Source organism: Leucoraja erinacea, chromosome 1 (genome assembly GCF_028641065.1).
Source record: "Leucoraja erinacea ecotype New England chromosome 1, Leri_hhj_1, whole genome shotgun sequence".
NCBI classification, from domain to species: domain Eukaryota; kingdom Metazoa; phylum Chordata; class Chondrichthyes; order Rajiformes; family Rajidae; genus Leucoraja; species Leucoraja erinaceus.
Window position 1 is genome coordinate 32664624 of NC_073377.1, and position 144179 is coordinate 32808802.

Consider the following 144179-nt stretch of genomic DNA (forward strand, 5'->3'; position numbering starts at 1 on the left):
ATTATTATTTTTTTTAAATGCCTTCATTGGTGACCAAATTTCTCACCAAGCCTTTAAAAGATAACTCAGTTTTGAGGATTGCCTTCAAAGAGTAGGAAGAGATGAAGGGGTTTAGAAAGGGATTGAAGCATAGTGGGTGACGCTGCCTGCTTGTAACAGTAATAACACTTTCCTGAAAGCAGTTCTAAAATGTAACAGTGCATTGGTGCTGAAATACCAAGGGATTTTATTGTTGACCTATTGTAAACTGGAAAAGAGCTGCAGAACCTCTGCGGAATTTCAATTCCCTTATGTTCAACTGCGTGCTTTTCTTTCTCTCTTTATCTATTGTAAATTGATAATGGTGATAAAGTGCTACCTACCCACATGCATGATTTTGTAAGACATTCAGCATTTGGGAAATGGACTGGGATTTACTCACTTGATAGACATCAGACAAAGATTTGACACCTTTTCACAGGTACGGTTGAAAATTGTGATTCTGTGATTCAGTGATTCTGATTGCAGCTCCAGCAAAGCATTAGCTCATTTTTCCTACTCACAATCTTTTATGCTCATTATAAATTATCTGCCTTTCTCCAGCCTTTGTCACACAGCCAGTTTGCAGGTGTTCTGCCCATAGATTTTCATCATTACACACACAGGTGAAAATTATAGGCTGTCAGTCTGTAATTTTCCGTAATATGCTTCCACCAGGTGTCCAAAATAATCCCCTACCCTACTTTAGACTTTAGACTTTTAGACTGTCAAGACACAGCATGGAAACAGGCCCTTCGGAGCACCGGGTCCGCGCCAACCAGCGATCACCCCATATGCTACCTTATCCTGCATACTAGGGACAATTTGCAATTTTACCAAAGCCAATCAACCTTCAAACCTGTACGTTTTTTAAACCCCCTTTTCACGGGGCGACTTGACGCAAGAGGTAACCAGAGTTTAACATCGTGGGAACCTCGTGCGGTAACAGTACGGCATTCGTGGACCACCGTGGCGCTAACGGCAGGTAATCGTGTAACTTGGGTACTCGGGAGAAAATTCAAACATATTTGAATTTGTCCAAGAGTGACTTGTACACTTGTGGTTGAGCATTGCAACATTTTATGAACGTAGTGGCCAGTGCGATATCCGTAGTAACTCTTGCGGTCACCGTGGGAACTCCTGCGAACGGTGAACCCGGAAGTTGGATAGAGTGAATCCAGCCAGTTTGCTATTTACATACAAATCTAATAAAACTAGCTAACAAGCATTTCATTAATGTCAGTGTGTCTCTTTTTGTCTGAAAGCAGTTTCTAACTGGTGGAACTCCGCGGGCCAGGCAGCATCTACGGAGGGAAATTGACAGGCGAGCCTTTCCTCAGGCTGCCTTATCTCTCTACCCCCCCAACTCCCACCCACGCACACAAATGCTGGAGAAACTCAGCGGGTGCAGCAGCATCTATGGAACGAAGGAAATAGGCAACGTTTTGGCCCGAAAAGTTGCTTATTTCTTGTGTATGTGTCGGAAGGAACAGCAGATGCCGGTTTAAAGAGAATGAGTTCGACGGCAGGCAGCATCTTTGGGGAGAAGGAATGGGTGACATTTCGGGTCGAGACCCTTCTGATGTGCTGCTTGTCCCGCTGAGCTACATGTTGTGTCCATCTTCGTTTCAATCCAGCATCTGCAGTTCCTTCCTGGCCGAACCGGATTGAAAGATGAGAGGCTGGGCGATAGAAATCATTAATTGAATTAAATAACTAGATACCTGTCTAATCGTATCTATGGGATTGAACAGGCTAGATGGAGGAAGAATGTTCCCGATGTTGGGGGAGTCCAGAACCAGGGTCCCAGTTTTACAGTCCACCGTGGGAACTCTTTAATTACAGCGGGAAACTTTCAGTTTCCCAGGGGGTCGGGACGGGACTGGAGTTGGGAGGGAAAGGTGGGGGAGTCGAGGGAGAGGAGGGGGAGACAGATGGGCGTGTCTTCATTTACTGGAGGCGGGTGTCTGTCACTGAAACAGGCAGGTGAGATTTCGCATCCACCTTGTGTGTGCCTCTCTCTCTCTCTCTCTCTCTCTCTCTCTCTCTCTCTCTCTCTCACTCTCTCTCTCTCTCTCTCTCTCTCGCGGGCCTCTCAGCTCTTTACGGAGGGACATGGGCATGAATGGAGGAACTCCGCGGGCCAGGCAGCATTTACGGAGGGAAATGGACAGGCGACCCATTCTTTAGGTTGCTGGATGTCTCTCTCCCTGTCCAGCAGCATCTATGGTCCTTTGAAGATAGACACCAGTTTCTTGGAGCAACTCTGCAGGACAGGCAGCATCTCTGCAGAGAAGGAACAGATGGCGTTGGGGTGGGTCGAGAGCCTTCTTCAGAGACTCTTTCAGGCTCTCAGTAGATCATAATTTCCCACAATCATCACGGTCAATGTGAGATACAGTGTTTATTCATATTTGACAAAATAAAAAGACCACTTCTTGCACAGATTGAGAGAAGGTGCATCACACCAAACTACATTTGTCCTAAAAAGACAGATTATTCTTCAGATCATTAAAGAGCTCGGGGTGAAAAAAACCAATATAGTGTGTGACAACACAGTAACATGGCATTTGTGCCACGTGATTAACTACACTACAGTCCACGATGTTCACCTCACGATTATCGGGAAAGATCGGGAGACGGACAACACACTCGCATCAAATGATTGAATTGCCGAGTACAGTGGGGAACTATTCACTCTGACCCGTTATATCGTGTGATATCGTGCTAGACCACGACCACTCCACTCTGGCTACATCTTGCGTCAAGTCGCCCCGTGAAAACTAGCCATTAGAGTGTGGGAGGAAACCGGAGCTCCTGGAGAAAACACACTCGGTCACAGGGAGAACGTATAAACTCCACACAGATAGCACCCGTAGTCAGGATCGAACCTGGGTCGCTGGCGCTGCAAAGCAGCAACTCTACCGTTGTGCCACAGTGCCACCCTAAGAAATATCCTACTGTGTAGGATATTTATAGTAATGATCTTCTACTTGCATTTACATGCAATATCATCGCAGAAAAATGCAGGTTGTTACAAGAAAAAATGCTCCATAAATTTGCTTGAATTTAAAGTACATGCATTATCAGTTCTCTTACCCTATTGCATTTATAATTGCAGCCTACCACACTGATTGGAAGGATTCTAAGGCACAGGCATGCTGCGGTGAATGGCTGCCTATCATACCATATATTCCTATGGTAAGATATAGAAACATAGAAACATAGAAATTAGGTGCAGGAGTAGGCCATTCGGCCCTTCGAGCCTGCACCGCCATTCAATATGATCATGGCTGATCAATATGATCATGGCTGATCAACTATCTCAAAAGTTTTATACACCTTGGTGGAGCGAGCAGGCCCCCCCCCCCTAGCATCTCGAGGCCCTGCCAGACACACACCCCTCCCCTTACAACCCCCCCCCCGGCCCACACACCCACCCTGCCATACAGGGGTTGCCATGGCAGCACTCCTCCCCCACAGGCCCTGCATGAAGTCGGCCCCCTATTGCATTTAAGGACGCTCCCCGCCAGCCCCCGCCTGAAGCTGTCACCGTCCCCCAGATCCAGAACGATCCCGCCGGCCCCCCTCAATATGCCTTCACATAGTTGAACATTCACTGAGAGATTTTGCATTATTGGAACATAGAGTTGTACAGCATGCAAAACAGGTTGTTCGGCCCATCTCATCCATGCTGACCAAAATGCTCTGTCTAATCTAATCCCATTTTGTACGCCCTTGACCCATATATCACAAAATGTTTCTTATCCATGTAGCTGGCCAAATGGTGTTTATTTGTTGTTATTGTACCTGCCCCAACTACTTCTTCTGGCACCTCATTCCGTACACCCATCACTGTCTGTGTGAAAAGGTTTGCCCATCAGGTTCCTATTAAATCTTACCCCTCTCATTGTAAACCTATGCTCTCCAGATCTGGATTTGTCTCCCCTGGTAAAAAGATCTGTGCATTTACACTAACTATTACTCTCATGATTTTATATGTCTCAGTAAGATTGTGCATCAGCCTTCAAGGACTTAATGTTGAAGGACTTTATCCTTATAGCTCAGAATAGGGGATTGCGAAGCATACCTAAGAAGGCAATCAGGAGAGCTAATTGTCCTGTGGTTACTGATCCCAAAATGCTCATCCACTTGCCTTTCCCAATTCCATATAAGTAGGTCAAGTTTTGTCTTCTTCCTTGCAGGGCCCTGTACTGCCTGAGGAAACCTTTCCAAACATACTTGACAAATTCCAGTCCATCTAAGCCCTTAGCACTATGATAATTCAGTCTATATTGGTAAAGTTAAAATCCCCGACCAAGACTGCCTCATTAGTCTTGCAACTGTCTGCATTTACCCAGCATATTTGTACCTCTAATTCTCATCTATTATTTGGGGCCTATAGCACAATCTCAACAAGGAACTTCCACTTGTGTTGCTCAGCTCATCCCATAGCGTCTCACCCACTGATCCTTCAATAATATAATCTTGAAATATTACATTGATGTTCTCCCTAATCAGTAAAGTGACCCATCCTACCTCCTTTTACCCCCCCACCTCTATCTCGCTAGCATAATCTGTACTTTGGAGCATTACGTTGCCTGTCCTGTCCTGAATTTAGTAACGTGGTGTCAAGATAACAACCTCTCCCTCGTATCGGTAAGATGAAAGAACTTGTTATTGATTTCAGGAATGGAGATGGTGCACATGCCTCAGTCAGCATCAATGGTGTCAAATTTGAGATGGATGAGAGTTTTGAGGCATAAATATCACCAACAATTTTTTCCTGGACCAACCACCTCCACTTGCTCAGAAGACTTAAGAAGTTTCTCCAACAACTTTTACCAACTTCTAAAGATGTGCTGTGGAAATGATCCTATCTGAATGTATCAGGTTGGGTGATAGCTCTGCCCAAGACCACAAGATATTGCAGAGTTGTGGATGTAACCCAGACCATCACACAAACCACCCTCCCCCGCATCCCTTCCCCAAAGATTCCATCTACACTTCATGTTGCCTTTGGAAAGAAACCAACATAATCAAGGATAGACACAAAATGCTAGAGTAATGCAGGAAGTCAGGCAGCATCTCTGGAGAAAAGGAATAGGTGAAGTTTTGGGTTGAGACACTTCTTCAGACTGAGAGTCAGGAGAGAGGGAAACTAGAGATATGAAAAGTTACAAAGAACGAATGAGTGAAAGGTATGAGAAGAATAAATCAGCCAGCCAGATGATCAAGGAAAGGTGGAGCCCACAATGGTCTATTGTTGGCTGTGGAGAAGTTGACAATGAGTGGATAATCAAGGACCATTCACACCTCATCATTCTCGCATTTCCCTTGCCCGATAAGTTAGAAGGTACAAAAGCTTCAAAGCATTAACCATTAGAATCAGGAACAGCTTCCTCCCCACTACTAACAACTACTGATTGATCCTCTCATTAATGCGTTGTCCTAATCGCCAAACCTACCTCATTACTTAGACTTAGGCTTAGTTCCTTCCACACCAAAGATCTTAGAGCTTCGCTCTAAGATCTTTGTTCCACACTGTTGAGTGTATTGGGCAGCAAGCTTTCGTCATTCTGGTCGGTTATGTGCGACGTCTTCCACCCTCGATAGGTTTGCGTCCCGGGCTTCCAAATCCTTCTAGAATGTTCGCCTCCTTGTGAGTTTTGGTCGGCCTCTTTTCCTTCTTCCGTCAGGTTGCCATGTCATTGTTATCTTAGGTGCACATTCTGGTAACATTCTGAATACATGTCCTGCAAATTTCACACAATACAGCCTCTTTACAGCCCTTAATATATTTTTTTATTATCTGCACATTCTCGGAAGCTGTAAAGCTATAACACTGGAACACTATAATCTGCACTCTGTTATTTTTCCCTTTGCACCGTCTGTGTGTGACTTGATTGTACTCATGTATATTACGATTTGACTGGATACATAAACAAAGTTTTAACAATATCTCAGTACGTCTGACATTAATAAACCAACACCATCAGTGGAAATAAATTCAATTTACAAACTCGGAATTTCCCAGAATCTACTTAAAACTGATGTCCTAAATAAGATTAATTAAAAATAAATAATTGGTGAATAGTAATATAATCAAATAACAATTCTTATTCCATTTTTTTAAAATTAGAAGTTTGTTTCTCATAGTAAAATGCAAAAATTGCTGTTTATTTCAAATGCTTTCAATAATAAATCACTTGCATCCTTTGATTAAATGCCTTGGCCTGCTGTCTTGGCAGTTAATCAGCATGGGAACTGCTTAATACTTCATACATACCAGATAAATAGAAGATAGAGCTTAATTATACAGTTTTAAAAACAGCTTAACTTCTAGAAATTGGTTAATATAAGGTCCCTTCAGGGATCCGCACAAGATTGGGGCAGTTTAGTCTGGATTTTGTTCATTTCTGCCAAGTGCATCCTGAGACTTACGTATGTTACTATAACCATTCTGTTGTTATGAAGGAAATGCATCTTTTTTTTAAAGGAACACACTCCCAAAGAAGGTATTCAGCTCATCATCTGGAAAGTACCACTTATGGTCTGTAATCCTAGACATTACCATCAGTGCTTTTGAATATGCCAATCAAGTACTATTGTCGCGGCAGTCTAAAATAAAGACCAGATAAATCCCCGAGGATAGTTGACAGTTGTTGCAGGGGACGGAAAGAGGCAAATGGGAAATATATGTGGCATTAACAGTCATTATGAGAGACTCATTATGTCCAGCGGGAATGTAGGGTTGGGTGCGGAGATATCAGACATTTCAAAACTGGCTTCTCTGGCACCTAAATCTAAATTATAATAACCTGGGCGGCATGACAGTGCAGCGGGTAGAGTTGCTGCCTTACAGCGCCAGAGATCTGGGTTCAATCCTGACTACGGGTGCTGTCTGTACGGAGTTTGTACATATTCCCTGTGAATTGCGTGGGTTTTATCTGGGTGCTCCAGTTTCCTCCCACACTCCAATGACGTACAGATTTGTAGGTTAATTGGCTTCGGTAAATCAGTGCGGATTCGGTGGGCCAATTTCTCTAAAATAAACTAAACAAAACTGAATATTAATGAAAGCAACTCTGGGCACTACCATTAACCATAAAACAATGGAAAAGTCGTGTGCAGATCATATGGAAATTATCTGACCTAACCCGTCTCCACAATTCTTTGAAGAAAGCTACAAAATCCCATGGAAAACATTCTTGGGATTCATAATCATTCCTGAGGAAAGGTTTGATGTATTGGCTCCATTTCCTGGACTGGGTTAGCAGGTGAGAGGAGTGGATCAGCATGATTTGGACCAGGAGGTATTTACTGGAAAGACTTAAGCCTAAATGGAGAAAAACTGAAGTGATTTGTATTTGAACCTTTTGCCATGATGAGCGATTACCCTGATCCCATCATACAGCATGGAAACAGGCCCTTCAGCCCAACTTGCCCACACCGGCCAACATGTCCCATTTACACTTGTCTCACCTGCCTGCATTTGACCCATATCCCTCTAAACCTGTCCTATCTATGTACCTGTCTAAATATTTCTTAAGGGCCTGTCCCACTTCAGCGACCTAATCGGCGAGTTGAAAAGAGTGTCTTTGACCTTCCACCTCGAGGGCACATGCCTGGAAAGCCTCGAGCTGGATCCCGTCCGCATTGAAACCGCGAGCAGGAACACGTACTGTGACTCACAATGTCTGTGCTAAACATGGTGTCAAGTTAAAGAAACTTGCCAGCACATGATCCATTTCCCTCAATTTTCTGAATATTTGTATGCCTATCTAAAAGCCTCGCCTGTATCCACCTATCACTCGCCGGGTTTTGTCCCACCAATTTGTCTTTTCATTCTTTCCCTCTCCTGCTACAATCAATCTGAGAAAGTGTCCTGATCCGAAACGTTACCTATCTATAGATGCTGCCTGACTTGCTGAGTTATTCAGATTATGTGCAGATCCATAACAGATTCCCGCTATGAGGTGAGCCTGCTACCAATTGATAGAGACTTATGAAGGTCTTTATTTCCAGACTGTATTGTGTTTGTTTTTCAGTCTAAACATTACCTTCCAAATCAGTTTGATTTCCATTTATGTTTCTTCATTTTCAATTTTATTGCTTTTTTTGCCATCTCCAAATATCAAATTCAATTTGGTAATCATTTCAGTAAGTTTATCATAAATTGAAAAGAATGAGATAGAGAAGCATTGTGGGCAGCTCACTGGAACATTGGGCCTGATCATGTTTGAACCAATCTGCTGCTAAATCTCATACAAGCCCTGATCTCTGAGTTCTGTGCAGCTCCCTACAACCAGGGGGCCTTGGTCCAATAGCTATCCTGCAGGAGAAGCAGTCAGAGTAGTTCCTTCTAGACAATGCATCTTGAGGTTCTATCTCCCGTTAATTTAGACAGCTGAGGGAGAATGGGGGTGGGGGGGGGGGGAGGGGGGGTGGGGGGGGGGGGGGGGGGAGGGGTGGGGGGGGGGCCGAGGGGGGGGTGAGGGCCGGGGGGGGGGGGGAAGGGGGGGGGGGGGAAGGGGGGGAAGGGGGGGGGGAAAGGGGGGGGGGGGGGGGGAGAGAGAGGGGGGGAGAGAAGGGGGGGGGGGAGGAGGGGGGGGAAGAATTGGGGCAAAAGAGGGGGGAAGAAAGAGAGGGGGGGGAAGGGGGGGTAGCAGGGGGGGAAGAGGGGGGAAGAAGGGGGGGAGGAAGAAAGAGGGGGGGAAGAAGGGGGGGAAGTGGGAGGGAAAGAAGGGGGGAAAGAAGGGGGACAAAAGACGGGGGACGAAAGAGGGGGGGGGGGGGGGGGAAGAAAGCCAGAGATACACAGCTGTTAAGTTCGGCAGGCATTTAACATTACTGGTCGGTTATCCTTGGTTCTGAAAACTTGTGCTTACATTTTTTTTCCCCAATGAGCCAATGAAAATGACCGGTCAGCAAAGGTGATTAACTAAAACTACCCACGACTACCTCGACTACCTATAACTACATGGCGACCCCACTACAACTGCACCTATGACTAGAGGATTATCTATTTTCTCCATGGCAACCAATTTTTGGTCGCAGAAAAATTTTCAACATGAAAAATTTGTGGCGACCATACTGAGGCTGCGACTAGTTCCCAAAATGCAAGAACTCCTCGCGATCATGAAGGAGACTCAACAGAGACCACCAGCAAACATGTGGCGACCATGTGGCGATTATGAGACGAGCGCTGAGTCCACTGCACTCGCCTAAAAAGTCACCTAAGTGGGACAGGCCCATTACACTGTGAGGCAGCAGCACTACCAGCTGCACCACTGACCTCTCATGCTGTCAAAGCCCCATTTCACCCTTCAATAATATCTCTGATATTCAAATACATTTAACAAGAATTGAAATTGACATAAATAATTGTAAGATTAGAGGCTGTCAACCAATTGCATATATAAATGTATGGCAGAACAAAACATATATGCACGAAAGATTCAGCTAAATTTAATAAAGGTTGGTAATGCCATTCAATTGAACAGGGATGGGTAAGATTTACCACTACAGCTGGCATAATGTCAACAAAACAAATATGCAATGTACCCAAACCCACAGGTTACTAAGCTATGGAATGCACCAAATATAGCACTGTCCAGAAATGGAGCAAGAAAACACACATATTTATATCTGATATATATTCCGTATTTCCGCAGTGCAGCATATAGACAGATATACATGCCCAGAACAATCAGACGAGTAAACTTGCTGTCAGTGTTATCTGGCTCATTAATATCAATGGAACTGAATATATGGCAGGTAACATAACAGGCGGTCCTTGCAATATCATTTGTTTTGCACTACTGTCCAAGATGGATGTCAAGCCAAATGCATTCAACACTGCTCTCATTAATATTATTAACATTAATAATGTCACATTAATCATTTGATACGCTCTCATCTCCCATCATTTACTTCCCTTTTCCCAGTGCCCTAAATATTTTGCAACTCCCTGACATAATTGCTGACTTTACTAAATTGAGTACTGTATTGAGTACAAGATTTTAAATAATCTCAATATTCGAAGATAGAGTACAAAAATGAGACAAAATTAATCATAGTTATCATAAGAGTAGAACGGTTACCTTGCTTTGATTTTTTGATCCACACTATTGCATTGTTGTGATATGAATAAAGTATTGCACTCGGATAGAGATTTGTCCTGGGCACATGCACTAAATTTGCATCACAAAAGCAAGGCAAGGCAAGGCAAGTTTATTTGTATAGCACCTTTCAACAACAAGGTAATTCAAAGTGCTTTACATAAAACATTAAAAGCATTGGAAAGAAACACATATAAAATGACATTTAGATGTAAAACGATTATTAGATTATTCAGATAAAATAATTACAAAATTAAAAGCAATCAAATAAAATATTTAAAATAGAATAAAACCAGGAATAGAAGTTACAGTGCAGTATAGGTAATTAATAAATTGTATTGTTTCTTGAAAGGCAGCGGCAAACAGATAAGTCTTCAGTCTAGATTTGAAAGAGCTGAGAGTTGCAGCAGACCTGCAGTTTTCTGGGAGTTTGTTCCAGATATGTGGTGCATAAAAACTAAATGCTGCCTCTCCATGTTTAGTTCTGACGCTGGGGACACAGAGCAGACCTGTCCCTGACGATCTGAGAGGTCTGGGTGGTTTGTAGCTAAGCAGAAGATCAGAAATGTATTTTGGCCCTAAACCATTTGTAAACCAACAGTAGTATTTTGAAATCAATTCTTCGACAGACAGGAAGCCAGTGTAAAGACCTCAGAACTGGAGTAATGTGATCTACTTTTTTGGTTTTAGTGAGGACTCGAGCAGCAGCGTTCTGAATTAACTGCAGCTGTCTGATCGACATTTTAGGGAGACCTGTAAAGACACTGTTACAGTAGTCGAGCCTGCTGAAGATAAATGCATGGACAAGTTTTTCCAAATCCTGCTAAGACATAAGTCCTTTAATCCTTGATATATTCTTTAGGTGATAGTAGGCTGACTTTGTGACTGTTTTTATGTGGCTGTTGAAGTTCAGGTCTGAGTCCATGACTACTCCTAAGTTTCTGGCTTGGTTTGTTGTTTTTAGCATTACCATTTGAAGCTGGGTGCTAACTTTTAATCGTTCTTCCTTGGCTCCAAAAACAATTATTTCAGTTTTTTCTTTGTTTAATTGGAGAAAATTCTGGTTCATCCAATCGTTGATTTGTTCAATGCATCTACTCAGTGCTTGTATTGGACTATAGTCTCCTGGTGATATTGTTATGTAGATTTGTGTGTCGTCTGTGTAACTATGGTAACATATTTTGATGTTTTTCATGATCTGAGCCAGTGGAAGCATGTAGATGTTAAACAGAAGAGGCCCCAGAATGGAGCCTTGGGGAACTCCACATGTAATTTTTGCACGCTCAGATGTGTAATTACCTATAGACACAAAGTAGTCCCTGTCCTTCAAGTAGGATTCAAACCATTTTAATGCTGTGCCCGAAAGTCCCACCCAGTTTTCCAGACGGTCTAGTAATATGTTGTGATCGACTGTGTTGAATGCAGCACTGAGATCTAGTAATACTAAGACTGAAATTTTGCCATTGTTTGTGTTTAAGTGAATGTCATTGAAGACCTTAACAAGAGCCGTCTCGGTGCTGTGGTGTGGTCTAAGTCGCAACTGTGCTTCAAGAGTATCAAGAGTGTTTATCTGTTATCTGCACCATTATGAAACCAAAACAATGAAATGCTTACTTGCTGCAGCTTTACCCACATATTTGACATAATATTAACAAAAAATATATGAAACAAATTATGAATTATTGTAAGTAACTGTGATCATGCAAAAATCAAATTGCTTTGAGCGACCATGGTAATGGAAAGTTTTTGATAGGGATGTGGTTATGGTTGTGACTTAATTGACTTCAATTATAGTGAATTTCAGAAGTGCAATATGACACTCTGTAGATGTATGTATCCCCATGACGAATTTATGTCCCAAAAGCTACAATTGAATTTTTACTTTTCTGATTTTCTAGAAAATCTACAATGTATTGATGACATTTATCTAACATTGAAAAACTACACTGTACTCATGGGATCATCAGCCTTTTGGTGTGAGTTTGTTATGTTTTTAGGGTGTCTACAGAGAAAACTATTCATACTATAAATTTTATTTTAGTAATCTGGGCATGCCGGGAAAGCCAGCATCTACTGTCCTTCTGAATTTTCTTGAACCCCAACAGTCCTTTTGAGGTGGATAGTTCAATTTCCTTCAATATCCTTGATGTGCATATTACCAATGATCTGCCATGGACCTACCATATAGAAGCTACAATGACGAAGGCACACTAACGCCTCTAGTTCCTCAGGGGACTCAGTAAATTCGGCACGTCTGCAACGACTCGCACAAACATCTACAGATGTACCATAGAAAACATACTGTCAGGTTGCATCGCAGCTTGGTCTGACAATAGTTTTGCCCAAGACTGCAAGAAATTGCAGAGAATTGTATATGGAGCACAGTCCACCACACAGAAGACCATTGAGTCCATCTGCACTTCATGCTGCCTCAGAAAAGTAACCATCGTAATCAAAGATCTTTCCCACCCCAGTCATTCGTTCTTCTCCCCGCTCCCAACTGGCCGGAGATGCAGAAGCTTGTGACTCAGATTTCTCCACTCTTATATCAGACTTCTGAAGGGTCAAGGAAAGTATCAAGAGAGAGTTAGATAGAGCTCTTAAAGATAGTGGAGTCAAGGAATATGGGGAGAAGGCACGAACGGGGTACTGATTGTGGATGATCTACCATGATCACAGTGAATGGCAGTACTGGCTCGAGTGGCTGAATGGCCTACTGCTGCACCTATTATCTATTTTCTATTGTCTATTGTAACATACAGTCCCGATTCTCCAACCTACCTCATTGCAGACATTGGGCTTTTTCTCTGCAACTGTTCAGCTACAATGATGAGAAACTATATTTTGCTCTCTGGTATCATCCTTCACTCAACCTTTTCTACTTGAGTTTGACTTGATTATATTCATGTATGTGTTACCTGATTTGACTGTACAGCACGCCAAACTGTGCTTTTCACTCTACCCCAATACATGTGCTGGAATTTATTCCAGAATTTATATCCAGCAATACTGAAGGACCACTTAAATATTTCAAAATCAGTAAAATGTGCATCAAAAGGTACCTGTGCCCCCATGTCCTTCTACATGATAAAGGCCATGGATTTGACAGGTCCTTTCAGAGAGGCCAATGTGAGTAACTGCTCTGCAGTTTAGTTTACTGTTACATGTACTAAGGTACAGTGAAACGCCTTTGTTGCGTGTTAACCAGTCAGCAGAAATGCAATACATGATTACAATTGAACCTTAGTATTGATGCATGATAAGGAAATAATATTTAGTGGTATATTCTGTAGCAACACTTATGGGGCGAGTATGTGTTTAGAATAACCAAAATGCTTCTAAAACAGCCTGCTTTGTCCAACATAGTGTTGAGCTTTTTTTCGAGTTGATGGAAGTACACTCACCCAGCCAAGTGCCGAGTCTTCTTTTAAGCTCCCTTATTCTGTCTCATAGATGTAAGCCAGTGAGTCACTTGAAACAGTCTTTCACCTGGTCTGTGGCATTGGTACCTGTATGACTGATCCAGATCAGTTTATGATCAATTATGATCTCTAGGTTTATATGGTGGGACTTCCTCATTTGACATCTGTGCCAAATTAATCAATTCATTAGGTTGAGGTATCGGTTTAGGTTTATTATTGTCATGTGTACCAAGGTGCAGTGAAAAGCTTTGTTTTGCATGCTATCCAAACAGATTAGATATACCATACATAAATACAATCCTCAAACTTAAATACAACAGTTAGAGCAAATGGGAAGATGCAGAGCGCAGAATATAGTTCTCAGCATTGTACTGCACCAGCACCATAGACAAAGTCCAATGTCCACAATGTGGTTGAAGTGAAACAGACAGCATCCTAGCTTATGGAAGGATTGTTAAGAAGCCTGATTATTGTGGAAGAAGTTGTTCCTGAGTCTGAAGGTGCATGTTTTCAAGTGCCTGTACCTTCTGTCAGATGGGAGCAGGAAGAAGAAGGAATGACCAGGGTGGGACTAATCTTTGTTTATGTCGGTTGCTTTTCCAAGGCAGTGTGAAGAGTAGAAGGAGTCCATGGCAAGGAGGTTGGTCTGTGTGATGGGCTGGACCATATTACAACTCTCTGTAATTTTTTTGCGGTCTTGAGCAGAGGAGTTCCAAAACTAAGTTGTGATGCAATCCAACTGTATGCTTTCTATGGTGCCCCGGTAGAAGATGGTAAGAGTCACTTGTGACGTGCTGAATTCCCTCTGTCTTCTCAGGAAGTAGAGGTGTCGGTGAGGCTTCCAGGCTGTTGCATCAATGATGTTGGCCCATGGCACATCATTGGAACTTGAAGCTTTCAACCATTCCCATTTACGCATGATTGATGTACTGCATAATGCTTCCTCAAGTCAATAAGTCAATAAGCCTTTAGTTTGGTTTAGTTAAGTTTATTATTGTCACGTGTACTGAGGTACATTGAAAAGCTTTTTTGCTGTAAGTTATCCAGTCAGTAAAAAGATGAGAACATGATTACAATCAAGCCGTCCACAGTGTACAGATACAGCATAAAGGGTATAATGTTTAATATAAATTCCACTAAAGTCTGATTAGTGGAGAGTTTGAAGGTCTCCAATAAGGTAGATGGAAGGTCAAGACAGCTCTCTAATTGGTGAGAGGATGGTTCAGTTGCTTAGCTGGAAAGAAATTGTGCCTTAATCTGGAGGTATGCGTTTTCAAACTTTTGTGCCTCATGCCTGATGGGACAAGAGAAAAGAGCGAATGACCGGAGTGAGGCTGGTTTTAAAATTTAAGATAAATTGGACATATTCTCTCCTCCCTAAAGCAATAAAGGACCACATTATGTAAACATTCTCTGGCACCTGCCCCACAAATTAGAACAAGAATATCACTTCTTCCCCCTTTCATTATACTACAGTTTCAATGGAAAATCAGTAGAAATCTCAGAGAAGTTGAAACAAACTTCCACTGAAGTGCTGTGATCAGCCAATTCAGGAAATGATGACTGCCAGGCAACACCACTTGTTGATGTTCTCAGTTGCTTGACGAATATCATAAAATAGTCTCAATTTTTACATTTAGTCTCCATCACAGGAAATAGACTATTGACTGATGTCAATTGCAAATCTACTGACTCCCACAACTATCTCCACTACACTTCTTCCCACCCTGCTTCCTGCAAAGACTCTATCACCTACTCCCAATTCTCCATCTATGCTGCATCTGTGCCCAAGATGAGGTGTTCCATACTAGGACATCCGAGGTCCTCATTCTTTAGGAAATGGGGGTTTCCCTCTCCCATCATAGATGAGGCCTTCACTCGTATCTCCTCGGTACCATGCAGATCTGCCCTTGTTCCCCATCCCCCTAGTCGCAACAGAGACAGAGACCCCTAGTCCCACAGATACGGTCCCACATAGGAGATTTTACTTCGGAGTCACGTGAGTGACTACGTGAAGAAGCCTGCCACGACGCATGCATGTCATATCGCTTTCACGCTTGCGTAACGACAGGCGGGGTGGAACGTTCCCCCGCAGCGATAAGTTTGAAACCGCGACCTGCAGGTAATCTGCGGTCATTTTTGTCCCCATGCTGTTTTACACGGGGGGGGGGGGGGGGGGGGGAAGCTGGACAAAATAGTGTCCACAAGTGCTGCGAGTGAAGCTGGCTGGGGAGGACCGCAAAGTTGCAGGAGCCAGCAGCAGCTGAAGGCACAAGCCCCGTAAGGGATCAGCTGTGCCGACTTTTGGTCCCGCGCCGGCCAGAACACCACGGCCGGGCGGGAGACTATTCAGAATGGGTCCGTCGACTTTTGACAAGTCGAAAACGGCAGGAGGCGGGGTGGAACAACGTTCCCCCGTAGCGACAATTTAAACCAGGACCTGCAGGTAAGAACTGCGGTCTTTTTGTGTTTTCCCATGCTGATTACAGGTTGAGAAACAAAGAAGACAAGGTCTGCGACAAAGCTGGTGAGGGAGGACCGCGGAGCAGCGGGCAGCCAGCAGCAGCCAGCGGCACTCGGATCACCGATAGTGGGCTGCTGCTGTGGGCGGATCACCGATAGTGGGCTGATGTCGCCTCCGCATCGGCCAGATCCACGCGGCCCGGCGGTCTTTTTTAGGCCGGCCGGTAAGGCTAGACACAAAAACAAACAAGGTCGTGGACTCAGAGGAGTCCGACTTTGAACAACCGCGGGCGGCCAGCGACCGAGAGCGCTGGAGCCAGATGGAGCGGTGTGTGGAGCATTTGCTCCAACGTGACAGACTCCGGGAGATGGAGTCGGGTCACTGTGGGCCCTATGATAAACCCACAGCAGTACCTCTTGAATTTAATGAAAACACCGAATGGATGTTGCATAAAAAAGTATTTGCTGATTTTACAGCAAAATATGGAACACCAGATATCGATCTATTCACATCCAGACATATCCATCAGTTATCAAATTATGTTTCATGGGAACCAGACCCTGGGGCAGCGGCGACAGATGCATTTTCGCTCCATTGGGGGGAAATTGTTTATTTACGCATTCCCTCCTTTCTGCCTCATCAGTTGGGTATTAAGGAAAATACAACAAGACTCTGCGTCTGGTATTTTGGTAGTACCCGATTGGCCTACTCAACCATGCTTCCCAGTGATACTGAACATGGTATTAGAACCATGTATCACCATCCCACATAGACCAGATTCATTGCTACATCCCGTAACAAGGGATAGCCACCCATGCCATAAACATTTGAACTTATTAATTTGTAGAGTTTAAAAACAGCTCTACTACAACTGGGACTGATGGACCGAACAGTGAACATGATCTCGGCGGCCCAAAGACAGTCAACCAAAAAACAGTATCTGGTCTATATCAGGAAGTGGGAGAGACATGAACATCCTGACTGTTCTGGAATATCTGGCAGGCCTCCACTATGATGAAGGGCTCCGTTACAGTGCCATCAACTGCGCCATAAGTGCCCTATCGACATACCTATGGCAGGGGACAGAGCGTCACTCTGTTGGGACTCACCCACTGGTAACAAAACTTATGAGGGGAATTTTTAATACTAATCCCCCAAGAACCAGGTACTCCCAAATATGGGATGTAAGACTAATATTGTCCTGAAGATGCTCAGGAATTGGTCTCCAGCAACAGCTCTGTCCCTACACAGACTGACATTAAAAACAGTCATGCTAATGGCATTGGTCACGGCACAGAGTGTACAGTCACTGCATAAACTAAGGCTGGACAACACGACTTCCTCAACAGAAAATATTATGTTTCATATCTATGAGTTAGTAAAGCAGAACAGACAGGGATCAGCAGGCCTCAATATACAATTTAGGTCATACCCAACAGATGACCGTCTATGTATAGTAAGACATCTGTCGTTATACATGGAGAAAACAAAAATCCTAAGTGGCAATGAGAAGGCACTTTTTGGTCAGCCACAAGCAACCACACAAAAGAGTGATGGTCCAGACCATCTCAAGATGGCTGAAACAGGTGCTAACACAGGCTGGGGTGGATACTAATATTTTAAAATCTCATTCCACCAGGGCTGCAGCTACATTGGCAGCGATACAGTTGGATGTACCAATGGACCAAATCCTCAAGGCAGCAGGATGGTCTGGGGAAAAAACATTCCAATTATTTTACAACAAACCAGTAATGAAACTTGAAAAGTTTGCAGAAACAATTTTAAGTTCTGTAAATTATTTTAAACCCATAAAAAGGGGTTATAATTTTGTGTTAATAAATTTTATGTTTTCAATGTCGAATTCATGTCCAAATTATGTTAACACAATTCCTCCTACAGTCATCAAGGCAGACGTGATGCATGGACTCGTTTCCACGGCATGAAATCATAGAACTTTAAAATCTTCACGTAGTCACTCACGCAACCGAAGTAAAATAATAAGATTAAACGAGAACTTACCAGTTTGAAGTTTGATCTGTATTTTATGAGGAGTTACGATGAGGGATTACGTGCCCTCCGCTCCCACCCTTGATCATATAATTAACTGGTATCTCTTCTCTAATCTTACTATGTTTAGTCATTACAGTTGTCTGTGATTTCACATCGTTGCTTTGAAGAATGATACGCATGCGTCGTGGCGGGCTTCTTCACGTAATTCCTCATCGTAACTCCTCATAAAATACAGATCAAACTTCAAACTGGTAAATTCTCATTTAATCTTACTATTAGTGGGCAAAATTATAGCATATGGTATTGGGGGTAGAGTCCTGACTTGGATAGAAAATTGGTTGCGGAGAGGAAACAAAGGTTAGGAATTAACGGGTCCCTTTCAGAATGGCAGGCAGAGACTAGTGGGGTGCCGCAAGGCTTGATGCTGGGACCGCAGCTATTTAATTATTAAAGATTTGGATGAAGGGATTAAAAGTAACATTACCAAATTTGCAGATGACACAAAGCTGGGTGGCAGTGTGAACTGGGAGGAGGATGCTATGAGGATGCAGGGTGACTTGGACAGGTTGGGTGAGTGTGCAGGGATGTTCCCTATGTTGGGGGAGTCCAGAACCAGGGGCCATAGTTTAAGAATAAGTAGTAAGTCATTTAGAACGAAGATGAGGAAACACTTTTTCACACAGAGAGTTGAGCGTGTGTGGAATTCTCTGCCACAGAGGGCGGTGGAGGCTGGTTCTATGGATGCTTTCAAGAGAGAGTTGGGTAGAGCTCTTAAGGATAGTGGAGTTAAGGGATATGGAGAGAAGGCAGGAATGGGGTGCTAATTGTGGATGATCAGCCATGATCACATTGAATGGCGGTGCTGGCTCGAAGGGCCTATTCCTGCACCTATTGTCTATTGTCTATTGTCCTTACTTTACACCCCATCAGCCGTCTCATACAACACATAATCCTCTGAAATTTCCGCACCTCCATCGGGATCCCATCACTAGCCACATTTGTTCCATCTCCACCCGTTTCCGCCTTCCACAGAGACCGTTCCTTCCGCAACTCCCTGGTTAACTCAACCCTTCCCACTCACACCACCCTCTCCCCAGGTTCCTTCCCATGCAACCGCAGAAGATGCAACACCTGTCCCTATATCTCCTCCCTTGACTCTGTCCAGGGGCCCCAACAGTCCTTTCAGGTTAAGCAGAGTTTCACTTGCACCTCCTACAACCTCACCTACTGTATCCGTTGTTCAAGATTATATGTTATACATCTGCGAGATCAAACGCAGACTGGGTGATTGTTTCACGGAACACCATCGCTCAGCCCGCATGAACCTACCTGATCTCCTGGTTGCTGGACACTTTAATTCACCTTCCCATTCCTACATAGACAATTCTGACCAAGGTTTCCGCCATTGTCAGGGTGAGGCTAAATGCAAATTGGAGGAACATCATCTCATATTTTTCTTGGGCAGCTTACAGCCCAGTGGTATGAATATTGATTTATTTCACTTCATGTAGGCCCAGCATTCCCTCTCTCTCTATCCCTCCCCCACCCAAGTCACACTAGCTTCCCATTTTCACCCAACAAACAGCTAACAATGGCATGTTTCCTTTATCATCATTACTTTGTTGCATATGTTTCATTCATTGTTCCTAATCTCTCCACATAACCCTTTATATCTCACATTTCCCTTATCCCGAACCAGTCTGAAGAAGGGTCTCGACACGAAATGTCACCCATTCCTTCTATCCAGAGATGCTGCCTGTCCCGATGAGTTACTCCAGCTTTTTGAGTATATCTTCAGTTTAAACCAGCATCTGCAGTTCCCTCTCACACACTCTACATTTACCTGTTCCTTTAAGATATTCAAAAAATGTATCTCTTTGACCATCCTGCCTTAGTATTTCTTTATGTGCTTGCCATAATTTTTTCATTAATAGTGAGCCAGTCTCACTTTCAGATGTTTTGCTGTGTTAAAGTAGCTACACCAATGGAGGTTATTGGTACTGTTGTACAGTATTGTGTGCAGTTTTGGTCCCCTAATTTGATGAAGGGCATTATTGCTATTGAGGGAGTGCAGCGTAGGTTTACAAGGTTAATTCCCGGGGTGGTGGGACTGTCGTATGCTGAGAGAATGGAACGGCGGGGCTTGTATACTCCAGTTTAGAATGATGAGAGGGGATCTTATTGAAACATATAAGATTATTAAGGGTTTGGACACACTGTATGGAAACATGTTCCCGATTCAGAATCCGGGGCCACTGTTTAAGAATAAGGGGTAAGCCATTTAGAACGGAGATGAGGAAACACTTTTTAAACAGAGAGTTGTGAGTCTGTGGAATTATCTGCCTCAGAGTGTGGTGGAGGCCGGTTCTCTGGATACTTTCATGGGAGAGCTAGACAGAGCTCTTAAAAATAGCGGAGTCAGGGGATAGGGGGAGAAGGCAGGAATGGGGTACTGATTTGCAATGATCAGCCATGATCACATTGAATGGCGGTGCTGGCTCGAAGTGGCGAATGGCCTACTCCTGCACCTATTGTCTATTGTCTGTTTTCACGTATAGTGCTTTCAAATAGATGACTCTTCTGAAGCCTATGATGATGCTTTCATTTTGATTTCATATATTGGGAACATTATAATCTACAGTATTTTTCAATAAAGCACATTTTCAGTACATTCGGAAAGCAGATAAAAAAAAGCCTGAACTGCATTTTTCTTCTCATCAAATTACACTGGGGCAAATTGCATTGCCCCTGTCACATTCTTCCACCTGGTACAAGCTAATCCAACACAAATTATGTATTGAATCCTGGCCTTCTGAATTATCACAGTAGGCTCTCTAAATGTTTATATGCACATTCACAGTTTTGTTTTAAATGGCACACAAAATAGAAGTAATCTCCATTTATCTACAATATTATTTGCAATAAAGTGCTCCTCTTGCTTTGATTAAATGCTTTGGTCTGCGGTCTTGTCAGTTAATCAGCTTTGGAACTGATCACTGCCTCATAGATACAGGCTGCAGCTTAATTGTGTGATTTTGTTTTAAATTGCTTGGCATTGTGAAGTTGGTGAATGTAGAGATTAATGAAGCTTCTTTGCATGTTGTCGATTTAATACAGACTTTATTCATTCCTATTTAAAGCAAAGAGGCAATATTACCATAACTACTCAGTTGTTCCTTTAAAAAGACTATATCATAGTACCTCTCTGTGGTATATCATGTGTGCTATTTAACTCTATGCGATTCCAGATATTATCACAGCTCTCAAATGATTAGACACCAGAACTCAGTCTGACACTGGTAGCTACACATTTGGGATCTGCTTTCTGACAAGATAACAAACTGGAAAGCACCAAGAGAAACTGGAGATTGGAAACCACTTTTTCTCCCCACTGAAAAGGTTATAGGGATAAACCCAGGCATCAATGACCAATTACTGTAAAAAAAAAAAAAAACATGCTGCAGTGGTCCAGAGGTAACACTACTCCTCATGGAGACCATATGGAGTTTACGTCTCCTGATAACATGTTCAACTCATTGCTACATACAGACATGATTCCTAGGAATGAGAAGCGTGTGGAGCTTAGAAGGGTTTGGATTTTCATGGTCGGCAGCTTCGAAGAAGATGCTGACTACTGTGAAAGCCGCAGGAGAAATTTCACGTAAAAAACAAGAATGGTGTCCACTGAGTAATTGAGTGCTGACCAGTGACACAAGTGTTTGTACCAAAGAATGATCCTGATGAAGGACAGCGAAAAACAGACTAATAACAATAACAGTGGAAATAAATAACAGAGTGGGTAAATTCTGTGGCACTAATGATCCAAACAGTAAGCCGATGAAGAACATTATTATTACTGCAAAAGAAAGTGTGAAAAAATGTTGATAACATTTCATTACTGTCTTTTTGTTCTTTTTTTATTATTACTTTGAAGAGTAGGTTTCATTACTTAAGAGTCAAGAGTCAAAAGTGGTTGTCATATCTACCGACAATAGACAATTAAGTTATTACTTGCAGCATATACACACAGTACACATGGAAACATAATAAACAAAACAACATTTTATCAATCACAAACCCTCATGTTAGTGCAAAACTTTTGAAATCCTTAGTGCGATCAAAACAGTTCATAGATCATCTGTTGGGTAGTGTTTTTGTCATGTTCAAGAGCCTGAGGAAGGCTCTTGTCGGGAGGAAGATGCTCTTCAATCTGGAGGTTAAACTCCTATTCCTTCTTCCAGATGGTAGTAGTGAAAGACAAGTGTGCCCTGGATGACATAGGTCCTTGATGATGAGGGCTGCCTTCTTGAGGCAAAGTTTCCTATAGATTCCTTCAATAATGAGAAGGTGCGTATCAGTGATGGACTGGGCAGTGTCCACCAACTTTTGTAGTCTCGTTCATTCCAAATTGATGGAGCTGCTGAACCAGGCATGATGCAACCAGATAATGTGCTCCCAACCAAACGTCTGTAGAAGTGCAAGAGAGTATTAATTGACATGCCAAATCTCCTTCATCTTCTGAGGATGTGAGGGTGTTGATGGGCTTTCTTATGATTGCATCGATTTTCTGGACCCAGGTCAGATCTTCAGAGTAGGCATGTTCAGGAACTTGAAGTTGTTGACTCTCTCCACCACTGACCCATCCATGAAGAGAGGTGCATGGATCCTTTTAAAATCACCAATTTGCTCCTTGGTAGTGCTGATTATAGAAGCCTATTTCTATTATAGATTTGAGTATAGAAGCTGGGATGTAATGTTAAAATTGTACAAGGCATTGGTGAGACCAAATCTGGAGTATGGTGTACAATTTTGGTCGCCAAATTATAGGAAGGATGTCAACAAAATAGAGAGAGTACAGAGGAGATTTACTAGAATGTTGCCTGGGTTTTAACAACTAAGTTACAGAGATACTTGAATAAGTTAGGTCTTTATTCTCTGGAGCGCAGAAGGTTAAGGGGGGACCTGATAGAGGTCTAACAGATGGATAGGTGTGTAGCTTTTCCCTTTGGCAAGTTTAAAGATGGTTAAGGGGAGTTTACTGTGACTGACTTCTTTACAGAGACAGTGTGGAATGTCCCATGAGAATAGTATCATTTAAAAATAAATTGGATAGGAATATGGATGAGAAGGGAATGGAGGGTTATGGTACGAGTGCAGGCAGGTGGGACTAAGGGGAAGAAAATTTGTTCGGCATGGACTTGTAGGGCCGAGATGGCCTGTTTCCGTGCTGTAATTGTTATATGGTTATATGGTTATATGGTTATTATTCAGTTTAATCATATTACCAATCCTCCTGAACTCTGATTGATCATTACTCATGATTAGCAAGGTTATTGGCAAGTTTAAAATGGTTCTGGAACTGTGTTGTCATGAGAATATGAGTGAACAGAGCACACACTGCCCTTGAGTGTCAGTGATGATTGAGAATCTTGATAATTTGTACTGATTGAGTCAGATGAGAATCTGGTTGCAGTCGCAATGACCCAGTTTTCTGAACTTTATAAGAAGTTAGAAGGGAATGATGGTGATGAATACTGAGCAGTAGTCAATCAACAACATGTAGACTGGTACAGAGTGGAGAGTCAGTAAGATCACATCCCTCATGGATCTATTGTGACAGTAGGCAAATTGTAGTGGATCCAGATTCTTTGTTGAGGTGGGAGTTGATATGCACTATGACCAACTTTTCAAAGGACTCCATAACCACAGACATTAGTGCCATCAGTCGAGTCATTGAGACATGTCACCTTGCTCTTCTGGGGCACTGGTTATATTCATGCCCTTCTAAAGCAGTGGCAAGCTCAGACTTTAATATTGAGAGTTTAAGAAGGAACTGCAGATGCTGGAGAATCGAAGGTACACAAAAAAGCTGGAGAAACTCAGCGGGTGCAGCAGCATCTATGGAGCGAAGGAAATAGGCAACGTTTCGGGCCGATGGGAGGAGACGGGCTGGGGATGGGAGGAGACAGCTCGAGGGCTAAGGAAGGTGAGGAGACAGCAAGGGCTAACAAAATTGGGAGAATTCAATGTTCATGCCCGCTGGATGCAGACTCCCCAAGCGGAATATGAGGTGCTGTTCCTCCAATTTCCGGTGATGCTCACTCTGGCAATGGAGGAGAACCAGGACAGAGAGGTTGGATTGGGAATGGGAGGGGGAGTTAAAGTGCTGAGCCACCGGGAGATCAGGTAGGTTCTTGCGGACCGAGCGGAGGTGTTCGGCGAAATGATCGCCCAACCTCCGCTTAGTCTCACTGATGTAGATCAGCTGACATCTAGAGCAGCGGATGCAGTAGATGAGGTTGGAGGAGATACAGGTGAACCTCTGTCGCACCTGGAATGACTGCTTGGGTCCTTGAATGGAGTCAAGGGGGGAGGTAAAGGGACAGGTGTTGCATTTCTTGCAGTTGCAACGGAAAGTACCCGGGGAGGGGGTGGTACGGGAGGGAAGGCGAGAATTGACAAGGGAGTTGCGGAGGGAGCGGTCTTTGCGGAAGGCAGACATTGGGGGAGATGGGAAGATGTGGCGAGTGGTGGGGCCACGTTGGAGGTGGCGAAAATGACATAGGATTATTTGTTGTATTTGCCGGCTGGTGGGGTGAAAGGTGAGGACTAGGGGGACTGCCCTTGTTGCGAGTGCGGGGATGGGGAGAGAGAGTAGTGTTGCGGGGTATGGAAGAGACCCTGGTGCGAGCCTCATCTATGGTGGAGGAGGGGAATCCCCGTTCCCTGAAGAATGAGGACATTTCAGATGCCCTGGTGTGGAACGTCTCATCCTGGGAGCAGATGCGGCGTAGATGGAGGAATTGGGAGTGGGGGATGGAGTCCTTACAGGAGTAGGGTGGGAAGAAGTGTAGTATTTGAGTGCCGGATTTTGAAGAGATTCAAATTAATTTTGAAGAGGTTCAAATGAAATTTGGTTTCTGCAGTCATACAAACAAGTAGAAGAACCAAGACACAACGCAATTTACACAAACATCCATCACAGCGAATCTCCTCCTTGCTGTGATGGAAGGCAAAGTCTTATCTCTCCCCTGCACTCCCCATTCTCCTCCCGATGTCAGAGTCAAAGCCCCCGGCGGGCAATGGTAAATAAGTCCCGCGGCCATTAAAGCCGTGCCGGATGCAAGGCCACACTCCGGGTAAGCCCCCCCGGCGGGCGCTAGCAAATCCCGCGGCCATTTAAAGCCGTGCCGGGCGATGTAAGGCCCTGCTCCGGTTCTTGATGTTGGAGCCCCGGCGGGCACTAGCAAGTCCCGCGGCCATTTAAAGCCGCGCCGGGCGATGTAAGGCCCCGCTCCAAGTCATCCTCAAACCCGCAACTCGGGCGGGAGAAGTCGCCATTGCGGAAGCCCCGAAAAACGGTCTCCCGCCAGGGACCCACGGGCTCCCGGTGTTACCGTCCACCAGACCTGCAGCTGGAGCCTCCGAATCTCCGGGATCAGGCCACAGCAGCTCGCCATCACAGCTCCTCCTGCTCTGAATTCGGCCAGCTCCGCGATGGTAAGTAGTCCACAGGCTCCGCGACTGGAGCCCCAGGTCATTCCGGGTGGAGGCCGCTCCACGGTGCTAAGCCCCAACGACAACAGAGACCCGACAGAGAAAAGGTTGGGCCCTCCGTACAGGGAAAAGATTTTAAAAGTTTCCTCGCCCCCTCCCCCTACCCCCCCCGCCACCACGCCCGCCCCCCCAACACACATACCCAGTTTAAAAAAAAACACTATAACTACACTCAAACGAGACAACAACAACAAAAAGACAGACGGACTGCAGAGGCCGCTGTGACGTGAGTCACGCCGCCCTTTCAAATAAGTTCTGTTCCAATCGGTGAAATTGTACAAAAGTTATGAAGGTCTAAAAATCGTAAAAACCGGCCTTTCTGTAACCCTCTGTCAATAACGCAGTGAGGAAAATTAAAAGCTGAAGGGCCGCAGTGTGTTGAGCAGCTTGCAGAGAGTGCAAAGCCAACGGAGAGTGTGCAGCCTGCGGAGAGTGAGCAGCTTGCAGGTTGCTTCAGCGGTGACCAGCATGACCAGCCGAAAGCAGCTGAGTTGAACCAGAAGCCTCTGAGTGAGGCCAGAGTGGGACCAGGATCAGCTGCATGAGGCCGGAAGCTGTAGGTGCAGGTTGAGCAGTGTGCGAGCCTCCCCTCCCCCCTTCCCCACATCCCCCTTCTTCCTCTCATCCCACCCCCCTTCCCCCACCCCCTTACCCCCACCCCCCTTTCCCCCACCCCCCCCCCTTTCCCAATCCCCCCACCCCTTTACCCCCACCACCCTCCCCCCACACCCCCTCTTTCCCCACCACCCTCTCCCCCACATCCCCTACACACCGCCCTCTGCCACACACCCCCTCCCCCTCCCTTCACCTTGGAATACGAGTACTGGGAGAATAAGCAGACAATAAAGGGACTAAACAAATGGAAGAAAGAAGAAAGAGAAGCAGGTGAAATGAGTATGCAAAGGTGATTTATTTGGATTAGCACCTCTGATTTAATAAAATATGAAGACAAGCACAATTCAATCCATTCTGCTAACTCAGAGTTGACTCGCAGAGTGCTTCTTAAATTGTAAAGATCCCCAGCAGAATTTTCTGCAACCCCATTAAAGTGAGTTAGGGCTGATGCAAAATCATGGCTTGACAGTTGGTTAAGACAGAAAATAAAGAGTAGGCATAAACAGATACTTCTCAGTTTGGCGGGCTATGACTGGTGGATTTCAACAGGGATCAGTGTTTGGACTCCAAATACGCACCACCTATACCAATCATTTGGTGAGGGGTCCAAATATAACATTTCTTATTTTGCTGATGAAACAAAATTAAGCAGCGATGTGTATTATTGAAGGTGCAAAATGGTATTCAAGAAGATATAGAAAAGCTGGGTGAATATGCAACACCATATAACCATATAACAATTACAGCACGGAAACAGGCCATCTCGACCCTTCTAGTCCGTGCCGAACACGTATTCTCCCCTAGTCCCATATACCTGCGCTCAGACCATAACCCTCCATTCCTTTCCCGTCCATATAACTATCCAATTTATTTTTAAATGATAAAAACGAACCTGCCTCCACCACATTCACTGGAAGCTCATTCCACACAGCCACCACCCACTGAGTAAAGAAGTTCCCCCTCATGTTACCCCTAAACTTCTATCCCTTAATTCTTGTCATGTTCCCTTGTTTGAATCTTCCCTACTCTCAGTGGGAAAAGCTTATCCACGTCAACTCTGTCTATCCCTCTCATCATTTTAAAGACCTCTATCAAGTCCCCCCTTAACCCTCTGCGCTCCAAAGAATAAAGCCCTAACTTGTTCAACCTTTCTCTGAAACTTAGTTGCTGAAACCCAGGCAACAATCTAGTAAATCTCCTCTGTACTCTCTCTATTTTGTTGACATCCTTCCTATAATTAGGTGACCAAAATTGTACACCATACTCCAGAATTGGCCTCACCAATGCCTTGTACAAGTTTAACATTACATCCCAACTTCTATACTCAATGCTCCGATTTATAAAGGGCAGCACACCAAAAGCTTTCTTTTCCACCCTATCTACATGAGATTCCACTTTCAGGGAACTGTGCACAGTTATTCCCAGATCCCTCTGTTCACCTGTATTCTTCAATTTCCTACCATTTACCATGTACGTCCTATTTTGATTTGTCCTGCCAATATGTAGCACCTCACACTTATCAGCATTAAACTCCATCTGCCATCTTTCAGCCCATTCTTCCAACTGGCATAAATCTCTCTGTAGACTTTGAAAATCTACTTCATTATCCACAACCCCACCTATCTTAGTATCGTCTGCACACTTACTAATCCAATTTACCACACCATCATCCAGATCATTGATGTACATGACAAACAACAGTGGACTCAACAGTGGACCATGACAGATGAAGTAAAATGCGGAAAGGTGTGAGGCTTTCCACTTTGGTAATAAAAACAGCAATATTAAGTATTTTATAAACAGTATCAGATAGGGAAATACTGATGTTCAGAGGGAATTTATGTTCATGTACATAAGACACCTGCAGCTCGCATGCAGGTGCAGAAGGCAGTTGTGAGGGCAAATGGCTTGGTGACCTTAATTTGTTGAAAATCTAGGTACAAGACCAAAATGATCTTACTGTTGTAATACAGACCTTAGTGAGGCCAATCCTGTAAAATTATATCTACTCTCATGAAAGAAGGATACTTGATCTAAAGGTAAAGATTGATCTTGTTTATAGGATGGCAGCTCTTACATATGGGGAAAGGTTGGGTGGATTAGGCCTGCATTTATAGTTTCAAAGACTGAGAGATAATCTATTGAAACATACAAGGTTCTTCAAGTTGAAGGTGCAGCCATGGCTACTTGTACGGGCTCCATTGATGCCTGCATAGTTGTTGGTTACGTCAAACAATTCTTATTCCAAACTTATACTGGCACCATCCCTCAACGCTTTCTCCGCACATCGATGACTGCATTGGGGTTGCCTCCTGCATCTGTGCAGAACCCATTGATTTTATCAGCTTTACCACTAACCTCCACTCTACCCTCAAATTCACTTGGAGTATCTCTGACACCTCACGCCCGTTTTCATTCTCTATGTCTCCATCTCTGTCACCAACACGAGGTATGGATATTGACTGATAAACCGACTGTCTCTAACAGTTAACTAGTCTATACCTTCTCTTCTCCCTGCCTCTTGCAAATACAACATACCCTACACTCAATTTCTCTATCTCCACCGCATCAGCTCTCAAGATGACGCTTTGCATTTTGGGACACTGGAGATGTTCTCTTTCTTCAGTAAACATGGTTTCCCCCTTGCTGTCAGAGATGGATACCTCACCAGCGTCTCCTCTTTGATCTGCCATTCTCTACTCGCTCCCCTTTCCCCTGGATGGAACAAAGATAGAGTTTCCTTGGTCCTCAGCTTTCACCCCACCAGCCTCTGAATCCTATGCCATTCTCCAACATTTCCGCAACCTTCAACTTGATCTCCCCACCAGTCTTGCTTTCAACAGATTGTTGACTTTAGAAGAGGGAGGCCGAGAATCCATGAACTTGTCAATTGACAGGTCAGTGGTGGATAAAATAGTAAGATTAAACAAGAACTTACCAGTTTGAAGTTTGATCTGTATTTTATGAGGAGTTACAATGAGGGATTACGTGAAGAGCCCGCTCAGCACGCATGCGCGGCATACTTCAAAGCAGCGGTGTGGAATCACAGATAGACACAGTTATTGAAGTAAACATAGTAAAGACAAGGAGACAGGGAGACAATCAGTTTATCAATTTGACCCATATTATTGAGGGTGGGAATGGAGGGCACGTAATCCCTCATCGTAACTCCTCATAAAATACAGATCAAACTTAAAACAGGTAAGTTCTCGTTTAATCTTACTATTTTACTTCGGAGTCACTTTAGTGACTATGTGAAGAATTCAAAGCTCTGTGATTTCAAACCGTGTAACAGGTATTACTTCACGCACTGCCTAAGTCTTTGAGGGAGGTAGTGTGTTATTGGAATCAACCAATGAATCTGTTTGTAGAAAAAACGCAATGGTATTTTGTAACAATAACAACAAAGAAATTAAATTGCTACCCTGGGCTTAAATTAAATATTTGCAATCTGTAAAAACCTTTTCTGCAAATAAAACAGGTTTTGCCAACGGCTTATTATAAAATTTCTAAACGGTCTTTCCCCCGACCATCCTGCTGTAGCCAGGATGTGGTCTATAGGCACGTCCATTCTTTTAGCCGTTGACGTGGATGCTGCCCTGGTGGAATGAGATGTGTACATGTTAGTGTTTATCCCAGCAGCTTTTAGCACCTGCTTAAGCCATCTCGTGATGGTTTGGTTCGTCACCCGACCATAAGGCTTTTTTATGACTGACCCACAAGGCTTTTCATCTCCCTCGAATATTTTTGGTTGTGTCTATGTAGGATAGTAGGTGGGTCATGGCACATAACCGTGTTTCTGGTGGGTAAGCCCGGAATTCCACGACTGGATTAGGTGTTCCTGGTCTGCTCTGTTTGATCAGTCCCTGGATAACGACAGAGATCTGGTCTGGAGCTGTGAGCATGCTGTCCAGTCGCAATAGGTGTAGTGACTGGACCCTCTGTGCAGATACAAGTGCCATCAACATGAGTGTTTTGAGCATTGATGGTTCCAGGTTGAGGGATCTGGCTGGTGGCCATCCCCTGAGGTATGTCAGGACCACACGGACATCCCATATATGGGATGTCCGTATATAAATACCCTTCATTAGTTTGACCACCAGCGGGTGGGACCCCATGACCTGTTGTCCTGGAGCTTGTTTTAAATAGACAGGCAGGGCACTTCTAGCTGTGTTGATGGCTCTGTAGCCGAGTCCTTCATTGTGGTGAAAGTTCGCCAAGAATTCCAGTACGTTGGTAACTGTAGCAGTTGAGTAGGTGGACCCTGTATCCAAGCAGTACTTCTCCCATTTTTTGATGCTGGACAAGTGCTGGTTTTTAGTGGATGTTCAGAGGGATGCTGACATGGTGTCAACGGTTTGTTCTGATAATCCCAGTCCCAGAAGTGGTTTGTGCAGAATCTGCAACACAGGAGTTTGATTTTTTCATGGCACGGGTGGCTTGTGCCCGACACTGGGTGTTAATAACTCTGGGTCACTGGGGAATACCATCGGAGTTTCAACAACCATGTCATGGAGTATTGGGAACCATGGCTGCGTAGGCCAGTCGGGCACTAATCAAAATACCTGAAGCAGAGTCCATTTGTATTGTGCGTAGTCGCCGACTGATGAGGCAGAAGGGAGGAAATGCATAGAAGAAGAATTTCCCCAATCCAGCGTGAACGCATCTACCGCTGCTGCCTCAGGGTCTGGTTCCCAAGCGACATACATAGGTACCTGGTGATTTAGCCTTGATGCAAATAAATCGATATCTGGCGTGCCATATTGCTCGATTAATATTGCCAGAGATGGTTTTAGTATCTTGGTGAATAATCTTGGGCTGATGTGAACCCATTGGGTAACGCTTTAAACTGCCATAGCTGCCCCATCCAGGTAAATTTCAGGTATCTGCGATGATCCTTGTGAATGGTACTGAATAGTAAACATCTTTAAGATCAATGCTTGCCATGAAGTAGCCTTTGGAAATTAGTTGTTCGGTAGTAACAACCGTTTCCATTTTGAAATGTATATACTTAACAAACATATTTATTGAAGTTAAGTCAATGATGATGCGACATCCACCATATTTTTTGGGTTTAGTGAATATATTTGATATGAATTCCAAGGGTTCAGGTTTTCCCATGATACCCTTTGTAATTAGTCTCACCAGTTCAGCTTGTCCCTCTGGTTTCTTTAACGGAGAGGGAAAATACCCTCTGGGGTGAATGTTGAACTGGTGGCAATTTTCCTAGTATGAATTGTATTTTATATCCACTAATGCCATTGAGTATATACTGATCACTCGTGATATACTCCCGTGCTTCTTTAAACAGGTGTAATCTCCCCCCTGTTAGTATTAAGCCCCTATTTTCTATACGCTGGTAGGAACCGGACCCACCTACCTCCATGGTTATGGGTATTCTTCTGTTTCCTGCTGGTCCAACGAGTCTTGCACGTTGTCTGACGTGGCGGTGATGTTGTGGGGTGGCGCATTTTTCATGGGGCCCTGGTCTAAAGAAAACTTCTGGGGATAGAATGCGGACCTCGAGCTTTCACCAGTCCCTTATGGTAGACGTCGACTGATGGATGCGATGGGGTGCTGCTGCTTAGGGATTATTGTTTTTGGTTTGCTCGTCCCAGGGCCTGCCCTCATGAGACCGAAAACTTGTTAAGGCCTCTTCATATCCTTCATATGCTTTGTGAGGTTTTTGCCAAAGAGCAGTGGGTCTGGCTCAGTGGCTGGGGTTTTGCACAACTCCGCAAATTTAGGATTTTATGGCAGGTCTTATGATTTGTTTACGAAGGTTGTGGTCATCTCCGTATCTGTCCACGGAACGAGCAGATGATGTGATGGCTGACGTCAAGAGCCTGAGGATCCGCTGCAGTTTTAGCTCCTGGTCCTGAATGTTTGCCCCAACGTGCCCCCACTTTTGCCTGTTTAGAGCCGGCACTTTAAGGGACTCACAGTTCTCTGGAGCTGTATACGCCTCATTGACCACCTCTCCTGTAGGGCCTTTAACGGCCTCCTGCACGTGGGGTTGCCACGTAGCGGTCTACCACACCTAGCAGCTCTTCCTGTTCCTGCACCCCTTGCATACTCCCGACATCTTCAGCCAGCGTCCCCTCTTCTTGACCAGCCCATCCTGGTCACCAAAGCTACCCTCGGGTAAGGAGGAAGCAATGGACAGTGCACTAGACACTGTGGAGGGAGTGCCTGAACTCCCCCTGCGAGAGCGCCCCTCACAAGCGCGTCTCGCTGGAGCTCCTGCTCCAGGAGTTGCTCCATGCGGCTCAGGCGGCTGTCACTCCTCCCCATGCGGGTGGAGAGACATCCCCGTCCGACAAGTCGGAAGCCACCATCCGGATGCCTCTTCCGTGGCTTCACATCCAGCCCGCTGCTCAGGCGCTAGCGGGCTGGGCTCGGCACAGTGTCGGGAAATAGCGGAGCGCCCGGTAAGCGGTCCTACCGCCTTGTTGCTGCCGCCCCCCCCCCAGATGGAACGCTCCCCCCCCCCTCCCCCAGATGGAACGCTCCTCCGTGGAGTCGAGCGGGGGACAGGTTAGTCCAAGAGCCTTTCTTCGCTGCCTGAAAAGCAGAAGGCTCTCCTGTGAAAGAAAACCCGACCTCAGAGCTTACCTGACGGTCCGTTCTTTCGCCCCGTAGCGGGAGCGCGTGACTCCCGATGCGCCGCTGCTGCAACTGCTGGCGTAATGCCGCGCATGCATGCTGAGCAGGCTCTTCACGTAGTCACTCACGTGACTCCGAAGTAAAATCAATAATTTCTAATATTGTAGACTGAAAACAGTGACCTCCAGGCTGAGGAACAGCTTTGTCTCAACAACCATCAGTCTATTGAATATTCAGAGTCATAGTCATAGAGTGATACCGTGTGGAAACAGGCCCTCAGCCCAACTTGCCCACACCAACCAACATGTTCCAGCTACAATAGTCCCACCTGCCCGCGTTTGGTCCATATCCTTCCAAATCTGTCCTACACATGTACCTGTCTAACTGTTTCTTCAATATTGGGATAGTCCATGTGCCAATTACATCATCTGGTAGCTTGTTCCATACACTCACCACCCTTTGTGTGAAAAGGTTACCCCTCAGAAAGGGGACATGACATGAGAATTAAGGGACTGAAGTTTAGGGGTAACATGAGGGGGAACTTCTTTACTCAGAGGGGGGAATGAGCTTCCAGCTTCCTGCTGTGTGGAATGAGCTTCCAGTAAAAAATAAATTGGATAGTTTATATGGATGGGAAGGGAAAGCCTATGTGTTCGGCACGGATAGGTCGAGATCTGTTTCCGTTGTGAAAATATGGTTATATGGTTATATGGTTATTTCCTATTAAATCTTTTCCCCTTCACCTTAAACCTATATAGGTTCTTTGAAAGATGAATTTTCATTGAAATTGAATCATAAAAGATGGCATAGATCATAGGGCGGCATGTGGCGCAGCGGTAGAGTTGCTGCCTTACAGTGCCAGCGACCCGGGTTCGATCCTGACTATGGGTGCTTGTCTCTCCGGTGTTTTACGTTCTCCCTTGACTGCATGGGTTTTCTCCGAGATCTTCGGTATCCTCCAACATTGCAAAGGTTTACAGGTTTGTAGGTTAATTGGCATAGTATAAATGTAAATTGTCCCTAGTGTATGTCGGATAATGTCGGAGCGGACTCAGTAGGCTGAAGGGCGCGTTTCCACGCTGTATCTTTAAATTGAACTAAACTGAACTAAAGAAATTTAATGCGTCTCACCTAAAATCAATTATATCAACACAGAGTCTTTGCCATCTACATATTCACCTGCATGCAGTTGGTGATCACTATTCTAGACATTTACACACGTCTCTTCTGTATTCATTAAGAAATATGTATCTAACCAAAAATAATATTCATGGACAAAAAATGATTGCCAAAGACAAATTCTAGAAATGTTCTGAAAAATACAAAGAATAATAAATTTGGATAAATAAAGTCAGCCATCTTAAAATTAGGCCATTTGATTAAAAAATGCCAGTGTTTGTATCTCTGATTGTTACATAGACATCTCTCCAGTAAATTCTTGTATGTGAAAACTGCATGAGAAGTATTTACCTCAGCTTTGATTTCCTGTGTTGCAAGGAACCTGTTGACCTTGATTGTTCAGGCTTATAAATGACTCGTGACTTCATTGCTGTGATTGTTGCCAGATTGTTGCCAGTTAATTCTGTCAGAGATAACATTCTGAACAGATAGAAATACAGGAAATTGTAAAGGCTGATAAAGAATATTTGGTTAACAGGAAGTCACACTGGATATCAGTAAGAATTTAATGCTGTACAGTAACTCGTAAAATAACAAGTATAATTTTAATTGCATTAGAAGGTTGTCCAAATTGCAAATCGTTTCACACAATTGGTTATTATTGCTTTTAACTCGCTTTAATTTGGTGGAAGGCTGGAAATGTCAGGTTAAGCAACACGTTTAATGGAAGGTGACTGTGTAATTTTGGTTGTGAGTTTGGAAAATGTGTAATCAATATTCAGTTAACAGAAGCTAGGGCTGGAATAAACCATTTACAGAGGATAATTATAATGGGTTATATAGGTAATAGTTCAGGATGTTTAATTTCTATTCACTTAAACGATTAGGTGAATTGAAGAATGTTCAACCAAGCTTTGCATTTGTTTGCCAAACACTATTGTATAATAACAAATTTGTCAGAAAATGCATGACAGAAATACGTTGGTTCTTTAAGTACATTTCTTTATACAATAAAGATACTTTTTTTTTGCATTCTCACCTATTCCTCCTTAGCAGAACAGATTACACTTCCATTGTGAAACTATAACATTTTAATTCTATTAATTGATGACAGAGATTGATGCAAATTTGCTATCTTTTGGAGAAAATCCTAACACTGAGGCAATAAAATTACCACTAGATAACTTATGGGCCTGTCCCACTGTCAAGTTGCCAGCAGTCGCCTGAAAAACTGGCAACTGGAACGGCGACTGTCAGAGTGGACACACACACACATCGCTTCCTTCATCAGCCTGTTATGCAGGCGGGAGACAGTGCAAGCGTGGGGAGCGCTGTCTGAGTGAAATTCACATGGTGCAAAGCCAAGGTGATACGGACACACACCGCGATGAACAGGAAGGTTGGCACTGACGGCTAAAGCACAATGTACGGTAAGTCCTTTAAAGGAGGGTTGGAGGGGGGAGAAGGGGGGAAGAAGGAGGGAGAAGGAGTGGAGACATCTTTTCAGAAGCCAGAGATATATGGCTGTGAAGCTTGGCGGACATTAACATTACCGGTCGGTTATCTTTGTTTCTGAAAACTACTGCTTATGGTTTTTTTCCCCAATGAGCCAATGAAATTAACCGGCCAGCACCAGCTACAACCTATGAGAACCTACGAGACCCTTCGACCTCCTGGCAACCCACTAGGACCTTCCGCGACCCACCTATGGCAGGAGAATTCTCGCTACTCTCCATGGCAGCTCCATCCTAGTCCATAATGAGGCCGCGACTAGTTACCAGAATGTGGGAATTCCTCACGACCATGAAGGCAACTCCCCGGCAACCACCCGTGAACATGTGGCGACCATGTGGCGACTGCATAGCCTCCTGCAGTCGCCTAAAAAGTTGCCAAAGCGGGACAGGCTCATAAGACTCACTGAAGTGGGTGTGGAAATTTAAAGCTCTCTCTACTTTCAAAGAACATTACAATTAGTGCAGATGTTAGACTTTACTGTAGACTTTAGAAAATCAGCATGGAAACAGGCCCTTCAGCCCACTGAGTCAGTGCTGACCAGCGATCACCTGGTACACCAGCACTATCCTACATATTAGTAACAATTTAACAATTTACAGAAGCTAATTTACCTACAAACTGTTTGTCTTTGGAGTGTGGGATCACCTGGAGAAAATCCACGCGGTCAGGGCGAGAACGTACAAACTTTGTACCGACAGCACCCATAGTAAGGATCAAACCTGGATTGCTGGCATTGTAAGGCTGCAACTCTACCGCTGTGCCACTGTGGGTATTTGATGGTCAGCATAGGTACAGGGTGGGATGAGGTGGAGTGGTGTGCAATGGACTTGTTTCTGTGCTAATTAATATATTTTATAATTTTTGTTAGACCTTCACATTAAGGAGTGCTGAGAAAAACAAATGATTAGGCTAAGCACTAACTTTACTGAACTGTACGTAAAAAAAAATCACTGTACCTCTGCACATGTGATAATAAAGGATCATTGAACCATTAATTTTCAGGTTGAATGTGACCAAATAAATGTTCAATACAGTTGACGATGTGGTCAATGTGGTTGGAAAATTTATAGACAGCATCAAAATTGGTGGCTATCTGAATACTGGAGGGCTATCTAACTTTGCAAAAGGATTTGGATCAACTAGTAAAGTGTGCCAAGGAAAGGCAAAAGGAATTTAACTCTAATAAGTGTGAGGCGTGAAGCATTTTAGTAAGTCAGGACTTACACAGAAAATGGCAGACCCCTGGAGACTTTGCACAGTTCACCCAAAGTGGTGACACAGCTAACTAGGGTAATGAAAGCGTTTGCCATGCTCGCAATAATTAGCTAGGCTATTATTATAGGAGTTGGGGAATCATATTGCAGGTGAGAGGGAAAAGATTTGAAAGAGACCAGAGGGGCAATTGCTTCATGCAGAGGTATTTATAGAACAAGTTGCCAACAAAAGTTGTAGAAGCCGGTACAAAGGCGATAAATAATAGACACTTAGACAGGTATATGGCAGGGACACATTCAGAGGGACATGGGCCATACTCATGCAAAGTAGCTCATTTAAAAAAACTTAGTTGGGAGGAAGGTTAAGGCCGAAGAGCCTGGTTCCCTAATATATGTCTCAATGAATCTAAACTGTATAGGGTCAACCCTGAGGGTCTGAACAGCTTGCTGTCTTATATTCTCAAACAATTTGTTCACAGAAAACATAGAAAACAAAGAAAAATAGGTGCAGGAGTAGGCCATTTGGCATCAAGCCATTCAATATGATCTTGGCTGATCATCCAAAATCAGTGCCCTATAGCTGCTTTTCCCCCTTATCCCTTGGTTCCTTCAGCACTAAAAGCTAATTGTAACTCTCTCTTGAAACAAATCCAGTGAATTGGCCTCCACTGTCTTCTGTGGCAGAGAATTCCACAGATTCACCACTCTCTGCGTGAAAATGTTTTACCTCATATGTCCCAAATGGCCTACCTTTTATTCTTAAACTGGGACTCCTGGTTCTGGAGTCCCCCAAAATCAGGAAAATGTTTCCTGCATCTAGCCTGTCCAATCCTTTAAGAATTTTAGAAGTTTCTATAATATCCCCACTCAGCCTTCTAAATTCCAGTGAATACAAGCACAGTCGACCTATTCTTTCATAGAAACATAAAAATTAGGTGCAGGAGTAGGCCATTCGGCCCTACGAGCCTGCACCACCGCCATTCAATATGATCATGGCTGATCATCCAACTCAGTATCCCGTACCTGCCTTCTCTCCATACCCCCTGATCCCTTTAGCCACAAGGGCCACATCTAACTCCCTCTTAAATATAGCCAATGAACTGGCCTCAACTACCCTCTGTGGCAGAGAGTTCCAGAGATTCACCATTCTCTGTGTGAAAAAAGTTCTTCTCATCTCGGTTTTAAAGGATTTCCCCCTTATCCTTAAGCTGTGACCCCTTGTCCTGGACTTCCCTAACATCGGGAACAATCTTCCTGCATCTAGCCTGTCCAACCCCTTAAGAATTTTGTAAGTTTCTATAAGATCCCCTCTCAATCTCCTAAATTCTAGACAGTATATAACCAAGTCTATCCAGTCTTTCTTCATAAGACAGTCCTGACATCCCAGGAATCAGTCTGGTGAACCGTCTCTGCACTCCCTCTATGGCAATAATGTCCTTCCTCAGATTTGGAGACCAAAACTGTACGCAATACTCCAGGTGTGGTCTCTTCAAGACCCTGTACAACTGCAGTAGAACCTCCCTGCTCCTATACTCAAATCCTTTTGCAATGAAAGCTAACATACCATTCGCTTTCTTTACTGCCTGCTGTACCTGCATGCCTACCTTCAATGGCTGGTGTACCATGACACCCAGGTCTCGCTGCATCTCCCCCTTTCCCAATCGGCCACCATTTAGATAATAGTCTGCTTTCCCCGTTTTTTTGCCACCAAAATGGATAACCTCACATTTATCCACATTATACTGCATCTGCCAAACATTTGCCCACTCACCCAGCCTATCCAAGTCACCTTGCAGTCTCCTAGCATCCTCCTCACAGCTAACACTGCCCCCCCAGCTTAGTGTCATCCGCAAACTTGGAGATATTGCCTTCAATTCCCTCATCCAGATCATTAATATATATTGTAAATAGCTGGGGTCCCAGCACTGAGCCTTGCGGTACCCCACTAGTCACTGCCTGCCATTGTGAAAAGGACCCGTTTACTCCTACTCTTTGCTTCCTGTTTGCCAGCCAGTTCTCTATCCACATCAATACTGAACCCCCAATGCCGTGTGCTTTAAGTTTGTATACTAATCTCTTATGTGGGACCTTGTCGAAAGCCTTCTGGAAGTCCAGATACACCACATCCACTGGTTCTCCCCTATCCACGCTACTAGTTACATCCTCGAAAAATTCTATAAGATTCGTCAGACATGATTTACCTTTCGTAAATCCATGCTGACTTTGTCATATGTCAGTCCCGTCATCCTGGGAATTTACCTGGTGAAACGATGCTGTACTCCCTCAATAGCAATAATCTCCTTCCTCAAATTAGGAGACCAAAACTGCACACAATACTCTAGGTGCGGACTCACCAGGGCCCTGTACAACTGCAGCATCGATGCACAGCTATTTTCAGAGATGTTCGATTGGGGTCAAATTCAGGCACTGTCTGGGCCACTCTAGGACATTCTCAGACTTGTCAAGAAGCCACTCCTACATATTGTTTTCATCAAGGATCTCTCTGAACTTTGCTCCATTCATCATTCCCTCGATCCTGATTAGTCTTCCAGTTCCTGCTACTGAAAAACATCCCCACAGCATGATGCTGCCACCAGCATGCTTCACTGTAGGTATGGTATTGGCCAGGTGATGAGCAGTGCCTGGTTTTCTCTTGATGAAAACCTGCTCCAGTTCATTCTGGACTTTAGACTGGGGCAGAGGTTCACCTTCCAACAGGACAATGACCCTAAGCACACAGCCAAGACAATGCAGGAGTGGCTTCGTAACAAATCTGTGAATGTCCTTAAGTGGCCCAGCCAGAGCCCAGACTTGAACCTGATCAAACATCTTTGGAGGGACCTGAAAATAGCTGTGCATCGATGCTCCCCATCCAACCTGACAGAGCTTGAGAGGATCTGCAGAGAAGAATAGGAGAAATTACCCAAATACAGGTGTGCCAAACTTGTAGCGTCATACTCAAGAAGACTTGAGGCTGTAATCACTGCCAAAGGTTCCTCAACAAAGTACTGAGTAAAGGGTCTGAATACTTATGTAAATGTGATATTTCAGTTATTTCTTTTTCATTACTTTGCAAACATTTCTAAACACCTGTTTTCATGTTTATTAAGGGGTATCGTTTGTAGATTGATGATAAAAAAAATGAACTAAATCCATTTTAGAATAAGGCTGTAAATAACAAAATGTGGAAAAAGTGAAGGGGTCTGAATACTTTCTGAATGTATTGTGAGTGGCAGTTAAAAAGATATGTGCCTGCACACGATCTCCGAGAGAGACTAGTCTGTAGACTTTCATACCCATCGTCCATGCATTCTTGATTCTTGTACACAAATAATCAGATCCCATTTCCCTCTACAAATGCTGCCTGGCCTGCTGATTTCCTCATGCACTTTGTTTTTTAATTAAACTGGTACTTATTTTAATAGTTTCCAAGCACATTTTAAATGAGGTTCAGCACTGGTATAGATGAACATTTTTCATTAAGAAGTTTTTTCAATAATATAAGAAAGTCGGAGATTCCTTTTTTATTTTATTTTCCAGGGTCCTATTAGTGATGTTTTTTTTTAATTGATTAATTAATCAAATTGTTAGCATCTGCACAGCACAAAACAAAAATCAGATTCTGAGTTTCAAATTTTCAAGCTTAAAAGTCGAAACTCGATCACCGCTGAGTCAAGAAATCCATCACTTTCAAACATTTTCTCTCTGCTTAACCAAAATAGTAATTACCTGAATGCACATGTAATAAAGAAAAAAGTCAGTTCAAAAAACCCCCACTATCTTAATTGTAAAGCATATGCACACAGAAATTAGGAGGAATTAGTGTCACATTTGGGTAGAGGTACTGTATTACCTGCATGCTCTCACTGTATTGACACTGATAGGGAGGTGTTCATTTTTCTTACTTTGTGTCAGTGCAAATAATCATCTGGGCAAACTGTGCTGAGAAATATAGCGCCGGGCAGTGACTGTTTTTGCCTATGCTCCAGAATCTAACAATTATTTAACACCCAACACAGAAAAAAGGACATTGTTATTTCCATGACTTTTTGCAATAACAGCAGTCCAAGCCCATGGATTTTTGATCCTTGAGGGCATTAATGAAATCAAAGGGGCTAAGCTCCTATGTTTGCAGATGCAGTGTCTCTTTTGCTGCTATTTTTCTCCACTTTCTGCTTTTGCCTTGTAGATTGGCTGCTATTTACTTTCCGCCCACAGTCTTCATTTTCACATGAAGCACAATGGCATGCCCTTTGGGAGCTGCCCTCTATCTTTGCTGCATTAAAGAAGAGGGGAAGCAACAGACAGGGACCAGACTAATGAGACTGCACTGCAGGCATCTGACACCCACCCGCCTGCAAATCATCACCATTGCCTGCAAGCACTGCCTTGCATGTGTTTCAACTGATGAGAATGTTTGTAGATGTTTTGTATACAAGGGAAGTTATTGGCAAGTATATGCCACTGCTATCATCAGATCTGCAGTCCACCTCTTCAAGATGTGTTGCTTGCTCAGAGGCTATGAACAAGAACTTGAAGTGATCTGGCACTCTTTACACACAAAAGAAGCTTGAGGTGCCGGACATTGGTCTGAAAGAGTGAGAGCAACACAGTGTCCACTGTGCAAGAATCTGGCCGAACATTTGAAACATAGATGATGGACACGAAAAAAGAAGTGGCTATAATACTAGCATCCTATTCCAAAAAATCTGAATTTAAGCCTCACCATGGGCAGATGGGAATTCAAATTCAGTTAATTATAGAAATGTTGAATAAAAAACTCTTATCCATGGGAACAAAGGGAAAACATATAAAACTGGAAGGATCGCTTGACTTTAAGTTCATAGCGAATATGAAAAAAATAATAAAGGGGCTTACTGTGCAGTCAACTGTGCATTGTCCTCTTCACGAGCATCAGTGGATATGTGTGAATGTTGGGAGAGCAGTAGTCTGGCAATGTTATTCCCACTGAATCATGACTTTCAGCAGATATCCTGGAAATGTCCACCGTCAACTGCAGGAATGGAGATCGAGGCACCAAGTGTACATTCCAGAGTGCACAAATCATCACTTCATGTGATTAGAATAAATGTGCTCAAGGGAAGCTCCTGTTGATAACCATCCACTCTGTTCAGATGAATCATTGCAACTCCATGTTGTAGACTACTTCAACCAGAATTGGAAAGTAACAAAATCCTGGAGTTGACCTACATAGTTGACTTCAAAGTCTCATCCCATGAATACCAATGCCAACTAAACCAGATAAATACTAAAGCTACTTGAATGGGAAGTAGCTGAATGTCTGATAAATAACAGAGGAAAGGTCTTAATTGTTTGGACTCTTGTCAATATACTTGCCACTGAACCATCTGACCATGATAGAATTAATAGGAATGATAACTTTACAGCCAGTCTTAACTCTTCTTCACCATAATCCTTTCTACATGGAGTAAGTCAGAATAAAATGTGAAAGTTAAATCCATGAGACCTTGTGGGTCATCTTAAGGAGCTGAATTTTATCCACTACAAGCTGTTCAACTGTTTTTTTCTATTGGCATCTATTTTTTCCCTCTCAATCCCATTTCTTCCTATAAGATGATCATAAAACCATGGTTGGTTTGGTTCAACATTGAATGTTAAACATTCTTGACAGGAACAATACTAGACATAATTAAAGATAAGTTGCTAACTCATTGAAGTCACCCAAGATGACTGCATTTATGCCAAAGAGTAAATGCTGCATGCTAGAAAAATAACTAAGTGATCCTGTAAATTGCTTCCCCCAGTCTAGTTTCAGTAAAAAACACTGAATCAAGCACTTGAACAGCTAAATTTGATTTTAACAAAAGCGCGTCACAGTTCAACTACTGTACCTATCCCACCGCGGGTTCGAACCTCGCACCTGCCTGTTCAAGCCCTTTAGGCCTCACTCAGACAGAGACACTCCAGAAGGTCACGCAGTCCCAAGCGCTCTCCCAGAAGATCGACGCTGAACCGCATGGTAGCGGACTTTTATATGTCCCGGGACCTCGAGGGGCCGAACCACATGAGGGTGGTCTCTTAATAACCCAATTAGAGATATCGATTAACCCCATACATAACAGACACTTCCCTAACCCAATAATAGAACAGCTCATACATATTTGTATAAGAAAGGAAGCTCTCGAAGGAAGCTAACAAGAACAAACATTGAAACATGTCAAGTCAAGTCAAGTCAAGTCAGATTTTTTCGTCACGTGCAAAATAAAGTGCAGTGAAATGAACTTGCCAGCAGCGGTACAATAAAAAAGAACACACAATACACAACATAAATTAACACAAACATCCACCACAGCATTCATCAATGTGGCGGAAGGCACAAAGTTTAGTCAGTCTTCCTCCAATTTCCCCCATAGTCGGGACCACAACTCTCATCCGTCGCCGCTGTGGGCGGCCAGACGTGCAGATGTAAGTCCTGAATCGGAGCTTCTCTACCGGAGACTGTGGCTTCAAGATGGTGTAGGCCGCAGGCCAGCGGTCGAAGATCTAAAATCCCCGCCGTGCCACAGTTAGAAGCACCGCAGATCACAGGGCCGGCGGTCGGAGCTCTTCTCCAGGGATCCCCGGCGAGGGATCCCGCTCCGGAGGTAAGTCCCCGCCACGCTCATGGTTAGAAGTAGGCTGCGGGCCGGTGGTCGGAGCTCTTCTCCTTCGGGGTCCCAAACGAGGGATGCCAGGCTGCGGACGCCGCGCCAGCTGGAGCTCCGCAAACCGCGGCTTCACGCTGCCATGGGCCAGCGATCAGAGCACTCCCTTCCGGCGACCCCCAGCGAGGGCTCGCCCTCTCCATGATGAAAAAGTCTACGCTGTGCCCGCTGCTGAAGCCCTGGGTGTGTCTCCGGAAAAGGCCGCACCGATCCTTTGTGTTAGGCCGCGAGGGAGGCCACATGGAAAAGTCGCCTCTCCTGGACGAGGCGAACCACACCACCCCCCACACTCGACACACCGAGAAACATTAAACACACACATTGGGACATACTAAAAAACAAAAAAATTAGAAAAAACGAACATGCTGCTGGCAGGGCAGCCTGCTCGCAACACCCCCACCGAGATTGCCCTGAGATTCAAACTATTTCTCCAAGGCTCAACAGTTCGACCAATCATCAGTTAACAGGATGACCATCTTGCAACACTATTTATACTGTTTACAATGTTTTTGCAGCGAACCAATAGAAATGATGCATTTAACGTAAGCTTGAAAAACCACTATACATGTTATCAATTTAAGAGAAACATGGAGAACACCTGGACCCCTTACCATCCTGCATATCAGTCTGAGCCTAGACTGGATGGTGCCAATCAAAGCCTATACAGTTCAGCTGACAAGGTTTAAGCAATTCTGACAAGTGCAGGGATCCTCCATTCTATGGCATCTTTAATTTAGCCAATATTAACAATCCGCTAACCAGTGTATGAAATCAAAGTATATGAGCATTTCTTCATCCTGTTACAAATCATAACATTTTATTAAATGGCCTAGGCACCATATATTCTCTCTGATTGCTTAATGAGCCCAATTCCAACAGCACTCAAGAATCTTGAAACCATCCAAGTTAACTGACTGATCACATATGCAATGCTAAAAATTTGGACCCTGTGCAATATGGCTCCAGTTTCCACCACCTACATCTTACATATTGAAGATCAATTCCACAGTAACTTCAAAATGCACCAAGAGAAATGTGGGACATTAGCCAAGAACCTACGCAAAGGTTCATCAAGAAAGACATAGATAACTTTCCTTCCCAGTATAGACATTTCTGGAGGGAGATAGATACAGAATGTTGGTGTAACTCAGCAAGGTCAGACAGCATCTCTGGAATAAAGGAATAGGTGATGTTTCGGGTCAGAACCCTTCTTCAGACAGTGCATGGAGAACTGGTAATTGGGTACTGCAGTTTTAATAAATGTTATATTTTACAATATAATTTTGCAGTTCTAAACTACTATCAATCCATAACTATAATACAGTCTCCATATCCTTGCAACATTTCAACAATTTTGATTTAAAATACTTTCTAGTTTCCTCTTTAAACTGCAATTATCTTCAAAGTCCTGCATCACATTACTTCCCACCACCAAAATATCAAGGTCTGGATTGGAAGTGGTCATCACACTGGGATCTTGCTATGATTATTGAAATGATTCGCAGCTGGAAATCACAATGCTGTCAGATCAGTTCCTATTTAGTATTAGAAATCTCATCTCATCCAAGTGGAAAATTTAAGCCATTGAGTTCATTATGCAGCAAGATTAGCATTAAATGAATATAAAAAAGGGTAGAGTGGAATATAATTGTCGTGTAACATGGCACATTTCCTTATTTTAATACTTTGTAATACTTTTCACATTTAGGAATCCTGCTATATTCAGCCGCAATAGATGAGATGATATAAAACAAAAAGTGTAAAAAGAAGACATTGTAGACATCCCTGTCCTCATGGGGAAGATGGGGTTAATGGGGAGGAAGCAGGAGCCTGGGTTAAGAGAGGTATGTAGATCAGCCATGATGTAATTACAGAGTAGACTTGATGGGCCAAATAGTCTAATTCTGCTCCTATCACATGAACTTATGAACTCATTGATGTAAATCAAATGATAGCAAGAGTGAAAGATTAGACATTCACAACAAGCCAGAAAGTCTGAATGGAAGATGACACTTCTCAGGTCCCCACCAGTACAGCGTATCCACCAACATTTTATTCAATCCAATTCAAGCATCTGGCAATGGCTAACTGCATTGAATAGGGCAAAAGCTATCGGAATATAATAAATAGAAGCCGGCATGGGCTATATGGTTCCTCAACCTAAATCCAACAATCAGTAAGGTCATAGTCTCGCAGACACTTTGCTACCTTCGGGTCGCCGGTCCGCTTACAGACTGACAACGGCCGGCAGTTCACCAGCGCAGAATTCAAGGCTTTCGCTGTCAAGTGGAACTTCCATCACTACACCAGCAGCCCTGAGTACCCGCAGAGCAACGGACTGGCCGAGCGAGCTGTCCGCAGTGCCAAGAATTTACTCGAGCAGTCTTGCCTGTCCAATTGCAAAGATTATTTCTATGCTTAATCCCCATATTTCTGTATCGCCTTAATATCCACAGAAGTCCACCTATCTCAAACTATATTACATTCAATGATGAAACATCCACAGCTCATCCATCACTGAAATATAAAGGAGACACAAGAAACTGCAGATGCTGGAACCTTGGTCAAAACACAAAGAGTTGGAGGAACTCAGCGGACCAGTCAGCATCAATGGAGGGAATGTATAGTAGTTTGAAATCCCATCAGTCCAGGGCACTAGTACTTTTGCACATAAGAAAAAAAAATTATATTTCTTTAAGTCCACATGCAGCATGTACAAAGAGATCAAATACTGTTTCAGTAATGTATTTTAATGATCATTAAAGTGATGGAAAGAGTTAACTACTGTGGTTTTTCACCAAGAACAGCTCACAGATATTCAACATGCCATGTTTACTCAGCTCCAGACCTCTTTAATATCTCCGCTTAATTGATGAAGGTGAGAGTGAATATTTTCACTAAGGACTGCCCCAACCTACCAGGGACCCATTTCACATCCCCTTTCCCCATCCTAACTCCCCACACCAATCAAATTTTGTTATGGAGCACAGATGTGGCGGGAATACATATTCCATTACACAATGCAGCTTCTCTGCACCCTTTAATGCTTCCCTGCCAATTAGTACACAAGATCTTACAAGCAACAGAGAGGTGAAAGAACCATGTTTTTTTACCTGTTTTATTTGTTGAGGAAGAAATGTTTTCTAAAGAAAGTTTTTGCTTGAAATTGTCTAGTTAGGTCTTACGCATTAAATTGGATAAATGTGACCTTAGTACAACCGAACCTGGAAAACACCATCTCATCAATTCATAATTTTGCAGCTTGACATTGATGTCTAATCCTATATTATGAGTTTGCAACCTAGAGTGAGGTTGAATTTATAATCCTCTCATTCACAAGCACATTTTCTATAATGGTTCATAGCAGGTATTGTACATATTAATTTTGTTTCATGTTCAATGGGACTGAATCCTATTTGCCCTGTAAACAGTGTTTTTCCCAATGTTTTTGTACTGTTTGTTTTAACTATTTCTTAATACAACTAAACTGTTAACATATCTGCACATACTGTTTATCTCTCCAGCGCCAGTACCATTAAAGTATATGACTGCATATTTAAGCGGAAGAATGTAAGACTGTAAGAATGTAAGAATGTAATAGCAGGACTAGGTATATCAGTCTTTCAGTCTCTGTCCTTTTAAATGAGCAAATCTGCTCTATCATTCATTAAATCATTCATTAAGATTATGACGGTTCTTCTACCTTAGCTCTATTTTCCTGTACTATATTTATAATCCTTGATCCCCTTTTTGTCTAGAGATCAATAGTTCTCAGTTTTGAATAAACACGCCTTAGACTCCCAAGCCTTTCCCAATGGAGGTTTCTGAAGATTCAGCTCTCTTTGAGTGAAGACAATTCTGCCCACACTATTCCCTTATTCTGAGAATTTAGTTTTAATTTCCTCAATCAAGGAAAATATCCACTTGGATTGATCTGCTGAACCCTGCAATACTTTTATAAGAGGGTGCTGTGTCTCTAACCAAAACCATTGTTTTCCCTCAATGAATGTTGCCTGACCCCATTGAATTCCTCCAGCAGTTTGTATTTTGCTCAAGAATTTTCAACATGAAAATGTCAATATGATCACTTTTTCATTCTTCTGAGAATATAAACATTGTCTATTCAATATATCCTCATATGGATAACCACAATCCAAGGATTTCTCCATTCTGGTGAATATTTGTTACGGTCACTTGATGGAAAGTGTATAATTTTTTGTGATAATGAAGGTCAAATTCTACACAATATTCTAGGTGTAGTTTCACTAAGGGATATACACTTCAGTCAAGCCATCTTCACTCCTGTACTCAGAACATCTTGTTATTAATTCAACATAACATTTGCTTTCTCAATTACTTGCTGCACCTGCATGATGGCTTTCAGTGGATTGATTTTGTGAGAATGAACCACTTACTGTGGCATCTCAAAATGCTGGAAACATATTATTAACATTGTCTCATAATTCTCTAACTTCACTGGTAAAACAAGCCAACTAATATTAATTTCCTCTACAAAGCCAACGTTCACAATGTTAGTCATAGAGTCAGAGAGTCATACAGCATGGAAATAGGCCCTTCAGCCCAACTTCCCCAAGCTAACTAATATGCCCCATCTACACTAGTTTCACTTGCCTGCTTTTGGTCCATATCCCTTTAAACTTATCCTAACCATGTACCTATCTAAATGTTTCTTAAACATTGCGATAGTACCTGCCTCAACTACTTCCTCCAGCAGCTTGTTCCATACACCTAACCAACCTTTGTGGGGAAAAATTACCCCGCCATGTACCCATTAAATCTTTCCCCCTCACCTTAAACCTATGTTCTCTGGTTCATGATTCTCCTACTCTGGGCAAAAGACTCTATGCGTTTACCCAATCTATTCCTCTCATGATTTTGTGCATCTCTATAAGACCACCCCACATCCTCCTGCACTTTAAGGAATAAAGCCCGAGACTGCTCAACATATCAGCTATGTCCCTCGAGTTCTGGCATCTTCCTGATAAATCTTCGCTGAACCCTTTCAAGTTTGACAGCAGCTTTCCTATAACATGGTGACCAAAACATAACATGGTGACTATAACATGGTGACTCTCTTCTTTTTCTTCTTCATACATTGAGGTCTCATTTGCTTCGTCTAATTTTCACACTTTTAGAACTTTGAATTAATAATAATAATAATAATAATAATAATAATCATAATAATAATAATAATAATAATAATAATAATAATAATAATAATAATAATAATAATATCTTTTATTGTCATTGCACATCAGTGCAACGAGATTTAGTATGCAGCTTCCAACCGATGTAAATGAAAAGTAAAATAAATAAATAAGCTGTGTGACGTGACCATCCGAGGGAGACAGTCCAGGGGGGGTGGGGGGCACTCAGCAGGGCCGGTTCAGAGCCGCTATAGCTCTGGGAATAAAGCTGTTTCTGAGTCTGGAGGTTCGGGTGTAGAAGGCCTTGTAACGTCTGCCGGAGGGAAGTAGTTCGAACAGTCCGTTACAAGGGTGTGAGGTGTCTTTATGGATTCTGACGGCCTTCCTGAGGCACCGTGTGTGGTAGATGCCCTCCAAGGCTGGTAGCTGTGTCCCAATAATCCCCTGCGCTCTGTGGACGACGCGCTGAAGAGCTCTCCTCTCCGCCTCCGTGCAGCTGAGATACCACACAGAGATGCCATACGTAAATATGATCTCTGTGGTGCAGCGGTAGAACGTTGTCAGCAGCTGTTGGGGCAGACCAGTCTTTTTTAATGTCCTCAGGGAGAACAGTTGTTGCTGTGCCTTCTTGACCAGCGCAGTGATGTTGGTGGACCATGTGAGGTCCTCTGAAATGTGAGTTCCCAGAAACATAAAGCTGGACACTCTCTCCACACTTTCCCCGTAAATGGAGATTGGGGCGTATTCTCCATTATGGGACCTCCTGAAGTCAATAATCAGCTCCTTGGTCTTGGAGGTGTTTAGTGACAAGTTGTTACGTGCGCACCAGTCCGCCAGGTTCTCCACCTCCGCTCTGTATTTTGTTTCATCACCGTTGGTGATCAGCCCAATCACTGTTGTGTCGTCTGCAAACTTCACGATGGTGTTGGTGTCAAATGCAGGAACACAGTCGTGAGTGAAGAGGGAGTAGAGCATGGGGCTTAGTACACAGCCTTGTGGTGTGCCGGTGCTCAGGGTGATAGTGGAGGACAGGTGCGGACCCAGTCTCACTGCCTAAGATAACCACTGTACTATTAATATAGCTAACTCTTCCATGAGATGTAAATCATTGGTTCTTAGTGTGCATTAGCTATCAATTTCACCAACTTCTTAATTACATTTATTTGTGCTCATATTAATTGTATTAATTTCAGCATTCCTGCCAGCCCCTTGGTTTCCTTGTGTTTTTCCAGTATTTTCTTATTCACCATTATAAATTTTACCACCATGGACTGCAAGAAATCCACATTTCCTCTTACTTTTCAGATAGAAAATCTTACTGTTCATTTTTGCACTTCGCACCAATTTACACCAATATTCTATTTCCATTTTCATTTTCAATTTCTTTGTCCTTCTTACTGAGCACTAAAACCCGCCCAATCAGGTTTACTGCTCCTTTTGACATCTTTATAAGTATTTTTCCACTAATTTAATACTTTAATGCTGGCTACTGACAGACCAGATTTCCTGTTGGGATTTCATGCCAATGTTTGTTTTTTGCAAATCATGCCATATTTCTTTAATTGAAAGCCTGCAATACCTTTGAATTGGGTTTTATAAATCTACTGCAGCCAAGTCATCACTGATGCCTTCTTTGTTTCCTTTGTTTATATTAAGAAATTGATCTCATACATCACTCTCACACTCAATGCAAAATTCTATCATATTATTGGCATGCTCCCCTGAACAGATCTATCCAACAAGATTATTAATTAACCCCTTCTAATTGCAGATAAAATATATTTATTAAATCGCATTCATTTCCACGGGCTATTTATCGGTCCACCAATCTTTGCAAATGTTGGTATAATTTTGTTAAATTATGTTAGAAGAAAGGGCGGCACAGTGGTGCAGCGGTAGAGTTGCTGCATTACAGTGAATGCAGCACCAGAGACCCGGGTTCAATCCTGACTACAGGTGCTGTCTATACAGTGTTTGTACGTTCTCCTCGTGACCTACGTGGGTTTTCTCCGAAATCTTCGGTTTCTTCCAACACTCCAAAGACGTACAGGTTTTAAGGTTAATAGGTTTGGTAAATGGACAAAAGACAATAGACAATAGGTGCAGCAGTAGGCCACTCAGCCATTTGAACCTGCACCTCCATTCACTGTGATCATGGCTGATCGTCCACAATCAGTAACCCGTTCCTGCCTTCTCCCCATAACCCTTTACTCCGCTATCTTTAAGAGTTCTATTTAACTCTCTTGAAAGCATGCAGAGAATTGGCCTCCACTGCCTTCTGAGGCAGAGAATTCCACAGATTCACAATACTCTGGGTGTCCAGTCCCTTAATAATCTTATATGTTTCAATAAGACATCCTCTCATCCTTCTAAATTCCAGAGAATACAAGCCCTGCCGCTCCATTCTATCAACATTTGACAGTCTCGCCATCCCAGGAATTAACCTTGTGAACCTACGCTACACTCCCTCAATAGCAAGAATTTCCTTCCTCAAATTTGGAGACCAAAACTGTACACAATACTCCAGGTTTGGTCTCACTAGAGCCCTGTTCAACTGCAGGAGGACCTCTTGGCTCCTATACTCAACTCCTCTTGTTATGAAGGCCAACATGCCATTAGCTTTCTTCACTGCCTGCTGTACCTGCATGTTTACTTTCAGTAACTGATGAACAAAAACACCCAGATCTCGTTGTACTTCCCCTTTTCCTAACTTGACACCATTCAGATAATAATCTGCCTTCCTGTTTTTGCCACCAAAGTGTATAAACTCACATGTATCTACATTAAACTGCATATGCCATGCATCTGCCCACTCACCCAACCTGTCCAAGTCACCCTGCATCTTCATAGCATCCATCTCACAGTTCACACAGCCACTCAGCTTTGTGTCATCTGCAAATTTGCTCATGTTACTCTTAATCCCTTCATCTAAATTTAAAAGTCGTCCCTAGTGGTTGTAGCATAGTGTTAGTATGAGGGGATCGCTGGTGGGCGTGGACCCGGTGGGCCGAAGGGTCTGTTTCCGTGCTGTATCCCTAAAACTAAATACAACTAAAACTAAATATTGCAAACATTTAGAGTATAAAAGGCCCTAACACAAACCTTTGAAATACATCGATAACCACCATTCTAACTATTGTCTATTTACTTTAAATCTTTTTTGCTGCTGTGTGTTATTTCTTAAATTGTTCCACTACGCATGTTAAGGATACGTTTGCTCATTAAAGGAAAAAACTTAGGGCTGATATGAAATGCAAGACAGTATCTATAGTGCTCAAAAAGTGGGATTAATAATCATTCCCATAGTTATCATAGAAGTTAATGTTTGTAGCACGTATGTCTTACTTTGGACATTTGAAAAGGTGTGTTGAAAGTTTAAATGTACATTATATCTTCGCTTTTTAAATGTAGCATAGAACACAAATCTTGAAAATAAAGTCAGAGAAAAAACACCATTTTCAATATCCTACCTCATTTAGACCACAGTAATTGTTGTGCACCAAAGACCCATAGCCATATAATCTATTGCAAGAGACAATAAAAAAGAAAAAGAACTTGAAGCCAATTCAGGAAAATCTCTCTGAAATGTCTTTTTAACTCCCTAAGGCAATCAAATAAACTCCAGAAGACAAAGGTCACCCATAACTCCTCACAATCCTGGGCACTACCAACATTCATTTGAAAACTGTCAGGAACTTGCCAAGTAACTCTTTAAAGAACTGGAGGGAAATCATTGCCATGACATTTCTGTAGCTCTGACTTTTTGTGAAATGAAACACTTCCTTGGAACAAATAAATTTCCAAAGATGTACAGGTCTTTGTACGTCTTTTTCTACCCCACCTTTTCTATGAGTTGCAAATTACTTATTCAGATAGTCTGTCGAATTCTGTTACCATTCTTGAACTGAAAAACATATAAATTCTGAATTTCCGCATTTAATCAACACCTATAGCAGCACTGCAACAAAGTGAATGAAATAAGTGGAATCCACTTATCACTATCATGTATTACTCAAATACACAGACGTTTCCTGGACTTTCAAGGTTCCTATATTTGTCTCAACTTCATCATGTAATTGAATCATCGAGTAATGGACTTGTCTCAATTAGGCTATTTTTAGGTGACTGCTGGTGACTGTCATAATCGTAGCAGGTCGCCGAAAAACCGGCAACTGGACACCCACCTTCGACATAAAATTTGAAATAGAATTATTACTTTAACAACAAAAAAAAACGAAGTCAGCACCGGCGACAACCTACGTGAACCTGGCGACAACCTACGTGAACCTGGCGACAACTACAACAGCACCTACGTCAGTGGGACAAGCTATGCTCATTGGTGTCAAACTCACTGTCGCCGACTGTCTCTGAAATGTTTTCAACATGTTGAAAATCCAGCGGTGACCAGAAAGATACTATGACTCTTTGGGCGACTGAGGAGACTACTCACGACCATACAGGTGACACCCCGGCGACATTGTGGTGACAGCCTAGTCGCCTATTGTTGCCTAAAAAATCTCCTAAGTGGGTCAGGTCCATAAGGAAACAGGCCCTTCAGCCCAATGTCCTTGCCGACCAAGATGACCCATCTACACTAGTCCCACCTGCCTGTGTTTGGTGCATATTCCTCGAAACCTTTCCTATCCACGTACCCATCCAAATGTCTTTTGAATTATGTTATATGATTTTTAAATGTTGATATAGGTAAAATAAACTGACATAACAGCCCCACCAAGCTACGTAAATAAACGTGAAAGTGAGGAAGTTTCCTTCCCTGAATTATATTTATATCTGACTACTCTCTGGCTAATTTTCTTAATAAAATATATTTGATTCAAATACACAAATTTCACTTGCTGTATTTGAACGGAGTGGCAATAATTTAAGCAATATTTTGCCATACCTAATTTCCAATTTTTCTCCGAATGAAATACAATAACTACTTGTGCCGGAATTCTGAAATTAAAACCTAGCAACTGTGGCGAGAGAATATTTCAGATTGGATATCCTTCAACAGAAATGGCAAAGAGTTGAAGGCTGCAGAGAAAAGTTTAAGTGAAGTGTAGTGAAAGAATAGAGGAATCTTCACTGCATGTACAACATTCACAGTTGCTTTCTTGCCCACAAGTTTCATTACTTGAAGTTTTTTTTAAAATGTGGGTGTTGCTGAATTAAAATTGCTTAATCTACTTTGATTAAATTCAAAGGTGGAATCAAGAGGAAGAACAAAAACACCAGTAACAAGTCCCACAGCAACCTGGTGCTCACATACCTGGGCCTACACATCCATGAAAGAAGCAATAGGGAAGTAGTCAGAAACAGAAAGACCAGCAGTGAAGTAATGCTCACACTCAAAGGGCGCATGGAATGAGCTGCCGGAGGAGGTCGTTGAGGCAGGTACGATCGCAATGTTTAAGAAGCATTAGACAGATACATGGAAATGGCAGGTTTAGAGGGATGTAAGCCCAAGAAAGGCAAGTGGGACTAGTGTCGTTGGGACATGTTGCTCGGTGTGGGCAAGTTGGGCCATAGGGCCTGTTTCCACATTGTATGACTATGACTCTATGAAAATACACAACCACGCTAAATTTCAGGAAGTTCCAGATATCATGTGAATGGAGGGTTATGGTATGAGTGCAGGCAGGTGGGACTAAGGGAAAAAAGGTGTTCGGCACGGACTTGTAGGGCCGAGATGGCCTGTTTCCGTGCTGTAATTGTTATATGGTTTTTGTTATATAAATTGGTAGCAGGCATCTGCAGCCTCCTCAGCTGGACACCTACTAGAACCCTCTTTCACAGATACATAGAAACGTAGAAAAATAGGTGAAGGAGTAGGCCATACGGCCCTTCGAGCCAAAATCAGTACCCCGATCCTTTTTCCCCAAATCCTTTTATTCCTTTAGCCCTAAGAGCGGAATTTAACTCTCTCTTGAAAACACCCAGTAAATTGTCCCGCACTGCCTTCTGTGGCAGAGAATTCCACAGATTCACAGCTCTCTGGGTGAAGAAGTTTTTCCTCATCTCAGTCCTAAATGGCCTACCCCTTATTCTTAAACTGTGATCCCTAGTGCTGGAATCCCCCAACATCGGGAACATTTTTCCTGCATCTAGCCTGTCCAATCCCTTAAGAATTTTATATGTTTCTTTAAGATCCCCTCTCACCCTTCTAAATTCCAGTGAATACAGGCCCAGTCCACCCATTCTTTCATCATATGTCAGTCCCACCATCCCGGGAATTAACCTGGTGAACCTACACTGCAATAATGTCCTTCCTCAAATTAGGAGACCAAAATTGCACACAATACTCCAGGTGCAGTCTCACCAGGGCCCTGTATAACTGCAGTAGGACATCCCTAAACACAAATCCTCTCGCAATGAAGGCCAACATACCATTAGCTTTCTTCACTGCCTGCTGTACCTGCATGCTTACTTTCATTGACTGATGTACAAGCAAACCAAGGTCTCCCTGCACTTCCCCTTTTCCTAATCTGACACCATTCAGATAATAATCTGCCTTCCTGTTCTTGCCATCAAAGTGGATAACCTCACATTTTACCACATTATACAGCATCTGCCATGCATCTGCCCACTCACCTATTGTAAATAACTGGGGTCCCAGCACCGAGCTTAGTCACTGCCTGCCATTCTAAAAAGACTGGTTAATTCCTACTCTTTGCTTCCTGTCTGCTAACCAGTCCTCTATCCATGTCAATACACTACCCAAATACAATGTGCTTTAATTTTGCACATTAATCTCTTGTTTGGGAACTTGTGAAAGGCCTTTGGAAAGTCCAGATACACCATATCCACTGGCTCTCCCTTATCCATTCTACTTGTTACTTCCTCAAAAAATTCCAGAATATTAGTCAAGCATGATTTACCCTTCATAAATCCATGCTGACTTTGACCGATCCAAATGCTTTCTAAATGTGCTGCTATAACATCTTTAACAATCAAGCATCTCCCCCACTAAGGCTAACTGGTCTATAGTTCCCCGTTTTCTCTCTACCTGCTTTCTTAAAAAGAGGGGTTACATTGGCTATCCTCCAGTCCACAGGAACTGATCCAGAGTCGAGAAAACATTGGAAATTGATCACCGATGCATCCACAATTTCTAGGACCACCTCCTTGACTACTCTGGGATGCAAACAATCTGGTCCTGGTATTTTATCTGCCTTCAGTCCCAACAGTTTACCTAACACCATTTTGTGATTAATTTGGATTCCCATCAGTTCTTCCCTCCTCATCATCATCGGCAGTCACTCAAAACGAGTATGACTGTCCTCTTTTGGGAGGACGCCTGTGCATGACATTGTTTAGTGTGGGGCGATTGGTGCACAGACAGCCACCACATGGTTCTTGACAGATGTGGGTTATGATCCAGTGGCATGGAGTCTAAGACAACCGGGGATCCTTTTCAGCTGCAGCCTTCATCCGCCTTCCCAACCGTTGTGACGTTCCACTAAAGTTAGCCATCATCCTCTGCCTATTCCACCATTGAGGTCTTGGATGGATTGCTCTTTGTCAGAGACCTCCCCCTCGACCTTACTGCCATGGGTGGCCCTACCAGGAGCATAGCTCAAGATGGCATCGCTCTCAGGATCTCAGGACCACACAAGCTTCTCCACCACAACAAGGTGACAATCCATGGACAATCCTCCCACCTACTAGATCCTCAGTCCCCTACTATTTCTGGGAAATTGTTTGAGTCTTCCTTTGTGAATACAGAACCAAAGTACTTGTTTAACTGTTCTGCCATTTCTTTGTTTCTCATTATAAATTCACCTGTCTCTGATTGTAAGGGACCTACATTTGTCTTCACCATTGTATTAGTCCCCGAACCTTGAGGGGCCAAACCACATATGGGTGGGCTCTATACAGTCCAATAACAGATATCAATTAACACGGTATATTGTAGACATTTCCCTAACCCATTAAGAGATTTTATAAAGATAATATACTCCTATATAATTCCCCCTTCGAGATCTAATTGGTCTCACAGAAAAAGAAAACCACAAGCTGCACATATCACTGTTGAATCAAACTACAACTAGCCCCCAAAGTCAGGGACCTTATATTTGTAATGTTCAGCCTCACAGTTTTCTTTCTCTGGGATCCTGGGTAACTGAGCCAAAAACCCACCCCCATTATACTGGGGCAGGAAAAAAGACCCAGCTATCCTTACATACTTTTGTTCAATATTCCTCTGATGTGTTTTGCATATCATCGTAGTATTCTATCAGCGGGGTCCACTTCTCTAAGAGACCAGATTCGCCTTTTTCCTGGAGCAAGAAAGCTGCTTTGCAGTGGCGCTTACTAGGATAAACTTAATACAGGGTCAAATGCAACATAGCACAACAATAACCACTAACAGCACAGGTCCAATAGTCACCCCCATCTTAGGCAACCATGCTCCCCAACCACCAAACATATTTTCTAGCCAATCAAAGAATTCATGTCCAAAACCCACAATCTGCTTGATCTATTTTCTCAGATTTTTCAACATCCATTGCTTTAGTGAAGGATCCCTCTGGGCTAATGTTGTAAGATATGAAGGTGCAACAGTGTTCCCCAAACAGGACACACACACACCTTTTTTGTGACCTCATTTACAACAGCCTCAGAGTCAGTAGTGTTTCCAATAACCTTACTATCTAGCTAAAGCTCTGCTCTCCCCTTACGTCTCTGTCCTCCTGTTCACTTACCTCAGGGTTATTATCGAGCCATAATTGTGGGACAGCCCTCGTGCAATAATTGAGATGGTACCATGTGGATCGACATTCTAACTTCCCTCCTTTGCTCATTCCACTTCCTTCGGAAGGCTTGTACACAAACCTTGTCTCCGGGTTTAATGGGTTCTTCCTCCGGGTTCTTTTGCTTTTCCAGTGCATGAATAGACTTGTGTATCTTAGTTAACTGTTGCATATACTGCTCATGTTCTACCTCTAACTGCTCCAAACTTGATCTACTTTGATTAAATTCAAAGGTGGAATCAAGAGGAAGAACAAAAACACCAGTAACAAGTCCCACAGCAACCTGGTGCTCACATACCTGGGCCTGCACATCCATGAAAGAAGCAATCCTCTCAATATTGGTGCCGGCATATACGTCTGCCAGTAAGGATCTCATGTGGTGTCAGTTGAGTTATTTGATTAGTTTACATGCGACAGCCCATCAGTGCAAATGGCAGCCTATCAATTCAATTCAACTTTGTAGTTGCACATATCTTATTTAGCTTGACCTTCAATGTCCCATTAATTCTTTCCACCATGCCCTGTGACTGATGGTGATATACACACCCAAACCCTTGTTTCATTCGCAGGGCCTGTAGCACCAACTTGACTACTTACTGGATGGAGTCAGGGAAGGGTACTAAAGGACTGTGCTGTACAGCTGGCGGAGGTATTCACAAGAATCTTCAATCTGTCTCTATCTCTGGCAACGGTCCCCAAGTGCCTGAAAACAGCCACCATAGTGCCGGTGCCGAAAACGTCCAAAGTCACCAAACTGGACTACCGCCCGGTTGCCCTAACTCCAATCACAATAAAGTGCTTCGAAAGCCTGGTCCTCTCCCATATCAAATACAGCATCCCTGCCTCACTGGACTCTCATCAATTTACATACAGGGCAAATAGATCAACAGAGGATGCCATCTCTCTGGCTCTTCACACTGTCCTGACTCACCTGGACAGACAGGGCATGTACGTGAGGATGCTCTTCGTTGACTATAGCTCTGCATTCAATACGGTCATCCCCACCAAGCTCACCACCAAACTCCACCAACTAGGCCTCAGCTCGCCGATATGCGATTGGATCCTGAACTTTCTGACGGAGCGACCGTAGGCAGTGAGACTGGGCCCGCACCTGTCCTCCACTATCACCCTGAGCACCGGCACACCACAGGGCTGTGTACTAAGCCCCATGCTCTACTCCCTCTTCACTCACGACTGTGTTCCTGCATTCGACACCAACACCATCGTGAAGTTTGCAGACGACACAACAGTGATTGGGCAGATCACCAACGGTGATGAAACAAAATACAGGGCAGAGGTGCAGAACCTGGCGGACGGGTGCGCACGTAACAACTTGTCACTAAACACCTCCAAGACCAAGGAGCTGATTATTGACTTCAGGAGGTCCCATAATGGAGAATACGCCCCAATCTCCATTTACAGGAAAAGTGTGGAGAGAATGTCCAGCTTTAAGTTTCTGGGCACTCACATTTCAGAGGACCTCACATGGTCCACCAACACCGCTGCGCTGGTCAAGAAGGCACAGCAACAACTGTTCTTCCTGAGGACATTAAAAAAGACTAGTCTGCCCCAACAGCTGCTGACAACGTTCTACCGCTGCACCACAGGGAGCATATTAACGTATGGCATCTCTGTGTGGTATCTCAGCTGCACGGAGGCGGAGAGGAGAGCTCTTCAACGCGTCGTCCACAGAGCGCAGAGGATCATTGGGACAGAGCTACCAGCCTTGGAGGGCATCTACCACACACGGTGCCTCAGGAAGGCCGTCAGCATCCATAAAGACTCATCACACCCATGTAACGGTCTGTTTTAACTACTTCCCCTCCGGCAGAGCTTACAAGGCCTTCTACGCCTGAACCTCCAGACTCAGAAACAGCTTTATTCCAAGAGTTATAGCGGCTCTGAACCAGCCCTACTGAGTGTCCCCCACCCCCCTGGACTGTCTCCCTCGGATGGTCATGACACACAGCTTATTTATTTATTTTACTTTTCTTTTTCATCAGTTGGAGCTGCATACTAAATCTCGTTGCACTGACGTGCAATGACAATAAAAGAAAATTATATTATTATTATTATTATTATTATTATTATTATTATTATTATTATTATTATTATTATTATTCTAATTTCTGTGGGTTCACCAAACATTGGGATCATTTATTTGTCAGAAACATTACTACAGTCCCTGCACCTAAATCTTTGGAAAGTAATGCCTCCACCCATCTGCTAAATCTATCGATCACTAATAGTATATACCTTTTCCCTCTTACTGTCTTTATCATATCCACATAGTCGATCACCAGGTGCCCTTTGGGCACAGGAATGGGACCAATTGGCATTGTTATTCCCTTTATAACATTGTTTTGAGCACATACCTCACACTGTGACAAAATGTGGTCTACCGAAGCCTGTAAATAGGTTGACAAAAACCCATCCTTTTTTACCTTTCTTATTACTTCCCCCCTTGCGCATTGATCTAACCCAAGCACTTCTGAAATTCGAATGGCCAACAGTGGTGTGGGTGCTACCAACAATCCTTCAGTAGTAGGGAAACTTTCATAGGTGATAATGCATTTCGTTGTCTAATGCATTTTGTTGTCTCTGTACTGTACACTGACAATGACAATTAAAATTGAATCTGAATCTGAATCTGAATCTGAATCTGAGTAGTCCACATGCCCTCCAAGTTCTGTTTAGCTCCCCTTTGTCTCCACATTGTTTGCTCTGCTAAGGTTGCCTTACCTTGCATTTCAATGATGTCCTCCTCTATGGGTTCAAGACCCAAGCTTACCTGAGGCGCAACAACAGCTGATTGGCATCCAGACGCTGTTCTGGCTGCTTCGTCTGCAGCATAATTTCCCTTCATAATCATGTGGTTTCCCTTCTTATGTGCCTGGCATTTAACGACGGCTAGTGCCCTAGGCGTCATCATTGCCCTTATCAGGTCTGCAATTTGCTGATAATGTTGTATGGGGTCTCCGTTGTTTTCTTAAAGCATCTCTGTTTCCATACTGCTCCAAACAAGTGACAGACCCCGTGTGCATTTCACATGCTGCTATTAAAGCCTTAATTTCCAGCAACTGAGCTGAGCAAGGTGGGGGTCAAATGGGATAGTCAAGGATGGAGTTAAAGCGAAAGGGACTAAAGGGATAGTTAATGACCCCAGAATTAACGGGAAAGAAAGCTCACAAAGGGATAGGAGCGTATGGCCAAGTGTGATAGGGATCGATGTGAAAGGTGAGATGCGTAAAGGAATTAAAATTACTGTATTTGAATGTGCGAAGATTAAGAAGTAAAGTAGATGAGTATGAGGCTCAGTTAGAGGTTGGTAGATAGGACATTGTGGGGATTACCGAGACATGGCTGCAGGAGGATCGGGCCTGAGAACGTAATATTCAGGGTTATACATCCTATAGAAAGGACAGGCAGGTGGGCAGAGGAGAGGGGTAGCTCTGCTGGTGAAGGGTGGAATTTAGTCCCTTGTGACGGAAGATATAGGGGCTGATGAGGTAGAGTCTCTGTGGATTGAGTTGAGGAATTGCAAAGGCAAGAAGACACTAATTGGTGTTATCCATAGATACCAAATAGTAGCCCGGATATAGGGTGTAAGTTGCAGCAGGAGTTAAAACTAGCATGTAGCAAAGGTAATGCCACTGTGATGATGGGGGATTTCAATATGCAGGTAGACTGGGAAAATCAGGTTGGTTCAGGACCCCAAGAAAGAGAGTTTGTAGGGTGCCTCCGAGATGGATTCTTCGAGCAGCTTGTAATGGAGCCAACCAGAGAAAGGCAATTCTGGATTTAGTGTTGTCCAAAGAGTAACCGGAAGCCAGGGGATTGGGAAACTTTCATAGGACAACAGAAGGAAATAAAATGGGCAATACGGGCTGAAAAGATGAAGTATGAGGGGAAGCTGGCCAGGAATGTAAAGAAGGACAGTAAAAGCTTATTTAGATATGTTAAGGGAAAAATAATAGCAAAGTCAAATGTGGTTCCCTTGAATGCAGACACGGGTGAAATTATTATGGGGAACAAGGAAATGGCAGAAGAGTTGAACAGGTACTTCGGATCTGTACTGGACTACAGAGGATCTAAGGGGGTAAAGGAAATGAAAGAAATTTTCATTAGGCGAGACATAGTATTGGGTAGGCTAATGGGACTAAAGGATGATAAATCCCCTAGGCCTGATGGTCTGCATCCCAGGGTCCTCAGGGGGAGATGGCTCTAGAAATAGTGGACTTATAGGTGATCATTTTCCAATGTTCAATAGATTCAGGATCAGTTCCTGTGGATTGGAGGATAGCTAATGTTATCCCACTTTTTAAGAAAGAAGCGGGAGAGAAAACAGGGAATTACAGACCAGTAAGCCTGACTTCGGTGGTGGGAAAGATGCTGGAGACAATTATTAAAAAGATAATAATGGGGCATTTGGATAGCAATAAAATGATTAGTCCAAGTCAGCATGGATTTATGAAAGGAAAATCATGTTTGACTAATCTTCTGGAATTTTTTGAGGATATGACAGGTAAAATGGATGAAGGGGAGCCAGTGAATGTAGTGTATCTAGACTTTCAGAAAGCCTTTGATACAGTCCTGCACAGGAGACTGGTGACTAAAATTAGAGCACATGGTATTGGGGTAGGGTGTTGACATGTATAGAAAATTGGTTGGCAGACAGGAAACAAAGAGTAGGAGTGAACGGATCCTTTTCAGAATGGCAGGCAGTGGCGAGTGGAGTGCCACAAGTCTCGGTGTTTGGGCTGCAACTGTTTATCATATATATTAATGATTTGGAAGAGGAAATTAGGAGTAACACTAGCAAGTTTGCGGATGACACAAAGCTGGGAGGCAGTGTGAACTGTGAAGAGGATATTAGGAGGTTGCAGGGTGACCTGGACAGATTGTGTGAATGGGCAGGTGCATGGCAGATGTAGTATAATATAGATAAATGTGAGGTTATCCACTTTGGTGGCAAAAACAAGGGGGCAGATTATTATTTCAATGGGGTTAGGTTAGGTAAGGGGGAGGTACAGCGAGACCTGGGTGTCCTTGTACACCTGTCACTAAAAGTTGGTGTGCAGGTACAGCAGGCAGTGAAGAATGGAATGTTGGCCTTCATAACAGGAGGATTTCAGTATTGGAGTTGAGAGGTTCTTCTGCAGTTGTATAGGGCTCTGGTAAGACCACATCTGGAGTATTGTGTACAGTTTTGGTATCCTAATTTGAGGAAGGACATCCTTGTGATTGAGGCAGTGCAGCCTGATTACGAGATTGATCCCTGGGATGGTGGGACTGTCATAAGAGGAAAGATTGAAAAGACTAGGCTTGTATTCACTGGAGTTTAGAAGGATGGGGGGGGGGGGGGGTTCTTATAGAAACATATAAAATTATGAAAGGACTGGACAGGCTAGATTCAGGAAAAATGTTCCCAATATTGGGCGTCCAGAACCAGGGGCCACACTCTTAGAATAAAGGGGAGGCCATTTTGGACTGAGGTGAAAAAAAAAACTTTTTTACCCAGAGAGTTGTGAATTTGTGGAATTTCCTGCCACAGAGGGCAGTGGAGGCCAAATCACTGGATGGATTTAAGAGAGAGTTAGATAGAGCTCTAGGGGCTGGTGGAATGAAGGGATATGTGGAGAAGGCAGGCACAGGTTATTGATTGGGGACGATCAGCCATGATCACAATGAATGGCGGTGCTGGCTCGAAATGCCAAATGGCCTCCTCCTGCACATATTTTCTATGTTTCTAAGGTTGCGGGAAAGCTTCTAATTTAATTATCTTAAACCCTGATTGGTCCTGTTGCACCACTGCAAACTCTCCATGATTGCCATTATGTTCCATATAACAAGAATCATCCACAAACAAGGCTTTTTTGTCCTTATCATTCAATGGCTCTGACTGTAGATCTGCTCTCAACTTAGAAAATACCATCATTTTTCCTACACAATCATGGGGTTCTCCCTCATGACCAAGCGGAACATAACCAGCCATATTACATGTGGTACACCTTTGAATAGTAATATCTGGAAATGTCAACAACATCTGAAACACGGTTATCCTAGCTGGTGTCAACACAAATGTCCCCTTCTCCAACCGGTCTGCTACCTTATCGTGTGTGTATATGGTCACTGGATAGCCAATGGACACAGACTATGCTTTTACATATGCATAGTACAATGCAGCTAATCCCTGATAGCAGGGTGAGTGTCCCTGAGCTACGTCATCTAATTTTGTACTGTGATATGCTATTATAGGCTGCATTGCTTTACCTTTGCCCATGTCATGTGTCAGTACTGCTGCAATGTAGCCCTCCTGCCTGTTAAAAACATAAAGGTGAAAGGCCTTTTCAGAGTTTGGCAGGGCTAGGGCTGGAACTTAATGTAACTCCTGCTTAATGGTGTTAAAAGCTGTTTCCGCCTCATCATTCCATTCCAAAACATTTCTCATACTTGTGTGTCCTGCTTCCTTCATTATTTTCCTTAATGGCATCACAATTTCAGCACACTCTCCTATCCAATCTGAACTGTATCCTGCCATTCCCAAGAATGTCACTATCTGTCCTACTGTTTGAGGTTTGGGAGCTTTAATTGTTGCCTCAATTTGATTCTCTTAGGAGGAGAAATTTATTTAGTCAAAGGGTGGTGCATATGTGGAATTATTTACCACAGAAGGCTGTGGAGGCTAAGTCATCGGATATTTTTAAGGCAGAGATAGATTCTTGATTAATGCAGGTGTCAGAGGTTATGGGGCAAAACCAGGAGAATGTGGTTAGGAGGGAGAGATATATCAGCATGAATGGCAGAGTAGGCTTGATGGCACAAATGGCCTAATTCTACCCCTATTCCTTACGACCTTATTTTTGAAGACAACAAACAATGAAATAAGAAGTTTATATTTAAACTCTGCAAAGCCTTTTATTATATTAAATGTATTTGATCTGGTGCTATAGCCTTTACTCCTTTGGATATTAATCGTCCTAAATATTCTACCTGCTCCTTACAAAACTACAGCTTCTTCCTCGATACTTTATGACCTCCGCATGCCAGCCTTTCCAAGAGAGTTAAAGTGTCTAGCTCACATTGCTCCTCACTTGCGCAGCAAACCAACATGTCAGACACATATTGTATTAATGTACTTTCTAAGGGTACCCCTTCCAAATCTACCTGTAGTATCTGATTTAAGACATGGGGTGAGTGTTTGAATCCCTGCAGCATTCTAGTATAGGTGTATTGAGTACCTCTATAGGTAAAAACAAACAAATCACAAACATTGCTCTGCTAAGGGAACACTAAAAAACACAGAACAAAGATCCGCTACTGAAAAGTAAGCTTCCTCTGTTGGAACATTAGTCAGCAGTGTATGTGGATTTGAAACTACCGCTGGCCAATCTCTCACAACCTCGTTTACCGCTCGCAGATCACATACTAGTCTCCACTTTTTCAGCTGGTTCTCCAGATAGGCTGCTGGATTTTCTGCCTCCCCCAGTGGATCTCCCCTTTAATACCTTGGGGTCCACCTTAAATGGGTAACAGTGCCTGAGGGCCTGTCATACCCTCAGCCTGACTGGGTCAAACAGCTTGCCATCAACCATTGCGTTATCCACCGCAATTTTTTATACCAGCCATCTTCAAGAGTTCTGTCAGTTTAGTGGTTCCTATCTCTTTCACCAACAGTGCTTTCAAACCTCCCATAGCCAACAATCGTTCTGTGTTCTCCCCCTCAAAGGCCCTAATCCATTTTCCTGCCCCATCATGAATATTGGGCAAGGTATTTTTATCCCTTCCAGTTCCTGGGTCCCACAAGGGATATACTGTGTTTGTCCCGTTCTTTTTAAAAGCAACAACACCATTTTATCCCTCCATTGCTGTTCCCCTATTTCGACCTGTTTGTCTTCCCATTCCAATTCTACTTAGAATGCCTTCTTTCTCATTCTAATCTTTTTTTCTTGCTTCTCAGATATTGTAGCCTTCCTTTGCGATTCTTTCGCCTTTCTTTTAAAATATTCCACTAAATCCATTATTTCCCTTGCATTCCCCCCTATCGCTTCCTGATTCTGTTTCCTCCTCACTGCCTTGCCCTCCTTTCAGTGACCACTCGTCAATCAGTTTCCACTCCTGTCTATCATTTTCCTCGATCACCCCTTCTGCTGAATAGAATGCATCAAAATCCCTCTGGTTCCTCAGGTCCTGCAGCTTCCTGATATCCACTTCTAATTCCCTTATTTCCATCTCATCATCCCAACTTGCAACCTCTCGTTCTATCTCCACTATTCACTTTACTAAGGGACACTGTTTTGTACCGTCCAGGCCTAGGTAGCGAGAGGGATGACCTGGGTCTCTCAAGCTTGGATGTAAGATCGACTTTATCCTTTGAGTTCCTGGCTTTCATGCTGCATCGCAGTTCTCTCACCCTCTTCCTTTGCCATATTTACCACCTGGTATACTTTCCGCAACCGCTCTCCTTCCGCTCTAAATGGCTTAAGTATGTCTAACCTTTTCTCTCTTCTTTTTTGCATTTCCAACATCTTTGGACCTTTAATTCTTAATTAACACTTCCATCTCATCACACAAATTTATATCGAAAGTGCCTTCCTTGGGCCACCTCATCACAATTTTTCCATTCTTTTTTCCCATTTCTCAGAGTGCTTTATAATGTCCTCTTTAGATTCAGGGAACTTTTTACTTAGTAGTTTAACTGCAGTTACCTTATTCATTGTATTATCTTGTTCAGTGCACTTTATCAATCAGTCCAGGCGTTGTCCTTACTCTTATTCCGTCCCGTTCCTGGAGTTACTATAGTTTCCTATACACTGTCTGTTTCTAAGAATTTCAGCAGGGAACCAGATCAACCTATTACGAAGGACCTTGGTGTTTCTGGGAGCTTCTTCAGGGGGTCAGTCTCAAAGGGTCTAGTGCACTTTTCTGTCTAGTGCACTTTTCTCTCCCCATCTGATCCAGTGAACCTGCGGCCACTTACTCAATAGACAATAGACAATAGGTGCAGGAGTAGGCCATTTTGGATAGATTGGATAGGCATATGGATGAGAAGGGAATGGAGGGTTATGGTACGAGTGCAGGCAGGTGGGACTAAGGGGAAAAAAATTTGTTTGGCATGGACTTGTAGGGCCGAGATGGCCTGTTTCCGTGCTGTAGTTGTTATATGTTATATGGGTTATTTGGCCCTTCGAGCCAGCACTGCCATTCAATGTGATCATGGCTGATCATCCCCAATCAGTACCCCATTCCTGCCTTCTCCCCATATCACCTGACTCCGCTATTTTTAAGAGCCCTATCTAGCTCTTTCTTGAAAGCATCCAAAGAACCTGCCGCCACCGCCCTCTGAGGCAGAGAATTCCACAGACTCACCACTCTCTGTGAGAAAAAGTGTTTCCTCATCTCCGTTCTAAATGGCTTACCTTATTCTTAAAAGTCGTTGGTTGATGGTCCCAGTGAAATCCCGGCTAGCTTGCCAAATGATAATGTTTGCATCTTAAAAAACAGACAAATTACAACAAATTAAAGTAAACCATACAAGCTTTCACTTTTTACGTCAAACGGGGGTGGCCGGAGATGTTACAATCCAGAAGAATCCAGTGATTCTATTGGTTCCCTAAAATACCACTTTATTTAATAAAAATCCTGGGGTCATTTATACAAAAATAGTCACATATGCAGAATATCAGGGGCATTAGGTAATGTCCCATGTTGTTGTTCTATGCCAGATCATGGCTATCCAGTTGTCAGTTAGTTTTGGGCCTTTCTTATCTGATTGACCTTATAGGGAAGGGCACTCCCAGACAAAAATGATACTGATAGCGACTTGGAGACTGAAAAGGCAGATGAGAAAGAATAAGGGAAAGGGTTGATGCAGAAGAGGAAGGTGAAGCAGTATTAAATTCAGCAGTGAGAGAGCTAAACAACGCAGAGCACCAGAGAGAAAAAAAGAAGACAAAATAAAGTAGGAAAAAAAGCATGAGAATCGAGGCTGCTCAAGATATTTAAATCTCAGACACAATGCCCCTGAAATGCTAAGACATTGAGTTTGGTGGCCTGTACTATGCTTGAAATGGAATTTCAAGGAATAGATATGTGAACTGCCAGCCCACCAGCCCTGAGTGACTGAGCTGCCAGCCCACCAGGCCTGAGATTATTTCATCAGTCTATGAAATTAAGCAAGCAGGTACAGCAGGCATTGAAGAAAGCGAATGGCATGTTGCCCTTTATAACACGAGGAGTCGAGTATAGGAGCAAAGAGATCCTTCTGCAGTTGCACAGAGGCTTAGTGAGATAACACCTGGAGTTTTGTGTTTAGTTTTGGTCCCCTAATTTGAGGAAGGACATTCTTGCTATTGAGGGACTGCTGCATGGGTTTACAAGGTTAATTCCCGGGATGACGTGACTGCCATATGCTGAGAGAATGGTGCGGCTGGGCTTGTTCACTCTGGAGTTTAGAAGGATGAGAGGGAATCTTATTGAAACATATAAGATTATTAAGGGTTTGGACACGCTTGAGGCAGGAAACATGTGCCTGGTGTTGGGGAGTCCAGAACCAGGGGGCACAGTTTAAGAATAAGGGATAAGCCATTTAGAACGGAGATGAGGAAACACTTTTTCACACAGAGAGTTGCGAGTCTGTGGAATTCTCTGCGCCAGAGGACGGTGGAGGCCGGTTCTCTGGATACTTTGAAGAGAGAGCTATATAGGGCTCTTAAAGATAGCGGAGTCAGGGGATATAGGGAGAAGGCAGGAACGGGGTACTCATTGGGGATGATCAGCCATGATCACATTGAATGGCGGTGCTGGCTCGAAGGGCCGAATGGCCTACTCCTGCACCTGTTGTCTATTGTCTATTGTCTCACTTCACAGAGTGATGTTAAGAAAAACATGGATGGAGATCTAAAGAGATTTTGTCCTATTTTAAGATCAGCAGCAAAGCAGCTATGCTTATAAGGTGACTTTGAAGAAAGCTGCCAGAGGATCCAGAGATCTCTGTAAGAATAACTTTACATTTCATGACATCAATAGCTTTAGCTGTCCGACATTAGCTCCATTTGATCACTGTTACACGGCAGCAGCCATGTCATCATTCAGGTGCACAGTCAATCACAATGAAATATTTGTGTACAAACCCAGGGATGTAATGCTGTAAGGTACACAAAAATTGCTGGAGAAACTCAGCGGGTGCAGCAGCATCTATGGAGCGAAGGAAATAGGCGACGTTTCGGGCTGAAACCCTTCTTCAGACCCATGCAGCAGTCCCTCAATAGCAAGAATGTCCTTCCTCAAATTAGGGGACCAAAACTAAACACAAGACTCCAGGTGTGATCTCACTAAGCCTCTGTGCAACTGCAGAAGGATCTCTTTGCTCCTATACTCGACTCCTCTTGTTATAAAGGGCAACATGCCATTCGCTTTCTTCAATGCCTGCTGTATCTGCTTGCTTAATTTCATAGACTGATGAAATAATCTCAGGCCTGGTGGGCTGGCAGCTCAGTCACTCAGGGCTGGTGGGCTGGCAGTTCACATGTCTATTCCTTGAAATTCCATGTAATGCTGTAGTAAGGTGCTGGTAAGTCCACATTTGGAGTATTGTGAGCAATTTTGGGCACCATATCTGGGGAAGCATGTGCTGGCATTGAAGAGGGTCCAGAGGAGGTTTACAAGAATGATCACAGGAATTAGTAGGTTAACCTATGATGAATGTTTGGCGGCACTGGGCCTGTACTCGCTGGAGTTTAGAAGAATGAGGGGGGGGGGTGGGGGGGGGGGGGGGGGGAATTCATTGAAACATACAGAATTGTGAAATGCTTGAATAGAGTGATGTAGAGATGATGTTTCCACTAGTGGGAGAGTCTAGGACTAGAGGTCATAGCCTCAGATTTAAATGATGTTCTCTTAGGAGGAGAAATTTATTTAGTCAAAGGGTGGTGCATCTGTGGAATTATTTGCCACAGAAGGCTGTGGAATTATTTGCCACAGAAGGCTGTGGAGGCCAAGTCATCGTATATTTTTAAGGCAGAGATAAATAGATTCTTGAATAGTGCAGGTGTCAGAGGTTATGGGGCAAAACCAGGAGAATGTGGTTTGGAGGGAGAGATAGATCAGCATGAATGGCAGGGTAGGCTTGATGGGACAAATGACCTAATTCTACCCATATTCCTTATGACCTTATTTTTGAAGATAACAAACAAAGGAAATAAGAAGTTTATATTTAAACTCTGTGAAGCCTTTTATTATATTAAAAAGGAATGGAATTTTAATATACTACCTGAGGGAATGACAATCCACACAAATTAAATTATTTTGATGGGTCAAAGACACTATGAAGGAATAATAATGGTTTAGTGTGCCATTAAAACAATCATTCCTCAAACAAGAAGCATTTTCAGAGCCCATTACAATGGGTATCTAACATTTTCATAAAATTCACTGATTTATGAAGATTATGTGAATAAATGTAGTCTCTGGAAAAGCAGGACATCAAGGATAGAAATGTTTGGATTTCCATTTTAATGACATATTTCAATAGCTCCTATCACCTGTACATTATAATGATGATCAAATTGAATTCCTATTCTCTGCTAAATTCTGTCTATTGAGGTGTGTCACCAATTGCTTGAAGAAAGACATGGGACCACTATAAAAAAAAAGGAAACTTGGAGAGGCGCAGGACTCAGATATGGAATTAGGGCCAAATCTTGAGCGTAAACTTGCAAAAGCCATAAAGAAGGAGACAGACAGACAGACAGACAGACAGACAGACAGACAGACAGACAGACAGACAGACAAACAGACAGACGGACAGACAGACACATAAAAACAGTATAGACAGGAGCAAAAATAAAACCAGCATAGACAGGAGCAAGTCCAAGAGGAGCACTAAGTACTAGGATAAAATACTAAACTGGAGATGTCAACTTTCAGGAACACAACTTTGGGAAACAAGGATGTGGACAATAAATTGATGGAATTTGTTGTACGATAAGATACAAGCAGCACAAGTTTGGTTAAAATGCAATTTAAAGAGAGCGGAGGAAGGAAGAGGAGCAAATACACTTCAGAATCCTCAGGATTACAAAGGTAAATCGAGAAGATGGGCTGACAAAATTGGAGGCAGTTGTTCTTATGTAGGTGAAAGGAGGCTATCTTCAAAATTTAAAAAATATGAGGTCAAAACCTCAGAATGGAATTGAGCAGTTTACTAAAGGACTCTTCCAGCTCAAGGCAGTATCTGGAGATGAGCAGGATTCTGGAGATGGGCAGTTTATGGTTTTGTAAACTTTAGCAAGATTACTTATTCCTTACTCTTCAATAATGTGGATTGATCCCACTTTCACCCAATGTTATCAGTTGCCGGCAAAGCTTCAAACACAGCTATCATAAATCAAGAAACAGGTCTGTAATTTTCTGATACTCACGAGTAGAAAATTGCCACTTTATGTTTAGTTTCCCTCTGTGTATTGGCCTGAAATGAAATTGTTTTGTTATCATTTAAATTAGAATGAATTATAATGGATAGACATAAATCCTTTGCCTCACAAAATAGCCCTGAAACTATTTCCAGCAGTGATTCAGATGACTATCTTTCACTCATTCAACTGCACCAGTCATTGAATATAAAATATGTGTCAATACCAATGGCATTCTTCTCCTGTACATCAACTTATTTATCTGATTGGGTCACTACTTGGAAAAAGACCTCAGTTCAATATGTAAGACTGATTCTGAGCTTTTTGCGACAAATATTAGTGTGATTCTGAATCCTACTCCACTGCATGACCAGAATTAATCAAAAACTTACACTTGGCATGGCACGGTGGGACAGCGGTAGAGTTGCTGCCTTACAGCGCTTACAGCGGTTCAATCCTGACTACAGGTGCTGTCTGTATGGAGTTTGTTTGTTCTCCCCATGACCGTGTAGGGTTTCTCTGAGATCTTCGGTTTCCACCCACACTCCAAAGACGTACAGGCTTGTAGGTTAATTGGTTTGGGTTTTTATACTTGAATCGAGGACTAGAGGATAAAGGTTTACGGTAAAGGGGGAAAGATTTAATAGGAATCTGAGAGGTAACTTTTTCACACAAAGGGTGGTGGGTGTATGGAACAAGCTACCAGAGGAGGTAGTTGAGGCAGGGACTAACCCACCATTTAAGATACAGTTAGACAGGTACACGATAGGATATGCTTGGAGGGATATGGACCAAATGTTAGGTTAGTCCTACAATTGGTGTAGCTGGGACAAGTTGGTCGATGTGGGCTAGTTGGGCTGAAGGGCCTGTTTCCACATTGTATCATTGTATGAGTCTATGACATAAGAGCTTTGAAAGCAGTAAGATATAAAATGGTCTATAGAAAAGAACTGCGGATACTGGTGTATACCGAAATTAGATACAAACTGCTGGAATAACTCAAGAGCGTGAAAAAAAGGGTGGTTGACTTTTCTTCAGACTGCCTAAATGATACAAAATGATGCTGGAAATGTGGCAACGCTAGTGTACTACTATTTTTTACACTCTTGTACTTAGGTATGATAGTTTATGTATACTAAGATTTTACTGAATTGCATACAAAAAAATGAATTTTACTGTATCTAGGTACATGTGACAATAGAGTACCATTGAACCATTGAACCATAGACCATTGTTTCCAGCATTGAAAACCATGCTAGAATGCTTCACAGCAATGTATGCAATTAAATCGGTAAGGGCAGGTCCACTTTGTATGAGAATGCAAGATAAAGTAGTAGTGAATCACATTCAAGGCCACAGTGGCATTGAGAAGTATAGAGATGGAAAATGCAATAGGAATAGTCAGAGAAGATGTCTTCAGTAAGAGATATTTTAGTGTTGAAGCATGGAAATTTTTTACTGGAAGTTCCGTGAAAGATGATCTTTGAATGTGGGAAGAGGATTAGCGTTATGCAAAATTAGGAAAGATTGTGAATAGTTTGGTTTAATAGGGGATAATAACTGGGGTGGGTTGGGAGGGAGGGGGGTAGAAGAATTAATGGTGTTCCTTTCCTGCATCTATCACAAATGACAGGAATCTAATATGCCAAGGAGACACAGAAGCTGGAATAGATCATTTAATCCCTCAAGTCTGCTCCATAATTCAATAATGCTAGCGCTGATCCACAATCTCAAATCCACTTTACTGCTCGATCCTCATGTCCTTTGATTCATTTAGTGTCCAAGAAACTATTGATCTCTGTCTTGAAAATGTTCAATGACTGAGCACCTACAACCCCTTGGGATAGAGAAGTCCAATGACTTACAACCTTCCGAGTAAGGCATTTCTCCTAATTTTAGACCTAAATTGTCGATCACTTATCATGAGTCTATACCTTCTAGTTATAGGCATTCAAACAAAAGGAAATAGCTTCTCAGCATCAGTCCATCTCAGAATAGTATCAGCTTCAAGATCACCTTTCATTCTTCTAAATTCTGGTGAATATAGACTAATCTCACTCAATCTCTCATCATAGAACAACTCCTCCTTCCCAGCAATCAGCGGGAATCAATCTTGTGAATCAGCATTGGAATGACTCCAAGGCATATACCTCCTTAGGCATGGAGAATAAAACAGCACACAGTACTCCGAGAAGTCTCACCAAAGCTCTGTACAACTGCGACAAGAGTTCTTTGCCCTTGTACTCCAAATCCCTTGCAATTAATCCAACATACCGTTTGCTTTTTTAATTGCTTGCTGAACCTGAATGTTAATTTCTGCTGCTCTGTGAACGAACATGTCAAGATCCCATTGTACAGCAACATTTAGCCATGTCTTACCATTTGAAAAAAATATTCAACTTTTTTATTATTCCTACTAAAATGAATAATTTGTAGCGTCACGCATTATAATTCATTTGCCATGTTCTTGTCCATTTATTTAATCTGCACGCATCTAGATTGTTTGTGTTCTCCTCTTAACTCACTATTCCATTTAGTTTTGTTTCATAAACAAACCTTCATCAGACGCAGACTTAATTCAAATTTTGAAAAACTGAGAAGTAGTGACCTAGAGAAGCGATCCTTATTTCATTCAATTAATGTACCCTGCCAACTTCAAAATCATATTTCTATTCCTGCTGTTCTCATTTAAAGCACTCTCTTACTATGATAATACATTGACCACAAAGACTTGAACCTTACTTGGTGTAACAATATTTTATATGTTACCTTGTGATTATGGAGTGAGCTGCCTAAGGCAGTATTTGAGGAAGGTACCATAACAGCATTTAAAGGTACATGGATAGGAAAGGTTAAGAAGGATATAGGCCAAACATGGGCAAATGGGACCAAAATAGATGGGGCACCTTGATCGGCATTGACGAGTTGGGCTCACCAGCCTGTTCTTATACTGTATAACTCTATCGCTCTACATTCAATTAACTCAATTTCCAGACTGTTTAAAATGATTAAAGAAAGAAAGACATTTACCTTCAGATAGACTATATGAAGGTAATGTATTTTAATTAGACAAAGGTGCTGGCGAAACTCAGCGGGTGCAGCAGCATGTATGGAGCGAAGGAAATAGGCAACGTTTCAGGCCGAAACCTTTCTTCAGACTGGTGTAGATCGTAGAGTTGGAGGGAAGGGGGAATCACAGAGGGGGAGCAATTAGAAAGGAGGTTATAAAACGGCCTTCAGAGGGAGGTGGAGAACTTCTTCAAAGGAGGCATACCTTGAGGAGATTTTGCATTGGAGTAGACAAAGCGTTTAAGAAGGAACTGCAGATGCTGGAAAATCGAAGATAGACAAAAGTGCTGGAGAAACTCAGCTGGTGCAGCAGCATCTATGGAGCAAGGGAAATAGGCAACGTTTTGGGCCGAAACCCTTCTGTTGAAACGTTGCCTATTTCCTTCGCTCCATAGATGTTGCTGCAGCCGTTGAGTTTCTCCAGCACTAATGTCTTTTAATTTTCTTTCTTTGACAATTTTTTTTCTATTCTATTTAGTTTAGTTTAAAGATACAGAACGGAAACAGATCCTTTGGCCCACCGAGTCTGCGCCGAAAAGCGACCACCACTCATTAACACTACCCTACACACACTAGGGACAATTGTACCTTTATACCAATCCTGCAAACCTGTACGTCTTTGGAGTGTGTGATGAAACCAAAGATCACGGAGAAAACCCATGCAGGTCAAGGGGAGAATGAACAAGCTCCGTATAGATAGCACCCGTTGTCAGGATCGAACCTGGGTCTCTGGCATCGTAAGGCAGTAGCTCTACCACTACACCACCCTGGTGCACTATTACTCTAATGATATTTAAATACTACTTAATTTGTTTAAAAAAATAAACATGTGAGATTCCTTGGCGTCGACGAACAATTAAATTACTGAGGAAAAAGAAAAGGGTTATTAAATTTGTCCCTACATAACTTAATATTTACAACTTGGTTACATTGCACAGTGGATCAGGCCATCAAAATAGCAAAATGATTTAACGTATTCAGCAAGCATTAAAATTATTATGCACCAGCATCTTCTTTTCAATGAAGAGCCTTAGGGAGATGCTCTATATTTGAGGGACGGTATAACTGAAAGCTATTATGATTGTTATCATCTTTCTAAAATCAAAGATGTTTGTGAGAAGAAGGATTTTTAAAGAGGATCTGATGATTAAGGTTTATACATAAACTTTTTATACGTATAGTTTTATAAAGTACTTCCTGCCATCGAAAGAGGTGGAATCAAGAAACAAATACTGGATTTAAGAGGCACTTCAATAGGCAAAACATGAACGATACAGAATAGGATTACTGCAGATGGGCAAAAAGGCTGGAATGATGTGGCCATGTATCTGTGCCCTATAAGAATATGTCTCTATGTAAGTCATTAGTTCAAAAGATGCACTTAAAACATGGCTTCTGGAGAACAATTGTTCTTTTGCTTTATTATGTTTTCCTAAATGTTTCCTAGGACACCACGGTGGTCCCAAAATTGCGTTTAGTTTAGTTTAGTTTAGAGATAGAGCATGGCAACAGGCCCATCGGCCTACCGAGTCCACAGCGATCACCCCTACACTAGTTCTATCCTACACACTAAGGACAATTAACAGAAGCCAATTCACCCACAAACCTGGACTCTTTTGGAATGTGGGAAGAAAGCAGGGCACCCAGAGAAAACTCACGTGGTCACAGGTAGAACGTGCAAATTCCATGCAGATAGCACACGTCAGGATTGAACCCGGGTGTCTGGCCCTATAAGGCATCAACTCTATCAATGCGCCAACTCTGCAATTTTTTGTTGTTGTCAAATCTAGCTGTGATTCATCCCATAGGATACATTAGTAGAAGTTGCTCAGAGTTATTGGTGATATCCCTAACTTCCTTTGTCTTCTGTACAAGTAGAGGCATTGGTGTTATGGCAGGAGCTTAAATTGAGTTGATCCAGGACAGATTGTTGGTGATATTTACACCTGGGAACTTGAAGCTTTTGACAATCTCCACTTTTATTGCAGAATGTTGCATGTTTGCAAGGTGGTTATTCTCTGGCTCAAATGTAGCACAGAAATATTTAGCTTTTCTTCAAAGCTGTCCTTACCCCCCTCAACTGTCATATTTCCCAATAATTTTGTTAAACATACAAATAAATTTGATTTTCTTTAAATTCTCAACTCACCATCGAAGAGTGAAGTAAATGTCCACCCTTTATTCTCCCTCATTTAACCTGAACATCAGTGGATAACTGTGGTCAGGCTTTTAGGTTTCAAGCATTTTAGCATCTTACCTGACCCAAGCCAACACTTTCCAAATTAAAATTCACCCCGTATATCAGAAGGTTATTTTTAAATTAATTAATGCATTTGGCAAAAACATTACCGCAGCTATCCTTTGATAAGCAGCTGATGACATGGCATTGCTATTTTATAATTACCACTTTCGGAATAGGGGTGTTTTAGGACCATTAGTGGATAATGTTCATTTCACCATGCCTGAATAGTTATAATTCTGGTTTTAAGTGGTCAGAAATTAGCATGTTTCAATAAAATTGTTCCATTCTTTCTAATTCACTAAACCACACATTAGAAAAAAAGTAGGGAATGAGGTCAGTTGGAATACATAGATCAAGCCTGATGTAAATCGTCTGAAGTTGGGTACTGAGTTGAATTTACTGAAGTAATCTGAGAGCTCTTTTGGGAGGACAGTGAGATTAATGTTCATTCCCCAATTGTAGTAGATGCTGAAATTTTGAAATTGATTGTAATATCCAGGTTATACTCAAATGGTCTGATAGTTTCTGAGGAGAATGAAAAGGTTTTAATATTTAAAAATGATAACTTTTCAACAAAATCATTTATTTTTCAGCCTAGTTAATTGAACAATGGGCATGCCATATGTCAACCAGTAGATTACTATCCAGGAATTAGGGATTTATTGGTGATTTGTCAATTGTACATGTAAACCTTTTGCTTGCAAATGAACTCAATGCCATTTTCTAATCAGCAGCCAAAATCTCATAAATTTGATGGAGTTTTTTAAGGAGGTGACAAACAAGACTGATGAGAAAAAGGTAGTAGATGTTGTTCACATGGACTTCGGCAAAACCTTTGACATGGTCCGTCATGGTAGGCTGGTATGCAAGGTTGAATCATATGGGATCCATGGTGAGATGGCCAAATGGATATTGTCTTGGTGAAAAGAAGGTTGTTACTCAGCTTGGAAGCTGTGACTGTTGGAGTGCCACATGGATCGCTGCCGGGTCCACTGTTGTTTTTCATCTGTATTAATCATTTGGATGACAAAGTTGGTATCATAGTTACTAACTTTGCAGATGACACAAAATTAGTGGTGTAGTGCACAGTGAAGAAAGTAAACTAAGATTACAACAAGGTTCAAATGAACCTGGAAAGTGTGCCAAGGAATAATAGCTGGAATTGAGCTCAATAAACAGAGTGGCTACGAAGGTGTTTGGCACACTTCTCTTTAGTGTTCAGGGAACTGAGTACAAGAGCTGGAGTTGCAATAGTATAAGTAATTGGTGAGACCACATTAGGAATAACTTGCGTAGATCTGTTCACCCAGCTATAGAAATGATATCATTACACTGGTAAGGGTGCAGAAAAGATTAATGTGTATGATACAGGGACTGGAGGGCTAAAGTTATGAATGAAGGCTAGATAGTCTGCATGTTTTGTTTTTCTCCAGAGTATAAGAGACTAAGGGGTGGTGAAATATATATATGGGTGTTTTTGTAAATAAGGGTACCAACCTGTGACATGGGTAGCCAAATTTGAAAGCTATTAAATCATAATGAAATACCAGAGCATTCAAAATGGGCCTACCTTTGATCGTTTTGAGCTAATTTGTGATCAAAATCAACCAAAATTTGACCAAAATTTAATACTTTTAAAATTTGAAAAAAAAAGAGAATCTTTTTCTATTTATGAGATGTATGAGACATATGGGACACCTACTGCTTTCTAAGCTCCCTTACAAAATGTTGGCACCTAGCCCACCACAAGGCCCGTAGTTCACGCCAGGGTCATTATAATCGCGTTGTTTGACATTTTTTTTTAACCGCGACGAGTGTAAAAAAAACCCGTTATGGCATTGTGGGACGACAGATGGCGCAATGGGCTAAGTGTTCGGCTGGCGACCGGAAGGTAGCCGGTTCGAATCCCGCTTGGAGTGCATACTGTCGTTGTGTCCTTGGGGCAAGACACTTCACCCACCTTTGCCTGTGTGTAAATGTAATGTAATTATGTGAAGCACTTTGGGGTCAATGCAAGTTGACTAAAAATGTGCTATATAAATAAGATTATTATTATTATTATTATTATTATTGACAACGTGAGACAACGGGAGGGACTTCAGAATGAGACATCGCTACAATAGGTGAGCAAACTAGATGCTTATTTCATGATTTTAAGTTTTCTTCATTATTAAGTATTTCAATGGAAAGCTTAAACACAAAATATGAACAGTAAAAAAAAACAATAAATATAAAAGCAGTTACTCTGCTTTTAATTCATACATTTCACATGTGACCAAATGGACACTGCTACTATCACTCTGCTGCATGATCTCTACTTCTTACAATACAGGATATTAAACAATGAAAGATATGAGGAAAGATGGAAAAGACTAGGCTTGTATTAACTGCAGTTTGGAAGGATGAGGGAGGATCTTATAGAAACATATAAAATTATAAAAGGACTCGACAAGCTAAATGCAGGAAAAATGTTCCCAATGTTGGGTGAGTCCAGACCAAGGTCCACAGTCTTAGAATAAAGGGGAGGCCATTTAAGACTGAGGTGAGAAAAAACGTTTTCACCCAGAGAGTTGTGAATTTATGGAATTCCCTGCCAAAGAGGGCAGTGGAGGCCAAGTACTGGATGGATTTAAGAGAGAGTTCGATAAAGCTCTAGGGGCTAGTGGAGTCAAGGGATATGGGGATAAAGCAGGCACGGGTTATTGATAGGGGACAATCAGCCATGATCACAATGATTGGTGGTGCTTGCATAGAAAATGAATGTTAGCAGATCTTCTGATAAATTTGCCTGCTCAGGTACATAAAAAGGTGAAAATTAATGGAAGCGTAACCTTTCCCTTCAACGATTCAAGGCACATTTTAATCTTCACTTCTAGCTGTACTCCGGTGGCATAGACTACCCATTCTTTCCTGTTAATCCACCAGAATCACACACTTTAGCATGAAATCTCTTTGTCTGTATTTTACTCAGTGTTTAAGTATGTGAACTGTTCTGGGGTTAAAGACTAGGAACTCAAAGAAATGGAAATTAATAAGGAAATAGTTTGCTGGACAAATTTGCTGGGCAAACTAATGGTACTGACAATAGATAATAGACAATAGGTGCAGGACTAGGCCATTCGGCACTTCAGGCCCACAATCAGTACCACGTTACTGCCTTCTTCCCATATCCCCTGACTCCGCTATCTTCAAGAGCCCTATCTAGCTCTCTCTTGAAAGTATCCAGAGAACCGGCCTCCACCGCCCTCTGAGGCAGAGAATTCCACGGACTCACAACTCTCTGTGTGAAAAAGGATTTCCTCATCTCCGTTCTAAATGGCTTACCTCTTTTTCTTAAACTGAGGCCCCTGGTTCTGGACTCCCTGAACATCGGGAACATGTTTCCTGCCTCTAGCGTGTCCAAACCCTTAATAATCTTATATGTTTCAATAAGACCCCCTCTCATCCAGTATACAACCCAGCCGCTCCACTCTCCAAGCATATGACAGTCCCGCCATCCTGGGAATTAACCTCATGAATCTATGCTGTACTCCCTCAATAGCAAGAATGTTCTTTCTCAGATTTGGGGACATACTGATAGCTAATAATACTCCAGAGATTGATAATTTGCATCCAGGGTACAAGTAGAGTCAGCTGTGGGACTAGTGGATATAATTTTCCAGAAATCGATAAATTGTAGGTGGATTCATACATTTTGGAGAATGATCAATGTAATCCCATTATTTAAAAATTGAAACAGAAAACTACAAATTGTTATTAGAGAACACGATGGAGGCTTTTTATAAACTCTGATATTGGAGGACGTAGGTTTAAGGTGAAGGGGAAATTAATTAATATGAATCTGAGGGGTAACCTTTCAACATAAAGGGCGGTGGGTGTATGGGACAAGCTGTCAGAGAAGGTAATTGAGGCTGGGACTATCCCAATGTTTAAGAAGCAGTTAGACAGGTACTTCGATAGGACAGGTTTGGAGGAATATGAACCAAACACAGGCAGATGGGACTAGTGTAGCTGGGACATGTTGACCAGTGTGGGCAAGTTAGGCTGAAGGGCCTGTTTCCATACTGCACCACCCTATGGCTTTAGGACTGAAAATATCTAGGTGATTCAACAAAGTCAGCATCGATTTCTGAAAGAGAAATTGTTTTTGAAAAACCCACTGACGTGACTGTAGAATAGATATGGGAAACCTAGTAGATGGGCTGCACTAGGGGTTCATAGAGCTTTTAATAAAGGCTCATAGAAAGATTAGTGTGCAGGATTAAAACAGATTGCACTCGGAGTGACGGATTGAAAGTTGATTGAAAGACGGGGACCAGAGTGGGAATAAATCAGGGTGGCAGGCATTGGTTGCCTTGTTTGCCAGTGGTGATGAGTGAGTAAATCATTGACACAGAAGTACTTTGGGTTGTCTGGAAATCACGATGAGCTATTCAATAAATCCATGTTCAAGAGTTGAGTTAAAATTGTTTAATTGTCATATGTACTGGGACCAGAATAATTAAATTATTGCGTTTGCAGCTTTACAGGCACCTTAAACACAACAACCTAACAAATAAATATAAAATGAATTATCAGTTATTCTTGGTGAACTAGACTATGTTAGTGTCCATTCTTTATTCATGCCACAAGATATAAAGGTCTCCTATGCTATTGAGTCCAAAATGTAAGATTTTGTATGAGCCAGCAGATCAGCATTGTGTCGTTGAAATGCACGAATGGATGACTATTCTGGTATTTTGGTGATTGCTCTTGATCACCAGGAGCATAGTGTGTATCAATGATTCAGAGTGCAATTTTGGTCTCAGACCCTAAATAAAAGATCGACTTGCCATAAATCACATGGTTTTAGGTTTATTATTGTCATGTGTACCAAGGTGCATGTTATTCAATCAAATTAGATTAAATCCATGCACAAATACAATCAAGCTAAACTCAAGGACAATAGGTAGGTCAAAGGGAAAGATTAAAAATGTAAAATCCACGTAGTTCTCAACATTTTAGTGCATTAGCTTCATAGACAAAGTCCAATGTCTGCAACAGGGTAGAAGTGAATTAGTCTGCACCTTACCTTATGGAAAGATTGTTCAGAAACCTGATAACATATGAGAAGAAGCTGTTCTGAGATACTACGAACAGGTCTGTACTCACTCGAGCTTAGATTTCAAACCTACATCTGTGTGCCAGGTCCAGGAATAGGTATCAAGAACGTAACACTAGTGAGGACATACTACATACAAGAGCTCAGAAGAATGAAAAAGGATTAACAAGATCCATCAAAATCTACAATGACATCTGCAAGCTTCATTAAATTATCTCTACACTTTCCATTAGGTACAATAAAAAGAAAAGTTAACCCTGTCTCTCAGCTTGACCTAATGTCAGCACAGCGTCCCACAAATTGGAGGTTCTAGTCTTACAAATTATTTAAGCACAATTCATACATGTTTCATATTCTGGAAGCACATAAAAAAATACTATTATCTCTGGTAATTTTATTTGAGGTTGTAAAGTTAACTGTGCAAAGAAAGATTTGCTTTATTTATACTCTACGCAATGAGGAAATGCACTCACCCAAGCTGAATTTACCACCATCATGTGGTGTTTTATTTATTATGATTAGGTGAAGGATCATGTGAGCTTACATCTGTATTCTGAATCTTGCTTGAGTCTGTGTCTTCAAATATAGTTCTCTTCAAAACTGGAATATGAACCACCCCTGGTTTAGAACGGTAAGTTGCTACTTAATTTAATTAGATTATTGCCATGCGTTCCGTGGTACAGTGAAAAGCTTTTGTTGTATACTGTCCACAACTCATGATTGTAGCTAGCGGATTCAGGGGCTATGGGGAGAAGGCAGGAACGTTGTACTGATTGTGGATGATCAGCCATGATCACATTGAATGGCGGTGCTGGCTTGAAGGGCAACTATTGTCTATTGTCCATTGTGTATTATAATCGAGCCATTACAGTGTATAGATACATGATAAGGAAATAATGTTTAGTGCAAGGTTAAGACAACGAAGTCCGATCGAGGATAGACAAAGGGTCACACAATGAGGTAGATAGTAGTTCAACAATGCTCTCTGGTTGTCCAAGGATGATTTACTTGCTTGATAACATCTTGGAAAAAACATTTAACAGGAGGACTATCATGTATCATGGATTAATTTACAACATGTAGATAGACAATTTGGCCAAACTTATTATAGACAATAGGCAATAGGTTCAGGATTAGGCCATTTGACCCTTCGAGCCAGCACCGCCATTCGATTTGATCATGGCTGATCATCCCCAATCAGTACCCCCGTTCCTGCCCTCTCCCCATATCCCACGACTCCGCTATCTTTAAGAGCCCTATCTAGCTCTCTCTTGAAAGTATGCAGAGAACTGGCCTCCACCTGAGGCGGAGAATTCCACAAACTCACAATTCTCTGGGTCAAAAAGTATTTCCTCGTCTCCGTTCTAAATCACTTACCCCTTATTCTTAAACTATGGCCCCTGGTTGTGGACTCCCCCAACATCAGGAACATGTTTCCTGCCACTAGCGTGTCCAAACCTTTAATAATCTTATATGTTTCAATAAGATCCCCTCTCATCCATCTAAATTCCAGAGTATACAAGCCCAGCAAGCTCAATTCTCTCAGCATATGACTGTCCCGCCATCCCGGGAATTAACCTTGTGAACCTGCACTCCCTCAATTGCAAGAATATCCTTCTTCATATTTGAAGACCAAAACTGCACACAATACTCCAGGTGTGGTCTCACTAGGGCCCTGTACAACTGCAGAAGGAACTCTTTGTTCCTTGCCTCGACTCCTCTTGTTATGAAAGCAAACATGCCATTCGCTTTCTTCACTGCCTGCTGTACCTGCATGCTTCCTTTCAGTAACTGATGAACAAGGACCCAGATCCCATTCTACTTCCCCTTTTCCCAATTTGACACAATTTAGATAATAATCTGCCTTCCTGTTTTGCCAAAGTGACTAACCTCACAATTATCCACATTAAACTGCATCTGATATCCATCTGCCCACTCACCCAACCTGTCCAAGTCACCCTGTATTCTCATAGCATTCTCCTCACATTTCACACTGCCACCCACCTTTGTGTCATCTGCAGATTTGCTAATGTTACTTTGAATCCCTTCATCTAAATCATTGATGTATATTGTAAATAGTTACGGTCCCAACACCTAGCCTTGCGGTACCCCACTAGTCACTGCCTGCCATTCTAAAAGGGACCATTTAATCCCTATTCATTGTTCCCTGCCTGCCAACCAATTTTCTATCCATGTCAGTACCCTACCCCCAATACTATTTGCCCTAATTGTGCCCACTAATCTCCTATGTGGGACCTTATCAAATGCTTTCATTAAGTCTCGGTATACTACATCCACTGGCCCTCCCTTGTCCATTTTTCTAGTTACATCCTCAAAAAATTCTAGAAGATTAGTCAAGCACGATGTCCCCTTCGTAAATCTATGCTGACTCGGGCCGATCCTGTTACTGCTTTCCAAATGTGCCACAATTTCATCTTTTATGATTGACTCCAGCATCTTCCCCACCACTGATGTCAAGCTAACTGGTCTATAATTCTCTTTCTCTCTCCTGCCTTTCTTAAAAACTGGGATAACATTAGCTACACTCCAATCTAAAGGAACTGATCCTGAATCTATAGAACATTGGAAAATGATCACCAATGCGTCCACAATTTCTAGAGCCACTTCCTTAAGTACCCTGGGATGCAGACCATCAGACCCCGGGGATTTATCAGCCTTATCTCCCATCAGTCTACCCAACACCATTTCTTGCCTAATGTGGATTTCCTTCAGTTCCTCCATCACCCCAGATCCTCTAGCCACTAGTACATTAGGAAGATTGTTTGTGTCCTCCTTAGTGAAGACAGATCCAAAGTAGCTGTTCAACTCATCTGCCATTTCCTTGTTCCCCATAATAAATTCACCCTTTTCAGTCTTCAAGGGTCCAACTTTGGTCTTAACTTTTTTTTCCACTTCACATATCTAAAGAAGCTTTTACTATCCTCCGTTATATTCTTGGCTAGCTTAACTTCGTACCTCATCTTTTCTCCCCGTATTGCCTTTTTAGTTATATTCTGTTGATCTTTAAACGCTACCCAATCCTCTGGCTTCCCCTCTTTGCTGTGTTGTACTTCTTCTCTTTTATTTTTATACTGTCCCTGACATCCCTTGTGAGCCATGGGTGCCCCATACTCCCCCTGAAATCTTTCTTCCTCATTGGAATGAACTGATCCTGCACCTTCTGTATTATTCCAAGAAATACCTGCCATTGTTGTTCCACTGTCATCCCTGCTAAGATATCTTTCCAGTCAACTTTGGCCAGCTCCTCCCTCATGGCTCCATATTCTTTGTTAGACTTTGTCCAGCATGAAAGAAATGGCTCTGTTTAAATTTACACATCATGTTTCAATGATCCCTGACAATCCATTTCTTCCATGCATAACCTCAAGTCCAATCAAATCATATCTAATGTGAATGTCAATATAGGTTTGCCTTGTTCACTGATTTTTGCAAGTGACTTACACAATCTCAAAACATACTTCCCCATGATATGTATCATGAAACAAGCAACATTGTATCTCAGGCTTATATTTCCTGATCATTAGCCATTTGGAAAAAAATTCCATCTGCAGCACTAGAATTTTAAGCACAATTATAAAGTAATTATTTGTTAATGACAGAAATGTTTTTTTTTTAACAAGGTTTGCTTTGCCATTAAGAACTAGTTTCCCTACATAAAAATTATTTTCAATATTTATTTACAGTGAGGACTGATCACAGTAATTTACCTGTCCCACTTTGGCGACTTTGTAGGTGAGTGCAGGAAACTATGCAGTTGCTATATGGTCGCCACATGTTTGTGGGTGGTTGCCGGGGTGTCGCCTTCATGGTCGTGAGGAGATCTCGCATTCTGGGAAGTAGTCGCGGCCTCATTATTATCGCCACAAATTTTTCAACGTTGCAAAATTAACGACTACTAGAATGAAGCTGCCATGGAGATTAGCAAGTATTCTCGTGTCGTAGGTGGGTCACCAGGAGGTCCTAGTGGGTTGCCAGGAGATTGAAGGTTCTTGTAGGTTGTAGCCGGTGCTGACCGGTGAATTTCATTGGCTCATTGGGAAAAAAAACGTAAGCAGTAATTTTCAGAACCAAGGATAACGGACCGGTAATGTTAAACGTCCACTGAGCTTCACAGCCGTGTATCTCTGGCTTCTTAAAAGTTGTCTCCACTCCTTCTCCCACTCCCTCCTTCTCCACTCCTTCGCCCTTCTCTCCTTCTGCCTCCTTTTGCCTTCTCCCCTTCTCCCTCCTTCTCCTTCCTTCTCCTTCTCCCTCCTTCTGCCTCTCCCCTTCTCCCTCCTTCTCCTCTCTCACTCCCCCCTTCCCCCCTTCTCCCTCCTTCTCCTCCTTCCCCCCCCCCCCCTCTCCCCCCCCCCCCCCCTCCCCACCCCACCCTCTTTTAAAGGACTTACCGAGCACTGTGCTTTAGCCGTCATAAAAGCGGCAACCTTCCTGTTCATCGTGGTGTGTGTCTGTATCATCTTGGCTTTACACCGTGTGAATTTTACGCAGACAGTGCTCCCCCCACTTGCCCTGTCCCCCGCCTGCACAACGGGCTGGTGAAGGAAGTGATGTGTGTGTGTGTTCCACTCTGACAATCGCCGGCAGTCTCCTGAAAAATCGTCTAAGTGAGACAGACCCATTAATAACAGATTTACAGTAAAGACTGGTTAGCATGCATCAAAAGCTTTGCACTGCACCTCAGTACAGATGACAATAAACTAAACTGAGACTAAACTGATCTCATATATATTAGTTTACTCACCACACCACACTGACAATAAATAGGGTGTGTGGTCAAGAACAGATTGGCTGGTGGCATGTAGGTTCAAGAACTTATTCCCACCAAACATCAACCACATTACAAAAACCTAACTACAAACCTCCCACAGCACAGAGCTACTCTGGATGATGTATGGGATTGCACAGCAAACTTTTGCTTGCACTATTATCTGATTAGTTCAACTAGTAATTAATTGTACTAATTGTACTATTAGCACATTTTTTATTGTCTATTCATTTAGTGTGTTGTGGCATCAATGTGCCTGTCTAGCTGCAGCAAGTAAGAATTGCATTGTTCTGGTCCCGATGCGTCTGGCAATTAAACACTCTTTACTGGTCTTGACTTAGATGCTAAAACTATGTTTATCTTACATTTTGCTTGCAGAATGCTGAATGTGGCTTTTCCCACTCCCATTGTCCACAGGATTCACTAGTTAGAGGGTGAGGTGGTGACAAAGACTGAACAATGCAAGCAGAGATGAGGATGAAAGCAAAAGATGAACCTGATGGAGTGAATAATATGAAGGGTTTGCTAAAGAAATAATGAAGGGAATGATAGAACCAATCTAAAAATAATCCAGATTTGCTGTATGATGTGAGAGGTAGCTGACAAAGCAAACTGATGGATTTTAAGTCAACAATGCAATCCAAAACACATAAAACTTAAAAAGACCCCCTGTAATGAAAACTCTGCCACCATCCCCCATGCTCCCCGCAGTATTTGCTAAATGATTTGCATAGTAAGTTTGTTTTTTCAGTGATTTGCAGTGCATTGGACTGAAATTGTTGCCTTTTCCATAAACTAAGATAAAATGGAAAAGTTTGGCTGGATTTAATGAAAAGTATAATCAAAACATTTCCAACCTATGTAACTGAAGGTACTGATAGGCTCAATGTTATTAATTTAGTTTTAATTCTGAGCAAATGTGCTACCATTGTGATTAATAGTGAACTAACTCAAAATCACAAAGCATTTTCAAACCATATTCCAAACAATCATGAAAAACTATAAAGGGTCTGCCCCACAGGCTATTTTTAGGCGACTGCCGGCGACTGTCATAATCGTAGCAGGTTGCCAAAAAAACGGTGACTGGGCCCCCCTCCGACATAAAATTTGAAATAGAATCATTACTTTAACAACAACAAAAAACCAAAGTTAGCACCAGCGACAACCTACATTAACCTGGCGCCAACTAAAACAGCACCCACGTCAGGAAAAGTCAAGCTACGCTGATTGACGTCAAACACACTGTCGCCGACTGTCACCGAAAATGTTTCAATATGTTGAAAATCCTGCGGCTCTTTGGGCGACTGAGGAGACTTCTCACGACCATACAGGCGACACCCCAGCGACCTTGTGGCGACAGCCTAGTCACCTGTAGTCGCCTAAAAAATATCCTTAGTGGGACAGGCCCTTTTCCCCTTTTTTGTATAGAAAATGAAATGAATAAATCTGTGTTTTTCCACGTTATTGATGACTATATCACTATGAAACTACTTAAGTATAGGAATTGGGAGGTCATGATATAATTGGACAAGACGTTGGTAAGTATTGTGCTCAGTTTTAGTCACCTTGTTATCGGAAATATGTTATTAAACTGGAAAGGGTGCAGAGAACATTGATAAGAATGTTGCAATGACTAGAGAGCCTGAGCTATAGGGAGAGCCTGAGCAGCACTATAACATGTTTACTGTTATTTTTATGAATGACACTCTGTAGTTAACTTTGTAAAATTACTTCATTGGAGAGAAAATTACAGCCAAGGTTATTTCCATGAGCTTCTTCTTTCTATACATGAACTTCCACCAGCAGGAAATCTTGTTGACTTCTCCTGGCTTCAACTTGGGATTGTTGTGGTCAAATAGCAGCATTATTCACCTTATTAAAGTTAGCATGAGATATCATTTATTTCCTTTCCAGTTCCACCTAAAATGGTGCAAACATAAACTGCAGATGTTGGTTAGTGCATAAAAGGACACAAAGTGCTCACAAAACGTAGAAACAAAGAAGGGCCTCAACTCAGAATGTTCGCTTAGGAGTCTGAATAAGTGTCTTGACCCAAAATGTCATCTATCCATGTTCTCCAGAGATGCTGCCTGACCTGCTGAGTTACTCCAGCACTTTGGGTCCGATTGTGCAAACATATCTCAAGTAGATTTCAGTTAAAATCAGGACGATAATGCACACAAGCACCCTTTTTGACTAAGAAATGCTAAGCCATATGTGCATGCATGTCTTAAAAGCACAAAATATTCTGAAATCTGCTTGACAGTATGTCCTTAAACTATCCAATATGTTCCCATCCAGAAGATCAAAATTAAAATGAATGTAACAGATTCATATGATGGGGATATGAATATTCATTGTCAGATGATTTTGAATTCAACAGTTAAATAATCAAGAAAGATAACTATAAAACGATATATTTGTGTGATTTATGCATATGCATTATCTGATGCAAAAATAAATGGTCAAGCACAAGAAACTACCACATCAAACAATATCAATCATAACTGAGCATTCAATTCTAACTGTCATATAGTGGAAAAATACATTTGCATTTATATAACATTTTTGATGTCCTCAAGATTTCTCAAAGTGCTTTACAGCCAATGTGGTACTTTTGAAATGTAGTTATTGTGCCTATTTCCATGTAGCAAGGTCCCTAAAGATCAATGAAATGAATGGTCAATTGCTTTATTTTTGGTAGTATTGGTTGAAGGATAAATATTACCGGGATCACAGGGACAATTGTTTAAATACAGATTTGAACGCAGTCAGAGCCTCTGTTTTATGTTGGATCTGAAATAAGGGTTTGGCTAGGCTCTGAAATTTGTATAAGCCGCCTAAATGTAGAGGAATATTGGCTAAACTCAGGCAAATGGAACTAGCTTAGATAGGGCACTTTGGTCGTCATGGATGAGTTGGGCCGAAGGGCATATTTTGGTGGTGTATGAATCTATGACTCTCGGATGTCAAGATTATGAATTGAGGTGGGGAAACAAGAAACTGCAGATGCTGGAATCTTGCACAGCACACAAAGTGTTGGAGTAGCTCACCAGGTTAGGCAGCATTTCTGGAGAACATGAGTAGGTGACGTATTGGGACTCTTCTGAGGGAGAAACACGTGATGTTGATGCGCAACCTAACAAAGAAGCAAAGGTCAATGAATAAATGATTAATATTATAACCTGTGACATGTCTGTGACCTGTGAGATTCTTTGTTTTGCATGCACAGATATGCAAAGAGTCACCACATATAGTGCACTGACAAAGTTACAAAGTTCCCAATTAGTCCCCAGTGGTCCCCGTTTGTTCTCGGCGGCGCGTCTGGTACCCACGCTGAACTTCTGGCGTCCTCCACCGTCAGCGCCCTCCTCAAACTCCAGCCCGTCCACACCTCATAGAAACAGAAAATAGGTGCAGCAGTAGGTCATTCAGCCCTTCAAGGTAGCACCGCCATTCAATATGATCATGGCTGATCATCCATATGATTTCTTCCCATATCCTTAGGTTCCGTTAGTCCTCAGAGGTAAATCTAACTCTCTCTTGAATATATCCTGTCCTCACCGTCGACCTCGACCGTCGGCGTCCTCAACCTCTGGCGCCCTTCACTTCTACCACCGGCCAGTCCTCGACCTCGACCGCCAAGCCCTCTCCCGACAGCTCCGTAGTGCCGACTCCAAGTCTGGCCATGGGGACCCACTGCCCCCCTTTCAAGGGCTGCGGCCTCCCGGGACTCCCGGGAGCTCATCGAGCCATTTTAAGATACTCAAAACATAATGACTGCTATACCAATTTGAACATTGTTTCTTATTTATTTGAGTTATTTAATGTTAATGGTGATCAAAAGTACAAAAGTTGAAATCAATGTACAAGCTAGCATTTTTCTCACCTGAACTTTGTATTTTCATTGCAGATCTCGGTATTCCACTTGCACTACATCATTCACACACAATTCTTGCCCCAAGGTGATTGTGTGGAAATGTTTCTTCCATATGTTTAAGAAAATACATACAATTACAAAATTACAAAATGATCTCCATGATAAATTTATTCTCAGATTTATGTTTTGATTATCATTGCATTGTAAAATATGAATTAAAACATAGGAGTGCAAAAATAGAAAACTTGCCACTGATCCTTTTGTCTGCTCGACTATACAATAGTCAGCTGGTCAGTGATCTATAGTAAATGCCTGCACCTTACTTCGACACATATATCTCAATATGTTTGGTTCATAAAATTCTTGGTATTGGATTTAAAATTAATATTTAACCTTGCATCAAATGTAATTTGTGGGGAAACCAAAGCTCTATCACCCTTTACACATAAGGGGCAGCAAAGTGGCGTAGCGGTAGAGTTGCTGCCTCACAATGCCAGAGACCCGGGTGTAATGGCCATTTGGCCTGTTTTACATGTCATTGAGGATGGCATGTGCCTTTAAATTTTAGACTGCCCGTTATATTGTGGGTGGGATTTATGACATGTTTTTGGGCGTGTTTGGAACTTAGATGCTTGCGCAGAAGTTTAGTTTTTAGATTAGTTTGGAGAGCCGATGGGGAAGGTTAACCCTCCACCATGTGAGATCATGTGAGATCATGCGGGCCATGCGGGGTCAATGGGAGATCTAAAGGAGATCATGCCAGATCTTGCCAGTGTTACGGAGACACGAGGAGTTTACTAGTGTTTAAAGTAATAAGCTGTAATTCGAAGAAGATTGTAGTAACGAGTCGGAAGAAATTTTGATGTATCTCGCTGTTTTCTATCAACAATAAAGCATTTATTCATCAAAGGACTGTGTTTTGAAGCCATATCGGAGAAGAAGCTCTGAAGGTATCTGTGAGTGAGCTTGCATGTGTTTAGAAGACAGTATCGAGACTTATCTGAAGACGTATCACTGGATTTTTGAGTACAAATCGATTATTACTCTTTGAATTAAACTCACGGCTTTAATTAAAACACTTCTGTAACAAAGAACTCAGAAAGTGTTTTTCTAGTCTGCATGGAGATTCTAGCCAGACCGACCTCGAATTGTTTTGAGTCTCTTGATAAGCGCATTCCATTTGAATTAGGATCATCTTTTTGCACCTGGAGTTAGAGAGATGTTCTCTATTATCAGTATGTTATGATTTTGAAAGAAATGTTGACAAAACAAAACCACAGCTACTAGCAGAGACTTTTAATCGATTAATTTAAAGACTTGGAAATCTGCCGAGACCTCTTTAAAATCATGAATTTAGAAGATGAAGAAGAGCTATGCCAGATGAACCACGTGGTGGTGAAGAAAGGCCCAGACAACGTAAAGATACAGATATTTCACTAGCTGCCTGCTTGAGAGAAACCGAGAAAGAGAGAAATGAATTATGGTTGCAGTTTACCATATTAATTGATATACAGAAGAAACTAATGGAATCAGAACAGAACGTGATCAAGGTGAAATCTAATATGAGCCAACTATGGAATCTCTACCAGGAGGTTGGCAAGAAACAAGATGTATTGATGTGTTCAGTACCGTCTTGGGAGGAACGCAGAAGACGTACCCAGTGGGATGAAGACACGAATAAGATATTCAATGGTTTCATGGAAAAGGCAAGTGCTTATCTGAAATTATGTCACAAGTTACGAGCTTAGTAGGTGGAAGTGCGAAGCAGCAAGGTGCCAGAATGGAAGATGAAATTAGACGACGAGATAATGTCTCCAATATATCTTCACGAGGATCAAGACATAGATCTGGTTCTTCAGCCAGTTCAGTTTCAAGGGCTTCAGCTCAATTGGGAGTAAAAGCTGATTTAGCTGCGCTCTCAAAAGAAGCGGATGCCATGAAGAAAAAACATGAGATGGCACGACAGCAAGAAGAGATGACACGAGAGATGACGCGACGTAAGGAACAACTGGAATTAGACACAAAGATGGCGATAGCCAAAGCCAGGAAGGACATACAGGAAAGTGAGGGGTCAAGATGCAGCTCTAGATCGTCGAGGACGATGAGCTCTGGACCAAGAAGAAAAACTGCTCGAAGTGAATTAGCCGTTGGAACAATTCCACAATCGAGGTCCACCAGATTTCTAGGCTTTGAAAACCCATTGGAACAAAGGAAAATGGGTAAAACTGCATCTCAGCAAATGAGTGCTAGATCGAAACCATTTACTATTGGAGCATCTGTGGATGCTCGAGACAAACCATTACCGGACCGCGCTTTTTCAAGGCCTGGTGCACAGACTCGAGCAAGCCAGTTTGAATCACAAAGGCCTGTTTATCAACAGGTGGAGCCAAAGAGTTACCAGGATGGATTATTGGCACTGTTGAATAGGCAAACTGAATTCAGCGAGATTATAGCTCGACATAATACCTCTCTCATTCTACCATTCTAATGACTCGGATATTAAATCAAACCTAACGGTGAACTTTATTGCTAAAGATCCTGTTATTCTTTTGAAGGATTTTCATACTTTAACATTGCTGTTACGGCACATTCATAAGTTGATCGGACATGGAGGAAGACGCTTCATCCTGTCAAAGCTTTGGACTGTTATCTTTTGGGCTATATACTGGGTATCATGCCTGATTTTAAGGGTTTGGTATGCACGATATGACTTTGAACTAAAACCACTGTTGTAATAAGATTATTAACCAAGTTGTGCTTGCTTCTAGAAGGCGAAAGTGAAGATGGAAGAGTCGATGAAGAATTCAGATTGCAGATATATAGTGCAAGCTATTTTTTCCTCGTTAGTATACTGATTATGATTGAAATGAAAAATGAAATGATTCAATTTATTGTCATTGTCAGTGTACAGTACAGAGACAACGAAATGCATTATTGATTAGTATGATTACTGATTAGTATCCCCACCTGTCACACGGTAGACCGGGGTTTAATTTTCTGACGAGGAGCCACAGGCTTTTATTCCCTGACCTTTTGCTTTTGATATATGTTAAGCTTTTATGACCACTTTTTTAATGTTTATTAGTAATTGTCATTATATACTCAGAACAATTAGGGGACGGTATGTAGTGGCCATTTGGCCTGTTTTGCATGTCATTGAGGATGACATGTGCCTTTAAATTTTAGACTGCCCGTTATATTGTGGGTGGGATTTATGACGTGTTTTTGGGCGTGTTTGGAACTTAGATGCTTGCGCAGAAGTTTAGTTTTTAGATTAGTTTGGAGAGCCGATGGGGAAAGTTAACCCCTCCACCATGTGATATCATGTGAGATCATGTGGGCCATGTGGGGTCCATGGGAGATCTAAAAGAGATCATGCCAGATCTCGTCAGTGTTACGGAGACATGAGGAGTTTACTAATGCCTAAAGTAATAAGCTGGAGTTTGATGAAGATTGTAGTAACAAGTCGGAAGAAATTTGAATGTATCTCACTGTTTTCTATCAACAATAAAGCATTTATTCATCAAAAGACTGTGTTTTGATGCCATATCTGAGAAGAAGCTTTGAGGGTCTCTGTGAGTGAGCTTGCATGTGTTTAGAAGACACCCCCTTCTCATCCAAATAGCAGTTTGGGTGCTAATTACCTGAAAGATATGAAAATATGCCGCCACACCAGGTTCAATATTGACTATGGTTGCTGTCTGTACGGTGTTTGTATGTTCTCCCCGTGATCGCTTGGGTTTCCTCTGAGCTCTTCGGTTTCCTCCCACACTCCAAAGACGTACTGCTTTGTAGATTAATTGGGTTGGTATAAATGTAAATTGTCCCTAGTGTGTTTGTAGGATAGTGTTAGTGTGCGGGGATCACTTGTCGGTGCAGACTCAGTCGGCTGAAAGGTCTGTTTCTGCGCTGTATCTATAAAACATACAATTATTTCAGTCCTGCAAGGCTTCCTGTAATATTTTAGATACGTTGTTGCTTGAGACAGCCCCACTAGTGGAAATGGTTGCTTTCTGTCAATTTACCAGTCTCCCGTAATCTCCTGAAAACTTTGATCAACTCCAATGCATTGCAACACCGGCTGATCTTCAAGGGAATACCAAGCCTCAGTATAGATGAAAGAACAAAGGATGACTCAAGTCATAGAACTGAAAGGGACAGGGATTATTCAAAAGGAGGTCTGACAGTCACGAGGCAGAAACTAAGTTTAGCCATATCCCCAGTTGTGTTCCTTCAGGATTCTTGACTTGCCAGATGATAGATATATTTTCAGCAGTAGTCTTTTTTCCATTTATAACTTATTTTCCCACTATTTTACCTGTGAAAAGAATTTCTCAGCACCTACGGTATGTCATTGATTTTTTTTAAAGATCATTCCTGAATCTTTTAATTTCAGCTCCAGTTCCATTGGGTTAACCCTATCCCAACTACACTGGGGCCCAAAACAAGCCAGACATTTATCACTGTTACTATTTTTTAATATTTTCTCAAGCTTCCACCGATAGTGGAGTCATGGGATTATTATTGAGATTTACAGAAAGATTGTGAATTATAGTGAAAAACTGGAGATGGTCTGCTAGTAAGAAATATATGGTTTATGCTGGATTAAAGAAACCAGGGAACCCAGAGAAACATGGAAAGGTTGTGCAAATAAGGAGATGGGGGAACAGTAAGCAGAGGGAACAGAATGGTCATCAAAGATTGCAAATTGCAGGGAAAAATATTTCACTGGTTTGAACGTTAAGGACCTGTCCCACGAGCATGCGACTCCATGCGGCAAGCGCGACCTAAAGGGCCTGTCCCACGAGCATGCGACTGCATGCGGCAAGCGCGACCAAACTAGAAGCGGGGGCCGCGCGGAGGTCGAGTGAGTGACATGAAGTTCGAGCGATGTTCGCGGGAAGTTCGCGCGTTGCGTACGGCGTCGAGGCGGCTGCTGGCTGACAGGCCGTTGCCGCGCGGACTTTTTGAACACGGTCAGTTTTTCGGAGCCCCGCGCGATTTCGGAACCAGCTCCGCACAACTACATACGGCTCTGGCGATTGAAGTGGGACTGGCCCCGCGAGGCCGTACGGCTCAAGCGACCACGTTAGGTCGCGCTTGCCGCATGGAGTCGCATGGAAGTGAGAAGATTGGAGTAGATAGGAATCATGGACAAATGTACTTGGGACTAAAGAACTGAGCTGGAGCTTGTGAATCAGGAATTGGACTGGGAACAACTAGTACCCTTGGGTCACCTAACATATGACAACTTTCCTGAAGCAGCTGGGTGAATTTCTAGACAGATTCCATAGAACAAAGCAAACATCCATGTACAATAGTGGAGTGGAGCAGCATTGAAGTGAATAATTGGGCTTTAGCAGGAAGCTCCACGTCACGTCCGGTGGGCGGCGCGGCTCTGGCCAGCAGCGGCCTCTGCAGTCTGTCCGCGTTTTATTTTTTTCTGTCTGTGTTTTAATGTAGTTTTTGTTATTTTTTGTTGGGGTGTGTGTTTTCAGGGGGGTGGGATTTGGGGTGGGACGGGGGGGGGAAACTTTTTTTTAAATCCTCTCCCTATCCCCAACACTGGAGCCCAAAATGACCTGACCTTTTCACTCGTCGGGTTTCCGTTGTCGTCAAGGGGCCGCGACGAGGAGCGGCCTCCAACAGGACAGAAGATTGGGGACTCTGGTGCTACAACTCACCGTCGCCGTCGCGGGGCTGGCCGAGTCCGGAGCGGGTGGAGCGGTGGATAAGGCTGCTGGTGGCGTGCTGCTGAATGCTGCAAAGCTGCTGCGGCCCGACCTGGGACGTTAAGGAGTCGGAGGCTCCAACGACAGGTCTGTGGACGGCGGCACCGGGAGTCCCCGCGGCTCCCTGGAGGGAGCGACCGCTTTTCAGGGCTCTCGCAACGGCGACTTCCCCCGCCCGAGTGTTGCGGGGTTGAAGAGCTCCTACGGAGCGGGGGCCTACATCGGGCCTGCCCCGCGCGGATTTTTTGGAATGGCCGGGGTCTCTAACACCAAGACCCGGTGTGCGACCTCGCACCACCCGGCGTGGCTTTAATGGCCGCGGGACAATTGCCATCGCCAGCCGGGGGCTTTGACTTTGACTCTGACATCGGGGGGGGGGGGGGGGGGAAGAGTGCAGTGGAGAAATACGTTTATTTGGCCTTCCATCACAGCAATGTGATGGATGTTTATGTAAATTATGTTGTGTCTTGGGTCTATGTGTTTGTATGTATGGCTGCAGAAACGGCATTTCGTTTGGACCTCAAGGGGTCCAAATGACAATAAATGTATCTTATATTATCTTATCTTATCTTACAATACAGAAACTAATAAATGGCTATCAATTCCTTCAACATTACAAATTCACAAATATCTGCAGAGACAACGCAGGAATATGTCAGTTTCATTGGAGGACAAATGACAAAGGACTAAACAGAAGAATCTTCTCCCATGATATAAAACCCCAAAATCTTGAACTGATCAAATTCTGTTTGTAATTTTGTTTTTGAATCATTTCATTTTTTAAATTTTCTTCACTCATGGAATATATATTTTTCCATAATTATTAGTCTCAAAATTATTATATTTTGTTTCTGTTGCTTTGTTGAGTTATGCTAGCTGTTTCGATTTCCCCCAGAACACTATGATTTTATTAAAGGCTTTTGATCTGTATTTTAATGTCAAATCCAACTTTTTACTTATCATTAGATTGTAATCACTCCTTCACTCCTTCAATTATAAATGATTTCAGACAACTGCCACTTTCAGGTAAGCCGCTTCCAATTGTTTATTGAGAATTTACACTGATTCGCTTGAAACCAATGGTATTTCCCCTCCCCAGCCCTTTTGATTGACCTTGATAGACCATTTTTGTATAGTGGTATTGATATTCACCTTACAATTCCCTATTGCATCTCCCACCTGCTTATAGAGCTCTGTAACTGCTTTGTTACCTTGAACCAGCAGTCAATATTTGCCTTCAGTTACTATTTTACTGCATTTATTGACAGCAGGTACCACACAATGAAAGTTTTCCCAGGTGAGCAAATATTTCAGAAAAAGTTACCTTTGTACTCAGGAAAGTGAAATGTTTTCAATCACACGTGATTTCAAACTGAAAAAAATAACAGGACAGGAGGGAGCAGGTGAAACGCTGTGGATTTTGTCTGCAGGACGTGCTGTTTTCAAAAGTAGAAATAATCAGGGCAATTCTAACATTTAATTCCACATTCAAAATGTCTGCACCCTGTTTTATTGGAAATAAGATCGGATGGCTACCAATGTGCAATGTGTCTTGTAGAAATGAAACGCAGGCCACTTATAATTCTGTGCATTTTAATTTTAAACAATTTCATCCAAATACTCTGCTTTCAACGACAATTTCTCCTCCCAAACCGCACCTAGTAACTAGTCTCCGAGCCTGACTGTAATCCCATTTTCCTTTCTCTGTGCTTCCTGCTCTCTGCCTTCAGTCTTGTGCCTTGATTTTTCCTATTTGTGGGATGGGCAGACTGTCACCCCAGCAGGTTCCCAACCCCTGTGGGATTCAGTGCTGCAGATTTTCAAAGAAGACCAACCTTGACAAAACTCTGGCAAATAAACCTGAAGGGTCTTCAACCTGAGACCATAACTCTGCTTCTGTTATCATATATGTTGCATGCCCTTCTGTGTTTCTTGCTATGTTGGGTGTGGAGGGAGGGGAAGAGGGTCATGTCAGTGGTTGCTCGGTGAAATTTGCTGGAAATCTACACTTTCCAATTACACAACCATCTACAAGCCTAAATTCCCATAGAACAGCACCATTAATGCTGCAATGTGATAATAAATCATTCAAAGCAGGTGAGCATCTGATCACCATAATATAAAGTTAATTAAGGAAGTGGATATTTCAAAATCACATGCAGCATTGTTCTACTGTGTTGGCATTCAGAGTGTTCTGGCCATATAAATGTCTCTGAATGGAAATCAAGTTTCCAGTTTTTATGTTGCAGAAGTGTCTTTTCAGAGTGCCATCTGTGAGGGGTTACAATGGTGCCAAATATTTTCAAATGCACATGATATAGAAAACAATTTCTTGCACTATACATGGACAGTGAAACTGAAATTCTCACTGGTAGCATACAGTTCAGTTTGGAAATAAACATCATGAAAACAAAAGGCCCTTTTGGAGATGGGGGGTCGACATAGGACCACAAATTCTAGTACACCACTTTGATATAAACAGATAGAAACATGGGCGGTGTAGAAATTGCATGTGTGGATTTGATTTATGGTAGATATCGGCTCGGGAAGCAGCTATTCCTGAGTCTGTTTGTCCTGGATATGATGCACCTATAGCGCCATCCAAGGGCTCAGTATCCAGTACAAACGCAGGATCTCTCCTTTGGTGATCTTCTTTGCCCCTAACTGCTGCCCTGCTAAGGCCCGGGAGGCCACAAGGGCCACATCTAACTCCCTCTTAACCAATATCCTCTGAACTGGCCTGGTTAACTGAACCCTCTCCCTGTCTGCCATGTTGCAGAGCCATCACCATGCTGTAATGCGTATGAAAAAAGTTCTCTCATGGACGGTTTAGAAGGTCAGCAGCAGGTTAGAGTCCAGGTTGTAAGCTGAGGACCCCAGGTCCTGCAGCCGCTGCTCCCTAACTTGATGAACTGTCGTGTTGTCCATCCAGGAGATGTCAGCCGCCTTGGACGCCGAGAAAAGAAGGTCTATACCCTCCCCTCTCACTCGCCTAAATTCTAGGGGGACTAAGTCGGTGCAAGCCTCCTGAAGTCGACATGAGCTCTTTCCTCCTGGTGACAGAGCCTGACATCCCAGAGCACCAGGTGGTGAACTTCGTCCTCTCTGCAGGCTCCTCGTCTCTATTGAAATAATGTCCGACCACAGAGTTTGGAGAGCAAATTTGTACGATACGGTTGTTGTTGTGGGTCTCGGACTACAGTCGTAGGTGTACAACTGCAGTAGAACTAGCCCTGCCCTATGGGGAAATCCTTTGCAATGAAAGCTAACATACCATTCGCACAGTTTGGGGCCGGTTTGCACCTGCATGCCTAACCTTCAATGTGACAGTGGGGTACCGAGACACCCACGGTCACCGCTGCATCTCATGATTTCCCAATTCTAGCATGTCAAGGACCATTTATTCTCACTGGTAGTCTGTTTAAGGGACCGTTTTTGGAAATACATCATGGATAACCTCACATTTGCCCACCGAGTCGACACTGACCAATGAAATATAGTACACCACTTTGATATAGAGTGAATGAATGAATTAATACGTTTTTTGGTCAAATATGTACACATACAAGGAATTTGCCTTGGTGCTCCACTCGCAAGTAACAAGACGACATACAGTAAACCATTAAGAATAAAACATAACACATTAAAACATTAAGAATAAAACATTACAGTTTAAACATGTTGTTAATATTGACCAAATTAAAGACACCATAAAATGGAGGATCCCTGCATTGGTCAGAATTGCTTAACCTTTGTCAGTGGAAATTTACAGGCTGTGGATGGCGCCAGCCAATCTAAGCCAGATTGATATGCAGGATGGGAAGAGATCCATGTGTTCTCCTCATTTCCCCTTAATTGATAAAATGTATAAAACTCTGCAAACAAACTTAAATGCATTAATGTGATTGGATTACTGCAAATGAATTGTAAATAATGTTGCGACACAGTTACCCTGCTGTTTGTTGATTGGCCAAAGTGTTAAGCCCTGGCAGGTTTGTTTGATTTCCAGGGTAAATGTTGCATTATTCTGTTAAGTTAGCTTCCTTCCAGAAGCTTCTCCTAGAAACAATGTATAGGAGACTCTGTAATTGGTTTGGGAACTGTCAATAATGTACTAATGTAATTAATATGTTTCATTGGATTGTAAAGAGACCACCCCTATGTAGTTCAGCCCCTCAAGGTTCATGGACCTATAAATGGTGGCTCCATCTTAGATAGAGGGCAATTTTCTGGAAGTGCGTATGTGTCTGCGTGACCTTTTGGAGTGTTTCTGCTTGCACAAGGCTGAAGTGCTTGGCCAGGCGGAGACAAGGATTGAACCAGTGGTGGTTTAGGTATCGTATAGGGGAATTTGTTGTGCAATCTAAAAATAATTAGATTTGTTGTTGCAGTGCTTGACTCAGTGTTTTTTGACTGCTAAAGGGAGGAGGGGGGTAAGCTTGAGAAGAGCGTATTTACAATGTGAATGAAATAAAATACCAGAGCAAAGGGAGGCTACAGACTTTTGGTTATTGAGTAGAGCGACTGCTCGTGGAAAAAAATCTGCTTTTATGTCTGGCTGTGTAGGCTTTGACAGTCCGGAGTCACGTTCCAGAGAGAAGTGCTTCAAAGAGTTTGCGGCCAGGGCGAGAGGGGTCAGAGATGATCTTACCCACTTGCTTCCTGGCCCTTGCAGGGAACTACAAGCCGGTGATACCATAGCACCCCCATCGTTTTTGGTGCCCCCCCCCCACACTGGGTAGCTCTCAATGCTCCATCTCACTCTTGGGTCCCTCCTCCCTCTCAACGGCGCAAGTCCCATAGCTTGGGGCCAATTCCTTTGACCGTGGTGGGCGAGCCAGGAAATCCTTGGTCCTCTGTTTGAGTCCTCAGTTGAAAAGGTAAACCAAGGAAGGACAAGTGAAATGTTACTGTCAGATGTAAGGTATTCCAGTTTTGTTATGCCAAACCAGGGCTGGATTAATACAGGAAATCATAGAGTGCTGGAGAGTGTTGCCGAATAGAGAGATCTGGGAGATACATGGTTCCCTAAAAGTGGTGAGTCAGATGAACGGGCTGGTGGAGAAGATGTCAGGAATACTTGCCTTCATTGGGAAGAGTATTGAGTACAAAGGTCAGGACATCATGATGCAACAGCACACGTTGGTGGCAACACAACATTATGGGGCTATGGGGTGAATGCAGGAGAATGGGGTTGAGGGAAAAAAATAGATCAGCCATGATTGAATGACGGAGTAGACTTGATGGGCCGAATGACCTAATTCTGCTCCTAGAACCTGTGAACCTATGAAGTTATGATGCCACATTTGCAAGAACGGAACTCACTATCAAAACATGGAGGGGACGGGGGACACAATTATTTGGCACGAGGCTTCAGAGGCTCAATCCAGCGCTAAAAACTGCGATTTTAAAATTGGGATCACAAAAACTTGGGGGGGGGGAATGACCCCCCAACTCTCAAAACATGGGGGGGACGTGTCCCCTCTGGCCCCCCCGGGTTTTCCGACCCTGCACACCTGGAGTATTGTAGGCAGTTGTGGTTGCCCAATCATAAGAAAGTGGTACAAGAAAAGAGAGACCCAAAGTGCATATTCACATTTTTCCAGAGATAGCTGGCCAAGCAGGGCCGGATTTAGATGAAGAGAGGCCCTAGGCTATTCCACTTGTGAGGCCCCTCCCAATCCCCCACCCTCACGACGACAGGAAGATGGAAGAGTCCACCAGATTGACACCGATGTGCAGCCAAGAGCTGGAAAGCTGCACTTTATATTTATTGCCAGCGCTAGTGTCCAGCTTAAACCACTATTATTCTGAAATGGAGAGCAAGGTAAATTACTGAAGTGTTATTTAAAAAATACAGTGCGTTGTGACAGCATATGTAAGAAAGGCCTATGACAGTGTCAAAAACATTATACACCTGGCCCATACGATGTATTTCAAAAAGGGGAGTGGCATCGCAGGATTACAAAAATGTTATGTGAAATAAATGCACGAAGCGCATATCGCAAGCACGAAGCTCAAAGACCCTTGCGGCTGGGGTCCAGGGCCCGCTTAAGGGCCCCAGAAGCTCTGGGGTTTTAGATGATCTCTGGTGCATTCTGAGCCGTATTTTTGGAGCATTTTTGCACCAAATTTATGACCAATATTTCAGAAATAATTTTGGTTGAGTCAAGAGTAATGAGTGGTTGGAATAGGATGATTGGGGTCATTGTTGAATACATTTTTTTAAATCAATAATTAATGTTTTCCTTGTTTTGATAATCAAGTTGTACTGTAAAATCTTATGTAAAATGTCATAAAGGAGCATGCAAACACTGCAAATAAAATACTGTAAGTTTTTGCAGTAATTAAAACCATTTTTTAGAAAATGTTTGTGTTGATTTGATTGCCTGTTACTGTTCGACTGTATTAGTGTGTGTACGTTAAAAATATGATGCAAAATGAAAGTCGCAAACTATGGAATTCATATTTTTCAGTTTTGTTATCAAGGAAAAGAAAGCAGTTCCCATTGTTTGATATTATTCATATGGAGGAGAAAATATAATTGCTCTAAAACCTACCTTAATTTTGCATCTCACTAAAGATAATCCCCCCCCCCTTTCCCTCTCCCCCTCCTTCCCCTTCTCGCTCTCGTCCCTCCCCTTTCCATAGCAACATAGAAACATAGAAAATAGGTGCAGGAGTGGGCCATTCGGCCCTTCAAGCCTGCACCGCCATTCAATATGATCATGGCTGATCATCCAACTCAGTATCCTGTACCTGCCTTCTCTCCATACCCCCGGATCCCTTTAGCCACAATGGCCACATCTAACTCTCTCTTAAATATAGCCAATGAACTGGCCTCAACTACCTTCTGTACCTTCCCTTCTCTCTCTCTCCCCCCCCCCCTCTCTCTCTCTCCCCTCCATCTCTCCCCCCTCTGCCTCAATCCCCCTTTCCCCCTCTCACACCCCCCTCTCTCTCCCCCCCACATCTCTCTCCCCTCCCACTCTCTCCCTCCTCTGTCTCACCCCCCTTTCCCCCTCTCACATCCCCCCCTCTCTCTCCCTCCCTCATCCTCTCTGTCCCACGCAACGAGGTTCCGACTCCGCGCTGCAGACACTGCAGTGTTTTTTTTTTACTCTGGGAAAAAAACACCTTGGCCGGAGGCCCCCCTACATTTTGAGGCCCTAGGCTTCAGCCTATGAAGCCTTCAGGTAAACCCGTCCCTGCCGAGGCCCCCTCCCCCTAAATCTCGAGGCCCTAAGCCTAAGCTTGTGAAGCTTATACGTAAATCCGGCTCTGTGGCCAGGTTTATAAGTAGTTTAATAAGATACCTGGAATACTTAGCTTGGCAAATCGAAGCATTGAATATAACCAAGCATAACTTTGCAAGTCAGTGGTAGGGCTAAGCTGGATCATTAGGGTTTTCGGATGGAAGTTCGGGTAGTGCTCTGCATTACTGAAACTCTGAGGTTTTTGGAGAAATTCAGATGTTACACTTAATTTTATTGGCACATTTCACAAATGCACTGAGGCGCTGTACTCCTCAAGGGAACTAATGAAGGGAAGTAAAGTTACAGCAGTCACCCATGTTTTCTGCAAGCAAGCAAATTATACTGAGTTGGACTTGGTGGGCAGCAGCTTTAATGTACTTTAATTTAGATTCAACTAGTAAGTTAGATGTTTCTAATGATAGAAAACATGGCTATGTTGAAAACAATGGGGCGGATAGAAGGAAACTTTAAAAGGACAAATAGACTGCTGAAATGTTGACATGGATGGAGAACTGGCTGGCAATTGGGAAAGCAAGAGTCAAGAGTGTTTAATTTTCATATGTACCGAAAATGGGACAATGCAATTCCTACTTGCAGCAGCATAACAGGCCTGTAAAAAAACATACTCATATATAACACAATAAAAAAGAGAAAGTTCCAAAAAAAAACAAAAACATTAGGGCTAAACCCCCAATATCACTGCAATATTAATGAAGATTTCAAATCTTTACAACATAGCCAGCAGTGACTCTTGGGCTACCACAGGGTTAATTGATTCAACACCAGTTATTCATAATGTATATTGAAGATTTGGATCAAGGAATTAAGCATGAAGTTTCAGAGCCTGTGGATAACTCAAGACTGTGTAGTAATGTGTGGTGTAAGGAGCATGCAGAAAGCATCCAGTATGTAGAAACAAGGAACTGCAAATGTTGGTTAATACATAAAAGGACATAAAGTTTCTAAGTAACTCAGCAGGTCAGGCAGCACCTCAGGAAACATGGGCAGGTGGTGTTTCAGGTCGAGACCCATCTTCAGAAGGGTCCAGTATGATTTGGACAGGTTGAGTGAGGGAGTAAGTGCATGTCAGATTCAGTGTAATGTTGGTGGCAAAACCAAAAAGGTAAAAACAATCAGGTTATTATTACCTGAAAGGTGATAGACTAGGAAATACACACATGCAGAGAGACCTGGATGCTCTTGTAGAGTATTTGATGAAGTTAAGCATTCAGGTGCAGAAGATCAATAATATAGATAAGGTAGATAGCAGAAATTCAAAGTAATATTAGCACATTTGAAGATGACACCAAGCTGGGTGGCAGTGTGAACTGTGAGGAGGATGCTATGTGAATGCAGGGTGACTTGGACAGGTTGGGGGAGTGGGCAGGTGCATGGAAGATGAAGTTTAATGTGGATAAATGTGAGGTTATCCACTTTGGCAGCAAAAACAGGAAGGCAGATTACTATCTAAATGGCGTCAAGTTGGGAAAAGGGGAAGTACAACGGGATCTGTGGGTCCTTGTACATCAGTCTATGAAAGTAAGCCTGCAGGTACAGCAGGCAGTGAAGAAAGTGAATGGCATGTTGGCCTTTAGAACAAGAGGAATTGAATATAGGAGCAAAGAGGTCCTTCTGCAGTTGTACACAGCCCTAGTGAGATCACACCTGGAGTACTGTGTGCGGTTTTGGTTTCCTAATTTGAGGAAGGAGATTCCTGCTATTGAGGGGGTGCAGCTTAGGTTTACAAGGTTAATTCCCGGGATGGGGGGACTGTCATATGCTGAGAAAATGGAGCAGCTGGGCTTGACAACACTCTGGAGTTTAGAAGGATTGAGGAAATCTCATTGAAACATATAAGATTGTTAAGGGTTTGGACATGCTTGATGCAGGAAACATGTTCCCGATGTTGGGGGAGTCCAGAACCAGGGGCCACAGTTTAAGAATAAGGAGTAAGCCATTTAGAACGGGGACGAGAAAACACTTTTTCTCACAGAGAGTGGTGAGTCTGTGGAATTCTCTGCTTCAGAGGGCGATGGAGGCAGGTTCTCTGGATACTTTCAAGAAAGAGCTGGATAGGGCTCTTAAAAATAGCAGTCAGGGGATATGGGGAGAAGGCAGGAACGGGGTACTGATTGGGGATGATCAGCCATGATCACATTGGATGGCGGTGCTGGCTCGAAGGTCCTGCACCTATTGTCTATTGTCTATTGTCTATTGTCTATTGTCTAAATACTTCTCAATTTGTAACAATGTCAGGGGTTATGAGGCAAAGGCAGGAGAATGGGGTTGAGAGGGAAAGATAGATCAGCCATGATTATTGGTGGCACGGTGGCGCAGCAATAGAGTTGCTGCCTTACAGCTATAGCAGCACTGGAGACCCGGGTTTGATCCCGACTACAGATGCTGTTTATACAGAGTTTGTACATTTTCCCCGTGACTGCATGGGTTTTCTCCGAGATCTTCGCTTTCCTCCCACACTCCACCGACACACAGGTTTGTAGGTTAATTGGCTTGGATTATGTGTAAATTGTCCCTAGTGCGTGTAGGAGAGTGATAATGTGCGGGGATCGCTGGTCCGTGTGGACTCAATGACTATTGCGCTTGAAATTGTGTGTAAATTTACGTATGGTCATCTGAGGAATTATGTTCTTTTCATTGAGAGACTGTGGTGAAGGTTCACCAAACTAATTACTGGAATGGCAAGCCGAGAAAAGAGGTTGGGACAATTACATTTATAATTGCTGGAGTTTGGAAGAATGGAAGGTCAACTTATGGAATCTGATAAGAGCCCAATTAGAGCAATCAGACTACATGCCGGAAGGATGTTCTCACTGACAGGAAAGTCTAAAACCAAGCAACATTGCCTAAGGAAATGGGACATCCCAATTTGGGCTAAGATGGGGAGGCATTTCTTCATCCTAAAATCGGTATTACTGGTGCAATTTCCTTAACACAGAAGCTACTTTAAGCCAAATCATTAAATATGTTCAAGAAAGGCTTAGATATAGATTTAACTAGACTAAGTGGGACTTGTTGGGTCCCAGTCACACGGGAGGTCTGGTCCGTCCAAAGCAACCCTTTCCCCAACGCAATATTCCACCACTCACCCGTTCCCCCAACACAACCCGTTTCCCCAAAGCAATATGCCACCATTCAGGGGGAGGGGGTGTGGGGGAGGGGGGTGTGTAGTGGAGAGGGAGGGTGTGGGGGAGGGGGTGTGGGAGAGGGGGCGTGTGGGGGGTGGTGTGTGGGGAGGGGGGTGTGTGGGGAGGGGGGGGGGGTGGGGGGAGGAGGGTGTGAGGGGGGGGGGAAGGTTGTGGGGGGAGGGGGTTTGTGGGGGGGAGGGGTGTGTGGGGTATGGGGGGTGTGGGGGAGGGGTGTTGAAGGGGAGGGGATGGCTGTGGGGAGGAGAGTGTGTGGGGGAGGGGGTTGTGGGGGAGGGGTGGTCGGGGAGGGGGGTTGTGGGGGGGGGGGTGTGTGTGAGGGGTGGGGGGTGTGGGGGGAGGGGTGTGTGGGGGGGGTGCAGGTGTGTGGGGGAGGAGGGGGTGAGGGGGGGGGGGGTTGTGGGGGAGGGGGGTGTGTGGGGAAAGGGGTGTGTGGGGAAAGGGTGGTGTGTGTGGGGAAAGGGCGGTGGGGGAAGGGGGGATGGTAGGGGGGAAAGGTGGGTGTGGGAAGGGAGGGGGCTGGCACTCTGCTCACCCAGCACCTCCAGCTTTCAGCCTCACGCAGTAGATCCCGGTCCCACTCCGGCTTCACTCAGAGGCTTCCGGTTCAACTCAGCAGCTTCCTGCTGGTCATGCTGGTCACCGCAGAAGCAGCTCGCGAGCTGCTTACTCTACACAAGCCGCTGACCCCCCGTGAGCTGCCGCTGACTCCCCGCAAGCTGCTTAACACACTGCGCCCCTTCAAGCTTTTTATTCTCCTCATCGCGTTATTGACAGCGGGTTCCGGAAGGGGCGGTTTTTACGATTTTTAAACCTTCATAACTTTTGTACTATTTCACCGATCAGAACAAAACTTATTTGACTTGCAGCAGAGGAGAATGGTGACTAAGGTGGCGAAAAATCATAGCGCTATGGGATATCATTTTGTGCAAATTTAATTACAACACAGACTGGAAGTGGTCAAGATGAGAGTTTTAGTAATAGTAGTAGACTAAGTGGGACCCATTGGGTCCCATTCACACGGGAGGCCAGGTTCCTCTCAATGCAACCCATTCCTCAATGCAATATTCCACCACTCACCTGTTCCCCCAACGCAACTAGTTCCCCCAAAGCAATGTTCCACCACCCTGTGGAGGGGGTGTGGCGGAGGGAGGGTGTGGGGGAGAGGGGGTGGATGTGGGGGAGGTGGTGTGTGGGGAAGGGGGGGGGGGGTGATGGAGGAGGGGGTTTTGGGGGAGGGGGAATCATCGAAACCTTCATAACTTTTGTGCTATTTCACCGATCGGAAATTATTTGACTTGCAGCAGAGGAGAATGGTGACTAAGGTGACGAAAAATCATAGCGCTATGGGGGATTATTTTTGCGCAAATTGAATTACAATGCAGAGTGATCAAGATGAGAGTTTTAGTAATATATAGATAGATGGTTAAAGAGATGAAGACATGTGGAATGAAAGCAGGACTAGAGGACTGAATGTGAATGTCATTATCATAGTTAATGGTAGAGCTGACTCAAGGAGCCGAATAACCTACTCGTGTACTTCATTTTGTATATTTCATTTCAATGCAGGAGAAAACTACAAGGAATAATAATGTATTTTGAACCTTTGTTACAACTCTTTGCTATGTTGTTGCTTACATTTTTAAGCACCTTTTGAATTTTTCATTTTATTTTTAATAATCTCTATGGCAGGAAATTGTGGAAAAAACAATCCAGTAGTTTATCTTACATGCTTTATTTGACCCCACCCATGCTATGTCTGATTACAAGGTTTCACAATGAGCTGAAGCATACAAAGAAGAAGAGTCTCAACCTGAAACCTCATCTATCCTTGTTCACCAGAGACGCTGCCTGATCTGCTGAGTTACTCCAGGATTCTGTGTCTTTTTTTGTATTACACGGTGGCGCAGCTGTTGATTTGCTGCCCTACAGCTCCAGAGACCCAGGTTCAAAGCTGACAATGTGCTATCTGTACAGAGTTTGCATGTTCTCCCCATAACCTGCATGGGTTTTCTCCGGGTGCTCCAGGTACCTCTCACGTTCCAAAAATGTACAGGTTTGAGGGTTAATTGGCTTGGTAAAATCGTAAATTGTCCCTAGTGTGGAGGATCGTTTTAGTGTGAGGGGATTGCTGGTTGGCCCATCCTGGATGGGCCAACCAGCAAAGTGACCGGGGAAATTGGAATAAGTCTACTTACAGCCAAAGTGGAAGATTGACACAAAAAGCTGGAGTAACTCAGCAGGACATGCAGCATCTCTGGAGAAAAGGAATGGGTGACGTTTCGGGTCGAGACCTTTCTTCAGACTGGTCTTAATGGGAGGCTTAATAAAATACACTGCCTGGTCCAGGCAGTGTATGATGTCCTGCCCAGCTCATCGAACCTCTTCATCTGGGGCAAAGCTGAATCTCCAGATTGCCCACAATGCTCAGGCAAGGGGACGTTGGAACACATCCTGAGCTGCTGCCCAAAGGCTCTTGGGCAGGGCCGGTACACCTGGCGTCACGACCAGGTTCTCAAACCCATTGCAGAAGCCATCAGCGATCAGCAGCTGCAGACGAGAACACCCCACCACCCAGATGATCACCTTCATGAAGGCCGGAGTGCAGCTGCCAAGAACCACAGTAGCCAGGAATCCGACAGGAATCCCGGTGACTGCACAGGACTGGCAGCTTTCCGTAACCTGGTGAAGCAGCTGAAGTTTGCACAGCACATTGCCACGACCACTCTGAGGCCAGATATCCTCCTGGTCTCAGACGCGACCAAAAACATTGTCTTGTTGGAACTGACAGTGCCGTGGGAGGACCATCTGGAGGAGGCCCATGAGAGGAAGATGGCCAAGTATGAAGAGCTGGTCATAGACTGCCGCAAGCAGGGCTGGAAGGCAAGGTGTATGCCCATCGAGGTTGGCTGCAGAGGTTCTGCAGGGCAATCGCTCTACAAAGCCTTGAGTGCACTGGTCATCAACGGAGTGGCGAGGAGAAGAGTCATCAAGAACATCACAGAGGCAGCGGAGAAAGGCCTCGAGATGGCTCTGGATCAGGAGAAAAGGTCCATGGGGAGGAGCGAATGCTACCTGAACACGTCGTGGTCTGATCAACCGCGGCTGGGTCGCCTGGGTGAGGGTGTCTGATGTTGAAAGACCCGAAACACCCAATGACCCCAGGTTACATCACTGATGATGTGTTCAGGAGCATCAATACATGTATTTGTATCAATAACAGCCAAAGTGAATACAAGAAAGGATGACATTTTCACCCAGATGATTGTTAAGATTTAGTAACAGAACCCTAAAATGGATGTCAGATGCACTTCCAATTAAATTTTCATCTTCATAGAGCACGGAAACAGGCTCTTTGGCCCAACTAGCACTGCCAACCAATATGCCATATCTGCATGCCCCATCTATCCACCCATAGCCCCATACCCCTCTAAACCTTTCCGATCCATGTACCTGTCCAAACACCTTTTAAATGTTTTTGTAGTATCGAGCACAATTGTGAAGAGGCCGAATCTATAAGATTAAGGGAGAAAGGTTAAAGGGTGGTATCAAGTAGACCAGTGCCCTAAAAAAAAATGATACAGACATGGCACTCTAAATTCTCTTAATCGGTATTGAAAGATTCTAAAATTCTATAACTGCATCATTCCTTATTTTAAACGCTCAAAGAAACTAATGACGATAGTCACTAACATTAGTCACTGACTAATTTACTTCTGCTATTTATATTACATTTTGAGATGTGCTCAGCAGGCGGTTACCTGAATACCCTGCAAATGGCTAAATGCTTCTCTGGTACTTGGTAGGAAAATACATGCTCATCCTTGATCTCTTGTCTTGGTTCCACCTCATCTGAGGATTTAGCATTCACCTATGTCTTGCCATTGTCCTCCACAGTAAACGGCTCTAACCTCAGGGATGTTTGCAGTAATGCTCAGTTGTGGATAACTCATTTATGGAGACATGAAGGACATTGTTCCATTAATAGATTTGGCCTAAGGAGTGTTGTGAATGCCAGAGAGGCCCATGATAATTTATGCAGTTCAAAAGCAGATGATAAATAGTGACACATGGCTTTATTCATGTTAATTAATTGCCTTACAGACTGTGATTAGCAAATTCATTAAGATTAATGTAATATTCAGTGCTTTCAAACTTTTTGTCCTCTTTGCAAATTACAGAATTGTTGAACCATTACCAAAATGGTAAGTCTGTCAGTATTGTATCTCTCTTAAAAAACTGGAAGTATTTCCTTAGCTCACAATAAAATTAACTAAATGGCATCTCAGAGTTCATGTGCTTATTTTAAATGTTTACTGAAAATCTTCGGAGGTTTCGTTGTTTTCCATGTGGTTGGTAGTTACCTGATATCTTGCAGTCGCGGCTTCATTCTGGTCGTCGCTAATTTTTCAAAATGTTGACAAATTAGCGCCGACCAGAATTTTGATGCCATGGAGAGTAGCGATAATTCTCGTGCTGTAGGTGCAGTGGTAGTGGGTCACCAGGAGGACATAGGTTCTCATAGGTTCTCATCGATGCTGACCAGTGAATTTTATTGGCTCATTTGAAAAAAAAACATAAACAGTTTTTTTCAATACCAAGGATATCCGACCGGTAATGTTAATGTCCACCGAGCTTCACAGCCGTGTATCTCTGGCTTCTTAAAAGTTGTCTCCACTCCTCTCTCTCCACCCCGTCTTCCACTTCTCCCCCCTTCTCCCGTTTTCTCTCCCACCCCCTTCTCCCCACCCCCCTCTTTTAAAGGACCAAAGAGGCCAATCCCGTACACTGTGCTTTCACCGTCTTAATTACAGCACCAATCTTCCTGTTCATCGCGGTGTGGGTCTGGGTCACATTGGCTTTGTTCCGTGCGAATTTCACTCAGACAATGCTCCCCCTGCTTGCCCTTCCCCCGCCTGCATAACTAGCTGGTGAAGGAAGCGATGTGTGTATTTGTTCTACTCTCACAGTTGGATTCCAGTCGCCGTGTTTTCAGCAACCTGCTACGACTTGACAGTCGCCATAAATATCGCCTAAGTGGGACAGGCCCATAATCCTATTGCATAGGTCTCAGTTGCATTATTTCTTGACAGAGTGAACATTGTTGTAACAATTTTTAAGGTTAACTTTGAAATCTTCTGCATATTCAGCGCATGACATTTAGAAAATCTCAAGTTATAAGGTTGTCATTAGAAGTGCCGAATCCTATAGGTAGGCAAAAAATGAAGTATATTAACCTGTACATATCGTGCCTGGCTACCAAACCATGAAACATTACAGGACAGGCAGCATCTCTGGATAGAAGGAATGGGTCACGTTTCGGGTCGAGGCCCTTCTCAACACAAAATCGGTTATGGGATGCTGTCTAGCCAGATGAGTTACCCCAGCATTTTGTGTCTAATTCTCCCAACTTCTCCAGATGCACATTAGAAAGCATTTTATCAGGATGCATCACAACTTGGTTTGTGAACAGCTTCATCAAAGACCACAAGAAACTGGAGCAAATTGTGGATGCAGTCCAGACCATCACACACACCAACCTCCCTTCTATTGACTCCATTTATACCTCACGCTGCCTCGGCAAGGCCAGCAGCATAATCAAGGATGGGTCACACCCTGGCCACTCCCTCTTCTCCCCTCTCCAATTAGGTAAAAGGTATAGAAGTGTGAAAACGCATGCCTTCAGGTTCAGGGATAATTTCTTCCCAGCTGTTATCAGGCAACTGAATCATCTTACCACAACCAGAGAGCAGTGAAGAACTACAATCTACCTCTTTGGTGACCCTCAGACGATCCTTGATTGGACTTTGCTAGCTTTATCTTGCAGTAAACGTTATTCCCTAATCATGTATCTATACACTGTAAATGGCTCCATTGTAATCATGTATTGTCGTTATGCTGACTGGATAGCATGCAAAAAAAGTTTTTCACTGCACCTCAGTGCAGGTGACAATAATATAAACGGAACTATCTTTGGTGTAAATCAGCATCTGCAGTTTCTTCCTACACAATGAACTATTACCATTGCCAATCTTTTTGTCATACACCATTAAAATAATTAACTGAGAAAAATGTTTGTATCATAATTTTAGACTGCTTTATATTAATTTTCAAGTCCTATCTTCTTGAGGTAAGTACATAAACTTTTTCATTGTAGCATTAAAAGTTATTTGACTATATGCTCAAATCTATAGAACAGTGATTTTGATTCTATAGCTTTAGTGTTAATTTTGGTGATGGCTAGAGTATTCTCTTCATGCATGATGGTAAACAACATCTAGTTAAGTCTTAACATTTTTAGCGCAGTGCTTTTCATGGAATAGCTGTAGTGCACTCATTCATTTTTCAACCTAAGGCATGCAGGAGTCAGATAAATCGAGAGGATCAGAAACAAGGCTGTTTGCCACTCACAATATGTGTATTAATACACAAGTCAATGAGATAGAGGTACACTGACTGTATTAAGTAGTACCCTTTTCAATACTGAAAGTACTTTTAACCTATGCACTCTAGTTCTTGACTCCCCTACTCTGGGAAACAAATCTATGTGCATCAATAGACAATAGACATTAGGTGCAGGAGTCGGCCATTTGGCCCTTCGAGCCAGCACCGCCATTCAATGTGATCATGGCTGATCATCCCCACTCAGTACCCCGTTCCTGCCGTCTCCCCATATCACCTAACTCCGCTCTTTTTAAGAGCCCTATCTAGCTGGCTTGAAAGCATCCAGAGAACCTGCCTCCACCACCCTCCAAGCCAGAGAATTCCACAGACTGCTTATTCCCCTTGTGATCTTGTACACATGCATAAGATACCCACTCAGCCTCCTGCAGTCCAAGTATAAAGTCTTAGCCTGCGCACCTTTTTCCAAAAGCTCAGTCCCTCAAGTCCTGGCCACATCCTCATAAATCCTCTCCGCAGTTTTTCCAGCTGCATGGCATCTTTGCTATACGAGGGAGACTAAAACCGAACATAATTCTCCAAATGCAGTGTTGTACAACTGTAACATAATATTCCACCTTTGAAAACCAATGCCCAGCATACCTAAAGCCTTCTGCACCACCTTATCTCTCTGTGCCACCACTTTCAGGGAACTACACACCGGTTTTCCTAGATCACTCTGATCTACCATTCTCCTTGGGGTTCTTTCATTCACTGTGAAGGTCCTGCTCTGGTTTGATTTTGCAAAATTCAATACCGGACACTTCAATTTAATTCACACTTCACACATTGCCTATTTTTCAATAAGCAGGTTAGAGTGATATATGTCAACCTTTCCTGAGATATAGTTGATGTGAAGAGAGTCAAGTTTATTTAAATTCCTTTGATGGGATTTTGACAGTAGCAAAAAGGACACAAAGTGCTGGAGTAACTCAGCGGGTCAGCGAGCATCATTGGAGAACATGGATAGATGACGTTCTGGGTCGAGACCCTTCTTCAGACCATTTCTAACAGGAGCAAGATGTCTTCAGGAGTTGCTGTTTGATGCCTGCTTTGCACTTACGATCACGTCTTTGCACAGAACAGTAAGGTCCAGAGGAGATTGGGAAACTGCAGGACATGTATACTATATGTCATGCAGGCATTCGCACCTGTACCAGGCTAGAATAAGAACGATGCAGCCCACAAGCTTCCAAACAAGTTGCTGCCAGTGATCACTGCTTTTATGAAATGCAAACAGATTTTTGCTTGACATAGTTACTGTATACTGTTGATACATTTAGTTACTGCATGGATTCCACAAATCATATCCCATTATTGCATAGTAATGCTCAGAAGCATGCTTAGCACAATTTAGAAACAAGGGTCCTGAACTTAAAGAAAGGTAACTGTGAGGGTATGAGACGTGAATTGGCCAAGATAGACTGGCAATTTATTCTTAATGGGTTGACGGTGGATATGCAATGGAAGGCATTTAAAGACTGCATGGATGCACTACAACAATTGTTCACCCCAGTTTGGCAAAAAAAATAATCTGGGAAGGTAGTGCATACATGGATAACAAGGGATATCAGGGATAGTAGTAAAACAAAAGATGAAGGGTACAAATTAGCCAGAAAAAGCAGCCTACCGGAGGACTGGGAGAAATTCAGAGTCCAGCAGAGGAGATCAAAGGGCTTAATTAGGAAAGGGAAAATAGATTATGAAAGAAAACTGACAGGGAACATCAAAACTGACTGCAAAAGCTTTTAAAGATATGTGAAGAGAAAAAGATTAGTTAAAACAAATGTAGGTCCCTTGCAGTCAGAAACAGGTGAATTAATCATGGGGAACAAGGACATGGCAGACCAATTGAATAACTACTTCGGTTCTGTCTTCACTAAGGAAGACTTAAATATTCTGCCGGAAATAGCAGGGGACCGGGGGTCAAATTATATGGAGGAACTGAGTGAAATCCAGGTTAGCCGGGAAGTGGTGTTAGGTAAATTGAATGGATTAAATGCCGATAAATCCCCAGGACCAGATAGGCTGCATCCCAGAGTACTTAAGGAAGTAACCCCAGAAATAGTGGATGCATTAGTGATAATTTTTCAAAACTCTTTAGATTCTGGAGTAGTTCCTGAGGATTGGAGGGTAGCTAATGTAACCCCACTTTTTAAAAAGGAGGGAGAGAGAAAACAGGGAATTACAGACCAGTTAGTCTAACGTCGGTAGTGGGGAAACTGCTAGAATCAGTTATTAAAGATGGGATAGCAGCACATTTGGAAAGTGGTGAAATCATTGGACAAAGTCAACATGGATTTATGAAAGGTAAATCATGTCTGACGAATCTTATAGAATTTTTCGAGGGTGTAACTAGTAGAGTGGATAAGGGAGAACCAATGGATGTGTTATATCTGGACTTTCAGAAGGCTTTCGACAAGGTCCCACATAAGAGATTAGTATACAAACTTAAAGCACACGCTATTGGGGGTTCAGTATTAATGTGGATAGAGAACTGGCTGACAGGAAGCAAAGAGTAGGAGTAAATGGGTCCTTTTCACAATGGCAGGCAGTGACTAGTGGGGTACCGCAAGGCTCAGTGCTGGGACCCCAGCTATTTACGTTATATATTCATGATTTGGACGAGGTAATTAAATGCAACATCTCCAAGTTTGCGGATGACACGAAGCTGGGGGGCAGTGTTAGCTGTGAGGAGGACGCTAGGAGGCTGCAAGGTGATTTGGATAGGCTGGGTGAGTGGGAAAATGCATGGCAGATGCAGTATAATGTGGATGTAATGTGAGGTTATCCACTTTGGTGGCAAAAACAGGAAAGTAGACTTTTATCTGAATGGTGGCCGATTAGGAAAGGGGGAGATGCAACGAGACCTGGGTGTCATGGTACACCAGTCATTAAAAGTAGGCATGCAGGTGCAGCAGGCAGTGAAGAAGGCGACTGGCATGTTAGCATTCATAGCAAAAGGAGTTGAGTCTGGGAGCAGGGAGGTTCTACTGCAATTGTACAGGGTCTTGGTGAGACCACACCTGGAGTATTGCGTACAGTTTTGGTCTCCTAATCTGAGGAAGGACATTATTGCCATAGAGGGAGTACAGAGAAGGTTCACCAGACTGATTCCTGGGATGTCAGGACATTCATATTGAAGAAAGACTGGATAGACTCGGTTTGTACTCGCTAGAATTTAGAAGATTGAGGGGGGATCTTATAGAAACTTACAAAATTCTTAATGGGGTTGGACAGGCTAGATGCAGGAAGATTGTTCCCTGATGTTGGGGAAGTCCAGAACAAGGGGTCACAGTTTAAGGATAAGGGGGAAATCTTTTAGGACCGAGATGAAGAAAACATTTTTCACACAGAGAATGGTGAATCTCTGGAATTCTCTGCCACAGAAGGTAGTTGAGGCCACTTCATTGGCCATATTTAAGAGGCAGTTAGATGTGGCCCTTGTGGCTAAAGGGATCAGGGGGTATGGAGAGAAGGCAGGTACAGTATACTGAGTTGGATGATCAGCCATGATCATATTGAATGGCGGTGCAGGCTCGAAGGGCCGAATGGCCTACTCCTGCACTTATTTTCTATGTTTCTATGTTCCTATGTAAATACGCAAATCATTGCTCAATGGTTGGATAATAACTAGGTGAGGAGTAGTGGTTCCTTGCAGGTACTAGCAATATTTAGTAGGTGGTATAAAATGTTCTACTGAGGGATTATGAACAGATCTGGGAAAAATTGAAAAGCAGAACCAGAAAAGGTGATAATCTCCAGGTTATTACCTGAACCACATGGAAATTGGCAAAGAGCAATTAAGGTTGGAGGGGTAACCATATGGAGCACAGCATGGAGCAGTAAAAATGGGGTCCAATTCATGGAACACTAGCATTAGTAATGATGAAGGAAGAAAGCTGCTCCATTGGGATCGGCTTCTTTTGAATTGTCCTGGGACCAGTATCCCAGTGAATCACATAAATAGGTTGTAGATAGAGTTTAATATTTGAAATATCACATTTACATGTATTCAGACCTTTTACTCAGTACTTTGTTGAGGCACCTTTGGCAGTGATTACACCCTCAAGTCCTCTTGGGTATGACGCTACAAGCTTGGCACACCTGTATTTGGGTAATTTCTCCCAATCATCTCTGCAGATCCTCTCAGGCTCTGTCTGGTTGAATGGGGAGCGTCGATGCACAGATATTTATTTATTTATTTATTTATTTATTTATTTTTATTTATTAGAAGCAGTGTACAAAAATATAAGCAGCGGCATATGACCTAATACAGTTATTATACAGCTTCAATTTTAATTTGTATCTATAGTTTAAAGAAAAAAAGAAAGAAAAAGCAAGAGAGAAAGAAAGTTGATGTGCAAGAATAGAACCCCTAGATCACCAAATTGGTGTAGCCAAAGAGTGAGTAAGTAAAATAAATAAGAAAGATGTAGAGAAATAAAAAGACAAAAACAGAAAGAAAAACAAAAGGTGATGATATACCTGCTTCGTATCCCTCCCCACCCATCTCCCAACCCGTAATAAGATTTAACTCCAAAATTGTGTTGCACCACACTATCCTTGTAATGAATCAATGAATGGTGTCCATGTAGGTATGTTGCAAAGCCTACCTGAAGAGTCGCTGAAAATCTGTCCCAGCCCATGTGCGCGATTTTGGCTCCATTTAGAGGGGGGCGTTAATTATTCAAATCGCGGTTTTTCAGCCTAGTTAATTATTAACGAAAAATCGCTGGAAAATTCCCTTGCGAGCTATTATTAGTTTTAAAGGCATTCTTTACTTGTTATAGTAGGTTAAAAATTAACCTCTAAACCCCCAACCACCGACAACAGGCCAGATCTCATACAGGGGACAACAGAAGGTAGGCTGTTTATTTTAACGTTAAAAAGGGCTTCTTAAGATCCCTTTATACAAAGTTTAATGTTGTGAGTAGCTAATTTTGGCCCCATTATATCCCGTAGTATTTTTCTGGGCATTTGAGGGCACAAATCTACCGCAATGTGAACGTTCTAAACCAGCGTGTTCACAAGATCCCACTAGAAAGCTGATTTAAATGGACATTAATTTACAGCAATTGAACACTAAATTCCTTCGATTTGGCCTATAAATTAATGTAAATGAGATTTAAAAATCATGTTTTATTGTGAATTATTTGTGAATATTATTTGGACACTTAGGCTATTTAAAAAATGTTAATCATTTATTAAGAAATGGATAGATGTTTAGATCTAGTAATTGAAGTTTGTAATTAGCTACAATTAGGTTAACTAATTATATGCTTTAATTTCAGGTCATCCAAGTAAGATTATTTTATATTTGTTTCAGCATGCTTCAATCTATGATAACTGAATATTTCATTCAGTTCTCTTAATTTTTAAGAAAGTTATGGGCTTTTGACTGTCCACGATCACAGCTTTTTTGTTATGTCCATAGAAAATCAATAAGGAACAAGATGCTAATTTCCCAGTATGAAAATGGCTATAACTTTTTAAATACTTGAGATATGAAAGTGAATTAGGTGTCAAATTAAACTTATTTTTATGCTTTATCTGATAGAATAAATTGCAGACTTGATTTTTTAAATCTCAATATTTTGTAACATTGCTAGTCCATGTCTTCAAAAAATTCTCTGGTTTTTCTGCTAAGACAAGTCTAATATTTTCAAGATGTAGCATCTCAGACATGTTTGTCATCCACAATTTGAGAGTAGGGGCAGATGTATGTTTCCAAAATGCGAGTATTCATTTTTTCGCCGTTATCAGACCATAATTGAGGCAATGTCTTTGAAATATTGATAGCTCAGAACAGGCTTCTGATGTTCCTAGAATAATCAGTTCCGTGTCGGGGTCCAGCTTTGTTTTTAATATCTTTGAGAACATTTCAAAAATGTCTCTCCAAAAGTTATGCAATTTTATGCAAGAGGCGAAGGAATGTATTATAGTTGCTTCTTGAAGGAGACATTTGTCACAAATAGGAGATACATTTGGAAAGATCTTATTCAGTTTAGGCATTGAATAGTAGTCTGTGCAGTATTGTAAATTGAATTAAAGTATGTCTAACGTTAATCGAACAATTGTGTATATATAAAAGGGTTTTCTTCCCATCTCTCTTTTGGGATTTTCCCAGTCTCTTCTAATTACTTCTGACAATGGGATTTCTATATTTAGAAGGGTGTTATACAAATATGATGTTAAATTGTTTGACTGAATTTCTAGTATACTAGTATATCTAGATACTAGTATATCTGGCAGCAGAGTTTTGTAGTCATGAGTATATGTTTTCAGATAGTCTCGAATTTGAAGATATCTGAAATATTGATTACCTTTCAGGTGGTATTTCGACTGTAATTCCTGAAATGAGAGAAGAGTTCCCATCTCGTAAAGATCTCCAAGTTTTTTGATTCCTATTCTTTCCCAATATGCAAACGTTTTATCTATAATAGATGGCTTGAACAACGGGTGATTGGCTATTGGTGAAAGAAGAGATACATTTCTTAGTTTAAAAGTTGATTTTACTTGTCTCCAGATTCATAGAGTGCTGTGAATAATCGGATTTTTATCATATAGTGTGTTCTTCAAATTTGTTGGGGAGAGAAGAATCGTGCCTATATTAAAAGGCGAGCAATCCTCTCACTCCATTATTAACCAGTCTACCTGTTGGCATAAGTTATCCAGCCTGTAAATTACATTTTTAATATTCATTACCCAGTAATAGTATAAGAAGTTGGGGAGAGCCAATCCGATTCAGATTCAGATTCAGATTCAGATTCAATTTTAATTGTCATTGTCAGTGTACAGTACAGAGACAACGAAATGCATTTAGCATCACCCTGGAAGAGCGACATAGCAAACGATTTGAATAAATAATAATAAGTGTCCGGGGGGGGTGGTGATTGGCAGTCACCGAGGTACATTATTGAGTAGAGTGACAGCCCTTTTCTTTGGGTTTACATAGATGTCGTTTATGAATTCTATGTGTTTTATAATCCCAGGTAAAGTTTGCAATCAGAGAATCAAGATTTTTGAAAAAAAAATTTAGGAATGGTATATTGATTGAAATAAATACAGAGTTTGTGGGAGGAAGATCATCTTTATAGCATTTATTCTGCCTATTAGAGACAACAGGAGTGTTTTCCAAAATTGAATAAGAGCGTTTAATTTAGTAACTAAAAGCGGGAAGTTTGCATTGAATAGAGAGGTATATTTTCTGGTTACCCAGGTATTTGAAATTTGAAACACCCAGGTATTTGAATTTTTCTGTAGCAATTCTGAAAGGGAATTTTAGAAGGTGTGCCAACTCTTCAGGTTTTATTGCCATCATTTCACTTTTGTTCCAGTTTATTCGATATCCTGAAAAGGAACCGAATTCCTCTAAGCTTTAATATATTTGGAATACTAACTTGAGAGTTGGTGATATATAACTCCAATTGAGGTGGTGGCACTGTTAACATCTGCGGCTCGCCTGCAGTCCGTCTGTCTTTACTTTTTTTGTCTTGTTTTGGTTAAGTTTTAGTTTGTTGGGTTGTGTTAGAGAGGGGGGGATGGGTGAAACATGTTCTCTGTCTCTTCCTTCGGGGGACTGCGACTTTTTCATGTCGTATCCCCCTTCTCTGCCTCCGTCTACGCTGAGGCCTAATGGCGGAGCTGGCGGCCTCCAGCCTGCGACCTACCCCGAGGCTCCGGAGGCAGAGCCAGCCAGGACTCACCAACGAGAGGCTGGCCATCTTCGGGGCTGAGGCAGCGGTGGCCCAACTTGCTGGTGCGGCGTTCCGGCTTTCGGCGGTGGCCTGGAGCTGATGCAGCAGGGCTCGGAGCGGAGACTGCGGGAGCCGGAGCTGGGGCGGCGGCTCGGAGCGGAAACTGCTGGACCCGGAGCTGGGGCGGCGGGGCTCGGAGCGGAGACTGCGGGATCCGGAGCTGGGGCAGCGGCCTGGAGCTGGGGTGGCTGCCCGGAACTGATGCTGCGGCGGGCCGTCTCGGAGTGGAGACGGCGTTCCGGCTTTCGGCAGCGGCGACATCACCACGGAGGTTCGCTGGACTGGAGGGTGGCATCTCCGGCCTGGATCGATCGCCTCAGCGCAGAGGGAGAACAAGGAGGGAAGAGACAGAGACTAAGACTTTGCCTCCATCACAATGAGGATGTGCTTGGTGAACTCACTGTGGTGGATGTTTAATTTGTGTTTATTGTATGTTTTGTTTTTATTGGTTCTGTGTATGACTGCAGGCAACATAATTTCATTCAGACCGAAAGGTCTGAATGACAATAAAGGAATCTAATTCTAATCTAATTCTAATTCTAATTCTAATTCTAATAATACATAATTTGCATAAAATTATATTTTATTATTGGAGTATTTAGAATTATAGCTGTGAATGTTCGGATGTACTCTTTTACTTTCTGCTAGGGGTTCAAATGCAAGAGCAAATAACAGGGGTGATAATGCACATCCCTGTCTATTGCCCCTGGATAACTGGAATTCAGGAGAGAGTATATGGTTAGTCAGTATTCTGGCAGTAGGCTTATCATACAACAGTTTTATCCATGAAATAAAATGTTCTCCCATCTGAAATTTTTGCAGTACTGTGAAAAGATATTTCCATTCTACTTGGTCAAATGCTTTTTCTGCATCTAATTAAATAATTGATAAGTCTTCTTCTTTAGTTCTGTGTGCGTACATTATGTTAAAAAGGCCTCTCAAATTATTAAACAAATGTCTCTTGGGTATAAACCCCGTTTGATCAGAGTGTATTAATTTATTAACGTATTTACTTAATCTTCTTGCAAAAGTTTTCGCTAATATTTTCTGATCTGTATTTAACAGGGTGATTGCTCTGTATGATCCCGGGTCTTCTCGTATCTTTTTTGGTACAAGTGTGATAGTTGATTCAGCTAGATGGCGTCGCGTGCACAATGCGAGGCTCTGCGTCTCCGTAGTTTTTGCAATTTTTTTTTTTTTCTGTTAATAATTACCTTAGTTTTCGCCCGGAGCACTCGAGCGAAGCTCCGTCCACATTGTTCGATTATTGTTTGATTATTCTGTATTTTTATTTTTATTTCTATATTGCACTATACTAGGGACTGACGCTAAACTGCATTTCGTTGTACCCATACTCGTATTTGTGCAATGACATTAAAGTTGAATTGAATTGAATTGAATTGAATAGTGTTTGTGGTAATGTCTGGTCTTTAAATGCGTATGTATAAAGGTTGTATAGACACGGGGAAATTACCTCGTAAAATCTTTTTATAAAATTCGTTACTAAACCCGTCTGGTCCTGGGGTTTTGCCATTCTGCAATGAATTGATTGTCTCTTCTATTTCTTTAATTGAAATCTGTGCTCCTAATTCTTCTTGTTCGGGCGGATTAAATGTTGGAAGTTTACAGTTATCAAGAAAGTTTGTAATTTTTCTGCTTTCTGTTGATGTTTTGGATATGTATAAGTTTTGATAAAATTGGGCAAATCTTTCATTAATGTCTTTTGGAGGCGTTAACGATTCACCTTTATCTGATTTGAATGTTAGGATAGTGTGGTCCTTTTCAACTTTTCTCACTGGCATGCTAAAGGTTTTGTGTGGTTTGTCGCCAAATTCGAAATATTCCTGTTTTGTAATTTGAAATAATCTGATAACTCTTGCAGATAGAATTTGATTTAGCTTAAATTTTAATACTGCTATCTTGTTATGTTTATCTATAGTTGGATCTATCTCATTTTCTAAATCAAGTTGTCTGATCTGTTCTTCTAATTGCAATTGTTCCGTCCTATTCTTTTTATTTTGATATGCTTGATATGAAATGATAGAACCTCTAATAAAAGATTTAAAATCCTTAAAAGATTCCCATAATATTGAGGGCGAGATACCTGGGGTATCATTGGTCTCAAAAAAGAGTTCCATCTGTTGTTTTAAGTATTTACAACAATCCGGATTATTTAGTATTTGAGGGCTAAACCTCCAAAATGATTTTTTATTAAACATTCCTTCTAGTTTTAAGGAGAAGGTTAGCGGAGAATGATTTGAAATAGTACTATTGTGGTATTTGGGATTAATTATGAAAGGTATTAATTTAGTGTCCACTAGAAAATAGTCAATACATGAATAGGTTTTATGTACTGAAGAGTAAAAGGAGTATTCTCTTCCAGATGGGTTTGCAATCCTCCATACGTCTGTTATATTTGTATTTCTTATATATGTAGTTAAGAGTTCACTGAATTTTGATTTTGTATTATATCTCTTTTGTTGAGAGGATTTATCGAGGTATTGATCCACAGCTATTTTCAGGTCCCTCTAGAGATGTTTGATCGGGTTCAAGTCTGGGCTCTGGCTGGGCCACTCAATGACATTCACAGACTTGTCACAAAGCCACTCCTGACCAAAGCCCTCCTCCCCCGATGCTCAGTTTGGCAGGGCGGCCAGCTCTATGAAGAGTCCCGGTGGTTCCTAAATTCTTCCATTTAAGAATGATGGAGACCACTGTGCTCTTCTGAACCTGCAAAGCTGCAGTAATTGTGTTATACCTTTCCCCAGATCTGTGTCTCGTCACAATCCTGTCTCGGAGGTCTACAGACAATTCCTTCATCTTCATAGCAAAAGGATTTGAGTATAGGAACAGGGAGGTTCTACAGCAGTTGTACAGGGTCTTGGTGAGACCACACCTGGAGTATTGCATACAGTTTTGATCTCCAAATCTGAGGAAGGACATTATTGCCATAGAGGGAGTGCAGAGAAGGTTCACCAGACTGAATCCTGGGATGTCAGGACTGTCTTATGAAGAAAGACTGGATAGACTTGGTTTATACTCTCTAGAATTTAGGAGATTGAGAGGGGATCTTATAGAAACTTACAAAATTCTTAAGGGGTTGGACTAGATGCAGGAAGATTATTCCCGATGTTGGGGAAGTCCAGGACAAGGGGTCACAGCTTAAGGATAAGGGGGAAATCCTTTAAAACCGAGATGAGAAAAAACTTTTTTCACACAGAGATTGGTGAATCTCTGGAACTCTCTGCCACAGAGGGTAGTTGAGGCCAGTTCATTGGCTATATTTAAGAGGGAGTTAGATGTGGCCCTTGTGGCTAAGGGGATCAGAGGGTATGGAGAGAAGGCAGGTACGGGATACTGAGTTGGATGATCAGCCATGATCATATTGAATGGCGGTGCAGACTCGAAGGGCCGAATGGCCTACTCCTGCACCTAATTTCTATGTTTCTATATTTCTATGTTTCTATGGCTTGGTTTTTGCTCTGATATGCACTGTCAACTGTGGGACCTTATATAGACAGGTGTGTGCCTTTCCAAATCATGTCCAATCAATTTAATTTACCACTGGTTGACTCCAATCAAGTTGTAGAAACATCTCAAGGATAATCATTGGAACCAGGATGAACCTATGCTCAATTTTGAGTGTCATAGCAAAGTGGCTGAATACTTATGTAAATGTGATATTTCAGTTATTTCTTTTCAATTACATTGCAACAATTTCCAAACATCTTTTCGCTTCTTCATTCTGAGGTATTGTGTTTAGATTGATGATTAAAAAAAATTAATTGAATCCATCTTAAAATAAGGCTGTAACGTAACAAAATGTGGAAAAGGTGAAGGGGTCCGAATACTTTCTGAATACACAGAAACATAGAAAATAGGTGCAGGTGGAGGCCATTCGGCCCTTCGAGCCAGCACCGCCATTCATTGTGATCATGGCTGATCATCCCCTATCAATGACCCGTGCCTGCCTTCTCCCCATATCCCTTGACTCCACTAGCCCCTAGAGCTCTATCTAACTCTCTCTTAAGTCCATCCAGTGACTTGGCCTCCACTGCCCTCTGTGGCAGGGAATTCCATAAACTCACAACTCTCTGGGTGAAAATGTTTTTTCTCACCTCAGTCTTAAATGACCTCCCCTTTATTCTAAGAATGTGGCCCCTGGTTCTGGACTCACCCAACATTGGGAACATTTTTCCTGCATCTAGCTTGTCCAGTCCTTTTATAATTGTATATGTATCTATAAGTTTCCCCTAATCCTTCTAAACTCCAGTGAATACAAGCCTAGTCTTTTCAATCTTTCCTCATATGGCAGTCTCGCCATCCCAGGGATCAATCTCGTGAACCTACTGCTTCAATCACAAGGATGTCCTTCCACAAATTAGGAGACCAAAAGTGTACACAATACTCCAGATGTGGTCTCACCAGAGCCCTATACAACTGCAGAAGAACCTCTTTACTCCGATACTCCGATACTGAAATCCTCTTGTTATGAAGGCCAACATTCCATTAGCTTTCTTCACTGCCTGCTGTACCTGCACGCCAACTTTCAGTGACCGGTGTACAAGGACACCCAGGTCTCGCTGCACCTCCCCCTTACCTAATCTAACCCCATTGAGATAATAATCTGCCCCCTTGTTATTGCCTGTATTTCCAAAGATAGTCAAAAACCTAGAGTAAATCAGCGGGCCAGACAGCATCTCTGGAGAAAACAAATAGGTGACATTTCGGAATGAGCAGCTTCAGGCTAAGAGTCAGGGGAATGGGAGACGAGGGATATAGATGGTGATATAGAAAGATATAGAACAAATGAATGAAAGATATGCAAAAAAGTAATGATGATAAAGGAAAGAGGCCATTGTTAGCTGTGGGCCACTTGAAAACGAGTTACAGACAATGTCTGAACAAGTCGACTTTGAAGTTAGTGCAATGACTTGGATGGGGGATAGACGGAGAGAGAGGCAGTACAGGGGTTACTTGAAGTTAGAAAAATCAATATTCATACCACTGGGTTGTAAGCTGCCCAAGCGAAATATGAGGTGTGGTTCCTCCAATTTGCATTTGGCCTCACTCTGACAATGGAGGAGGCCCAGGACAGAAATGTCAGTGTGGGAATGAGAAGGGGAATTAAAGTGTTTAGCAACCTAGAGATCAGGTAGCCCAGGCAGATTGAGCAAAGGTGTTCAGTGAAATGATTGCCCAATCTCCAATTTAAGCCTGCATTTGCATTTCCTTCCCATGCATGTATCCAACATGCCCCTGTTTAAAGAACCCCTCAATTTAAATTCCCATCCGTGTCCTTGAGTTGAGAAATCTGCATTGGGCAGGAACATTTTAGAATATACTAGACGACCCGTATACCCGTTGGATCCCCGTTGTGACGTCAGATATCCTCGAGACATTCAGTTATTTCAAATTCCGTCTCTTCATTCCTTATGAGCGTACCGCTTCCGGGCCCAGCAACCCTCCCCCAACTGCGCACGCGCAGATACCGGGCCCAGCAAGTGGGAGAGCACTGCGCAGGCACGACTGCGACATTGAAATTTGTCCCATTCGCAGTATAAAGTTTATTAAAGTTTATAAAGTGATTTACTTTTTAAAATAAAACAAAATTTGATACTGCACACTGCAGGCGAATGCTGAATAAGGCGCCCCTAAAATTGTTGCACTGTCATGTACCATTTTGGCTGTATGTACGGAACATACATACATAGATACATACATACAAGATGAGACTTTTAGTTATATATAGATATTGTAGCACAAAAAAAGACTTCTATCACTATTATTCGATGCAATGAGTTGGAGCATCCTAGAGCATTTGTGATGCTCTGCCTGATAGAATCTATCTCACCAATGAAAGTTTATTGTCATTGCTTAGCCCAGCATTGCAATTCATGATGATCACCAATTTGCTGGATTTACACCTTTTTTCACGTCTCTGCTACTTAGAGTGAAAAATAATAGTCCACACGACTTGACAGTAGTGTGATTAAATGTTGCTTTCTCTGACTGCATTTAAATGGCATGCTTAAAATGTGTTTGCTGATCGAGGCATTGATTGGGACAATAAGTTTGTGAAATGTAGCTCAGAAAAAGCTAATCCTATTTCATTTCTGAAAACAATTGATCCATCCCTGGGATACTTGCAGGTGGGGATTATAAATGCATGACAAATCATTCGGTCAGCTGTTCAAACTCCTGTCAAGGCTCCATCCACACCATATGTTTTCAAATATATTTGTGCCATTGCAATAATTTGATAACTCAACTTGATGAATGATTTATTTATTTGAATACCACAGATTAGCATTTTATCTTTCAATTTAAAATAAAAATCACACTTTCACTTTCTTTGTCTGACTAATGGTATCTATAAACAGATCTTAAGTATAACGCGAGGTTTAGGGCTAGGCAAAAGTAGGAAGTAGGGAGAAGCATTTTTTTTAAATTATTAAGCTATGGATAACAATTGTACACTTAGCCAACATAATAAAACAGTCTAAATGTTTGGCATTTGACACAGGCCAAATAAGGACTCTTGTGAAAGATATAGAACTATGCAATCTCGATTGCTAAAGTGTGCTGTGTTCTAAGATATATTTTTTGAAATCCTTTGCCATTCTTTTTTTTTGTTTATGACGTGATGAAAGTTTGATGAACATGAGCAATATGCTGAAGTTCATCAAAGGAAACAAATCTTTTGGGAATTAACAGTATTAAGATATTTGTGACTTGATTGTGGGCTGTGGAAGGTTGTAGTCTAAAAGGATTTAGCATCTAGGGGACATTTTCTTTTCTGTGGTGGTCATCTACGTTAATCTACAGAGTTGACAGATTGGATGGAAGTGGGAGACAGAAGATTACAGCCACTGAAACAAAATATAAGTGTACTGACTGGTCCACAAGTGCCCTCCATACCTTGACAATGTCAAGTCGTCCTACCAAGAGCGGAACTCGCTATCAAAACATGGAGGGGACACAATTTTTTGGCTGCCACGAGCATATGCGCACACTCACACACACGCGAGGCTTCCGAGGCTCAATCCAGCGCTAAATGCAGCTCAACTCTGCTTGTCTCACCGGCTTAACTACAGCCCTGTCTGGACTGATGGGACACCAGCGCAGCTTCTCCACGCTGGCCATATTTCCTGCAAGTCCAGGAAGGGCTGTAGGCTCACCAGCGCTGCTTCTCTGCGCTTGCCGTGGGCCTGGGGGCACCGTGCCCATCTGACTCCCGATCAAAGATCCTATAGCGGAGGATCTTTGCTGCCGACCTCTCTGGCCATCCGTGGGAAGGTGGGGGGGGGGGTCACTCGGGCAGCGCCGGAGACCCGGCCGGGATCGATCCTGGCTGCGGATGAAGCACAGGTCTGTGGCACATCTCCCTTCTCCAATCACCGCATTCTATCCACAGTCCCACACCCCCACTGCCCCACCCCCACTTCCCTCTCCTCCAATCATCGCCCTGAATTATCATGGTCCCGCCCCCATTGCCTACTGACCGATGCCTCTCTCGTCCAATCGGCGCCCTCGATCATCAGTCCCACCCCCATTGTCTCGCGGAAAGCGGAGATTTCACCGGGTTTTAAAATCCAGATCACAAAAACTTGGAGGGATGTCCCCCACCACTCAGAACATGAGGGGGACGTGTCCCCTCTGCCCGCCCCCCTCCATGGGGTTTCTGCCCCTGCTCCCTACCCAATCACTCCCACACAAGTTCCCCAGTTCAGTACAACTTAGTTTATTGTCACGTGTACCGAGGCACAGTGAAAAGCTTTTGTTGCACGCAAACCACCCAGTAGAAAGACAATACAAGATTACAATAGAGCCATTCACAGTGTAAAGATACATGATTAGGGAATAACGTTTAGTGCAAGATAAAGCCAGTAGAGCAAGAATGTGTTCAGTCCCATGCTGCACTCCCAATACACTCATGACTGTGCAGCCAAATTTGGATGTAACTCTATCTACAAGTTTGCAGATGCTTATAGAAACGTACAAAATTCTTAAGGGGTTGGAAAGGCTAGATGCAGATTCCCAATGTTGGGGAAGTCCAGAACAAGGGGTTACAGTATAAGAATATGGGGGAAATCTTTTAGGACTGAGATGAGAAAACCATTTTTCACACAGGGAGTGGTGAATCTCTGGAATTCTCTGTCACAGAAGGTAGTTGAGGTCAGTTCATTGGCTATATTTAAGAGGGAGTTAGATGTGGCCCTTGTGGCTAAAGGGATCAGGGGGTATGGAGAGAGGAAAAGGGAGAACCAGTGGATGTGTTATATCTGGACTTTCAAAAGGCTTTCGACAAGGTCCCACATAAGAGATTAGTATATAAACTTGTAGGCATGCAGGTGCAGCAGGCAGTGAAGAAAGCGAATGGTATGTTAGCTTTCATAGCAAAAGGATTTGAGTATAGGAGCAGGGAGGTTCTACTGTAGTTGTACAGGGTCTTGGTAAGACCACACCTGGAGTATTGCGTACAGTTTTGGTCTCCAAATCTGAGGAAGGACATTATTGCCATAGAGGGAGTGCAGAGAAGGTTCACCAGACTGATTCCTGGGATGTCAGGACTGTCTTATGAAGAAAGACTGGATAGGCTAGGTTTACACTCTCTAGAATTTACGAGATTGAGAGGGGATCTTATAGAAACTTACAAAATTCTTAAGGGGTTGGACAGGCTAGATGCAGGAAGATTGCTCCCTATGTTGTGGAAGTCCACGACAAGGGGTCACAGCTTAAGGATAAGGGGGAAATCCTTTAAAACCGAGATGAGAAGAACTTTTTTCACACACAGAGAGTGGTGAATCTCTGGAACTCTCTGCCACAGAGGGTAGTCGAGGCCAGTTCATTGGCTATATTTAAGAGGGAGTTAGATGTGGCCCTTGTGGCTAAGGGGATCAGAGGGCATGGAGAGAAGGCAGGTACGGGATACTGAGTTGGATGATCAGCCATGATCATATTGAATGGCGGTGCAGGCTCGAAGGGCCGAATGGCCCTACTCCTGCACCTAATTTCTTTGTTTCTATGTTTCTAAAGCACACGGTATTGGGGGTTCAGTATTGATGTGGATAGAGAACTGGCTGACAGGAAGCAAAGAGTAGGAGTAAACGGGTCCTTTCCGCAATGGCAGGCAGTGACTAGTGGGGTACCGCAAGGCTCAGTGCTGGGACCCCAGCTATTTACGATATATATTAATGATTTGGACGAGGGAATTGAATGCAACATCTCCAAGTTTGCGGATGACACGAAGCTGGGGGGCAGTGTTAGCTGTGTGAAGGATGCTAGGAGGCTGCAAGGTAACTTGGATAGGCTGGGTGAGTGGGCAAATGCATGGCAGATGCAGTAAAATGTGGATAAATGTGAGGTTATCCACTTTGGTGGCAAAAACAGGTTCTACTGCAGTTGTACAGGGTCTTGGTGAGACCACACCTGGAGTATTGCGTACAGTTTTGGTCTCCAAATCTGAGGAAAGATTAGGGAGTACAGAGAAGGTTCACCAGACTGATTCCTGGGATGTCAGGACTTTCATATGAAGAAAGACTGGATAGACTAGGTTTGGACTCGCTAGAATTTAGAAGATTGAGGGGGGATCTTATAGAAACTTACACCGTTCTTAAGGGGTTGGACAGGCTAGATGCAGGAAGATTGTACCCGATGTTGGGTAAGTCCAGAACAAAGGGTCACAATTTAAGGATAAGGGGGAAATCTTTTAGGACCGAGATGAGGAAAACATTTTTCACACAGAGAGTGGTGAATCTCTGGAATTCTCTGCCACAGAAGGTAGTTGAGGCCAGTTCATTGGCTATATTTAAGAGGGAGTTAGATGTGGCCCTTGTGGCTAAAGGGATCAGGGGGTATGGAGAGAAGGCAGGTACAGGATACTGAGTTGGATGATCAGCCATGATCATATTGAATGGCGGTGCAGGCTCGAAGGGCCGAATGGCCTACTCCTGCACCTGATTTCCATGTTTCTATGTTTCTATGACACCAATGTGGTGGGCTGAATCACAACCAACCTCCTTGTGGATATTGGACTTTTTCTCTGGAACTGTTATGCTACAATGTGGAGAACTATGTTCCACAATGTGGAGATCTATGTCGGAACTATGTTCTCCACATTGTATCTTTCTCTTCACTTTACCTATAGTGACCTTGAGTTTGGCTTGATCATGTATGTACTATCTGATCTAATTAGGCAGTAAAAAATACAAAGCTTTTCAATGTAGCTCAATGTACATTGAATAATAAACTTACACCTAAATATTCGGTCAATGGAAAGAATAAGCATTTCACAAGTTCTTCCTTTGGTCACAAAAAATATGAAAATGTGATTTACACAAGATGCAAAGCTTCTTCTTTAGGGCCAATGTTGATTTTTGAGATATTGTCAGCTAATAACAATCGGGCAAATCTTCGACTGCAACCTGTGACCTTGGCTTTTATTTATTTTCTTGTTCTGAGCATCAAGAGACTATCAAGAGTCAAGAGCATTAAATTGTCATAAGTACCGTACCAGAACAATGAAATTCTTACTTGCAGCAGCACAGCAGGATTGTAAGCACACTAGTCAACAGATAACATAATAAACAAACAAAAAAGAAGCTCAATAAATAAAAGACCCCAATAAACTGTATCGTGCAAAACAAAACAATAGGCTGAAGTCCCCAGTGCAATCAAAGCAGTTATTAGTTCATAGTTTTGTTGGTGTTTGTTGTGTTCAAAAGCCTGATGGTTGCTGAGAAGAAGCTGTTCCTGAACTTGGTGGTCATGGTTTTGGGACAGGTATTACATCTCCTGTGTTTGCAGGGGAAAGTGCTTGGGGAGGAAGTGATTTGGGTACAAAAGGATGAGTGAACTAAGGTGTTGCAGAGGGAGGGGTTTCTGCAGAAGACGGAAAGAAGTGGGGTTGGGAAGATGTGACAGTCGGGATCATGTTGACGGTGGCAGAAATGTTGGCGAATGTCACACTTTGACTTGTGCCTTGTACATAGTGCAAAATCCATTTGGTTTAGGGAGATATTTCATTCAACACAGGATACTTAGCTTCTTATTGCTTTTGTTGTCACACTATTAATATGACTGATCCAGCTAAATTTGTTGTCAATGGATGTATTTCACATAAAATGAAGGCACTGAGAAATAACAATGATTAAGAAGGAAAGTGATTTAGTGACATAAAACTATCAAAAAACATTCTACCTGTATCCCGCCATCATTTGTGTAGGAAAGAACTGCAGATGATGGTTTAAACCAGTGGTTCCCAACGTGGGGCGTACGCCCCACAGGGGGGCAATTTGATTTTTAAGGGGGGCAATTAAGCGCAACTGAGGAATTACTATTACTTACAGAGGTCTGGGTCCAAATTTTCGATTTTTCGTATGAGACAATCCACAAATATTTCAATATTCTAATATAGAAATTTTCTCTCTCTTTATTACCTGTGAATACTCTTTTATGATCATATTTATCATTATTATTATTATTTTAATACCACCTAATGTTTTTTTCTTTTTTTTTTACAATTTTTTTAGTAATTCCTTGCTCAGAACATTAACTGTCTTTTGTTTATTTCATTTTTCTTTTTCATGGATGCCATGTTCTTTTGAAGCTTGTTTAAACCAAGGTATTGGCGTTTTAAGCTTCTTCAGCTGAAACGGAGTTCACTTTTTAAATGATAAGAATTATATATCACCACATATGGGGGGGGGGCATCAGGATTTTAGAGGTGATTAGGTAGGGCATGGCCAAAAAAAAGGTTGGGAACCACTGGTTTAAACCAAAGATAGATACAAAATGCTGGAGTATCTTATTAACAGAGGTGCTGCCTGTCCCGCTGAGTTACTCCAGCATTTTGTGTCTATCAACCTATCACCTGCCAGGCTTTGTCCAGGCCCGTCTCTCTTCTTCCAACCCCCTCCCCAACCCCCCCCCAACTCCCTTTGCCCCCACCACAATCAGTCTCGACCGAAGATGTCAGCTTTCCATGTTCTCCAGAGATGCTGCTGGACCTGCTGAGTTACTCCAGTACTTTATGTCTTTTCTCGGGAGACCAAAGTTAGGATTAAGAGGGGATGAAACAGAAAGGAAAATAAAATATTGACGTATATAAATAAAAGAACTGTCATGCAGAAATACATTTTAGGCAGTTAAGAAAAAGAGCACAGAATTCCATTTTGCACATGCAGTTTGAAATTCAGTTACAATGCAGTCAATTAAATTGAATATTGAGCAGAGAGTGAAATGGTTTACTGTCACAGCAAAGATCAATTTGAATTAATACTGAAGATGAATGTCCTTTCTGATGTTTTTTTTACATCTGCAACCACTATTTACTACTTGAAGGGATGGGATATCACACAATGTCACTTCTTGGCAGTCATTAACCAGCACTGCATCATTAAAAATATATTTTTAACGTTAATTACCAGAGTTAACTCTCCGTACTGAATTCAATGGACAATTAATGCATAAATCCACCCACAACTCTGTCCCATTGCACCTTACCATGCAACCAGAGGAAATGCAACACCTGTCCCTTCGAGTAATTTGAGAACTTTCTGATTATCACCGCAGTTATTTTTGTGACTGAAAGGTCTGGTAATGATTCATTTACAACTCCCACAGAAGCAGCTCTCACTTTTTTCCTTGTGCTGTTACCACCCTTTTTGCTTCGAACCATCCCACGTCTCTGAATCCCATCTGCCCTCCACTCTTCAGTTCTCTTCCAGCCCAATATTCGTCATCCTATGTACATATTTAAAATTAATTCCATATCCAACCTTTTTGCTTAAAGTGAAATTATGGCACCCCAAAATGTCAACTCTGTTTCATTTGCCACAGCTCCTATTTCACTTGTAAACATTTCAATCATTTTGAATTTTATTTTCACCACCTGAAGTATTTAATTAGATCTTGTGTCTGTGCCACTTTATAAGTTCACGTTCATAAGTCATAGGAGCAGAATTCGGCCCATTGAGCCTACTCCACCATTCAATCATGGCTGATCTATCTTTCCCTCTCAACCTCATAATCTTTGATACTCTAACTAATCAAGAACCTGCCTTAAACATATCCATTGACTTGGCCTCCACAGCCATCTGTGGCAATTAATTCCACAGATTTACCTGCTGATTTAAGCTATTAAAACATATTTTTGAACTAGTAGAATATTGATCACACAACAGTACAGTATGGGAATAGGCCCTTCAGCCCACAATGTCTGTGGCAATTTAAACTAATCTCATCTGTTGCCCATGATCTACATCCCCATATACCCTGCCTGTTCATGTGCATGTCTAAATGTTTACTAAACCTTGCTATGTTATATGTTCCCATCACCTCCCCTGAAACATTTACGCTCCTAATCCTCTTTGTGTAAAAAAAACTTCCCCCGTAAACCTCCTTTAAAATCTCCTCCCCGCGATTTAAAGGGGTGGAGGGGGGGAGGGGGGGGAGTAAATTAAAAAATCAAACTGCTGCATAAGTCAGTGCCACCTCACTGTCACTGTCAGTGTCCAATGACAATTGATCTAATTTACATATATGACATCACAATGGGACAGGTGTGGGAGATTGGAACCTTCACGTGGTTCCACTAAATTCAAACTGCTGCATGAGTCACCCTGCCCCCCCCCCAGCCCGGCTGCTTGCCCCGCCCTGCCCCGCCTGCTGACCTCACAATGCCTTTGTACCTGGCCCAACTACCCCCTGACAGTTTTTTAAAAATAAATTTGCTGTCTTCATTGACAGCATGACGCACGGTTGCAATTCTCTCTCTCTCTCTCTCTCTCTCTCTCCCCCCCCCCCCCTCCCTCTTTCTCCCCCTTCTCTCCCCCTCCCCCCCCCCCCCTCCCCCCCTCTCCCTCTTCCCCCTCCCCCCCCCCCTCCTCCCTCCCCTCTCTCCCTCCCCCTCTCTCCCCCCCGCTCCCCATCTCTCTCTCCCCCCCCCCTCTCTCCCCCCCTTAATATCCCCGCTCCCGTCTTTAATCAATTCTACAAATGTTACAATATTTATACTTGAAATGTCAGCTGCACTCTTTTGCATTCTTTTTTAATTTATTTGTAAATAAATGTTTTAACTTGTTTTAGCCAGTAAATTCTCTGCTGTTTCTTTAATTCTGCCGATCAAAGGAAAGTGAAATTGTAGTACGATATAATCAGGCAAAGAGAATAGCGCGTGAAAGATAATTGGCTCACTGCAAAGGCCAGATGTTCAATAAATATTTAGCTTCAGGATTATAGTGTCAGGGGACAAGGTCCAGCTCCAGGAAATGCTGTGAATCAAACCGAAAAGAGAAAATATCCAAAAATAACACCATGCTCCAGAGAGTGCTCATTGAGAACAAATTTACTTGTGGATTTTCCACTGAGCACATTAAGATCTTTCCTAATGCGTAGCATTTGATGGCAACACACATTGTAACTCTTTGCATGTACTAGAAACTCATTCACCATTCAATGGACCACTTTTGTTTTATTCCACCATGGGCAGTAACTTTAAGAATATGTTTAGCTAATGGATTTTAGGCCTTTTCTGAGATTGCTGAACCTGGATTTCATCCAAATGATTTAGGTGAAATTCTGTGATCGTGATGCTGAACTAGAGTTATATGTTTAGGAAGGAACTGCAGATGTTGGTTTACACCGAAGCCAGACACAAGTTTCTGGAGCAAGTTGGACAGGCAGCATCACTGGACAGAAGGATTGAATGACGTTTCAGGTCGAGATTGAAGAAGGGTAACCGGAAACATCACCTATTCCCTCTATCCATTGATGCTGCCTGGCCCGGTGAGTTACTCCAGCATTTTGTGTCTATCTTCAGAGTTATATGTTCCTAAATTATGGAAATCATAAAACAGTATCATAGGCATATTATGAACTGTAAGGAAGCTAATCAGCCAAGTATCTATGCCAACTGTTTGTGGTGCAAATGCAAATAGAAGTAAAAATTGTTCCAAAATAAACACTGCACACATGTACCAATATCTTCATCAACGTTATGCTTAGATCCTAATTGCACACAATTAGCTCCACTAGGCAGACGATGTTGCTCAGAAGGTCTAGAAATGACCAGCTTCCAGCTTTGGGATTCTGCTTCCAAAATTAACACTTTGTTTCAAGCTCTGTCAAGACTATCTGGCAGACAGAGGTTAAATATTTAAGGACCTTCTCCTCACAATTCTAAAAACACAGTCATATAACCATATAACCATATAACAATTACAGCACGGAAACAGGCCATCTCGACCCTTCTAGTCCGTGCCGAACACATAATCTCCCCTAGTCCCATATACCTGCGCTCAGACCATAACCCTCCATTCCCTTCCCATCCATATAACTATCCAGTCAAATGGTCTTATGAGATTCCATGAGCATAACTGTTTAAAGTGGAGAAAGAGCATTCAGATTGGCTCCAAGAACCTGTTTTCCATAGCAGGGAACACATGGAAGCCCATAGTAAAGGGTGCACATAATGCACTACATCATGAACTAACCATCCACACCCATCCTACCAGGAACTCTCTGCCCGATCTGTTGGAGAGTCTGTGGGCCTCATCAGCCTCCTCGTAAACCATAAAGTAAGAGTGAAAACATGTAATCCTTCACCCCTTCATACAGCTATCTGCAAACCACTACACATTTGCGTATCTAGTTCACAGTGACCTTTATGAGGTCTACCATACAGTCTCATCAAATTTTTGATACTTTATTTGTCACGTGTACCGAGGTACAGTAATAATATTTTTTGGATACAGTTCAGTACAAATATCACTATATACATAAGCACTTAGATACATATTAGAGAAGCATCTCAGATACAGTACAGGTGTATAGCAGATGTTATTCTGAGAGTATAGGGGATCATTCCCTTTCAATTTCTAAGTTCTATCCATAAAGCCTCACTGCCTCAAGAATATGCACTTTGTTCATGAAAGCTGTATCCTCACTGAATATTGAGCTGCCAGTCCTGCCTTTCTCTCAGCCATGCTTCTGTTATGGCTATAATATTACAGTGGCCTGAGCCAACCCATACCCTGAATGTGTCCATCTTGCCTGCTGATCGTCTCCATTGAAATAAATGTTTTAAACACTAGACTTTCACCTCTCTTTAACATGCAGTTGTTTGTCCTGTCAACATATCGTGCTCTCCTTGACAACAATATATTCTCCCAACCTCTCATCTGCATCCTTTCTGCTTTGGGATCCTTCCCTCTGCCAATGCAGTTTAATCCTCCTGAGTAGCGCTTGCAAATCTCCTTCGCAGGATATTGATGCCCTCCAGTTCAGGTGCACCAGCTCCTCTTGCACAGGTCACCTCTGCCCCAGAAACAATTCCAAATGATCCAAAAATCCTGAATCCGTAATCAATATTTCAGATATCTTCAAATTCGAGACTATTTGAAAACATATACCCATGACTACCAAATTCTGCTGCCAGATATTAGACAAATGTATGAATAGAAATTCAGTCAAACAATTAAACATCATATTTGTATAACACCCTTCTAAATATAGAAATTCCATCGTCAGACACAATTAGAAGAGACTGGGAAGTGGAACTAGGCCTAAACATTCCAAAAGACAGAAGGGAAGAAAATATTTTATATATACATAACTGTTCGATTAATGTTAGACATACTTTATTCAATTTAAAACACTGCACAGACTACTATTCAAAGACTGAACTGAATAAGATCTTTTCAAATGTATCTCCTATTTGTGACAAATGTCTCCTTCAAGAAACAACTATAATACATTCCTTCACCTCTTGCATAAAACTACATAACGTTTGGAAAGGAATTTTATAAATTTTCTCAAAAACATTAAAGGCAAAACTGGACCCCCACACGGAATGGATTATTCTGGGAACATCAGAAGCCTGTCCTGAGCTATCAATATTTCAAAGACGTTTCCGTAATTATGGCCTGATAACGGCAAAAAAACTAATACTTAAATTCTGGAAAAATACATCTGCTCCTACTTTTAAAATGTGGATTACAAACATGTCTGAGACGCTACATCTTGAAAATATGAGACTTGTCTTAGCAGAAAAACTAGAGCAGTTTTCAAAGACATGGACACCATTCATTGATTCATTACAAGGATAGTATGGTGCAACACAATTTTGGAATTAAATCAAATTACGGGTTGGGTGATGGGTGGGGAGAGATACGAAGCAGGTATATCATCACTTTTTATTTTTCTTTCTGTTTTTGGCTTTTTATTTCTTTGGGTTTTTCTTATTTCTTTTACTTACTCACTCTTTGGCTACACCAATTTGGTGATCTAGGGGTTCTATTCTTGCACATTCACTTTCTCTCTCTCTCTTGCTTTTTCTCTCTTCTTCTTTCTCATCTTTAGAGAAAAAGAAAATCCTGAATCCCTGCTGCATGCACTAGCTCCTCAACCAGGTATTCATCTGGTCTAACCATCTCTTCCTGCCTTCACTAGTGTGTGGCACTGGCAGTACTCCATAGTTTAAAGATCAGTGTGGAAACAGGCCTTTCAGCCAACCGGGCCAGCGATCGCCATACACTAACACTATCCTACATACATTAGGGACAATTTACCTAGCCAATACGCTAACAAACATGTTCGCCTTTGAAGTGTGGGAGCAAATCGGAGCTCATGGAAAAAATCCATGCAAGTTACGGGGAGAACATACAAACTCTATACAGTCAAGCATTCATAGTCAGGATCAAACCCAGGTCTCTGGCGCTGTAAGGCAGCAAATTTACCGCTGCGCTACCTTGCCTGCCCATAGATTACCATCCTCAGAGTTCTGCATTTTAACCTCTTTCCCAACTCCATCGGGTTACGAATGGGTTCCACTTTTAATATGTCCATACATCAATTCTATCCATAAATTGGAAATGTATAAAATTACTCAATATGGTAACCACAGCTCCACAACATTCTATTGACAATGTTTAATAATGGCATGTTGTGATGGGCATCAAGTATCAGTGGATATTACATTATTTAATAAAGTATCATTGCACAAGTATCAATAAATGTAATTACTTGTCAATTTACAAAGCAATTCTTGTTAGTGGCCTCCCACAGTGAGGCTGACAGCCTGTGTTCTTAAGAGTCAATGGTATCTGATTACTGCAGGGAAGTAGCAGTAAGCAGGATTTTTTTTCAAGACTTGTTCTCATTTGACTCATTCCCAATAAGAAAAATACAACCAATAAGAGTGGAGGGAGAGATGAAACTAGTTCTATTGTTCATAGGAATAAACGTATATATACGTACATTAGCCTTTTGAGCTGAACAAATTATATAGGAGATTCACATATATGGATGTCCATAGGTTTGGTTTTCATAACTTGGGGATGGGCACCATTTAGAGTGATAAGAGGGCTCATGACACCAAAAACAAAAGTGCTAACAATGTAAAATCTGAAGCAAAATTTTATACACCTTTATAAAAACACTCCTCAACCTCCTACACTCTAAAGAATAAAGTCCTAGCCTTTCCCTCCAGCCCAGGCACTCGCGTCACGGCAACATCCTCGTAAATCTTCTCTGTACTATTTCCAGCTTAACAACACCTTTCCTATAACAGGGTGACCAAAACTGTATACAATACTCCTAATGTGGCCTAACCAATGTCTTGTACAACTGTAATATAATATCTCAACTCCTATGTGTTGGAAAGAATTGTAGATGCTGGTTTACACCGAAGATGGACACAAAATAATAGAGTAACTCAGCAGGACAGGCAGCATCGTCGGAGAGAAGGAATGGGTGAAGTTTTGGGTCTAGACCCTTCTTCAGTCTGAAGACATAAAACGTCACCCATTCCTTCTCTCCAGAGATGCTGTCTGTCCCACTGAGTTACTTCAGCATTTTGTGTCTATCCCAACTTCTATACTCAATTCCCTGATTGAAAAGGCCAATGTGCCAAAAGCCTTCTTCACACCTTCCTATCTACATACAAAGCTACTTTCAGGGAACTTTGCCCGTTTATTTATTGCCAAGATATTCTGTGCCAAGAAGATAGACTTCTGATGACTGAACTTAAAGAATAGGAGCACAAAAAATATTATCATAATGCTCAAATAATGTTTTGCCCAACACCTTAGAACGGGTGACTTCCTCATTTCATTTAGTTTAAATCTCCTTTTGCTAAACCAATTTTTTGTAAAAACTCACTCACTCAAACCAACCCATCAAATCATAGGAATAAGACTGGCATTTCCCTTGGTGTAGCCCAGGAGCTGTTGAGCTTGGGATCCTTAATATTAAAACTACCAATAATTTGTGGCTACATTACTTCCTGACCAGGGCACAAATAAGCAAAGATTTCAGAAGCTGCAGACAAGATTTCAGCTCATCCGTCCTTTTCCCTGAATTGGATAATTAACCTTGGGTGTGAGCATTCATATATAAGAGCTGGCAATAATAGGCAATACAATGATAGAAAGAGTGTCATGAACACTTGCATAATCCTCAGTTGTCAGAAAAAATATCCTTTTATTTGCCAAAATTGCAATCCATGGTACAGAACTATCGCCAAAGGATATATGTGAAAACATTAACTGCGCAGTCAAACAATACCAATTAGTAACCTTCTTAATACCAAGTCTTTCCAGCATTAAGTTTTTCAGCATTTTCTCCAATGCAAATTAAATTATATTTTAATTATTTCTCAGGAATTGAGATTTGCAATTCATTAAATCTGTTGCTTAAACTATACATATGTCTCCTTGTTTTGGTATCTCAGTAAGCCATGCTATTTACAGCTCATACAACCATATTAAGTGTGCATACAAATATCACAGCAACTGCTTTTATTGTAATATTTTTTAAATCAGGATGGTTTATAAGCCATATCATACAAAGGGGCACATTTCCATTTAACGATAGGTAAGAATAAACTATTTGTTTTTTCCCCAAAATAAAAGCCGAAAGGGCTGTATGTATAAGATAATAATCACAGCGGATAGACTGATTCATTATTATATTAGGTGAGGACAAAATTAACTTAAAATTTCCACAAGCAACTCTGTCCAAGGTGGGCAGATTTGTTATATCCATAATTCAAAACAGAATGGCAAATAGGGTTTAACCATTATACTGGTGTCTTTATTTTATCCCTGCACCCTCACCTTTAAACCTAATTCACAGAGAAGATTAGAATCTACTGTTCCTGATAAGTATTATAAATTACAAATTGGAGAAGAAAGGACATCATTTTTTTTTAAACTGATCATGCATTATTGTATCAAATGAGGCGCTTAATTTGTTGTCTAAAGGTCGCCAATCTGCTACCATGATAGATAACTATGTTCCTGACCCAGAGGTGACATATTTGATGCTGAAGATTTGGTCTGAAATTAGAATGACTTTACCTCTGGGCTATTTATGCAACTTTAGTTGATGGAGGCAACATAGAAGCACAGTAGTAAATGATACTGTCTCATAATTCCAGGACTTTGGGTTTGATCCTGACTTCAGAAGCCGTCTTTACGGAATTTGTGCATTCTTCCCGTAGCGGTGCTGGTTCGTCAGTATTGCTATAGTGTAAGAAAATTATGTATTGCTATAGTACAAGAAAAACAATTGTTATTCCAGTAATTTATTTTTCTTGGATGCAGCAATAAAACTTGAGAAAGATATGTCAAAATAGAGATAATACAATCCTATAGCATTAACTTCCCAATATCTTTTGTTTATACTTTCATAATAGTAACCTATATATTTTTTGGCAGGGAACACTTCTACATTTTTTATCGAATACAATATTGAAGACTGACACATTTGTCCTTGATTTCTTAAGAAAGTGCAGGGTGAAATGGTGCAGCAGAACCCAACAGCAAGCAATGAACTGAGCAAGGTTAAGGACATTGACCCGAGCTGCTCCTAAATGCAGGAGCTTGTTCAAATAAAGATTCACCATACACCTGAACAGCCAAGCAACCTTCAGCATCTCAGGTAGGGAACAAGAGCACTTTTTATCAATAACTGCCGTCGCGACATCAACCGCCTCAACTTCTCCACTCCCCTGTCTCACTTCAATCTCTCACCACATGAACGTTCTGCCATCGACTCACTCCGCAACAACCCAGATTTGGTTATCAAACCCGCTGACAAGGGAGGTGCCGTGGTAGTCTGGCGCGCCGATCTCTACAAAGCTGAGGCCACGCGCCAACTATCGGACACCTCCTCCTACTTACCCCTGGACCATGACCCCACTGACGAGCACCAGGCCACCATCTCCAGCACCATCACCAACTTCATCCACTCCAATGCCCTACCCGACCGAGCCTCCAACCTCATCGTTCCCCAGCCCCGCACAGCCCGATTTTACCTTCTCCCTAAAATCCACAAACCTGATTGTCCCGGAAGACCCATTGTCTCCGCCTGCTCGTGCCCCACCGAACTCATTTCCAAATACCTTGACTCCATCCTATCACCCTTGGTTAAATCCCTCCCTACCTATGTTCAAGACACCTCAGACACTCTCCGTCGTCTCCGCGCATTCAATTCTCTAGGCCCTCACCCCCTCATCTTCACCATGGACGTCCAATCACTATACACCTCCATCCCCCACCACGATGGTCTCACAGCCCTCCGGTTCTTCCTCGACCAGAGAAGCAACCCATACCCAGCCACTGACACTCTCCTCCGCCTAGCGGAGCTGGTCCTTACCCTCAATAACTTCACGTTCGACTCCTCCCACTTCCTCCAAATACAAGGCGTAGCTATGGGCACACGCATGGGCCCCAGCTATGCCTGCCTATTTGTAGGTTACGTCGAGCAATCCTTGTTCAATACATACCAGGGCCCCATCCCCGACCTCTACCTCTGCTACATCGACGACTGCTTTGGTGCCACCTCCTGCACCCGCACACAACTGACTGACTTCATCCACTTCACCACTAACTTCCATCCGGCACTCAAATACACCTGGACCATTTCCGACACTTCCCTACCATTCCTTGACCTCACTATCTCCATTGCAGGTGATAGACTTCTAACCGACATACACTATAAACCCACTGACTCCCATGGCTATCTGGACTACACTTCTTCCCACCCTGCTTCCTGTAAGGACTCCATCCCCTACTCCCAATTCCTCCGTCTACGCCACATCTGCTCCACGGATGAGGCGTTCCACACCAGGACATCTGAAATGTCCTCACTATTCAGGGAACGGGGGTTCCCCTCCTCCACCATAAATGAGGCTCGCACCAGGGTCTCTTCCATACCCCGCAACACTGCTCTCTCTCCCCATCCCCGCACTCGCAACAAGGGCCGAGTCCCCCTAGTCCTCACCTTTCACCCCACCAGCCGTCACATACAAAAAGTAATCCTCCGTCAGTTTCGCCACCTCCAACGTGACCCCACTACTCGCCACATCTTCCCATCTCCCCCCATATCTGCCTTCCGCAAAGACCGCTCCCTCCATAACTCCCTTGTCAATTCTTCCCTTCCCTCTCGGTCCACCCCCTCCCCGGGCACTTTCCCTTGCAACTGCAAGAGATGCAACACTTGTCCCTTTACCTCCCCCCTCGACTCCGTTCAAGGACCCAAGCAATCGTTCCAGGTGCGACAGAGGTTTACCTGCATCTCTTCCAACCTCATCTATTGCGTCCGCTGCTCTAGATGTCAGCAGATCTATATCGGTGAGACCAAGCGGAGGCCGGGCGATCGTTTCGCCGAACACCTCCGCTCGGTCCGCAATAACCAAGCTGACCTCCCGGTGGCTCAGCACTTCAACTCCCCCTCCCACTCCGCCTCCGACCTCTCTGTCCTGGGTCTCCTCCATGGCCACAGCGAGCAGCACCGGAAATTGGAGGAACAGCACCTCATATTCTGTTTGGGGAGTCTGCACCCCGGGGGCATGAACATCGAATTCTCCCAATTTTGTTAGTCCTTGCTGTCTCCTCCCCTTCCTCAGCCCCCCTGCTGTCTCCTCCCCCATCCCCCAGCCTTCTGGCTACCCCTCCTTTTCCCTTTCTTGTCCCCACCCCACCCCCGCCCCCGATCAGTCTGAAGAAGGGTTTCGGCCCGAAACGTTGCCTATTTCCTTCGCTCCATAGATGCTGCTGCACCCGCTGAGTTTCTCCAGCTTTTTTGTGTGTAACCCAAGAGTTAGGAACCAATGGCCACAATTCATGCTCTGATGATAAAACATGTGGAAATATCAAATGGAGCATAATGCAGGCAAAACTCAGGAAAAAAAAAATGCTTTGCTTATAGCAAAGTGAGTAGTACCTCCCTGCATAGATCTTGCATTGAGATTACGCATTTGGTTCTGTTGAGAAGATCAATAAAGCTAATTTGTTCAAACAAAATCAAAAACTGCTTTGGTCCTATAGATATCCTTCACAAAATATTTTGATCAATATCGTATCTTTATGGGTCAGCAGCGGGACCAATGTGCATGAAGATTAGTTTACACCCTCTTCTATTCCATGGACCAGTTTCCATTGATTAGTGAGCTTGAAATCAAGAATCAAGAATATGTGCACAATTAGACCATAATAGCATAACAGCTTGAAATTAGGGGCAGCAACAGTGGCGCTATAGTATAGTTGCTGTCTTACAGTGCTTGCAGCGCCGGAGACCCGGGTCCATTCCCGACTACGGGCGCTGTCTGTACGAAGTTTGTACATTCTCTCCATGACCGAATAGTTTTTCTCCGAGATCTTCGGTTTCCTCCCGTACTCCAAAGACATACAGGTATTTAGATTAATTGACTTAGTGTATTTGTAAAGTGTTCCTTGTGTGTGTAGAGTCATAGAGTGATACAGTGTGGAATCCAGCCCTTCGGCCCAACTTGCCCACACCGGCCAACAATGTCCCAGCTACACTAGTCCCACTTGACTGCACTTGGTCCATATCCCTCCAAACCTGTCCTATCCATGTACTTGTCTAGCTGTTTCTTAAACAATGAGATAGTCCCAGCCTCAACCACCTCTTCTGGCAGCTTGTTCCATACACCCACCATCCTTTGTGTGAAAAAGTTACCCCTAACATTCCTATTAAATCTTTTCCCCTTCACTTTGAACCCATGTCCTCTGGTCCTCGATTCCACCTACTCA